The 144179-nt window shown below is 38.6% G+C and overlaps 1 protein-coding gene across 3 annotated transcripts; it reads right to left on the reverse strand.

Moving 5' to 3' along the window:
* Window positions 1–2466: 2466 nt before the first annotated feature.
* Window positions 2467–112187, reverse strand: LDAH (lipid droplet associated hydrolase). 3 transcript variants are annotated; one of them, XM_083856299.1, is made up of 7 exons: window positions 112100–112187; window positions 100101–100259; window positions 81788–81922; window positions 65943–66112; window positions 40998–41238; window positions 18228–18310; window positions 2467–5630 (listed from the first exon to the last, which is right to left on the reverse strand). In XM_083856299.1, exons 2-7 carry the CDS (start codon window positions 100252–100254, stop codon window positions 5439–5441), a joined length of 975 nt encoding a protein of 324 aa, XP_083712425.1. In that variant the 5' UTR covers window positions 100255–100259; window positions 112100–112187; the 3' UTR covers window positions 2467–5438. The 3 variants fall into 3 exon arrangements, with proteins under 3 accessions (XP_083712425.1, XP_083712427.1, XP_083712426.1); XM_083856301.1 differs by lacking the exon at window positions 112100–112187 and adding an exon at window positions 111441–111537; XM_083856300.1 differs by lacking the exon at window positions 112100–112187 and adding an exon at window positions 111339–111531.
* Between the last annotated feature and the right edge of the window lie 31992 nt (window positions 112188–144179).

The following is a 144179-nucleotide window of genomic DNA, read 5'->3' on the forward strand; positions in this document are numbered from 1 at the left end:
TACAGGCAGATAGTGATAGGACAAGGGGGAATGGTTTTAAACTAAAAGAGGAGAGCTCTAGATTGCATATTAGGAGGAAATTCTTTCCTGTCAGGGTGGTGAGGCACTGGACCAGGTTGCCCAGAGAAGCTGTGGATGCCCCGTCCCTGGAAGTGTTCAAGGACAGACTGGACTGAGAGTGAGGTGCTTTAGCAGGTGCTCCTGCAATGGACATCACCCAAGTGCCTTGGAGACAGAGAGTGAAGGTAGTAAGGATTATGACTCTCTCCTACATCCCTAAGCACACAGTACTGAGAACATACAGGTGTGGATAAAGGCACATTTGGAGGCATGGAAGAAGTCCTTAAAGCATCAGGTATGTGCTTTAGACATAGAAAAGCAAACTCAGCTTTCCCAGAAGAAACGTGGAGAACTGAACTGGAGTGAGGCATGGTTATTTCTATTCTCAGTGCACACTGAGTAACAGACCAAGCAGAACTCACCCTTTGGTCAATATTCTGCATCCCCACATGCCCATTTTGTGGTAACACTGGCTGAGGGGATCTTTTGGTAAAGGTTCTCTGGGAAGAGAGGCAGGATGACATTTTGCCCTTTGCCCCCTGGCCCACTCTGTGAGCAGTTTTACAGGAATGTGCTGTTGTAATAAGCAATTTTCAACAGAACTTTGAAAGGTGAGAGCAAATGGTTATTGACAGACATCACAAGACATCTTCACTGAAACCAGTGGGAGTGGTGAGGTTTGTGTTCAGTGGACATGGGGTTTTCACTCCACAGCACTGCAGACTGCTCATGTGACTGACAACATAAACCAGTCAGTTTGTCACTGAAGAGAAACCAAAGGCACAGCAAGGACAGAGGAGATGTCCAAGGTCACACATGAATACAACAGAAGAAAATGCAAAGTATTGGTAGAACAGGACATGATCTGAATTGGGGCTGGACGACTTTGGGTGCTTAAAATCCCATGGGTTTATTTTGTGGGTGAAAATACAAGTTTTTTCCTATAAGTACTGATGAGTTGCAGTACCCCCTGCACAATAAGAGCATGTTAGCACTTCAAAACATTTATATTCTGTAAATGGTATTCCTGTGTCCTACAACTTAGATTGGAACAGCTGAATACATATCAAATTTTAAGGGTGCCTTTTAGGAAGAGGAGATGAGTCTTGGCACTGGGAAAACCTGTTTTTCCTAATTCTAAGTTATCTCATCTCATGGATTCCTCTCATACTAAGCACAGTTTTTCAGAGTCTGGGGGCTTTGTTGATGTTCACAAAGGGGGAGAGCAGGAGCCCCCCCCCCCCCCCCCCCCCCATTTCCTCCATCAGTGTCAATTGCTTCAAAGAGGATGGAAAAGATCTTTGAGTGTCTGACTGGCAAGCCCTGCAGTCAGGTACAGTCAGTCAGATGTTTTAAAGAACACCCTGTATTTTATTAGCTGCTGCAAACTACTTTCCACAACAAAACTATTCTTCCTGCAAGCACATTCCTGCAACAGGCAAAACCGAGGCTGTTGACTATCAGCTCAAGCACTCTGAAAGAGTTTTTAATTAAATCCCTCCCTGCCTGTCCCATCTGAGCACGAATGTTAGCCTGTTCCATAACTTCTGCGTGATGCTACTGAGAGCAGCGATGGCTCCTGGCAGCTTCTTGTGCTGTTCCTGCTGGATCTGCTGCTTGTGCTCAACCCCCATCAGCTGTTCCAGAAATATATGCTGTTTTAATAGTTCCTGGTCACTCACAAATGCTCTCTGGATTCTTATTTTGTAAATGTGCCAGAAAAGAGAACATTCTCCTGCAAGTGAAGAGCCTCAGAAACTTATTGTAGTTGGGAGTCTGAGTATGACCTGTGACACAGAGTAAAACAAGTCTCTTGGGTCTAGTGAGTTTATCCAAACCCAGTAATAGTTTGAGTGACTTTAAAATGATAACATTGAACATCTTGTTTAAAGTCTTTGCTGGCAATTAGCTAGACCAAAGAAAGGGATGGGGGGTGGGTGCACATATAAACCCATTTTCTGTAAAATAAATACATAAATGACCTCAGCTGCAGAGAAGAGATTATCTGCTGTGGCTCATGTATGCAATCTGTCTCCGTGAGTCAAGAATCTGGTGTTTAGTTTGGAGTCCAACTCCAAATTCTTCACCATAAACACTGGGCAAGCACTCATCCAGCTTCCTGAAGGGACGAACCTCACTGATCCACACACTCTATAGCTCATTCAGAGCAGCAAACATGGAGCTGGAGGCGCAAGGGGAAACTGATTGATTATTTTGGAGGAGCTCTGGATAAAAATGCTTAAGCGAGTCAGGTGCCTACCACCCACGGATTTTCTGTGCACTTGGCAGATGTCTGCACTGCATGTGAAATTTGGGGTTTGGCAAGGATTTTTGTAGATTTTGTATGCATAAAGTAATAAAGGAGCTGAACTAGGACTAAACAAGTTACCAAAACAAAGAATCAAGTTACATTTTACCATAAATTTATTTTTGTTATTGGAGTTGTGTACTTTTATTAAAAGGTATCAATCTAGCAAAAACACTTGCACATGAGTCAAAGTCACTGCACTAGCAGGGTTACTCGTGTGGTGAGAATCAAGCACAGATGTGAATGACAGTGAGTAGGTGCTACAGCTTACAGTCAATATATTTGTGATAGGTTTTCCAAGAATTCTTGAATAGTCTAAAACAGGCAAAACCACACTGTGTTTTCAAGGTAAATTGGCACATTTGGACCACGAGCACTTTTGACACTCTTTGCCTGGGGTGACAGTGAACACCACGGGCTTCTGAGGAGCTGGATTCTCACTGTGTGGGATCTGCTCCTCTTAGGAAATACAGCTGTGGGAACTAGGCCCGTGTGTTTTAGCAATGAACAGAGTAGCAAATTTTCAGATCTTAGCCTTACAGTAACAGCTTCTAGGAGGAAGGTAGCAATTCAATCAATATGGTTTTGATCATACTAGAGAAAATTCTTTTAAGAAAATTGTAAGGCATTCTTCTGTACTAGATCTGGTCATCACTGACCAGACCTAATCTCAGTTTAGGTCTTAATGCAGTTAGGATTCAGTATAATGGATTAACTTTTGTATAAAAGGCATACACAAGTCAAGTACAAGTATTGCTAAATTAATTCCTCATACAAAGTATACGCATAATGCACTGTAAACAACTGCCTCTCATAGGTGCTTCAGTTTCCAGGCTGTAGTAGTTGCTTGTCATCTTTGGTTAATGCAAGATTCCATCTGGTCTCAGGAGATCCACTAAAACAGCTGAACTCCCACAAACCGAGTCTGTGTCCATTCCCTGACTCCACATACTTCAAAAAACAAATGTTTTATTCAACCAGATCAATGTGCAAACCAAAACAACCAAGTGAACTGTAGTTTTTATGCTGCTGACACACAAACAGGTGCACATGTAGATATATGTGTACATTAATGTATCTCCAGGTATGTGCACGTCCTGCCCCACTCTGCCCCAGGGAGCACCTCAGCCAACAGATCAGGGAGCACCTGCCACAAGGCCATCCAGCTGGGATGATGCCAACACCCAGGGGCTATCACACAGACACATACAACTATGGATTTCTATAATGAGCACAAGGATTGTTTTGATCATGACTGAATATGGACCTGTAGAAAGATGGAAAGTCCTGTGACTCTCCAATGAGCAGAATCAGTTGCATGGGCATAGTCCCCTCACTTTGAACGTGTCTGGTTCCTCCCCATGCTGCTGAAACTGTGTTCCCACCATTCCCGCTCCACTCATCAGTACCATTTCATTACGTGGCAGTGTAATTGGAAAATCCACTGGCTAGTCTCAAAAGCTAAACCAGTTTCTGATACAGAGAAGGTCACTTAAATCCAGTGTCAGTCTGCAGGCTTGAAAACTAGTCGAAAATATCCAGGAACTGAACTCTACTACAAATTGTTTTAAATATTAGTGAAAGGTTCAAGGGGGGTTTAGAGAGCAGTGGAAGGGGTGTGTATAATCATGTAAGAAAACTAAGCAATTAATTGATCTTTCTGCATCACAGAGAACATTCTCCAATACCATTCTCACACATATCAAAACTGGTAATAAATCATGTAAGTTAGATACTCAATGCATCATCTAAATTCATCTGTTTGCAAGGGCAGGACCTCCCCTGACTATACTCTGTAGTGTTTTGCTTATTTATAAATGTCTTTATGAACTCCACAGGGAGACTATTTCACAGGTTCATGGCTAGAGAGCTTTTCCTGATTACACTTGGCTCTGTTCCCCTTACTTGCAATATTTTCATTTCTAGCTATTCGCTGTAACTTCTTTTGTTATCACAACTGGTAGGATGCTTTTTTTATATTTTTTTCTTCCTCATCTGTAAAGGAAAGGGTTCACCAAATGTGAGGAACAGGGAACTTGTCAGCACCATGCAGGGCTCTGGTTCTCAACAGTAACGTTCATGCCATGTCATGGGTGCAGCCGTGGCACAGTAACAGATGTTTTCTGATGGTGAACTTACCTAATTTGTGGCTTGGCAGAAAATTTCATACTTCAGTCCTTAGAGCAAGGAACTGAAATTTAGACAAGCATCAGAAGTGCTTTAATTCTTTAAAGTTGCTGAGCAAGCACTGTTCTCATGGACTTCATTAGGAGAGCCAGGCCACCTAGAAGTTGTTGTACATGGATTCTGCAATCCATTTTAACTTTTAAATACTGGCATTTTTTAGCAGTTTACTTTCCCTTCTCTACAGTCAATTGAAAAATGAAACACTTGGCCATGTTCCAGGCAAGAGATCCTTATGTATTCCCTTGCTGAGCAGCCACAGATACCTTACAGCATTTCTAATACCCTGCGGAGTCCTGGCAGTACCCCAAACCCATGGTGAGACTTGGAGAAACTGCACACCTGATATACACATCTTCCCTGAACTCACCCCAAGCTCAGCCTGACCACCAACCCTCTCTGACCCAGAGGAGACAACGTCAGGTTTGTCCAGGGCCTTGTCCACAGGCAGCTGTCCTGGCTGCCATGTCCTGGCTTACAGGGATGAGTGAGAGACGAGGAGGGCCAGGCCTTTCACAGTGTACTACAATCCATTGCCAGGACCCACCTCCCCACCCTTCTCCAGCAGAGAGTGGGGTGGCAGTAGCTCAGATACAGATGTATCAGCATTGTCTAAAGCACCAGCAGACAATAAATATTCCACCCTTTGCCAAGTCTTCCAGAGTCCTGAAGACTCAGGATGAAACTACATAAGCACTGAGTCAATAAAACTATACTTTGGACCAGCCAGTCTCTCTTTAACTTCCTCTAAATCATCTCAATAGAAAACAAGCCATAATCTATAGTAAACAGAAAAAAAAATTAAGACAGACTCTCTCACAAAAAAAAAAAATTACACATTCACAAAATAATTACATCATTTTCTTGTTGGTGACTGAATTAGTGTTTATAATTTGGTCAGATCGTCCTGTAGCCAGTCTGTGATCATGGCAGCCATCTCCTTGCTGGCATCGAGCACGAAGGCGTGGCGGAGCCCCTTCTCACAAAGCCGGATGTCCCCGTCCGGAAAATCCATCTTGATCTCATCGTAGTAGTGCTGTGGGCACCAGCTGTCTCCAGTTCCATAGTAAAAAATCAGCTAGAAAGAAAAGCATATTAAAATCAGCTAGAAAGAAAAGCATATCAAATAAGCTCCATACTGATGGAGCAACAAAGACAATAGTTTGGAAATAAGTATATATCAAATCCTGAGATAGACTGTGAAGAATAGCGGACTGGTACTTCTTGGTTGTTTCCAGGTCTGCAGGTATGATGAAGACAATTAAATGTTCTGCAACTCAGTTTCCTCATCTGCAAAACTGTGAAACACAATACAGGCTTAACTCTGAAAACAGAAATCTGCTGATGAAAGCCTGGCTGACATAGTAAATTTCTTATTATGGCTCAGAACATCGAGTTGTCCATGGAGTCCACCCCCAAGTGCCCAGCCCCTGTGTTTTTCACAGCTGTTAGCAGTTTTCTGTGTTAGCTTCCCAGATATTTTTAAAAAACCAATGACCAGGCACATCTTCACCTATACCAGGTTGCTTAAACCCCCATCCAACCTGACCTTAAATGTTTTCAGGGATGGGGCATCCACCACCTCTCTGGGCAACCTGTGCCTGTATCTCACCACCCTCACTGTAAAAACATTTCCTCCTTATAGCTAGTATGACTTGATCCTCTTTCAGTTTAAAACTACTGCCCCTTGTCCTATTACAAGAGGCCCTGCTAAAAATTTTGTCCTGTTTTTCTTACAGGCCCCCTTTAGATACTGGAAGGTGCTCTAAGGTCTCCCTGGAGCCTTCCCTTCTCCAGGCTGAACTGTCCCAACTCTCTTATCTTATCCCTGTGAAGTGCTGCCTGTGTGGAGTGCAGGCACCTCCCAGAGACCAACAACCAACCTTCTTCTGGGTTGTAACATGGAACTGAAATTCTGCAAAAGTCTGTTTTGTTTTGATCTTGCCCAAATAACCTTGGCCAATGACATACATGAAACAGGTACTACCTGCTCTAGAACCCACCTAAACATGAAAGCCGTAATTCCAGGAAAATGCCATATTCAGGGAAGTGTCTTTTCTCTCTATTAGAAACACTGAATGTCACATTTCTCCAAGTCAACATTTTATTCCCATTTTCATCTTGACTTTGCATGCTATAGCTATGCTTTTCAATTTCTACAAAGCATAGGAGGGAAAAGCAGTTTTCTGGGATAGAAAACCAATGTATTTCAGACTGAACAAGAACAAGATTAATGAGGAGCACTCTTCATACTAAAATGCTTCAATGCAGGTACCAGAAGGATGCTGATTGCTCAACACATCACACACAGAGCTTGGCCCAATTCCCTTATTCGCATTTGTTTCATATTTCATTTCTGTATTTCAGTGAATAACTGAGGAATGCTAACATAAATTAGGGGACAAGAAGTTTTCCTTTCATCACAAATATCTTCAATTCCATCATTTTTGTAGCCATGTGGAACAGAAATAAATGGACCCACTGGAGTAGAGGTGGGCTAACAGCCCAGACTACATTTCACAAACTACTACAAGGTTTTGTCTAACTCACTTTTCTCTTGCTGAAGTTTGCCCAAATCTTATATCTCATTGACAATTGGCTGTATCCAAAATATAGTACCTCAGTTGCACAGAGACACCAACACTAGTTTTACTGCTAATTATGTGCAAAACATAGAACATAAACCATCCCATGTTAACAAACATTATTGGTTTTCTTTGTCACTCACTACTTGCTGAAGACAAGGTGTGTTGTTTGCTCTAGCAGAAAAAATTCTTTTGATCTTGCCTTCAATTCATCAATCACAAGATGTCACACTAGCAAAATGTTCTTCATTTTGGCAGAAAAGCCAATGTAAAATGTCCAGATGGATTCAGGCCTTTTGGAAGCAAAACATCTGACCAAATTATGTTTAACCCTGGGCTCTGTTACCAACAGATACAGAAATAAAGATCATGAAACTGAGTGGTAAAGAAAAAGCAATGGATCAGCTCCAGCTTAATGGAGCAGTCCTTGAAATGATCAGATTTTTTGAAAGGCAAGTCATAGAGACTCATCACATGATAATTTAGAAAAAGATGAAAAGCTATGTACACTTACAAAGGTGGATAAAATACTTGGCTTAGCCTTCATGGGCTGTGAAATGGGCTGTTCTCCAGGTAGGGTTGTAAACTGGAGAACTCACAGACTTGAAAATGCCTAAATAGAAGATTTACGTGCATTTATAGCTTGCCCCTGGTATATTTGCATTACAGTTTAATCTTTCACTGCATGATCCTTGACTCACTCAATCCACTGACAGGATGACATTCAGCTGATGAGCTGCTATTTGATAGTATTTTTCATTTTAAATTCTGTGTGCGGTCTGAGGATTTATTTACTACATATTTCATGGTTTACGGACAGGATTTATTTTCTTTATGCTCTGCATTCCTCTGGCATGCACTACTACAGGATTCACATGCTCACATTTATTAATTTAGTTTTGCAACACCTTAGTGGCAATTTTTATCTTAATTTTGCAGGTGGGAAGCACAGAAATTAATGTCAAACTATATTTATTAATTTGAAAGCATGTAGAGTGAAACACCTCGAGCTGGTTTTCCAGTGTGTGCAGGATTACACATTAGTGACTATACTCAAAGGACAGCACTCCTGGACTGCACTTGCAGGTGTTCTGAAACACTGTTTATCTGTCTATAATACACATTTCAAGCTCTTAAGTGAGATATGCAGAAAAATGAGAACAAACTGTGGCTATGAAAAATATTGGTGACTTCACCAAGAGCCCATTCCCTTTAAAGTTTATGTGCCTTTACCATGAACTTATTCACTTGTATTTCCACAGGCATTTTACCCCTTCTGCCACAGCTGAGGTAGGGGTTCTGCATCCTGCTGTCTCCTTCATTACACAGCTCTTTTGGTTAATGAAAGAAGAAAAAGAAAAAGGGATATTTTAATGAAAGATCAGCACTGAATACTTACACAAAAGGTTTCTGAATTGAGGTCAGTGCTCCCCAGCTGTGAAATGTTTGGTAATGCAACTGGTTTTAGCACAACTTTTGTGTACAGTCTATTGGGCTTTGAGGTGGCAAACCAAACCCCAGGTATTTCACATGTAGCACCTACAAGTGCTGCCAACAATGTCAACACCTCTAGATTTGCTGCTTTAGGCCTCTGTTCCTTAAGGTCATGGTGCAATTTAAAGAAGCAGCACTGTCAGCTTCTGGCTGGAGGAACATAGGACACCTTCCTGCTGGTGTCACACTGGAGGCATCCAGCACAGAAATTAATGATTTAGTTTGAAAATGTATGGTGTGTTTTTGAAGCAAATGTCCAGTTTTGTCTATATTTACCATACTTTGGTTACCACACTTTGGACCACAAGGAGTCCTTCCAACTGAAACTAAAGCAAAGATGCTCTTCAGGATCACACTTAAAAAGTTCCAGTCACTAATGGACATTTATTCCATGGGACAATGGTTTGGCCAAAGTAATAACCCTCTCAGGTACCTCCACTGGGAGCACCAGGTCCTCATCACTTACTATCCATCTCTACAACTTCCCTTTTATTGTTCTGCTTCTGTTCTTAAGGTAAACATAGTAAATGGCATCTGCTGAGAACAGGAACAATAAGATTTTGGAAATTCAGGTTCTATTCCAAGCAGAAACGGGCAGAACTTTTACCAACTACTGTCTTGTTGTCCAGTCATTTGTCCACTCTTTACAGGTATGACTTCTTTTATCTTGTCTCTTTCTGGTCTCAAGACTGCCCTACACCCCCTCTGGTTCTTTATTTCAGTTCTATTCTCCGTATCTCATTATTTCCAGTTGCTACTGCTTCTTGTTCTAGTTCTGTGTTCTTGCCCTGCAAAGTCCAAATTTTAGTCTCCTGGGTCCTCCATCTCATTTTGAGTCCCAAATCCAACCCCAGTTGTCTTTTCTAGAGCCTCTACTCCCAGCACTGTTCCTGAAGCATCTCTCAGAGTGTCAGTTGTGCCTGTCAGCAGGGCTGAGTTTGGTTCAGCATAAAAACATCTATGTACAGGTCACTGTATTGTGGTGTTTACATGTACACCAGGCATCCAAATTTCCATCACACATTCAGGAAAGATGGCCTTGCTTGGGTAGCTCCAATCCACCACCTCACAGAGCAACAGAAGCCTTCCTCTGGCCAAACAAACAGAGCCTTTGGCTCTTCCTGCCTCCTCCTCCTCCTCTTTGTTTACTGCTCCCTCACTAGTTCCCTCTTTCCTAGCTCAGCATGTGTCTCCTCTACACTGGAATGAGAAGCTTCCCTCTCCAAGCTAGGAATTGCTACCATGAGAAAACAAGGCATTTTACCCTGAGCTTTATTTGTAGACATTGTAGAATCCTTTGGATTGAAATAAAACCAGTCGAGGTAGAGCAGACACTTGTGTCATATATGCAGCTAAGTAAGGTTTGGGTCTGTTATAACCAACTAAGAACAGTTTTCAAATAGAAGATTTGGGAAGCTTGATTGGATGCTGCAGTTATTTTGCCTCCTTATTTCATGTGCAGATGTTGATGTGTGCATTCTGTCCATGTGCCCATGCCTGCACATCCAAAACTTTAACAGAAGTGTTTAAGCACAGAATTGTTTTCAAAATGCTTCCTTATTACTTGATTATGAGAAAGAGCAAGAATGCAATCAAAGTGTAAATTTTCAGTGATTTAGATGCTAGTACAGGGCCTAGGAAACCTGACAGCTACTTGACTGCCATTTGTGAAATTGAGGATCTCCTTTTGAATAACAAAATATATCTGTCCTTTGCCTGTGTCACACACAGACATGAAATATACTGACTTTAAAATGTTAGTCTCTTTCTTAATACATTTAAACAGCATAATTTTAGATATATTTAAAGAAAAGTTTCCAGAATCCATCTTCCCATCTTAATTTTAACATCAGAAGCTTTGCTATTGCAGCAGGCAGGCAGGAATAATTAACAAACCATGTGTAACCAGAGGCACATGGGATCTCCATTAATGTAGGGAACACTGGCATGCACTGTATGGCCTGCATAGATCTGTAAAGTGCACATTTTCCTGTGGATGGTGGATGGCTGTAAAGACATTCTGAGTCAGCAGAACCACTGCACCAGCAATGGAAAGCTGCTGCCAGTCTAAGCATTCAGAAATGATGAGTCAGGCCCCCAAAATAATTACAACTATCTTAAAAATAAACAGATTTGCAAAACAATAAATAAGAAGTACTTTCTGGTTTTGCTGTGGGCTTAAAATTTCCAATATTTGCATTTTTTAAAACTTTTCTGCCATGATGGTGAGAAGATTATCTTTTATTCTTTTGCAATATTGAATGGTGAGACTTCCAGGTATTCCTGACTCAGAAGGGAAATGGCAGCTACCACTGGACATGACAAAGACTTTATGATTCCTGATGCAATATCCTGCTTGCTGTGAGTGACTAAAACATGTCATCCCTCAGGATCTGCAGTCGAGGGCACAGTGAAGCAGATGTGAGGTATCTTTGTGAGCCATTTCAATGCTGTATTTGAAATAGTTATGCAATTTATAAACTTCAAATAGCTTTAAAATAACAGCAGTATTCTTAGATGATGATTTACCATTAAATGGCTCAGAAGTATTTTCAGCCTTAGCTTCTGTAAAATAAAACACAAGTCCAAATAGGGCTCTGTCAGCTCGTACCCTGTAATATGGTATGTGTACTCTGACACTGCACAATGATGGCAGCTGCTAAGTAAACATCAAAAGAATCTGAGATTTGTATCAACAGGATGTTTACATTTTAAAGCGTTTCTAAGAAAATAATAAAGATTTCCTGCAGTTGACTCCACTGGCACTTGTTATAGTATGTATGACAGTTCACAGAAGTACAAATTACAGAGAGATTTCTGCCTCTTCTGTAACTGTCATACACCAGCATTGAAAAGGAAATCAAAAAAGTTAAAATATATTAATTGAATTTTTTCTATCTCTCTGGAATTTGGTACATGCTATAACAACTTTAGGATCTTATTACATGGGCAGGCACCACTCCAGCTGATGGCCAAGAGTGAAGGACTGATCTCTGTGGGTATAAAGGAGTGGCACACATGCAACAGTAGGACTGCACCAGTGTCCTTGCTGAAATCCTTGTCTCTGATACACTCACATTTTATCAGTCTTACTCCCCCATGCATTCACTGGCTACCCCAGCAGCTTCTCTCTGGGTGACATCTCTTGACAATGACCAGTCAGCAGTTTTATTTGTTCTTGGATGAAAACTAGTCTAAAAGGCATTATCCCAGAATTATTTTTAATTTCAACCAAGGTTTATAGAAAATGACTTAGTTTCTCTGGAATTATGAAAGTGTCTCCACCTTTATCCTGCCAAAAGAACAGGATAAATGACATGGGAACAGACTAGTTTGGGACATACTTTTTAAAAATTTGCTCCAGTTGTACTTTGGCTTCTGAGAATCCTAAGAGCTGGCATTGCCCTAGGAAGCCATAAATGCTTTGGGATATGGTTCTCTGAGATACCATCTCTTTCCCTCATGATCCTGCCATGGTTGAGATCAGCCAGTTTGATGGTAAGGTCCTGGGAACTTGCTTCTCAGCTTGTTTTACCAGAACTGGGTTTTCTCAGCTTTTCATGGGCAGTGTGAAAGCAAATGTTTTCAGTTGGATTGTCTTAAGAAGAGGCAGTTGGCAATCTGGGGTCCATGAGGCTCTTTTTAAATACTGACCTGGAGGACTTGTAGCAAAGGTGTAATGGGTAGTTCAAGCGCTTGTGGTGAGTTTATTTAACATAATGGTGGCTAGTGTTGTTAAACCAGCAAAAATAAAAAACAAAACCAGCTTCCCTGTCTGGAAAGGAAGTGGAAAGTTTTACTGTCAGAAAAATTAGGAAGCAATCCCTTAGATAGGGCCTGATTTAGTGGCTACTTTGCATGTGATTCCAGGTGTGTGAGTGCTCTCTCCAGTGTCAAGAATGGTGATCCACACAGTTTTCATGCCTTTATCAGTGTTGAGACTTGATAAATCAACAAAAGGAAAGGGCTCCTCTTTAACTCTGCTGCAGTTTATTATTAATGTTACTGGTTGCTCTGCACAAAGACCCATGAGATCAAGACAGACCCTTTTTATTTCTATTTTCTCACAGATAATGATGGGTCAAACTCAACGGAAAGTAAAACTGTGCTTTTAAAGAGGATGCACAGGATTTATCAACAAATCAGGGTGCTTAACTTATTTATATTATCTATGTTACTTTTAAAGACTTAAAAGCATTTTGAGGGTATATATTTAGAGGTGTCAGGAACATGAATATTTCAGAAGTCAAGTTTGTATAAATACCAAAATAAAAACAAACAGACCTGAGACCACTATTTAAGCAATACTACTACTGGGACAGATTCTTCCAACCATATTTACTGCAAACAGTTTTTCCTTCTGAGTATCAGCCTGACACTGTCTACATTCAGTGGGACTTTATGTAAGGTAAACCAGTCAAATCACTTGCAACAAGATTAGCATCTGGCTGTAAAAGGCAATGTTCCCCAGTGGTGTGCACAGTAGGAGGTAAGAAATAAAAGGGTAATAAGGGGTCAGTGGTAACATTTAAATATTCTTCAGAAGGTTGGGGAAATATTGCTGTCTTTGCTCATTGTGTGTAGCACAGACCTTATACCCACCCTAAAAATTTTGGAAATTCTTTTCATCACTTCTTTACTAGAATACCACACAGCAAAAACGATGGTAACAAGCGCTCAGTTACAGAGTAAATGAAACATCACAGGTAAGTATATTGTGGTATACTGGCTTTTTAAAATGCTCACTGGGATACTTTTCCACCAAGGAGAGAAGCTGCTGATCCCTGATTAGGCATTCTGGGCACTTCAAAGAGAAGGTTGTTCTTGTGGTTAAATGACACAGGCACCAAAATCCCCAAGCACATGTGCAACTTCCCTGGCTTTAACTCTGCACCTCCAGGGAGTGCAGGCCAAAAAGGATGTGAGACCAGCCAAAAAAAGAGGTGTTCTTGGCTAGAGAGAACACTTTGCACCTATTCAGAAAGAGTGTTTGGAAGGTTTTTCACAGATGTAGGCAAGCACTTCACTCAGGCTGTGGGCAGGCGAAGTATTTGTAGGATTCTTTTAAGCAAGTATCTTCAGATCATGCTCTTGTCACTGGGAATAATTACTAACCCCCATGGATGTCTACAGAGACTCAAACAAAAACACTGGGTAACATAAAAACAGCTGCCTCAGGGGTCAAAATAGTTCTTGGTTGCTTAGTTTTAAAAAATTTCTCTAGCAAGAAGAATTTTGCAAAGGAAAAGCCTAGCACTTCTCTGTGGAAAGGAAATACTTCATTCTTCAGCCTTTATTCTAAATGTCTGCATGTCACTGTTTAATTGATACTCTTGGAGAACACAGTATCTATGGTATCACTGGTGTGATATAAATTTGCACTGCTTTAAATTCTAAATGCACCATTGGAATAAGCATGAAGTAGTAAACATAGATTTCACTAATTCAATTTTTTCAAAACTGTATTTCTTCCCCACTTAACCATCTATACATGGGTGGCTACAAGCCACCTGCAATACGAACTTCCACAGTTTGAGTGAAAGTAGGTTAATATGTTGATAAATTTCTAGTTTAAACCTTTCTTCTCAGACAACAAGATTTTTTTTTTTTCATCTTTATATCTCTGCTTCAGATGTTTCCTGTCTTTTTCCTTATGCAATCAGTGCAACTGCTATACCAGACCACTGGTAAAAAACTCAAGGAACATATAAATGTTTTTGGTTCAACATGCCAACCAAAAGAATCCTGATTTGCAGTTGGAAGAGATGGTTCATGATCTTAAAAAATCATGAGCCACTACAAAAGCTCACTGATTCAAGAAATCCTGAAGCCTGTGGAAGCTCTTCAATGGCTTTAAAAGGGCTTTGGAGCAGATCCTACATTTTGAAATAGGACTATTGTGTATTACACATGGATTAATGAACCAGATATAGCTCTCAATAAATAGAAAATCTGATGGGTGATAAGAGACTTTCCTCTGTAAGCACCCTGGTTTTACCCTTTTATGAAATTATCTTCTTGATTTATATAAGGTTATATTTATTGTAACAGGTTGATACACTTAGAAGAAGGGTCAATAAGGCTAAGTCTTAGAAGAGAGCAATGAACAGGGCATGATGCAAACTTTAAAAACTAAGTGCTGTAGAGAATCTCTGTAAGGAAATATCATTGTCCATTCCAGGCATGCTAGTGAATGCCCAACACATCCATTTTCCTGTGCCTTTTAAATTTTTATGCTGTTTGTAAAAGCTCCATGATGCTCAGTGCTGATCCATCTTTTAAGAACGTGGAATAACACCCACTTCCTTTTGTGCAGGAATTACAATAAACTTCCTCTAGTTCAGTAGTATCTTTGCCTCCAGCTTCTGTTAGGAAAGGGAGTTGGTGTTATTACAATGAAAAAAAGTAGGTAGCTCAGCTGCTTTTGACATGATCAGCTAATAATTAACCTCCAGAGCTGAGGAAATCTTTTATCAGTATCACTTACCTTATTTATTTAGATTTTCTGGTTTATCATAACCCCCTCGTGTCACCGCAATATGAAGCTCAAATTCCTGTACATCCATGTACTGCTTGATCTGGACAAATAGCTTTACACAATATTTCAAAGGCTCTATCATATATTACTTTGTTAGAAGACAGGTCTCCATCCTCCTCATACAGTTTCACTGCTATTTAATGTGCACAACTCCTGACTTTAAAAGTGAAAAACCTCAGTTAATTATCCAAACAATATTCCAGCTCCCATTCTTTCAACATAAATCCAAGCAGTTAACTTTGTTAGACTAAGAATCTGCAGTCTGGTGATAAAATTTCTCCTGGTCCCTAGCTAGTATTAATTATAGTTAAACCTGGACACGGAAAGACTGGAATAATTTTGTGTCTCTTCTTTCAGATCAGAGAATGCAAATAAGATCCAGAAATAACTTTTCTATTCCACAGCAGCTGGCAAAGTCAGGTGTTAAGATTGGCTTTTACCATATGACCACAGCAACTACTAAACAGTATAAATTTTTTCAAGTAACAGTTTGCCAGTTCTATAGCAACTTGGACTATAGTTCCTGTTTTTATAAACTTCCAACCTTTATAAGTTAAGTCCATTTTTATTGTCAATACTCTTCAAATTTAACATGATGCCAATTGAAGATTTTTCCCTTAATTCTTACATTCCCAGAATTTACTAGATGAAAAAAGAGAAGTATTTAGCTTCACTTTTAGACTCACTTTTTCTTCAGTTTGCTAACTCTTATAAGCTTGCTTCAGCTCTTTGTTTTCTTGAGTATGTTTGCCACACATGTATGAGGACATAGAAGAATCAATAAAAGAAAGTTAACACAGGTTTAAAACACCTCCTGCCTGCCAAGGCCATGCTTAGATTGACAGAGTAAACAAAAGCACAGATGGAACAGGCTGGGACACCTGCAAACTCTTACTGTTGGCTATGGGCCTTCATTCAGTACAAGAAATCAGAATTTTTATAATGTGAAGCATCTGATAGACCACCTGAAGCCACTGGAGCTGCAGCTGATTGTCACTACCCCTACCCCTACCAACAAAGCATTTTTACTTAATTTCAAGCACGTGTGCTTGTGATTAACATTTCTACAAGCATCTGGAGTTCTGCTCCTGTAATCTTCACTTTGTACCCTGGCCAACACAGGGACCTGTAGTCCCACCCTTCAGGCCCTGACAGCCCTCACAGCTTTGCCCGTCCCCCAGCCCACACTCCCTGCACAGGGCTCCAGGGTCTGCAGCTCTGTCCTTGTGCAGTCTCAGCCTCCCAAGCTACACTGTGGAGTGACTCCAGCCCTGGCCCTGTGTCCCAGACCAACATCAGATCTATACTGGACACAGCCTGACACCTGGATGGCTCCCACCTTGCAGCTTCCCTTCCACCATGTCTTTGGCAATCCCTCCTGGATAAACTCTGGACCCACGCTGTAGCCTTGTCTCCTGCCTGTCTCTGCCCCTGTCCCCTTTTGCTCCTGACTGGATTTTCTGGAGGGATGCTGGACGTGTTTCATTGCTTTGCCTTGTTTGGGACAATCAATAGACTCTGCTCCCATGCTCTGCTGACGTGCTCTGGGACTGCATCCTGCTTGGAGAGGGCACTGCCTGTGTGGAAGCAGCCCCAGCTCACAGTTCAGGGAACAGGCAGACCCTCCAGCACCCTGACATTTTGAAAGGTGATTCAGTCAATAAAATCAACCATTTTCCTTGAAGTCAGTGGGATTTTGATCAACCCATGGAATGCTTTATTTAAGACAATGGGAGTAATTGCAGTCTGCAAGATGAGCCCTTCACTCTCTTTGCTGAGATTCCCCACAAAGTGCAGAACTTTGAGTGCTCTGCAACAAAAATGAGAAAGCCCAGGAATGCCAGGTACAGTGCAGGGGTCCCTGTTAATAATGTGTGCTACTTCAGCTCCTTCAAAATAAGAACATGCCTTTCGAAGTGCAGAGAAAGCAAATGGGCTAAATAAAAAAAAAAAAGTCTATTTTTAGCCACAAAAAGAAAGACTGTTTTATGAAATGAACTTTATACCGTTTCTATTTAAAAGGCACCGAGTAATTTTACAGAGATCTAGGACCTCTGTCCTAGAAAACTCCATTCTCTGAGGAAAATCTCTTCCAGTGCAGTGCTAGAATTATTCTTCCAGCAAAAAAGACAGGGATGATACAAAAAAAAAAAAAAACGGAGAGAAGGAAGAGGACACAGCAGAATATGTTATACTGATTACATATTCACACAGAGGCTATCTCAATAGAAGTTTATTAAATGTGACAGTTTTCTGGCTCATAAGCCATCTGGAATTGTCTGACCATGGTCACACTGTTAAATTATCTCAGCCTCCAAAATATGGTTACCACAGGGTGACCACATCAGAACTCAATTAGAACAGTTCCTGGCCTGGGCCAACCCCTGAACCATGACTGGGAAAATGCAACTGGTCCAGATAAGGACTTTACAGAACCTCTTTCAACAATAAATCCATACAGACAAGAAAGCTCAGTGTGAGAAAGGTCCCTGAAATGAATTAATTCATCTGTAGAGCAGTAATTCCAGTCTCTCAGGAACTTATCTTACACTACAGTCCAATGGCTGAAACAGTGGAGCCATAATTTTGCATGAAGCCAGGGAAGATTGAGCCTGCAGAATCCCATGATAATAACTGACACCCCACAGCCCAGAGGATACATGTTCTTCTTGACCTGTCCAGCAGCAAAGTCAGAGAATTCAGTCCATCAGTGCCTCATGGCCACCTGCCTGTGTGATCAGAACCCAGGTAACTGCAGGCCCCACTGGGAAACACCTCATGCCCAGTCAGAACACAGAGTGCTTCTCCTCCAGCAAGGAAAACAAACCAGATGGGTTGGTACATCTGATAGTGATGAATGCTACATCTGCAAAGGTGTGGATCAACACATTTTAAGGATCAGTGACCCCTTTAATGGCTTCTCCAAATTTAATGGAATGACACTCACAAAAAAGCAGATTGAAGCCTGCTGAAATTCTGGTTTTGCACAAATATAACTGAGTGTAACATCTCCTCATGCATGTGGGCTTCCTTTGAAAACTGAGGATTAAACAGTTACCTTTTTTAGATTTTGCTTTATGGTTGTACTGTCTCTCTCCACCACCTTAATCATTTCTTGGCTTGCCATGTACAAGATGTTGGCTGCAGAAAAAAAAAAGGCAATAATGTAAAAACATAGCAAAACTGTTAGAAATAACAATACAGACACAACTCTGCAGAAAAGCAGAGCAACTAGAGCAGTCATCATCTTGACAATCCCATGGAAAATAATGCCACTGACAGAAAGAGCGGAGTTCATCTCACCTAACCAAATGATTAAAAAGGTGTACAGTGTGAATTAAGTCACCTCTTATTAATTAATTCCACAATTAATAAAATGGGAAAGGATCTTTGGATTGTAACTCTATTCATCTATCCTATAGACTTCTAGATCAGCCCATGGTGATGACTCTCTCTCTTCTGACCAGAGAAAGAACTTAAATGACTAGCTTTCACTACATGCTTTTAGAAAGGTGAAAGTCAGTATGAAAATCGCCTCTGAAAGGTTTTCAAGACTGGGCTTTAAATACAAAACATATATTACAGAGCATTATTAATCAGTAGATGATTAAATTATTGACATCTCAATATGCAAGTCATACAAACATTCGACACTACAAATAATAAAAACAATGGCAACTACAAATATATGGCTGTCCTCCATAAAGTTGATGGTACCTGTCCAGTGAGGACTGGATGGACACCAAATGTCTAAGCCTTAACTTTCCGGAATGTAAAATATTAAAAATAGCTTAGTGCAACTTATTTTGAGTTCATCTGCAAGATACTGTCTCAGAGATATAAATGATCGAGTCTAACATTTGGACACTTAATTAATTTTATGAAGTCTTGAGTTCTGGCATGTCTCTTGTATGTTAGAGAGCAATGGGAACTAAGCACTTCTGGAAAGTGGGTTGGTTTGTCTGGATGCCTAAATATTCACCAATTTAAATATTCTGACACAGAAAGATCACACTATGTCTATCTAGCCTGACTTCTTACACAACAGAACCTGCAGAAGCTCAATGTACAGTCCAAAACCTGGCTTTGAACAAGCACTGTAGATTGTGAATTCTGCTGCTAGAACAAACCTCATGTATTCAACTGCAGAATCGGGAGTTGTTCCATGCATTATGTTTCCAGAATATGAGAGTATCTTCAAAAGATGTTTTAATAAGGGCTATCCATTTCTGTCATCATCATGCTGTAGGTGAAGAAACATGATGCTAGCCAAAGAATTAGCACTTCTTTTTTATCTTTTTTGGACCAGTTAGCTTACTGGGCTGATAAAACGACCAAGCCTCTCCTGACCCCTGATCGCAGAGACATTCACATATGTGGGAATAAATGACAATATTCTACTTTCTCACCAGTTTGTAAAATCAATGTGATTGAATTATCCAAAAGCCTTTAAATTTCTAGGTCTCAGAATGAATGAAAATATTTTAAGATAGTAAATCCTCTCCTGAAAAACAGGAGAAAATTGAAAGATTCTGACAATTTTTAAAATCTGAACCAATGAAGTTTTGTGCACAAGTAGTTAATGACAGTGTTGGATCTGATGGTGTTTTGAGACAGGAGTAAAACATTCTCACACTGTGAGACAGGGGAGGAAATGGCAATAACATAGGTCCTTGGTAGTGACCAAAACACGGAGTTTTGGCTGAATTCCAGCAGTGCTCCAAAGAAACAGAACACCACCAGAGAGATAAGTGATGGCACTGGAGAACAAATGTTCACAGACAAAGCCAGTGCTCTCAAATGAAAAAAGAAAAAAAAAATTCTAGAAAGTAATATCTACTTCTGAGCCAGCCAAAGCAGATACAATTCAGTGATAGGCCTGCAGAGCTCTGCCTTTGTCAAACATTGAATGCAGCTCATGCAAGTTTTTCCTTTCCTTGACAATATGAAAGGGCTGTCATAGACAATTCAAAAAATGTGGTGGTCCCATTCTACTCTGCTGGGAAAGGGGGTCTCTGTGCAGTTTCATGTCTAGCAACCCAGTCATCCAATCCTGTAGTGCAGCTGGCAAAAGTCTGTGCACCTACAGCATTGTTGAGTTCATATCCTGGCACTGGTTGTTGTCTTCTCAATTCAGCTCCAAACTGATGAATTACACACCTTGCTTTTAGAAAGGCACACATCTTTGAATGCATCTTCAAAAATCATCTATGAAAAACTTATATAAGAGATAGGAAAGACAACTGGACAAGTCCAGAGGAGAGTCACTAAATTGACCACAGGCCTGGAGCACCTCTCCTGTGAAGACAGGCTGAATGAGTTGAGGCTGTTCAGCCTGGATGAGAGAAGAACTTGGGGAAGCTTTATAGCACTTTCCAGTATCCAAAGCGGCTTCAACAGAGACGGAGAAAGAATTTTCACAAGGGCATGGAGTAACAGGACAAGTGGGAATGGCCTTAAGCTCAAAGTAGACAGGTTGAGATTGAATATTAGGAACAAATTCTTTACTGTGAAGGTGGTGAGGTTGCTCAGAGAAGCTGTAGATGGCCCATCCCTGGAAGTGTTCAAGGCCAGGTTAGATGGGGCTTTGAACAACCAAGTCTAGTGAAAGGTGTCCCCATCCATGGCAGGGGAGTTAGACCTGGATGATCTTTAAGGTCCTTCCCAATCCAAACCATTGTATGAGTCCATAATGAGGAATTTCATAGGTATGTAATTAATTTCTGATTGAGTTCTGTTTCTAATGTGGTAACTCTATGACTTTAGTGTTCAGAACTATGACCTATAACTGAAGCTGTTTGCCAAAAGCCCTGCTCTGTGTCAGAAGGCAGGATGTGGAGAGCAGCCCTTGCTACTCTAAGTGCTGGTGCTTCAGGTGACCAGGGTGGCTCACTGGATTTAGAAGATTTCACAAAGCACTAAGTGCAAGAGACTGGATTTGGCAGGGTATCTGTGGCAACAGAACTTGTACCAAACACCCTATATGAGGATCTCAGTATGTCAAGACTTCTACTTTCCAGCCCAGAATGCAGTTCTTGCGTTAGCAGGCCACAGTAGACAGTACAGGGGCAGCCAGTTACCTTGCAGTACCTGCAGTGGGTGGAGGCCAGGGATGACAATACCAGTGGCCCTCAGGGCAGAACCTGACAGATTCAACATTACTGGGACTCTGCAGGAAGCTCTCCACCCCCAGTTCAGTCACACAGTGGGAACAGTGAGTACTGTTCTGTTCCCCTTCTCCCATTTTCTTGGCTTCTCTGTCCTACCTCCTGTTCTCAGTACGGTCTGCTCACAGTTCTGGGTGGCTTGTGTGGTTTCTTCAGTAAATAATAAGAATTGAAGTGGAAGTCACACACGTAGTAAACTGAGATTAGTCACAGAGATACTAAAAGTAAAACCGTAAGACAGCAAAGGCCATAAGGGCAGTACTTCAAAAGGAAATGTCTCTGCAGGCTTGGGCACTGTGCAAGAAAGGGAACCAGGAAGGCAGGATTAAGCTAAACCGGATGAACAGCAAGGTTCAAGAGTCTGTTTCAACCAAACAGGAATCCTTCAAATTTTGGAAACATGATCCTAGGGAAACCAATAAACAGGAACTTAAACTTCAGCAGGCGTTAAGTAAGAGGAAATTGCAAAGAGCAGAAGTAGGTTTCCAAGAACAAACATTAAAGGATTTAAAAATAAACAATAAAATATTCCTTAGGTATATCAGAAACAAGAGGCTTACAACAAAATTTGTACAGGCCAAGGGAGCAGCTAAAGAAGATAATGATGCTGACTGGGAGATAAATGACTTTCCTTGATGGCATCCAACTTTCTTGTTCAATACATTTAAGAGGTTTCTGCTCTCTATATTCTTTTTCTGGCAATAACAATTTCTCTTTGAGTAGTGAGATATCCAGAAGTAGCAACAGAGGAGAGAGAACACAGAATACATCAGAGGTAGAAGGTATATTTAAGGATTTGAAAGAACTCTAAATAGAGAATTGCTGAGTTAGTAACAATATTGCTACACAAGTATCACCTATGGCTTTGGGAGTCAAAAATACAATCTAACTGCTACTGATTTTACAAAGGAAAATAGGACTTCACTGTTCTTTAAATTCTTCAGTATGCATAACCAGATGACAAAAATTACCAGTCTTTTAAAAACTCTCTCACATATGACACAACAAAATTTGACTGGAATTAAATATCTGTAAAATGAAAAGCTGTAATATAATAAGGAGTTTTGGAGCAAATAAAAAAAAATAGACTCAGATAATCTGGTCTTAATAACAATAAAGAAAGTCTAGATTCATCACAATTAAAAACTAATAAAATTATAATTATAAAAATTAAATAAATAACAATGAAATAATAAAATTCTGAATTTTGTTTTAAAATCTCCAAATAATCACTGACCGCATGTGGCAAATTGATCATTTCTGCTATGGATTATGTAACTTCTCAGTATGCCTCTACTTTCAGTGAGAAAACCTTTAATCTGAATTAAATTCCTAAATTGAGGTAGAATGAATCCTGGCCTAAGATTCTAGTCCAGCTCAATATTAAAACAAATGGGTACCTTATCTCTTAATGATCTCATAAATGGATAAGTACTTTATTGACATGATGTCAGCCAGTTTGAGGAACAGGCAGTGAAATTGTGAGAGATCCAATGAGAAGAGGGAAAAAAATCAATGCACTGATGAAGGTCAAATTAAAGAAATCAAGATATGTGCAGAAAAAAACAGAGGCTTTTTTCCATTACAAGCTTATAAATCAATGTAATCGGAATCCAGAGATCCCCAAGATGACTGGTGTTCACTATCTGCATTAACTCAGAAATCCAATCAGACCATATACCAAGTTTTGTAAATAGTAAGAGGAGGATGATACAGAATTCTGCATTACCACTACAGAAATCACACCGTGTGACCACACCTGAAGAACTGTGTATTCTCTATGCTGACAGCCACAAGCCCTCGGGGACACTGCAACACTGAGAATGGTGGGGAAAACAATCAAAGAAGTACAATTCAAGATCTGTTGCCATTCGTGATAGTTCATGACACACTGGTTTTCCCTCTCTTAGAGTATAATACATTTAAATACAAAACAATAAAAGGAAATACTTTTTAATGTCATATGCAACTAGTTATGAATCTTGCTGCCACAGGAAGCTGATCCACACATATATTTGACGCATTCACTTCAAGTGTGTTGCCCTGAGCTCCTCTAACTGTAAACACAGTTAATACAATTTATTTTAGGGCAAATCTCTACAAAGGCCAGACACCTTATACTTCCATCAACTTCATCTTTTGGGTACCATTCTCTACATCTGCTACTATTCTTTATTGGTTTCCTGTGGATATGTCCAGTGGCTCATCTCTCTCTTGAATTTTACTGATGCAGAATTTTAGCTCATCCCAGTGTGTCTGTCTCTCTTCAACAGCAGAGCTGCACCTCCTTTCAGCCCTTGTACCTCTTCACATGTATGAGAATCATGCCTCATTTTACAACACGTTGACCCACATGGACTTGTGAGCCATAATATTCCCATGATGTTTTCTTGTGGAACTATTCCTTAACCAGAATTTAGCATCCTTGTAAGAAATTTATGCACAGAACAACTTGGCTCTTTAAGGAATGACAGCATCCTCCTCTCCTTGCCCCCAGAACTTCTCTTAGCTTGTGAAGGTCACACTGATCCTGCCCCTCTCCAGCACATCTGCAGCATATTCTAGCATGGTGCTTTCTGTAATCTCAGCAAACACACACTCTGTTCTGCTGGTCACATCCCTGACAGGTACTGAATACTAAAGGAATGAAGATAAGACTGTTACAAAACCCTATTAGATACATCTTTACATTTTTCCAGTTTCAAAAACCTTCCTGAATCCCATTTTCCAGGCAGTCATACGTCTGTCTAGTAGGTGCTTCAGGTATGCTGAATTTCCCAGACTTTGTTGGAAGAACATAATGGGAGACACTGAAAATATTTTTATTAAGGTCAAAATATCCTTAATCTGCTGCTTCCCTCTAATCCACATTACTGTAATATGTTTAATGTCTGTGGAAACCTATATTTAAAGATATACCATTATAAAGCAAGAACAGTAACCTTCTCTCTTGCTGCTATGGAATTTCAATCTGGGCTTCTTCAGAAAAGCTATTTTTCTCAAAAGCTAAGTCACAAGTTCAGGGAGAAATCTCTCTGCTATTTCCTAATGCTATACTCTGCTAACCTTGGCATTTTTTGAATATTTAGTTCTTTCCCTTTCAAAAAAACTTGTTTTGTTTCCTTATTTCACGAATACCAAGCAGCTTTTTCTAGGGAAATAACTCATAACTTACTTCTTTTGTATACAATTAGAAAGCCATCTCAAAAGGCTCTCAAGGACTGTTACTTTGAGCTTTGCAGCAGCTCGGAAAATCAGGCTGTGAACTGGGCACAACCAGAAGCTGACATTTAAAAAATGAATGGCCTCTGAAATCTTTCTTTTTAAGCTTGAAGAGGAAGGTTGTCCTGTGAGATCACCTTCTCAGTGTTTTCTACCTGGTGTTACAGTCTCTGGAAAGATTTCCAACCTGTGCCAATGCTTCCTTTAGCAGGAAGTTTCTCGAGACTCCCAGAATCATTACCAGGAGTCCTGGAAAAAATATTTATTGTGTTTTATTGTCATGATTTCAAGTAGAATATAAGATGCAGTCTAGAGCCACACGCTGAACTTCCTCGTGTGAAGCTGCTTCACCCAAACCTGCAGAACCAGTCACTGCACAAAATAAAGCACATCCAGCAACCTGCAGGACTGTGGCCCAAAATGGAAATGTAGGAAATGCACGTAATGGGCTGTGTGAAAACTCTGCTGGAGCTGTGACCTCAGTGTCCATGCTGGATTAGGGTGAGTGTGTACCTTCAATCTCTTTGGCATCCATTGCTGTCTCTCGCTACTCACCAAAGAGAGAAGTATCCAGGGTTTAGTAAAGGTAAAAGAAGACTGAAATTGCTATTCTGAAAAATCATTACATGTGAAAGATAAGACTGTGAGACAAAAGGTCAAGAGGCCTGGAATTTTTCTGAACTATCACTGAAATCCTCTGAGACCCTGTGCAAATTACAAAATCTCTTTGTCTCAGTTTTCTCATTTTAAAAACATGCTTCAGGCTGCTGTGACAATGAAGTGTGTTTCATAGACTGTCTTAAAAATACTTGCAAGTGAAAAACATTGTGTAAAAATTTCTATTAATTAGTCCTTGAAAAATATATTTCTTTATCAATAATGAAATTTACAGAGCCAAAATTATCATGTTCCCTTAGAACTGCCCACCACTACTTTGAACGTTGCATTTTACAGCGATCAAGTAACAAAATCTTCACAGCTATCTGATGAAGAAAACCTCAGAAACAGAGTCAAGGGTTAGTCTGAAAGTACCCAAAGTCAAGAGAAAACTGTGCTTGCTGAACTTAAAATCTTTCTCTGAAGTGGCTCAGTGAAGCCAACACAAAAGGGTAGGAGGACCTAATAATGCAACCCATACACTTCTGCATATGATGCATTGTCTCTGCTTTTAGCAGGAATATTGGAGGTGACACTGTTAAATATCTGAAGGATAAGAACTGTCCTGTAGTTTGAAACTGGTGTGTCTTCCATCAGTCCCCAACTGGTATTTAGTTCAACTGAAATAAGCCGATCCTGCCATAAAATGAAGGTTTAAGCAGTGGTTGCCTGAGCTTAATGAGAAGTTCTGCACTTGTAGAGCTTCCTCCCAAAAGCAAGGCAGTTCTACCCTGCTGACTTCACCAGTGATAAACCATGAGAACATTCAGCGTCTGAACAACCCCACCATGGCACAGCTATGATGGGATGTGGAAATGATGAACACCACTTACATCGGTTCTTTTAGTAACTTGGATATTCAGACCCTGAAATGAGGAGGGCATTCTGATGGAAATGAGTGTGAGTGCTCCACAGCTCCAGCCACAGATACACACACAGTGGCCTGAAAGCTCTTTACTGGGCAAGGGTGGTTTGCAGTATCAAGGCTGGAGGGAAATCCTAAATCCTGCTTTGCAGGGATGTGACTTATGAAGCCATCTCTCTATCCACTGAGAGTACATCAACTGCAGTTCTCTCCTAAAAAGGAATAAAGGAAAAAATAAATAATTTTTCTTATCCTTTGCCAGAAGGCAAAGTCCAGTACCCCTGCACTCTCAATTCCTACCTAGGAGACAATCTCCTTACAATTTGGCTTTGAACCAGCTGAGGATTTCTAGAAGAACATACAGAAGCTATTTAACTTTTCCTGTAAACATACTTTTGCTTATTCAGTATGTTGATCTGGTTTAACAGTGTAAAGCAAATTTGAGTGGGTTCTCTTCTTAATTTTCATGGTATAATCACATTCCTTCAATTCTGTATATGCAAATCTACTTTTGCATATACTGGACTGATGCATGATGAGTCAGCCTGAGTCACTGGGATAATCCAAAGCATGGAAAGTGAAGCCTGTAATGTGAATTTCTCCAGTATTATGGCCTTTGTAAATATTCCTTCATGTGGGTTTATTTATCACAAAACAAACCAAAAAATGTGATTGCAAACCTACAGAAACTGGCTAAGGTACCTGGTGAGAGCTGTAGAAACCCAAAGTGTTTTTATTATGTTCTATTCCATCTCAAGTTGCTGATATGCCTTGTAATTCATAACCAGGTCACCAAGATTTAATAACAAAAAAAGCTAGTGTTACTTAACTATCAAAAACAATTAGGCCTCAGAGCTTAAAAGTGAATCAAAGTTTAAACAGACAAATACTATGTTTATTGTGTTATTAAGACATAAATACCTTCTTAAAATGCTATAACTTTTTGTATGTTGATCTTTTATATACACAGATTACCTTGAAAATGGAAGCTCCTTATTTATTCCCAGGTCAGGCTTATGAAATTTACTACCAACTTAGCTTCTCCCCATGATCCTGCCAGTGACCTTTTTCCTGCCCTGGAAGGACCATTCCCTCTCCATGGATTAAAGGTGATTAAAGATCAGTGTCAGTTCAGTCTCATACATTTGCTAAGCAGAGACGACAAACTGTGCCAAAATGTGTTTGATTTATTTGTGGGGGTTTTGTGATAGAGGAACCCTGATTGGACTCAAATCAAGGATCCAGAAAAGAATAGGGTGCTTTATATCACTGGTAGCTCTTTAACTCAAAGTGTCACAGCAAGGACTTAATATCCTTCAGCTAAATTATTAGTTTTCACGAACAATAATGACTGAAATCAATCAATCTTTTCCGTGCTTTGAGTTATTTAATCACCAATTCAAGCAGCCAGATGTTAGATGAATACCTGTATCTATCGAGCTAAACTTCAAACACATTGATACAGCCACAATGTAGCCAAGCAAACAATGTGTGAAATAGAAAACTTCCTGATTTTTAAGAAATGCATGCCTAGCATTATTATTATTGTTTTCTAAAGATTTTATAACTATATTCTAAACCAAATTCTTGTTTGTTGACTGAGTATCAAGAGATCTATGCTAGAACTTGGGAAGCTGTGCAAACTTCAGGGTAGAAACACATTTCCGACTCAGGACAGATAAACTTTATACTTGATTCTTGAAGCAATATAGAGATTTCCTGTACTTGGACTGAAATATGTCTTTAAAATTCTTGCTTGATTACTGAATATCCAAAGATCTGCCTGCTTATATGCAAGAAAAGTATTAGATTAGGGCTAAATTAATCAAAAACTCACACTAAAAACTGAGGGGTCACACTACGTTGTTCAAGATTATTTTGAACTATGTCTATTGAAAGAACTCTTGAAAAAAATTACTTACACATGGTGCACATATGCATAAAATATAAAAGGTTATGTATTTCTGACTTAATCCTGATAAACTCTCAGAGATATACATGGCCTTGATTAATTTAAAAAGAGCTCTGTGTTGTAGTGCTGTGACTAGAGCTTATTCTATGTGGTTTGCTCTGTAGTCTATATATTAATTACATAAAAATGATCCTGTGTTTTTTGCTAGGCTAAGGAAATTAATTTACTGTGATAGAATAGACAGAAAGAGATGCCATACTAATGAAACAAGGGACAATAACAAAGGAAAAAAATCCTTTTCAACTGCATTGGCTAATGATTTTCAGGAAATCATCCAAATAGTTTCTTTTCCAACAAAAATGAGTGGTTGTGAAGATAGCCCCAATCTAGACAATTTAATGGATGCACACACACATTCTTTAATAGCTTGTTCATCAGACAAACATAAGACTACAAAGGGTTACCCGAGCTCATTTCATTTCCCTACTGTTGCTGGCTTTAGATTATATTGATTCTGTCAACAAGATTGTGTCTGTAGGTGTAAATTTATTAAGTCCTACACATCAAAATATTGTTCTATTTTTTAAGTTAGTATGAGCTATGCTCTGGAATGAAACACAAAGCCAAATTTTACTTCAAGGTCCAGATAGTACAATTTCAGCAGCATTAACCTTGGAAAAACACACTAGAAGAGTTTCTAGAGTGAACAATTTCAGAAGAACAGTTGTTGCTTTTGCAGGTACAAATTTAGGCTGTATCTGCACCACTCTATGAAATGGAGAAGGAACTATTCTGAGGCCCTGAGGCCAAGTGGAATAGAATGGCTTATTCCCACAAAACTAGATTCCTCCCCTGCTCAAACTGCTTATGGGGACAATGCAAGGCAGTGCTAATTCAATTGAGCCAGAATACCAGGAGAATGCTAATTGGAGAAGGCTAAAACCATACCAAAGTTCATTAATAATATAGCAGTATGGATGATCATACTTCAGTGCTACCATGAGTCCTATACTCAGCTGATTACTAGAGGTAACCTATCTATCTTTGCAGGTACCTTCGTAACATTTCTGTATCCTGCATTCACTCTGCAGAATGCAGATTAATTTTGACATTCAATCAGACCACATTTTCTGAACTTTCAGATTTACTTTTAACTAATGTCTGACATTAGGCATGTTTTACCTGTATTTGGGTTTTCACAATCATTCTGTGTTGCATCTGTTCATCTGTTCAGCTTGGCTCTTCTATGGTAAACTGTCCCTCATTAAGGGTTCTGAAATTCTCAATGCTACTCTTGTATATTTAAATAGTGTGTATTACAGGCATTAGTGTGTATTACAGACATTACAGGGCTGGAAGGAACCTCCACTGGTCTCTTTTTCTTAAGGTGAATCAATGATACTATGTTATTTTCATCAGATACTTATGCATCCTGTAATTAGTAAGCACACCTGATGAAAGTTTTATTATCTTCATAGGAAATCCCATCTAGAATTCTGCTCATATTGTTAACTAAAATCTAATCTGAATCACTTTTGTTGCCGTGTACACCATTATATATTATCTCATCTACCATGGACATGTAAATTAAATTACTGACTGTCCTTTACTTGAAAACTCTTTCTATGTTCTTTAGTTGTCTCCTGTTCAGTCTAAACAACTCTATACCTGTCATAGGATTCACCTGATTAAATGTGGGTATCAAAAACTTAATTTTTCTTTCTTCACAGTCAGAGGAAAGTACACGGTTCATCTCATCCTTAAGTACTGACCTAGATAGATTAGACAAGTGTTCCCTATTTCTCCACTGAATATGGCAGGATTTTAAGGGGATTAGTGAATGAACAGAGCTTTATTTTGTAAACGTGTGAAATATTTCTGTTCTAGCACAGGTGTTACCCTTTTGTGAAAATATACAGCCAACCTGCCTCTTGTCTTCAAATGCTCTATATCAAACTGCCATATATTCTCTGCCAATTGCTTTCTCTGCTCTATTCTATATATTTTTTACACACACACACACACACACACACACACACACACACACATATATATACATAAAGCAATGCACTGTGAGAAGAAGCTGAACAATCTATGTTGTGGACTCCCTCCTCTACAACCATCAAGAACACTACATACTGCACTTTGCATAACATCAAATTTTCTTGCAAGTACTTTAAATCCATCTGTCATGCTCTGGTGGACATAATATTCGACAGGTCTCCTGTCTTTAAAATGTAGAGGAAAAGACAAGCCCATCCATCCATCTCCTTTCTCCTTCCTTTTCTTTCCCAAGAGTGTTAGGTTCCTTCATATCGATATTTCAGCTCTGTCAGTTCTCTCACCTGTGTCTGTTAAGACAATTAACTAATAAGTTTGACATTTTTTAAAGGTTTGCAATGCTTTTTTCATACTTTAAAAATTTACATGACCTGCACATCACCTGCCACATCAACCATCTTCCAGTAGTCTTTTTGTCCCTTATGATTTTCTTTTTCCACCATAATTTCAGATATCATGAGCACAAATTTGCTCATAGTGATACAGAGGCTTTTTTTATCTTTTCCCTTGAATTCATCATCAAGCCTCTTTTACTAAATGTTTCAATGTTAATCACTTTTTCATGGCTAAGGAAGCCAAAACTCCCATGACACTGGTCTGATTGAAAGTGCTCCAACCTCTGTGCATACTTCAAAATATTCTTTTGAGGAAGCAGAGTAGTTTTAATAGCCAAGTCTTATGCCCTGTGAAAAAAAAGAAACCTCATTACCCTGTCATTAGTCTCTCACTCTCTACAGTTTGTTTCCATACATCTTTCTTTCCCACACTGACACTGCAGCTTCCCAGGACACTTCTGATGCTCTGCCTTACAAAACTATAATTTACTGTCAAGTTTTTTCACAGAATGAATCTGCTATTTCACCATTTGCCTTTAATTTCTATTACTGCTGTTACTTCACACTCTTGTTTGTGTTGGCTAAAGACCACAGCAGAGACTGGGGACATCTTTTGTCAGGTACTGATATGGAAAAGCCTGAAGTGACGCAGACAGATTTCTTCTGTCACACAAGGGACTTCCACAAAACCTTAATTCTTAGCCTCTCTTCCAGAACATTTCAGTGATGCCTCCCTCAGCAAATCTGCCTCACAGCAGGATAATTTCACAATAATGTGTTATCACAAAATGCTTCAGAAATATTTTTAAATATGCAAAATGACAACTTTAAATTCCCACTCCTGACCTCTGTAAAGGTAAATTGGACAATATAAAATTAAATTGATAATTTGCCAGTAATTGTAGCCAAAGGAAAGAATGCCAAGTGCCTGTTTGGATCTTTTTTTTTTTGCATCTAAGAAAGAGTTATACTGCATGGGAGTGCTAAAGGTCCCAGTCAAGTTGGCTTCAGTGTCTCAGAGGCTACTTAGGCTAACAGGAAAAATACCATTTCTGAAAAAAAAGACCATTTCTGCTCCACAGATTTTACAGTTTATTTCTAAGTGCATTACTACTGAACACTGAGCTGCAGATATGCACACAGAGTTTTGCTTGTCCTTCTGAGGGACTACAAACAGAGGGTACAAGAATAAAATAATTCGACTTTGGTGGGATGATTACTGCTAAAGATTCTCCTATGCAGATAAGCTGAGAGAGTTGGGACTGTTCAGACTGGAGAAGAAAAGGCTCTGGCAGACCTTATGTCACCTTCCAATACCTAAAGAGGCTATAATAGAGCTGAGAGGGACTTTTACAAGGACATGGAGTGGTAGGAGAAGATGGAATAGCTTTAAATCTACAGACAGCAAGTTTAGATTAGATATTAGAAACAAATTCTTCACTGTGAGGGTGGTGAGACATTGGAGCAGGTTGCCCAGGGAAGCTGTGGATTCCCCATCCCTGGAAGTGTTCAGGGTCAGGCTGAATGGGGCTTTGAGTAGCCTTTTCTTGTGGAGGGTGCCCCTACCCACGGCAGGGGGTTTGGAACTGGATCATCTTTAAGGCCCTTTCCAAAACAAACCATTCTGCAAGTCTGTGATTTTCATGTGCTGCATATAGCTCTTTGAAAAGTCCTCAACCCTAAAGCAAAGTTGCTTAAATGGCAAGGTAAAGAATAAATGCTACATTTGTATCAAAATGACCTGCAAAAAGTTGACTGAATTTTTGAAAATAAGTTTACCTCAAGAAATATACTACTATCTGATCACATTATTTTCCTGGCAAGTTGCCTGTCTTACTGTAAGGTTCTTCAGTGAAGTGTAACATTAGTTTCATTTCCAGTTTATCCTTTGCTCTCGAGGAAGCAGTCTCTGTCATTGCTCTGAAGGAGTCAGAAAACAGTGGTAAGAACTAATAATACCAAACAGCACTGTAATTTCCTATGGGGAAAACATATTTTCTACCGGTAATTATTGCCAACAGCAATCTTGGAAATATCGTATAACTTATTGTTTAAAACATCAAACAGAAGGAACTGCTTTGTATCAAGGATGACTAATGCAGGAACATGTGCTTCCACACAAGCACAGACACATTAGATAAAATGTTGATGTTTAGAGGTTTACAAGATATAAACATTGACTTTGGGGTCTGCTTAAGTTTACACTTGAATTTAGAATGCAAACATAGCAGTTAATGTCTAACCATGATGGACATGAATAGGCAGAAACAGCTGCAATTGTTACAGATGGGCTTCTCCAATCTGCTTGGTACTGCAGTTGCAGGAAGACCAGAAATATACAAGAAAATCAGTCAGCTGTGCTTGAGAAAGCAGAGTAGAGGCTAAAGGCAAAAATAAAAAGTTATTCAACAATTATACCCAGGTGCTTTACAAACAATAGATGCTTTGTTGGGGAGTGCGAAAAACACTCATTTACTCTGTGTGATGAAGCATGTGCAGATGAAGTGGTGTGTGTGATGGAAAACTGAAATGTTCACGGGCTTAATCCTGCCCGAAGTTACTTTGGAACAACTCCCACCATCTTCAAATGACAGAACTGTCCCTTAGGTAGAAAAATTCATCTCCAGCTTAAGCTCTCACATACCGTGGCAGATGGCTGTGATGCTGGGATTTCTGCCAGCATCCAGACTATGGTCATGGAAAGTGCCTGCTCTTACCCTGCAAGAGGGGCACAGAAGGGTCTGCTCTAGGTGGTGCTCAGTCCAGAGGGAATGGCCAGGACAGACACTGTCTGCAGCAATTCAGCATCTCCACCCTGCAGTTCCTGCCTGAGCTCTATAGGATTACCCTGCTAGGCTGGACAGGGGTCTAGCCTGTGAGTAGCTACATGGAGGTCAGTTTAAGTGCCCTTCTGGACTAGGACCTGGCACTGATTCTTTCTTGAGGAAGCCTCAGGAAATTCAACATCTGGACCACCCTCCTTTGAAAAAGGTGAACCTACTTTCAACTGGAGTGGCTTTGATTCATAAGAAAGGTGGACTTTATACCACTTTATACTTCATAAACATAATCCACTACTTTAAAAGCTCATTTTAAATAGACTTGACCTTTGCACTAAGCATCAAGCAATCTCTTGTGCCACTGGGTTTGCTTAACAAAATCCAGCATTTCCTTCCCAGATTCATGAAGATCGTGTAGGAATTTTCTACTTGTCAATATTGTTACATTAAAGAATTATTGAGTGCTGGTGAACATCTTCATGACAAGGAGCAGCAGCAAAGTGTTTTAGCTGATCATAGGAATTACATACAAACCAGTGTCCCCTTCAGTCACATAGAACAACAGGTACTGCATTAATTATTAGCTTTGTAAATGTCATTTTCAAAAAAAAAAAAACATATTCCAAGACATAAATGCCCAGCATTTATCCATGGGTATGGATTTATCATGTGTTTAAGTGCTTTGCTGGTACTGCATGATGAAGGAGTTTGATGAATCAAGCTAAATTTCTAATCAGTAAACATAAGTTATGACAGGGCTAGGAGTTGTAGCTCAGATACTCCTTGGGGGAATTTAAGCAGACATCTCTGATTCAAAAGGCATGAGCCTACTGCAGAAGAGAGTCCTTCCCCTGAATTCAGGGGGTTTTGTATTGGCCCAGGAAAAATAAAGTGCCAATTTGCAGATGACTGTCTGGCATAGTTTAACTCAAAGCAACTGTAGCTGGTAGCACTTGACTGGCATATACTTATTTTCAACATCCTTTCTGCTTTGTTGATGTTACCTCTTCCTTTTTCATGCCATTTGCAACACATCATTAGACTCACTGCAAATTTGTGGGCGTAAATCGTGTCCCTGGGGATGAAACCTCACCAGGGGTGAATAAACAATCTCCCCTTCCCCAACCAAATCCCAACTGTGCCTCACATTTCATGGAAATGATCAGCAGTTCCACTATCAAAACATTCACGCCTTATGAGTAATATTTATGATGGGAGTTTTTTATGTTGGGTTTTCCCCCCAAGAAGAAAAAGAGGAATAATTAACAGAAATAGACCAAATGAGAAATTTCCACATTATTACCATTATTTTCATAAGGCTTTCACAGGAAAGTAAAAGTTTTTGCAAGTAATAAAAGTCCTCATTAAACATCTTTCTTTCTTTTGGAAATGGGGTAAATTATGAAGCAGATTGACTTTAATAAATAAATAGGACTATAAATACATAAAAGTCATTGCCTTCCTTCAGTAATTTAATATGAGCATCCTACTCTGAAGTAAGGAAAAGTTTATTCACTCACAGAAAGAATAGAGCAGATGTGAGGTTTTTCCATCAGCTTAAGTGCTGCCTTGGTTAAGGTGAGTTGTCCGACTACATTAAACAAACATTTTAGTCAGGCATCACACAGGAAAATAAACAGTAGCAAAGGAAACATGAAAATATTAAAGACTGTTATTCTTTGGCCCCTTTTCCTGCAAAGCAGGTGATAAAATATTACTGTGTTTCCACAGGTAAGGAAACACGCTCTTAAACACTTTGCAGAAATACGTATTACGATCATCACTTAAAATGTCAGAAGTGGACAGGACTCAACTGTGACAACATACAGGAGGCTGCTGAGAAACGCTGCAGGACCAGAGGATTTCACATGCTGGGCCAGGCTGCTGGGCTACCTAAAGCAGCCTTCTGGCAGAGCAAATTCAGAGAGGCAAAAAATACCTCACAGGAGACAGCTGTGGAGTTACTCGATTTTAGGACAGACTTCTCTTGAAGCCTTAATAATCAGATGTTAGTGAGAAGGAGAGACTATCTGCTGTATCATTTTTGACCTCTTTCTGTCCCACTGAGCATCAAAGAATGCACATAGGAAGAGAGGAGACCTGCTGAGCTCCACTGTTTCTGCCCACCTGTGGTATACTGCACTACACTGCACAGATGGAACATGGTTTAGTTTATGTAGATGGAATTTATGTACCATGTCAGTAATTTCTGTTCACCATGAAATTTTGTCTGGCTATCCATCATGTCTGAAATTCTATGCATATTTAAATATAAAATATCCTTGAAATGGTTTCTGCATTGTAGCCAGAAGTTATCTAAACCGTACATTCATCAGAATAAACAAAGTAATCGCTTTTTACTACCACGGCTTGGATTTCCATCAGCCTGGAAAACCAACTTGAAAATGTTCTGGTTTGGGTTCAAAGATCTGCACAGTTACCCAGTGCCTAGAGTGCAGGGAAATCTCTCATTCTCTTGCCCAGTATGAAAAATGTAGGTGTGAGATTGCATAGGTGCCACCTGAAATCCTTTTAGTATCAGTTTCTCTATTTTAAAATGCACTGCGTGCACCAGCCTGTCTGGCCAGTGTGGTTTGGGGAAGCTGCTCATGACTAACATACATATATATATATATATATATATATATATATATATATATATATATTAGGTTAAACTAGTGGCTAGGCAGGTTCAGTAGATTAACTGCTGCCCTGGGATGCAGGTCTATGTGCAGTTCTGCTGCTGACCAGCTCTGTGATGCTGGCCAATAGCTCATCCCTTGTCTTGAACACTGGGTTCTTTTTTAAACATGCTAATACAGCATTTGAAATAATAAAACCTAGATGAGTATATAATGTGCATATCCCCCCTTGTCTGTGCATGCCTCAATGGACAGGTTTTGTTCCATTCAGCATGGAAGGCAGAGCTCTTTTGATTTTCTTCAATAAAATAAAATAAAATAAAATAAAATGAAATAAAATAAAATAAAATAAAAATAACTATACCTTCTGTGTTTTACATCTGCTCATCATAACTTCTGTTGTATTTTAATTTAAAAAGCAAAGCAAGACAGAAAACTAAATTTTAGCTGTGCAATTATACAGCTTTAAAAATATTTTTTCAGGGGCAAAATCTCTTATTTCACCATTTCATGTGAAGATTTTTATAAAGTGCTTACCTAATACCTTCAGCACTGTTTTTTATCTCTGAAAAATAGAAGCAGAATAGGTGGAGGTGCTACTGAGTTCCACGAACACAACATGATGCATGGTCCTTACCCAAGTATTTTAGTTAGATGGGTATTTCCACAGAACTTCAGTCCCAGAAAAAGAACTCCAAATAATTTCCCATCTTACTTGTCAGGAAATTGAGGTGGAAATGTAAAATGAGTTTTCAAAGAAGGCAGGAAACAAACAACAGGACTCTCACTAGCTGTAAATTCTAATGCAGCCAAAGCATGAGATATCTGACTGTCCTAACAGCAAGGGCAAAAGCTGCATAGAAAATTTGGAACACATTGTTTTCTAACATCTGAAGCAAAAGGAACAGTCAGTAGACTCTGAGTGGCATTTCTCTTCTCTGCTTTTGGTTTCTAGTAGAAAGCCCCTCTGTAATCAGTAAATTGCATCAGTCATTGCAGGGTGTGACTTGCCTTTCCTGCTTTAATGCCAACTATTCTGACAGAATGATGCCCATAGTGATCATATGAGGACCACACATAATGTCACATTTAAATTCTCTGACAAATAAAAAGAAAAGAAACAGATATCAAGCCATGATAACTCCTGAGGCTGGGATAATTCAAACCCAGAATGCAGCCTCCTAGTTGGCTTCCTGGAGATAAACTTTTAAAATAACTTGAGTCAATGCAAAAGCTTCTGTTCCATTCTCATAGCAACTGGAAGCTTACATTTCACTGGCTTTTGAAGTAAATTTATCTCCCAAATGCTATTTGATAGTTGTGCAAAATTTATCCCACAATAACACCTTTTACTCTCTGGCACCTCAGGGATTTAATTTTGTCATCCTGTACATCTGACAGAGAGAAGCAGCTACTGCTGGGAGACAAGCCTCAATACCTCAGCTGGGACTCACTTCCTATACTATCCTGTGGAGTGCCTGAAAATGCCATAGCCCCTTTTTCCTCTGTAAAACAAGGGAAATGGAAACACTCCACATGAAATCTGAATGTCTCCACACTTAGAACAAGATAAAATTCTAATCACAGCTCTGGAGTTTTATCTTCATTCTTCATTTTACAACTTCTGTTGGATGCTTAAATTAACTAGGCATCTCTTGTTTCCAGCTTTCATTCATGTGACAGCCTAGATGAATCTGAAAGCCTTGTTTCAGGCTTCTGAGACCCCTCCTTTCCAACCTGCCCCAAGAGTACAAAGCAGACCTCCCCTGCCCCAGGCTGCAGTGCTCCCCTGCTCCTCGACCAGGTTAAACAAACAGGGAGATTCCTCCAGGGAAGTCACAGGTTCAAGATCACAAAGGACCCACCTCATTTGGGCCAGTTGGAGGTTTTTCTTGCTATTGTGCTTATCTGTATCTTCCCTGTCATCCAGACATTAACCTCTGACCTGTGAGCCTGCCTCTCGAAAAAGCTGTGCAGTGTTTACCCATTATGTAATGTCTGTGCTTTTGTGGAAATTTTACAGAAACAAATGGAGGAAGTTTGCCAGTCAAACGGCTGGACAATAAATCCTGTTCCATGTAGATAGAATGGTTTACTGTCACTGTAAGTCTGCTACTGGCATCTGTCACCGAAGGAATGTTTGCAAATTTCAGGGCATCGGAGTGCCAAAGTATTCCAGCACTGCAGGGCTGTACATGATTTGTAGAACCACCACTGCTGTACTAGATAGGGATAGCCTTGTTTTGCTAGCCTGAATAAACAGAGTGACAATGTTTCGTATAAATCAGGGTCACTAATGTCCAGTATTTCTGCTTATTCATCTCCTAAGTTCATAAATACAAGTCCCCAAATGCTTGTTTGTTCACTGTAATGCCTTTTCTGCCCTAAGATATCTTTGCAAGGTATCAGGTAAGCAAAGTCCCTTTAGCCCCTTTTGCTTATTTCTTATATGCCCTTTATTATTTATACACTGTATGTTCCCATTCTTCCTTACAATCCATCTTCTTTACAGTCCCTGCTGTCTCTTCTCTCTCTGTACTGTTTCCTCTTTGGGACAAGACATTCTATTATGTTCCCTTTCTGGACAGTGTCATCAATTCCTCTTGCTGTGTAACTGGGGCTTCTACATATCATCAACTATGAAGTTAGGACAACAGAAAGATGTGTTTGGATAAGAAGCAGGAACAAACATAATTTGGAACAGTGGGACAGATAGGTAATGTAATTCTTCCTTCACTGATTCTTTCAGCCAAGGGTCTGATCCTGCAGCAACTCAATGGAACTTTTCCCTCTCAGTGTCAATGGGAGAAGTACTTGGTCTTAGAGTTCTGCTCTAATTAAGTTTTCAAATCTCATTTCCTTTCAGAGGAGAGAAAACATTGTTGTGACTAAGCTTTGGATGTGGTAACAAATCCCTGGCAGGTTGGTTTGTTTTAACGGACGTATTAGATTTAAGGAAACTTTTACCATCTTTTCTGCCCTTAATCATAGCTTTTATTGCAATTACAGTAATGCAACAGAGGTACATGCCAAAGGCAATATGTATATTTTTAATGAGTTGACATGCAACCTTCCTGGAGAGAAGAAACAACTTCATTTGCTGAATGTTTCTGAACCACGTCTAGCAATTTATTAAGGGAAATGTTCAGAAAAGCATCTACCACGAATTCAGAGGCTTCAGCAACTCACAGATGAGCATTCTCATAAGACAGACTCAGTTGTTGTGCTAGATTTAGCAAATTTTTGCTGAATGGCAACATTTTCTATTGTCCTCAAACAATAAAAGAGAAAGGTTAACAGGCACTATCCGGATGCTCAAAGATTATTAATCCACGCAGGTGGTCCTTAGTCACTGGGCTGTAAAACATCATCAGTTTCCAAAGATGCAAACCAAAGGGGAATTCTGCTCAAGAGAGATGCTATCAGAAGCCCAAAGGAACTAGTTGCATCAGTAAGGCCTATTTATGCAAGTTTTACAAGACACTGGCTCCCAGGGGTTTTCATTCTGGTAGAATTAATTCAGGCAATAAACTGAACATAGGCAGAGACCACATCCTATGAGTGAAGAGCCTTCAGCCTGGTTTCTTGCCACAATTTACCTTACAGCTAGGACACAGGTCAGACACTGGTACACACAGGAAATTACAACAGGCTGACAAGCACACATCAACCAGGCTCATTCACCTGGGGACTCAAGAGCTCAGAGGGTCAGCCTCCAACAGCAGAACACAAAATCCATTCCACTAAATTATTCCTGCTGCTGCTGTGGCCTGGGCCAAACAACACATACAAACAATGGCTGGCCATGCTTTTTTGGAGGTTAACACAGGCCAAGGACTATTTCCAATACAACCCTGGCTGCGTATAACCCGTTTTTTAGAGGTAAAAGTTTATCTGTGGGGACCAGAGAAGGATTCCTGGCTTGTGGAGATGTGACCTCACAGACCTCCACATACCTTTTTCTGAGACAAAACTATCAAAAAGGAAGACACTTGAACACCTCATGTAGGTATGACTGCATGCTTGCTTTCTTCTTGGTCACCAGGAAACTGACATCATTTAATAGGAACTCAAGAAATAAACTATAGGAGTTCAATCAGTAATGTGTATTATCAACCAGGATCCTGATTTTGTCAGGCACAGGGCACTGCAAGGGAGTGACTGTCATTATGTCTGGTTTGCACAACAGAAGTGGGGCTGTCCAGGCTGGCAGCACAAACCCCCAGTGTCCAGCCTGCTTTTGGTGTGTGTGCAGTCCTACAGTGAGCCTCCCACACAGAGCAACGCACTCACAGACCCATGGAAGGTACAGCCCCTCCCTGCAAACCCAGGGCACATCTGGTTGGATGATTAGTAAGTAAAATTTAACTGATAAAAGACAGAGCCCAACTGGAAATATAGGAATGTGTTTTTACTACTATTAATGCAATCAAAACTTCCTTCTTGCTACTATTACTGCGTTAGCACGTCAATTCCATTCCAAATTGTTTAAAACTGTTAACTTATCAAAATACCTGGAGTATAGCACAGTTCACGTTCTGGTTTTCATTCTAAACTTAACATAATTTATCTGAAATTATTCTGCTTCTTAAAGCTGTTTCTCTTGCTAGAATGTGCAAAATATGCGTACAATATGCACTGGAGGAACATTAATCTTTCTCTTTATGCCCGAAAAAGTGCTGAAATTCAGCGCATAAAGTAACTTCTAAGTGTCTTTGCAGGCTGAAGGTTCTTTTCTGAATTTATCAATATTCCAATTCAGATGACAAAATCTATATAGCTGGCTAAAACAGCTTAAAAAAAACAGATGCAAAGAACCCTTTGTGAAACTGCTTACTTATTTACATTCACCATCCAATATGAATGAAATGCAAAAAGCAAGTAGACATAAGTCACAAAAAGTAGATTGTAAAAAGAGTGTTTTAATCATGTGAGAAATCATGTCAGTAGTGTAGGTCAGTTTGCTTAAGAAATGTGTATTCTTTGGGAAAATATTTTGTTATTTTGCCTTTAAGGATTTTTTAAAATTATTTACTCATATGAGATTTTCCTGTACCCATGGTCATAATTTTAGAAAAGACCAGACCTCTTATTCTTCAAAAGTCATGCTTTAATATTAAGAACTAAATCAACATTTACTAAACGAGAAAAACACAAAAGATGGTTTAACACAGAAAAAGTGCTCACCAATGCAGTCGACGCTGAAGAGATTTATGGAGGTTGTTATTGAAGACTCATCACAGCTCTTCATCCCGCGCAGCGCGAACCTCACCAGGGATGCCTTGACTCCCTCGGGCAGGAAGGAGAGCAGGTACACGGGCATGTACAGGGCGTAGCGGAGCTTGCACAGCAGGGGTGTCATGAGCTTCCCCTGCGGGGACTGGGCCATGCGCTCGATGGTGGGGAACAGCAGCACGGAGCGCAGGACCTGCCAGGGCACAGACACCGCTGTCAGCACGGGCACAGCACCACGGCCCGGCCACCAGAGCCAACCCTTCAGTGAGGCTCCATCACAATGAAATCGAGTTCCAGGCACATCGCCCATTGGGCTGTGTGGTGCGCCCAGATTCAATCTTTTAAAACACGTAGCAGACAAGTATATGGAATTATGTTTTAATATAAGACAGGGAAGAACTCTAGAGGTGAGTGGCCTTTGGAGATCATGAGGAACCGGGAAGCACCAGCAGGAGTAGCCCCAGCAGAGGGCAGCAGGCAGGAGCCCTCTGCTTACTCCCGGCGGGCTTTTTGTGTCAGAAAAGAACACTGCTGCTCATTTCACCTGGTAAGCTGTTTTCTCTAAGTAAACCAACCAACGAAATTAAAAAATGTCAGCTGCTCTGATGGCAGCTTTAAAAACTGACAACACACAGGGTTTTCAATTTGCAGCTCTCAATTTGGCCAGAACAAGAACACAGCCTCTTCACTATAATGTGTACACTGGCATAAAATTGCTTTTTTATCTTATAACAAAATAGACATTCTGAAGGTGGTAATTAATTTATGGTATAATAATAATACACTATAGCCTTAAATTACAAAGAAATTAATTAAAATCACACCCACTCATACTAATTAAAAGTGAGTTAATACACCTACTCTTAGTTGTATTTCAATGCTAACATCAAGCAAACATTCTAAAAGAATAACTGCAACTTTTTTATGGAAGTAAAAATATATAGCAATAACTCATACAGAAATAATCTTCAAAGAGATACAGCCCTACCAAACAGAAGCACCAATAAATAAAAAGTAAGAGAGGATCTGGACATTGCATTGGCAGATCATAAGGTATAAACAGCTGGGCTTTCTTGGTGACTCACTATCAATAAATGCAATTACACGTCTGCTTAGTGCACATCATCCTACATGTTGTCCAAATTTGATTATTATTTTTGAAATATATCTTTTATGGTAGTTTTCTTTACTCCCAGATGAGACACAGCTAATGTACACCACTACACCTGTGTGCAGCACTCCTGGTCCCAGCAGCCCTCCAACGGAAGGCAGGGAATGCCACCAAGAGAAGCTTACAAAATTTGGGTATTGTAACAGAACAAACAGCAAACATTCAGGAAATATAATAAAATCACAGAATCCTTTAGGTTGGAGAAGGTCTTTAAGATCACTGAGTCCAACTGTTAACCTAGCACTGCCACATTCACAAATAAACCATGTCCCCCAAGTGCTACATCTACACATCATTTAAATACTTCCAGGGATGGTGAACCAACCACTTCCCTATTCAGTGCTTGGTAACCCTTTCTGGGAAGCATTTTCTCCTAATATCCAATCTACACCTCCTCTGGCACAACTTCAAGCTGTTTCCTCTTGTCTTATTGCTTGTTCCTTGGAAAAAGAGACTGATCCCTACCTGGCTACACCCTCCTTCCAGGTAGTTGTAGAGCAATATGGTCCCCCTGAAACTCCTTTTCTCCACTCACCTCCTTCAGCCACTCATCAGACTTGTGCTCCAGAGCCCTTCCCAGCTCTCTTGTCCTTCTCTGGACACACTCGGCACCTCAATGTCTTTCTTGTCATGAAGTGAACACAGCACTCAAGGCATGGCCTCAACATTGCCCAGTACAAGGTGACAATCACTGCCCTCGTCCTGCTGGCCACTGACAACTGTGTGTCTGTGCTGTGAAGCAGGTCACCAAACATTTCCGCTCAGATTATGGGAGCTTCATTCTGCTCCCTGTCCACATCTGGATACTCAGAGAACAACTGGTCAGAGTCAAGTATTGATCTGCTGGCTCTTCCTGTTTCTTCCCTCATCATTCCCTGCAGCTGGAAGGACAGAGAATACCATCTGTGCTTTTGATTCCTTAACCAGTTATCCCAAGGCCCTGAAGCCTCTCTTTATTCTCCTTGGGCTGCTTGTGGCAATTTCATTGTTGTCTACCTGAAGAATCAATAATGGATAATAATCCAAGAGCTGTACCAGGGTGGGAAGATGGCAAGCTTTCCCTTCACATCTTTAACCCTCAGGGAGGGTTTAACTCAGGGAGGCAGCAGGCTTTCACAAGAAGTGGGTCCTGTTTCCTTCAGTTAGAGTTTCCTATCAAAATGACTCTTCTTTTTTTTTCATGGAAGCAGTTTTTATGGAAGCAGGTTGTAGACTGACAGCCTCAGCAACACCTCCAAGCCAGGTTCTGGACACTGTTCTTGCAGAGCCTCACACCTGTCATTCTGGGGCACGTGGAGAGGTGGAGAAGTCCCAGAGGAGATACAAGGGCTGTGCCAGGCAGGAACTTGCCAGCATTTCCCCCTGTCCCTTAAGTCACTGTGTTCAGCCAGACAGAGAGAGGGCAGGGAAACCTCTGTGTCATGCATCCATCATCAGAAACTCTATTTCTTACAGAATTTTAAAAGCAGACTTTGAAAGAGTTATTTATATAAAATACAGAACTATTTTAAGAAATCCATCTACTTTCCAGCTGATACTACTTTGGTTTGAGACAAAGAAAAATACCTTCGCAGGGAAATCAATCCTGGGCCTCTTTTTATTAAAGGCAACCAGCAGCTGAAGTACAGGAATGCAAAACTTTTCCTAAATTACATGGTAGTTTTGTGATATTTCAGCTAGGAGCTGAACCCAAACTGTTGTGATCTAAAGCAGATTTGACCTGCATTCCCAGGCACACTTTAATCCTTTGACATTGCAGTTTATAGATATAGGATTAGTTGCTTGGATGGCTGTTCTAACCACGGGGAAAGCTGCTAAAGCTTGGCAGAAAAAGGACAAACCAAGAAAGCTGTTACCCCGTCCTGTACATTCCTGCATTTTGTAATGGCCCACAAATTTAAAAGATGGAGGATAATTTTATGTAATTTCTTTTTTAAACCTTTTGCAGACAATAACAGAAAAATGTAAAATTCATATTTTTCAAACATTTATCCAGTATTTCTTAATTTACTGCTGGATTCCAAAACCAGGATCTTGAAATGTGCATTTGGCTGCAGAATTGCTTGAAAGATTTAGTTTAACTTCTTTGCAACAGAAGTGTATATATGATACATATAATGATAAAAAGTATGTCATATTTGTGTCTTGAAATAAATTAAGTAGAAATATTCAGGGAAAATTAAGGAAATCAATAAGATTTAAATGCTCAACATCAGGTAATTTTTTTTCCTTTTTTTTTTTTTTTTGTTTTCAAATGCCTGGGTCTTATCTATACACAGTTTACACTATATGAATTCAGGTAGGTGGCACATAATTACAGTCAAGTTAAAAAATTCAGAATTATTACTATTATTAAGCCAATTATTCTGAAAATGGAGGACACTGCCTGTCAAAAGCACTAGGTATTGTCACAAGTATTAATGAAACATAAATACCATCAAATAATGTGCAAAGGTTAATGATCTTATTTATGGAGACCCTTCTCATACTTAAGGATAATCATCAATAACCATCAGTCAAAATACAAAAAGTATTCCAATAGTTATAATTATTTATATAATAAAAAGTATATCCATTCATATACATAAGTTTAGATATAATACACAAATATTAAAAGTATTAGATGGTAAAATTCAGATTCACCTAGTTTAAACTACCCCAAATTCAAACTCCAGTAATATTTATCTGTTAAGCACATGGAAAGGCAGAGAGCTGAGCAAGCAGAGACACTGGAAACAGTGACTTGAGTGGATCAAGGAACTACAGAAAGTTGGCTGGTGACTCCACTGAAGGCAAACACACCTCATGTCCAGGAGTTGACTACCCTTGACTCTGCTTTGGTCAACCCACTAAAAATAGTACAAGTATGCTTAAATTATACTGGAATTGTCACTATTGATGATTGTGACAATCAACAGTATTTGTACAATGGTAGTTCAATTTATTTACCAGTTTTTCACTTATCATGCTATTGAACTGGGAGATTTCAACATTCAGGATGGCACATACACTAAAGTTCATGATTCAAGGCATAGATGCTCTTTTGGTTAGTCACCAAGGCAACTGCTTCTATTTTATCATTAATTTTTAACTCTATATTTCACTGGGCTCAAGCCCTGCATGGTTCAAGGGCCTACAATCTGATGTACTGTCTCTGAAGTTCCACATTTTGTTAAGAACCAAAGGCTAACATTACCTGCAAACTCTTCACATAACTCATGTGGGTGCCAAGGCAGCTCCTACTCCCTTATCTAGCAGTGTATATATATCATAGAGAAAATGAAATGGTGCATGGCCTGAGCATGTGTCCAGAGAAAAAACCAGCCCAGAATGTTCTGCCCTTGATTGTTTCAACACAAACAACAGGAGGAAGGCGTGGGGACTTCAGGAGTTTCCCTTTTGACATTGTTTATATATTTTCATATCTAGAGCAATCAGTCCATTAACTGCAGGAATGTTATGACCTGCACAGTAAAGTTTAGAACACAGAGGGAAGAGAAACTACTTATTTTACAGGAAAAGTGAGCTCTCAAAGCAAATAATATTAAATACTCATTTAGTAAAAGCATGGTATTGACCAAGGTACTTTGTTTAGGAAGGATCCCTAATGAATATGATTTACTTTCCATGATCACTGGTCCATATAAATATAAAAGAATAAAGCAAAGGCTTCCAGCAAGCTACCTATATAGAGAACACATACATTCTTGTACATCCAGGCTTTTGATTGAGCTTTATCTAAATCAATCCAAAGCAAGATGACAAAATGACAACTGAGTACCATCACAGCTTCAGTGCATAATGGTTATTTCAACTTGGGTTTGGATTTGCATTAAAGGTTGAAAGTTGTTTTGTTTTGATTAAAATGAGAACAGACTACAAAAAGCCAAACCATTAAATTTACAATAAGTTCCTGTTTAATACTGCACAATTTAAAAGTTTCAACCACACCAGCAAAGGATTTTTGTAAAACCTTTAAATGGTTTCCTTATAAAAACACTACAAGTATGCAAATTGGATAAAGTTAAAAACACCCCTAGAGTAATATTTTCCACTAGTGCCTTCTACTGAATGAATTGAAATATATTCTTCAGCTACAATTTGAAGTTTGAGTGGGTAATACTACGTTTTTAAGGGAGTGGTAAATGACAGTGCTGAGGATGCAAAATCATGCTTAAAACCTGGATGCCACTTACAACCAGTACTCAAAGAAATGACTCAATTTTCAGATCATTTAAGTCCTTTAATGCCAGCAACAGGAGGTCAATGCTTTAGAAATCAGCCATTTTTGATTATGCAAGAAATGCTGGTTGCAGACTCAGGCCCTCCGGTTTGTGCCTTCTGAGCCCACACAGCCAAGGGCCTGGAGAGGGCTGACACACCCTGCCACCTGCTCTTAATACAGAGACATTTTGCTAGGAGAAATAAAACGGGAGAGAAAAGTAGTCAGGATGTGAAAAGGCAGACACTGACCAACAGAAAGGAGCAGGAGTAATTTTAAAGATTTTTTTTTCAGAGGAGACTCCAGGTAGGTGACTACAGTAATTAACAGCCAGGCTTTCTCAGTCCTGTCCCTTGGCTCTCAATGAACAGACCATTCCTGCCCATCAGTGGTATGCCACAGGTATGCTCTGATATCTGTCTCTATCAGAGCTGTAAAATAAAAAGACTCTGGTCCACTGAAGAAAATACCGGAAAGTGAAACTTTCTCAGAAATAAACCACTGGTCCACTCTGCTTAATGACAGAAGCAGTCGTTGCTGGAGGCTCTCACTGGGTTTTGAGCAGGGAAGTTTTTGGAAAGCACTTGCTCCTGCTGCATAACCTGGTCTTGATCACCAGGACAGCAGAAATGGTTAATACAATAACCACAACCAAAAAGATCACAAGGCTCAGATCCCACACCAGTTATGCATTTCAGAGCTCACAGGGAACTCAGACTTCAAATCAGGGGTCAGAAGCAATGGAACAATCCATGATGTGTTACATGGGAGCCATCACACCAACCGGTGCTCAGTAACGGAGCACCCAAGCACAGCATTGCCACCCAAACACCCAGCTCTGGAAAGAAAACAAGTGAGGAAGTTTAATTTAAAAATCCTTCAAAACCCTACAAAAAGCAAGAGCTGCTTCTCTGTTAAAAGCAGCACTTCTTTTGATATATATTAGGTCACCCCATGTATTAGTTTGTTATGCCCCTCTTGTGTTGGCAGAGGAAAAGCTATTATCTGTCAGGTGAAACCTAGTAAATTTCTCAAAGATAATATAATGATGCACTTAACGGTAATCTACAGTCTACTCTTGACATGAAATGCCACATTAATCACACAATTTCTCCTACTCAGTATGCAGAAACCTGCAGGCAAAACAACAAGGATTAGGGAAGTATTCTGTGCTTTATTGCCACAGCTGTGCTGAGCAGATTTCCAAGAAAATGAACAGGACAAACCAGACAGTGTTGGCTTGGGCTGTCCTCTCCCCACAGCAGGACTTGCTGGGCTTGCCCATTCACTTTGCTTACTCATGAATTACATATAATAGGGTATGTAAAATATAGTAGAAAAATACATTTTTCTACTTTAAAATCCTGAATAATTTCTTCTTCGTCTATTTAAGATGTCATTTGGTTTTTGTACCAGCAAACTCTGTCACAGCTTGGTATCAACAAATCCATGGGATTTCATGACAACAAAAGAGCTAAAGAATGGACACAAGTGACAAAATACTGTTTTTCTCCTGGTGTGAAGTCAAAACATACTGAATGCATTTTGTTCTACTTCATCCTATGTATTGCCTGTAATTCTAAACAAATGGTTGGCATATTAAAGAGGCAACAAAAGTAAACACAGTTAACAGAAGATCTTATAACTTTTAATTTCGAAGTGCTTTATAAGAATTAAGCCCCACAGAGAAGTCTTAGCATGCTTTTTATAGACAAATAAACCAAAATTTGTGAAGTTAGATGACTCCACATGAAAATATACATTGCAAAAGGAAGAATATTTTAAATAACTATATGGTAAATTACAATTCTCTGCTCTAAGCAAAGCTTACTTTTCTGGGTAATCAAACTGTTTCTGTAAAGCAAAATTGTAAAAAATTGTGAATAACCAACATTTTGTAAAAAACATTTGTATTTTTTGTTACAATTAATGAGTGTCATGGTGGCTTAGTTCACTAGTGGCTGCTTAGCACAATAGAATCTTCTGTTAACATCTTTTATGGATCCCTCCCAACTTACAGGGGGTATAGAACAGGGCAGAGACATGTGCACTTGATTTCCAAGTTCCAGGTTAAATCTTCTACATTTCCTGTTTCTTAGTGCCCAAATTTTCCCTTTGGCATCAGACCCATTCTATTTTTCTATTTCTTTCTTTCCAGACTTCTAATTTCATTACATAAAATCTGAGAGACTAAGTGACAGAAGGAAAGATTTTAAAATTTTCTACAGAAAGTCTTTTTCTATGAGGAGCATAACGTGCTCCCTGAAGAGCTGAATTTGTTTTCCAAACAAATGCAGTTAGTATATGCAACTCTGTGAACATGCTGGTAAAACCAAATAACACTCTTAAATTCTCTGACAGGCTGAAGGAATTCTTGCTGCCTAGAAAAAAACACTTTTTGAGTGCCACCAACAAGCATCCTGTTCATGTTTGTCAGCTCAGCTTCACTAAGGGTATTTGAATTTTCATAGTTTGAGAACAAAATGAATCAAGGATCCAGGATTGATCACAGGACCTTATGGCAGAATTTCCATAGGCATACTGAGGATCTAGATAGGGATTGAGTTCTTTAAGGGAATCAACACATTCAGGGGCTGTGAAAGGCACATGGAGGATGCACAGACACTCACAGAGGCAGAAATTCTTGCACAGTGTCTGAAGAAATTACTGTTCAGCAGAACTACCCAATGCCACCTTTAAACATACAATGATCCAGTTAGTGTTTTCATGTAGATGAGAGCACAGCAGCGTAAATGCAACAGGACAACAGCAGAGAGCAATGATCCTAAGGATGAACATGATTTACAAGGTCAGGATGCTATTTTCCTTTTATATAGACACACATGCACCCAAACAATAGCGTCAAACATATAAAACATGAGTTTTATAAAATAAAATCAAATGCACTTTTAAGGACTGAGCATAAAAGTATGCAAGCAGTCCATAGATCCGCTTATCACATAAACTTTGGACTGAATTTTGCTTGACAACCTCAGTGCCTTTACCTCTAAAGCGTTAGGCAGAATGGGCATGTGCCAAGTCCAACACATGCACACAGGCACACACACCCGTGCACATACCCAGGTACATGCTTCTAATTCTTCACTGAATAAATATAGCAATACCTAGAGATCCCCATCCAGCACTCTGGTTACATGAATATTAATGACATCTTACACTAAAAGAGCAAATTCATACACTAAAGTATGCATACATGCACAGAGCTGAGCTGTGCCAGAACAGCAGTATGACAAATAGTTTTCTCTGTCAGGAGAGGAATAACCTGAGCTTTATTGTAGCAGAGACACTCATTATTGACTATATGACATGATTTTTCCCCCTTGTATGTCTTCTGTTAATAGAAAGAGGTGAAAACAATACAAAAAATGTTCTCTCATAACATGTGATAAACCCCATGTTTTCCAGCCTGCATCGTAAACTCAGCACTGGTAAGTGAAACTGGGCTAGGGCCTAGGCTCTAAGACCAACAACTTTAAGTATGTTCCCTGGCAGGATTTTGGCCAAAGCCAGCTGGACATCTGGGCACAGGTTAGAAAACAGTGTAGACTAGGAATTCTTCTAAATACAGGACATCTGTGACGCAATCAAGTTTGAGTTTTGGAAGCCTTCACGCCTGGAATCTAAACTGTATTTTGCCTCTTGCTGTCACGAGCCATATTGTGGGCCCTGGGATGTTTTATACAAAAAAAGAACTGAAATACAATTCTTAGCATACTTACCTCAGCCAACCAGAAATACCTTGCCATGTTCAGTGATATTTAATAATCAGTTCTGTCTACATGAGATTCTAAACACACTGTGTGTCCACCTTGGCAAGTATATACAGATCTCCCCTCTGTTATCAAGGGATCATTCATCAGTTGCTCAGCAAGGAAAGAACAGCCCGACACTAACTCTGTATGTGTTTACATACATAGATGTTGAAGGCATCTGCTGAAATTGCACCATGAAATGGTGGGAAAATAACTGAGAAAAACCTTTGCTCTTTTCAGAGTCCATCTTGGCTCAGTGTTATCCAAGTTCACGACTGGTTCTAAACTGAGGTGCCTGAGTTAGGAGATAAATCACCCAAGACTCCCAAATGAAGTCAGTCATGGACAGATTCTCAGAAAATATCAAGTGATCTAAAACCACTTTCTAGTAGAATTGTCTGCCTCCCACTGATTACAGAGGACCTACGACTTCTAACTTCATCATACAGAACAAAATGAGACCCCTCCTCCAGGGAGAAGCAGCAGGGTACATGTGTAAACAATATTTTGAGGGAAACAAATGCTACCATTAAGCAGCATCTGAGCAAGTATTCTCTAAAGAGGCCCATCCACAGCAGTGTAGGATTTCCAGCATTGAAAACACTGTAAATACACTGGTGTCCCTTAACATGGCAATGAAAAAAGACCAGAATCTATTATTTACTTCTGTAAAAGCTGAAAATATACAGTAATTATGGTATTAGCTCAACGTTTGAAGATTTGATCTTCAAATTTCAGACAGGCAGTATAAGACAAGCAGCTAGAGGTATTTCATACTGACTATCACTACCTCTTTTGTAGCTAGACTAGAGTTTCCATGGACATGGTGCTTCAGTACATGCCAAACCACCTCTCTGAGATCCAACTTGGGTGTCTGCTTTATGATGTTTAAGGTAATTTTCTGAAGCAGAAGTTCAGAAAATACCTGCCTACCAACAAAACCCCCAAAACAACACCCACTCCTGAACTGGAAAGTGGTAGTAAAATAATGAATTTGGTATTTAAATCATTCAGCTCACAGAATAAACTCAGAAGCTACTACTATTTTTAAATATGCCAAGTAAAAATAATCTAAAGCATGAATGAGTAGCAAAAATCCTGGCAAGTAATACAGTGGTAAAGACACATGGGAGATGCAAGTTTGCAATATGATATAGTGCAGAAAGCAAACAAGAGAGAAGCTCTGCAACTGCATGTTACACACAGTGAGGAAACACATCACAAATGCCAGAGGAAGCTCTGCCTCTGGGAGACAATGCAGATTTCTTCCTGTGCTCTACATCCTAAATGGAAAGATTTCAACCAAGAGTGAGCCACAAATACAGCCTAAAATTAACAAGGGGCTTGGATGATAAAATTTCTGGAGGAAGTTTATACATAGAGAAAAAAAAAAATGAATTGTGTGGCAAAGTGGGAGCAAAAAGGTAATGAGGTGGGGAATAACTACACAATTTTTTAAGGGCTGTAAATGCAAAGGACGGTAAATAATATTCTGGGTGAAACAAGTAACCTAAGTAAATGTGATGGAAAGAAATGAAAAATCTAAAATGCTAAAGCAGGTATCAAGAGTCTGTACTGACACCATTGTTTATGCTGCACCAAGGTATAGTGTCCCAGCTGCAGAACTGTTACCAGCAGGAATGGTGAGAGAAAGAGAAATGTCCCCTTACACTGATGTACAGACAGCCTTGACTTCCCAAACCAGAACATGGTGTCAGGGAGCTGTAAAAAAACTAGTTAACATAAAGCCTGATGATGTTATTTATATATTCAATTTTTCTCATGCAAGTACATTGTCCTGGGACTGCATATTACAGATGTTGAGTAAATGAATGATGAAAAGCAAATGCTTTGACTTAAAATTTGAGGATTTCCCCCCCCTCTATTCCTTGTTTTGGGTAAATGTTTAACACATTCAAAAATTAAAAATGCATTTATGTTTCACTTACACAGAAGGCTGGCAGAACATCTGCAGAGTTGTTATGCTCAGGAAAGAAATATACCCCTTCAGAAGAAGAAAGCCAATCACACATTATTCCCAAAACCTTCACCCTTCCTCCAAAAAAAACCCCAAAAAACAAATCAGAAAAAAAGCAAAGTTGAGAACACCATGGAAAAATACTTATAATTCAAAGTATTCTGTTAATAAGATGATCTTTTCAACACTCCAGCACAAGATTGATCACTAAACCTAGCCCACAACCATTCTGCATTTCCTTCCCATCAAGCTGTAAGAAATATTCCAGCACCCAATGACGTATTTATGGTGCTTTGGAAAAAGATCCAAACCCCAAAAACTGATGACACAGCACAGGATGAGAAGATGGCAGACTCACAGCACTATCACTCTCACTCTCACAGGCCCCCTTTTCTGATATGGAACTCATTAAATTAAAGTATTTTTAAAAGCTCAGGAAAGGATTTTTTTTTCAGCCAACAGAAAATGCTACTGAAACAAAACACAAAGATCAGCGTCGACGGAGAATTCCTTTGTGATTTCAAATATTTGATGAATTTTACTGTGAGCATGTAAACAAGATCTACAAGTGTTATGGTGAACACTGCATATACTCTCTACCTGTGGTAATTTTTTACTGCTTCCAAGGAAGGCAAATGGGGGCACAGAAGCTATACTTCACATCAGGACAAAAAATATTTGTTGGACTATGGAAAAGTCCATAAACAGGAGCTTAGATATTATAATAATAATTAAATTAAATTAAATAATAATATATATATGACATTTACAATATTTATATGGTGCAAAAACTACAGCCACCATAACAGATGTACTCTCTTAGCTTTCTTTACAGCTCTTTCCATTAACTTTACACAACCTAAGCTCAGGCTGGCTGAGGGACAGGGGCTGTTTCCTGTCCAAGTGCTGTTTTCCATTTACCTTTGATGTCAAGGATGTCTCTGCCTCTTGGTGTCTGATGCCCCTCCTTTTTCATCGCTAACTTTATGTCTTTATAGTTAAAATTACTTATACCCTACTCTAATAGATTGAGATATTCAATTCATTCTGAGGAGAAGGAGACCACTCTTGTTTTTCTGTCATCATAGGTATAGCCCAGGCAGAAAGCTCTCACCTCTAAAAAACTTCATCACTAATTACTGACCTTAAGGGAGCTCGTCAACTTCAACAGGTCTCCATCTAAGAAACAGCATAAATATAAATATTCCTGAAAACCTCAGAAATGTGTTGTTTCCAAACAGCTTAATAGCATTAACTTCCTTCAAGATGAAAGGTACAGGTAATGAAAGATACAGGGCACACTGAGACACATCTTGTGCAGCTGAGCATAATTCTCACAATTTCACAATGTTCAGTAACAGAACCATCTGTTGCAAAATATAAGGTCATACTTGGATTTTTTTTCAAGGGAATCAATTTGTATGGGCAATGTTGATCTCACTGATATCAGACAAAGTCACTACTTGTAAACGGCAAAAATGTAAGCCAAGCAACACTTAAGTAAATCTAAGGGAAACTTCCTTTTTGTGTATGCTGGTTCATATTTCCTGACCAGAAGTTTTTTTGGTATCTTTCTTATGAAGTGGTCAAATGTAATACAATGGATCACAACAAACTGATTTTTTATAAGTTATTAAACTTTTTGTTTCTTACATTCAATATATCCAATATTATCATATAAATGATACTTCCTTCAACATCAGAATTTGACCAACTATTTTCAAATGTATATAATCCACACATTTTTTCAAATGGATTAAAACTTTAGCTTACTTTTTTTACTATTTTCTTTCAGCTTCTACCTGATGATATATATATAGCAGGCAAAATTTGCATCTGTTTAAAGTACTCTACAAGTGATCACACGGTTTTTCCATGTCCTGGCACCTTCTTTATTTAACATACATTATCCAATTTTATTTGAAGTACACCTATAAGACCCCAAGCCTCCAGTGCTTCCTGGCAGTTCCACTTGGATGGAAACAAAATTCAAGGACCAGCATTTTTGTTAATGTATGTGTATTTCAAACTGTGATCTCCAGTGTAATGACAAATACAGTGCTGGATACAATGATTACATCCTTAGGTATGTGGACCTGAGTGTCATTTGCACCAAGGTGAGGTGTGACTAAATTTATGTCTACTTTAAGGCCACTTTCCACTGACTTAGCATAAATTTGATTCTGAGCTTTATACATTGGAGTCCTGCATTCAAACTCATTGGACTCTCCAAATGAAGAGTCCTGTTAAAACATGAATCAACCATCAGGCTTCTACTGTATTAACTCTGTGCTGTATTATTAAGAGAATACTGGAAGTTGCTCTGTGAAGTTTAATTGCAGAAGAACTGAAATGGGACAAAGGTAACTGAGGTAAGCAAGTGAGAGGCATAGAAATCTCAGCAGTATCCAGCTTCAGCTGCTGAGAATAAGAAATCATGTTTGACAACAGTAATCACAAGCACAGTAACCAAAAAAGAAAAGCCCTAATGAGACTGTGCCCAATGTCTCTTTGGGTATTCCTGGTCCTCTGTGATTGCACCTACAGTACAGGTGGGTGTGTGATCTTGCTCCTGTTGAAACTAGTGGCAAAATCTTCATAAAGTTAATATGTCTTAATCCTGCCCTGTGAAAAAAATCTGATCAAAGGATTATTTCCCAGATATGAAATGTGACAGCCTACATTCCACATAGATGTCAACAAAGACACAATATTTCCAGCTCTAGAAACCAAGACTCTCTTACCTGTTCTTGGATAGACAGATGAAGACCATGGCTGCCATAAAACACTGATCATGGTAGTTAGAAATTAATCTCTTGGACTGACAAGTAAATGGAGACTTTTGACAATCTCCTTTGAAATCAATACACTTTCAATCACACCTTTCAGCAGGTGTCAGTATTTTCTGTGTTTTATTTGACTTCCAATGCTGAAACCTGTTTAATAGTGATAGGAGAGGGACTTTCCATACCTCACCTTACAACTGGGTCATGGCACAGGAAAAAATTATCTGTTGTTTCACATTACTTGAAATATTTTCCAGTAAGAAGTACTCTTAGAATTTTTCCAGCTGAAGCCCTGAATTCTGCTAAATATACAAAAGTCTCAGAAGCGTTCTCTACAGACATTGCAAACTATTTTTCAACAGGTCAGCTCTACATACTGAACTATTTGCAAATTATTAAAAAACATAAAAAATATTAAACACACAGACTGTTCATTACATTTACAAGTCTCACAGGGCTAAAATGCAAATTACTCTGTACTACAAATATTTGGGTAACTGAAAACTTGCCCAAAATGTTTGAATTAAAAAAAAAAAAGGGAAAAAAAAAGGAAAAGCCTTTTTATGGGTTAAGGTAATAACCAGAAAACTGTTCTCCCAAAAATCTGTATCTTATTGTTGGACTGAAAATAGTTTAATAGAGAAAATATTCATTGACAGGGCAGTATTTTACATAGAGAATCAAGGCCCATCAAAGTGGGCAGTGTCATTCCATCTACAAGGGAAGTGCCAAAGGAGACAGCCAAAATTTGCAACGGTGTGATAATACCAGCAGGGATGGATTTGTTGCTGTTATGATTAAAGCATATAAACAGAAGAAGATTAGGAAGGGTGAGAGTGAAAAGAGAAGAAGAATAGTTTATTGGTTGGAAGAAGGGCAGGGAGAAGCTTATGTTGGAATGCAGTGTCACAGTTACACACCATAAAGCTTTCAGTTGCTCCCATTACATGAATGTCAGAATGCAGCTGCCACTTTCCAGCAGAAATTCTTTCCATTTTCATTTTGGAAGTACAGGGTGGGGTTTTTTTCAGTGTAGCACTCCCATGAGATCACCACATTGCATCTGCAGGTACTCTTATGGCACAGGGACTGGCAAATGTGAGCTTTGCACACATGCTATGGGACATTTACCACTTACCACTCTGGGACATTAACCACCAATATGCCCTTAAAATGGAGAGGTGGCTCAACCAAAAGAAAGCATTAAGAATCAGACTTTGTGTTGTCTTGAACCAACTGCTTTCACAGCCACCAATGTATAACCATACCTACCAATAAATCTGAATGATAATCAATTCAGTTTAAGGAAATGGGGCTGAACAAAGTTACTGAGAAATCAGCTTTATAATTATAATCTCATTCTGCTGATGAAAAGGGAAGGCCATGATTTTCCATCAGCGCCTTGAGATCCCTGGACTTCTATTTTTAAGTGCACAACTCAACACATTTGGAAAGGGGTTTATTTTATCACTCACTTAAGTCAGCCCTCAAAAAGGCATCCAGTCAAATCAGACCCATAGCCCTTCTCAGCTCAAAGGGTTAGGAGTTAGACAAGCTAAGCTAGCATTGAATATTGCAAGGAGTTCAGGCTCCTATCACTTTAACTAATTAAGTGGCGTAGTGGCTTAATGATGAACAATAAGGTTCTGCCTTGTGATATCAGTGAAAAACAGGACAAGTGAGTCAGGAAGTGTACACTGAGCAGAACTTCATATTTTTGTCAAAGAATGAAAAGAGACCATTAATGTTTGAGGTGTGAGAGAGAACTTAAGTCCCAAATTCTTGTCAGGGTAACAGAAGACGGTAGAAACAAAGAGAAGGGAGTTAGGAATTCTCTCAATCAGCTTGTTTTTCCATCCTTGCTTTCATCTTTCCAGAACTGTAAGCATTTTAAATAGTAAGGGAAAATAGAAAATTCCTTCCTTTACAATACTACAGACTACTGCTGGCCTTAATTGTTATGACAAATTGAATATATGCAGGAATCTGCTAAGAGAGAAAATTATCATATCTAGTTTATCACACCAATAAAACTGGTCATCAGGTAAGTAAGGGTTTTAGTGCAATGGAGAACAAGAATTTGCAGCATATCTTTTAATTGCCAATGCCAGGTAAAAAGATTGAACCGTGCCAGCTACCATTAAAGGTCACAATTTAAATTTTATTTATTGAGAACTTGTACCTTCTATTTCAGTAAAATACACTTGCAGTACTCATACTACTGTTTTAAAATAGAGGAGCAGAAATTCAGTGTTTTCAAAAACAATTAGAGGACTCAGTGAATTCTGCTCCTTATACAAAACTATGCTTTGTTTTGGAATTTGAAATGGAGCAGAATGTTCTTAAAATTTTCCAGTGACTAGAAATGTTGTAACAAAGTTATTAAAAGCATATTTTCATTAACATCAATTGAACTTCCTTACAGGACTTCAAAGGTAGTAAGTTTATTAAATACATTGTCCATCCTGGATTTCCACTTAAATGTATACTTAACATTCAATTCCACATGAAAGAGAAAACGCCGATGAATTTTTCCCCCAAAATGCCACAGTTAAGTAGACTTGCACCCAAACAACAGAAATAAAGTATTTCAAACACTTACACATTGAAACAAACAGAAAAGGAAGAAGACTTCTACTACATTTAATTTGGAAGATACTGTAGTCATAAAAGTACAGATGGGGATCCCTAAGAAGAAATCTAGGGCTTGATTTAGTCCCCTAAATGCAGGCTTGTAGTCACTGAACACATCCTCACATATCTGAAAAGATCAATGGTGGCATTGGCAAAAACTCCCCTAAAATAATCAGCAATCCAAGAAATATTAAAAAGATACAGAAAAAAAAATTCTCCAGTGATTGCCTGAACTTAATTCAACAGGGTATTAGAAATGCCCTCCATGCAGTGGATGTGCTATCTAAGCTCAGAGATTTCATAACTGTTTTGTATAAAGTTTGTGTCTTTTTCTCGTACCTTTTACTCCTGCAGTGAACTGTTCAAACAGGACAAACCATTCTTGGGTAGAAATCAATGCAGCAAAAGCATCCCTGGACTTCACCATGAATCATGTGGAATGAACAAATGAACAATATGGTAGAGTAGGAAATATTTCTAATTACAACCCTGTCCATCCCCAGTAATCTCTTGTATAAAGTTCCAAGCCAAGTCCTTCCTCACTGCTTGAGCAACTGTACCACATACAACATGAGGCAAGAGCTGACAAAGTAGCTCAACTTCTTTGCTGAAGGTTCTAGATTGGCAGTGAAATTCCATTTTAATATAGAGCTTCTAGGAACAGATATCGGTTAGTAGAGCTAAAGCCAAGCTTGAAGTGTAACTACATTTGCAAAGTGTAACTACATTTGTAACTACTATGTTCAAAAACTCCACAATGTCCCTTCACCTGCTGCTTTCATGAACAACTCTTTAATGTCCTAACTGGCTGCGTTCTCCTTTACCTACTATTAAAAGAGCATGAGAACTGCTAGATTTTTGGCTCTGTTGTCTCCTGTAAAAGCAAGTTAACTGCAGTATAAAAACATTAAAAAATTCCAAGCTACGTGCAACATATACTGAATTCCAATCGTTTGGTCCAATTCTCCAAAGAGATGACTCTGATTGTCAAGAGCTATGCACATACATCTGCAGAATTTCAAAAGATCTCACCTCCAAGCATAAAATGTTCCTTGGGAAATCTGGCTTGCAGAAGGGTGTTGAATTCTTCTTAAAACATATGCCATAAATCCTAATTGTTTTTCAAACTCACTTCTTGCTTTTGATTCCCTCATTTTTATACAACCATTTCAGTTACTTACTACAATATGAATCTAAATTTCTGGGGATTCAAAATAACAAGATTTTTATTAACAAATCTGTAAAAATTCACAGTACTTAGTAAATCCTGTTATTCTGCCATTTACCATTTTAACCATCTTTCTATTTTCAGTCCTTCATTTCCGCCTCACTCACATGTTTTACTTTGGATTCCTGATGAATGATCACAGATTCCACTTTTCAGTTTATTTTTCTTTCTTTTATGTTTGTACATTTGGCTACTTTAATGTCTTTTAACTTCCTAGAAAAAATAATTTTTATAGGTGTATTAGAATTTTGACTACATACACTTGAAATCAGATGTTTCATTAGCAGTGAAATAAACACGTTATGAAAAAAAATCAAATCTCTTGAAATCAAAATGATTGTTCTTAAGTTCTACTTCTTCGAATCATCAGAGATCAAAATCTTCCTTTTCATATTGCTTCTATATTTAACTGAGCAGTAAACCACTACATTAAACAAGGTGAGAGAAGTTGAAGTTTCAATGAACATTATGAACAAAATAGAATTTTTCACAGAAAAATTTCGGAATTAAGCTTTTTCTCAGGCCTTCTGACCACAGGCTTATGATCCAAACAAGGAAATGTTAGGGCAATGCTGTTATTAACTCTGAATCCTCATTCCTAAAAATGTGATTAATGTTAAAAACAAAAGCTATTATTCTTCTGCTTGGTAATTACAATCTGACAAATACAGTGTTGCTGATCTTGTCAAGCCTGTCTTTTAATTGCAAAAATTGTCACTGTACTATTTACCAATCTCATCTCACTTCAACACTTTTGGACTGCAAATTTTCTTGATTTAGGAGAGTACTGAACTATATGTAGTCCATTATTCCCCATCAAGATCCAGCATTGAGCAAGTGATACCTACCTGCTTCATCCACTTCAAAAACCACACAAGGTACCCTATGGACACAGATGACAAACTGTTCAAAATTTAAACTTTCCTCAGGCATGTCACACCTTAAGTTGCATCACCTTCAACAGGGTTTATCTCCTTTCATTTCAAGTTTCCTACATTTATTTTTTTTGCATCCTTGAGACATTTCACATTCTTCTGTTCACTATATTACAAGGAGGGGTATTTTGCCTGTGAAGTAATTTCTGGCAGACCTACAGAGCACATGGCAAAGGACAGTGCCTGTTCCTACTGACAAAGGCAGCATGCCCTGAGGGTTATACAAAAGAGCCTGTCTGCCTGTTGACTGCTGCATTTTCTTACAGTTTACATTTTTTAAAGCTTTTTTTTTTTTGAAGGGGAAAGGTAGAAGAGAATATAACTGGATCCCTCAGGGTTAGGGTCTGTCATCAAGCCAGTGAAAATAATGGCTGCTAGCAGTCTCTTGGGTGAGCTGACACTTTCAACCTTGTTCTGCAGTTATCGGCCTTTCACTGATGGTGTTTTTGAGGTTTGTTGAAATTTTAAGTCCAAGCCTTTTATGAGTGTCCCAGTCAAAAGTTAGTGTTTCCCTTAAAAACCTTTGTTTGCCATGAACCCATCTCTACTTTGCAGCCTCCCACCTGAACAGAGAGGATATTTTATATTCGCCTTAAGTTTTCATGTGAAGGTTTTTTCGTATTTTCTTTTTTAGGAAAAAAAAGAGAAATCTTTCTACAAATCTTTGCAGCATCTTCTTTGATGCTTCAAATATACAGTATCTTATTTATTTTATTTGGTTAGATTTAATAAATCACCTGCACGACTTCTCTCTTTTTCCAGGTGAGAGACGTTTGCATATGCAGAACGTTTGCATATGCCCCAAGTTCCTCTTGCTGCTTTACTGCCTGTTCCATCAGAATTATTTTAGATATTTTAGATTATTAGATATTTAGATTATTTAGGATACTGCCTGAAGCACCATCCAGAGTTGTGAGGTGGATTTTGCAGACTCTGTAATGTGTAAGCTGTCAACTAAAGAAAAATTTATTCCAATTGCTGTCTCAGACCACCTGGGCTTCCTTGTATGTGCTTCCAAAGACTTGATATACCAAGAACTGATAGAACTGCCAAATCTCTCTCTTTCTCTCTCTCTCTCACTCTCTCTCTCTCATATAAATAATCCAACTCAGAGACCAACTTAAAACATCCATAAAATTAAATTAACATACTCATCTCACTGAAGGCAGCTGAATGTTTAAATCTGTGCAGAATTGTGTCAGAGTATGTCTTTTCTTGCTTCCTCAACACATAAAGGGAGATGAAGGTGGGTGTATACGAGCCCAATGATGAATGCTTGTTCTTTTAATACATATTTCATTTATATGGATGGATGAAGAAGAAAAACTACACCAGACTCAGTTTTATATCACGGCCTAGAAATTCATAGCTGTCTTCACAAGATACACATTTATCTGAAATGTTCACCAATTCCCTTGTGAAGTCTGCTAAGCATAGCCATATGGTTTTTTCCCTGAATGATAATTTTACAGATATTGTCACTGAGTTTGTGTTACTCTAAGTCTTTTACCCATTTTAGTATTTATGCTGATTTTTTGCACTTTTTCATTTAAGCCTGCAACTAACAGGAAATTAATATATTTATTACTCCTTCTATCTCTCTCAATATATATTTCTGTATTTCTCTATTTATGCAGGCTCACTGTACTTTTCAAAAGCTCAGATAAGCTTACTTTTGAAAGGGAGCATTCAAGGTGGTTAAAATATGCTTTGCTAAGCATATTTTATAATGGACAGTGAGACCATTGGAAGTTAATTTATCTAGGCAACAGCTACATAAACTGATTTTGTTTGAAGTACCATGACATCGAATTTACATAATCAACATTGGAATTAGATGTTATTGTATCAAATGAAACTTTCCAATATGGAATAAAAATTTATATTCCTTTTTATCTCATGAGTGGTTATATTTTCACCTTTTCTCTCTTCCCAAAAAGCACCAGAACTTCTAGTCAGAACCTGCTACATTGCCATCCTTTCAGATGTTTTCTGAAATGGTGACACCATGAGTATTGGATTACATATTGAGGTTCTAATCTCCACAAAATAGAAACTGAATGAGTGTCATTGCTTTCATATATTCTTTCCCTCTTCCTTTAATCCTGCTGAAAAGATTCTCTATTATCTCAAAGGTCAGACATCCTTAGTAGTTCCTGCACTGTTAAAAAAACTCTTTTAATCTCACAATCTCACAGATCCTGTGGATTTCCAGTAGTTCCAGAGTAAAGAACTTTGTTCTCTTGTAGAAATACCTATATTTAAAAACACATCAGTTTTCTCTTTCCTAACATGAGGAAAGCACTTCCCATATTCACAATCAAGTGTTCAGCAACTGAAATTAAATAATCAGTACATGCACAGAAATTATGAGTCTGGGTTTCCAAGTAAGGAATGTGTTTTATGCACAACTATTCCAAGTTCTCTGTTTTTAGCTATCATTTATGAAATCAATAAATTCCAGCAATACTCAATATTCCTTCACACCACTGAGACACAGTAGCAATGCATGAGTTTGATCTACATATTACAGAAATTTAATTTGCTTAAACTGATATTACTCAGAGGTTTTAAACTCTTCCTCTTCGATGAGTTTTACAGGAAGAACAATACTTACATTGTACTCACTGACAAGAGTTAATTTACTACCCCAAAGGTGCTAGCATTTCAAAAGCATCACTGCAAATGAAAGACTAATACTGTAAGAGATTGAATTTCATAAGTAAGGAAACTTGTCAATCTTTGATTAAATTAATGATCAAATGGAGTGTTTTAGGAAACACTCAATAGTGTTGCCAGTAAAGTACAAGGAAATCCTCCAAGTAAGGATTTGCATTTTAGAAGAGAATGCCTGGAGGATGTAGCATATTTATGAGTCAGATGCATGTTCCAACAACTGAGAAAATAATTTTGTCACTGAGCCTTGTTTTTCAGTTCTGTTGTCTGAATAAAGAGCGAAGAAGATTATGAGGTTAAGAGCAAGTAACAAGAAAGCTGTACATTATTGCAGTTTTACATCCTCACAAAGTGAGGCTGATTTTTTTTCCTTCCCAGTGCGAAAATGTTTTAGCAGTCTGGCAAAATCCTGATGCTCTACTTCTCACTAAGAGGTGAATGTTGCTAAGGCTTGAAGCCCACCATGACAACTGGAAAGTGTGGTTACTCATGGGCCAGAAAAAAGACCAACCAGGAATTAGTCTGCAGCTGTGTCACTGAACAGGAGGGCATGGGATGGTGTGCTCACATGGATGAACAGGATGACAGCATCCAAACTGACTACTGGAATGGTCCTGGACCTCAATCAAGCCCAGAACCATGCAAGGGTGTTGCTGGGAGTTGCTGGCTCCTTTGGGCCAAAAAGTCTCTTAAAGACAAGTTTAAAACATCACTGTCCCAGTGCTAAAATCTGTGCCTAAGCTCTACTTAGATGCAACCTGTGTGCTCTTCTCTACTAATCAGACTTGGTTAAAGGCATCAAGACTAAGTTTGTGTTAACGGGTCTCCTGAAGGAACCCTCAAGAGAAGCCTCCCTGAGAGTCAACAGGAAAACAAGGATGGGCTCCAAAACTGAATTCATGCTGGAATAAACTGGAAATTCCTGTTTCATTGCTCTTAATTAAAGCATTATCTCACACAAATTTAAGGAAAAAATGAAGTATCTCATTTACTTGCAGAGCACAGGGACCCTAGATAGCAGCAGCATTTGGGTCCAAAGAAGGGCAAAAAAGCTGATAAAGGGTTTAGATGACAAGTCTTACAAGAAGTGGCTGAGGGAACTGGGGTTTCTTAGTCTGGAGAGGAGGAGGCTCAGGGGAGACAACCACAACTGAAAGGAAGTTGCAGTGACATGGGAATCAGTCTCTCTTGCCCTGTCTCAAGTGAAAACATAAGAGGAAATGGCCTAAATTGCACCAAGGGAGATTCAGATTAGATTATTAGAAATCCTTTTTTTCACTGAATGAGTGGTCAGGTATTGAAATAAGTTGTCCTGGGAGGTGGTGGAGGCACTGTCTATGGAAGAGGCACACTGGATAAGGCACCTGGAGATATGGGTTAGCAGTGAATATGATGGTATTGGGTTGATGACTGGACTTCATATGATCTTGAAGATCTCTTCCAACCTTGATGATTCTGTGAAAGCTGACAGCCAAAGAAGAACCAATAAGGAGAGAGAAGGGGATGTACTTTCTCCTTTTCATGCATGTTAAGGGAAGGACAATCTAATCTGTATGTGGTTGGACTACAGAAGAGCTTTAAATTGTGAAATAAAAATTTCTTCAGTGAAGTGGGGTCAGGCATTGGAACAGACTGCACAAGTGGCTGAATCACCATCCCTGGAAGTGTTCAAGAAACATGTGGATGTGGCACTGTGGGGACATGGTTTAGTGCTGAACACAGCAGTGCTGCATTAACAACTGGACTCAATGACCTTAGAGATCTCTCCCAACTTAACAATTCTATGACTCTGTGATTCTAAAAATCAAATCTACTAAACATACATTCCAAATATAAATGTTTACTGGATTATTAATATAAAAAATACAACAAATTAACCTCTAGCTCAGAATAATAAACTGTAAACAATGAAAGGCTCTTAAAGCAGAGAATTTAAGACCAAACCAAAAATTTGTAAAATGAAAAAATATCATCAAGAACTACACAAATAAAAAATCAAATGATCTAGCTACTAAAATACACATATGTGCTCAAAATCTTTTGGGAATCAAATATTCCAGTAAAAATAAAGAGAGAGATGGAAACACAAGTTTCTTATTATCACACTTCATATGTTATAAAACCTAAGAGTTAACTTATTTTTGGCAAAGGGACAAAGATTGCACAATACCCTGGCTTACACAAATATTTTCTATTGTTGAATGCATCTTAAATGTAGCTTGTCATATATTAACTTTACGCACACAGTGCACCACGAGGTCTAAGAGTGCTCCAAAGATCCCTAAATTTCAAAATACTGACAAAAAAGCTGTGAGCATCCAGAGAGCCAGGTGTAAAAATGTTACTCAACAATTCATATTTAAAATGAAAGCAGATAAAATCATTTGAGCAATAAAGACAACAGATTTTGTCCCCTAAAAAGTTGGCACTTTTGGACAAATTAAAGCACATATTTTCTAGAATGCTCCTTTTTGAAAAAGATTTCTCACAAAAAATGTTCTTGTTTATAATCACAAAGTGAAATATGCCTGTAGAAATAAATCACGTTATCCTCAAGTTTCACAGTTTTAGTTCCTTTTTCCTCTAAAGGAATAAAAAGTTAGATGTGCAGTGAAAAGGTTATGAACCAGTGGATATGCATTTATTAATCTCATATATTACATTTATTAACGACATACATATATTAACCCCAGACTTCCTGTCACTGCTAACATGGCACTTCCTTCCACTGAAGATTTTATAAAGTAAAAGAAGAAACAATGATTTAGTGAGGGTGAATGTTTAAGAATACAAATTCCCTATTCTCTATTTATCAGCCACTAATAGACTGAGTTATTACTGAGTTATTACTAACAGACTGAGTTATTTGTTTGCCATTTACAGAGGGCAAGGATATGTTCCTGCTTCAGCCTTCTTACTGCTACACTGTGACAAAGAAAAATGTTCAGATATACAGAACATGCAGTAACAGCTCTCACTCTCACTGAGTTACACAAACCAAGACTGAGTTGCAGAAATAGTGATAGTTGTATTAAATTTTAATATTTATGTCTTTCATAGTAGTACTCCTCACAATTTATATTACTGTTCATTCCCATTCATTTTCCCATGTCTAACCAGCAATCTGTTCAAGATAAGAAACCACTATAAAAATCAAAACCAGTCTTATTTTTTGGTGTAATATATAATGAAATTGCCAAATATCTAGTGATTTGCTTATAAATTATTTAAAGATGAGGACAAGGAAGTCATAAAAATATTTCTCACCATTATTAATTGTTTATATTCCAAGGGCATTAAAGATCCAAATTCAGATTCAGAATTACATCAATCTGCTTTATTATATGTTACTAGGATCAAGCCTTTTTTGTTTGTTTGTTTGTTTGTGTATAACAGAATAGTGTTTCCACAGGAAATACATGGCATTACCCATAGGCTGAGCACATGCACAGCTTTGCCAATAAAGCAACTCCAATTGAAGAAGGTTCCTGTACCTGAAGTTCTGAGGCTCGTTTCATCATCTCCAGGGTGATGTAGCAACCAATAGAATGAGCAATCAGTACCAGCTTTATCTCTTTTGATACATTCTTTCTGAGGAAGTTCAGCTTATGCTCTACTTGTCCATTAAGTCCAAAAACATCCTCTAGTTCCTTAATATCTGTGTCTGAAACATAAAAGAAAAGAAGTCCTTTGGTTCAGTGAAAGAAATTTCAGGCATGTCTTTTTTTTTTCCTCCACTTTGTAGAACATTGAAATAAAAACATACATTAATTTAAAAAAAACCAAATAAACCCAAGATAACTCCCCACTCCCAGACTTAAAAAATTAATTTTCAGTTACCACCACTGGAAAATACTAACTGATAAATCACATGCACAGGATGTAAAGCCTTGTGTGTAGCTTGGGAATCATCACAGGATATGTAAACACATGGAGATTTCACAGCACATCATTCACTATTTTGATCTCCTTCATTCAGAACAAGACCAGACTCAGGGCATTGGATCAGCTTGAATCAATCCAAATTTACATGGAGAGATCAGGACCTACAACAGCAATACTGCCCAGGAATGAGTCCCTCCTCACAGAAGACAAGGTACCATACATGCACTAGCAACCTTCAGATACTCAAAATCTCCTGTCTTAAAGATGCACAAAAATGTCTCATGGAATGAGGAAAAATAGGAAATGTATCAACACACAACACTAGCACCTGCATAAAACATCCCTGTTAATGCATGTTCTTATCATTATCAATTCAGCTGCAAAGAGGAAAATCAAGTTAGAGCTCCATGGTTCTAGATTACTGTACAATTTCATTCCTGTTTTGTCAGGGACCTTGTAAAGGAGCTTGGGCAATCCCTCATGATGAGAACTTGGCTCCCTGTTCCCTGACCAGTCAACAAGACAAAACTGAACTGGCGTCTGTAAGAATATACAGCAATTCAGGCATCTTTAACATCCTTTTTATAAGGGTGACGTGTATCTGAAGTTCCCTAGTCTAAGGGGGTTCACAACTCTTTCATCTGCTACAAAAGTGCTTTACCCACTGAACTGAACTGAACTGCAACTCAACGTTAAGGATATACCACTCCAGTTTATGCTGGACTACTCCATTGACGTGGTTGTAAGAAGAAATGCTATAAAGAAGAATAAAAGAAAGAATGCATGCCCCTAGCTTACCTAGATGAGATGGAGTAGTACTAATATCACTTCATCTCTTAACTCTGTGGTATTATCTCAGGGTTCAGTTTCATACTACAGATTAAAACTCTGATCATTTATGCTCCTTACAGGCTGACTTGCAGTGCAGTTTTAGCCTGAGGTAAGCTAAACCTCCTGGCAGCACAGTTTGGCCACTCAGTGGGGACCATCTCCTTATCGAGCCATGGTCCTACAGATGGCTCCCAGGTTCCTGGGAAAAGCCACTCACCTCTAACAACAGCAGCTAACAAAGTGCATACACAGCCCTAAGTGGCCCAGTAAGGTGTTTAACTTCTCATTTGGTGTCTTTTGATGAGCTTTGCAAGTGTTCCCTGTGTGAAAAATAATGTGGAAGAAAGTGTCCATCAGGCAAAGACACTGTAAAGATAAATATATTAAAAAGACTGAAATGCATTGAAAAAAATGCATATAAAAAAGTCAGAATTGTAGTTCTGTTTCAGATTGTTCTACACCTGTTTGAGGAAAGAGGTAATTATGAGTTGACTGCATATGACTGTGAACAGCATTTATCAGATTATGGCTGTCAGTGCTCAGGGCAACTAGACAGTAACCTCAAATACTAAAGATTACTAACACTGCTGTAGTGGAGTTATTGGGAGGTTGATAGTGACAGAACTAATTGGCAGCCTAAGCAGGCTGGTACTACATCACCTTTTTGATCATCTGTATGAAACAGAACCTTTAGAAGCAAAATAATTGCTCAAGATGGATCTTTTCTGGGTTAAAAAAATTACCACTGAAGTTCCAACAAAGTTGTTTTTCAGTTAAACTAGTTTTTCTTCTAAAACTACAGATGATCCTATCCCAGCATAATTTAGAGCAATTTACTCAAAATGAAAAAGGGTTTACCAAAACTCACCCAAGGAATGCAAAATCAGATGAGAAGTGGCACTTTGTTTATTAGGCTTTCTACATGTAATGGAAAACAAAGAGTTTGTTCTGTTTTCCAAAATCCCAAATAAAAGCCTAAGGCAAAAACATTATTTTTAAATTTAGTTTCTATTTTTAGCAAAAGCTTCCTTTCCTACATTAAATTACACAGCAGCTCAGCCTCATGCAGGAATAGGTTCCCAAGCTTAATTACAGGTATATGTAACACAAAAACTGCCAGTATAATAGAAATATGATGGCCCATTGGATACAGCAACAAGTGAAAGAGTAAGTTATATTGATTATATATGTATTACAACATATATTATAATATATATGTGTTGGTAACATACATAGTGTTGGGCTAAGTGAGTTAATTGTTCCTTGTAAACATTTGCTATAATTTCCATACTGTTTTACTCAGGCACTGGCATCTTGGTAGTTTATCAGCACACCTTTTAATGCTTTACATTTCATTTCAATTCTTGAAAGTAAGTATTTTCAGCTTATTTTCCAGTTAGAGAAAGGGGCAAGGAGGCAAAGTAGGTTTATAAGTCTTCTAGAGAACTCTTCATGGTTCACAAGACCCCAGAAACCAAGCAGGAAACAAGACAAATTTTTATTTTTATTATTCACTCTCATGAGGTTAATGGCTTTTCCGTATATGAATTTAGCATCTGCTAAAAGAGCTGCTGAAGACTGCTGCCATGAAGTTAATAAATAGCACAGGAGAGACAGTCTAGGCCCATCTCAATATTTTCCAAATTTAGATAACTATGTTAGACAAATACAGTTAATTAGTTAAGACATTACATACCTAATTTAATGTTTATTTACCTAATAAATAGCAGTGTAGACATTCTGGCCAACATACCCAAAGCTATTGATTTCAGTAGGAATGTGCCTGTTCAGAACCAGCTGTGTTGCCAGAGCAATAACCCTGAGGAAGGACTGGCTGGGGATTGAGAATAAAGTGAAAACAATGGCTTTTTCCCCTTGCATTTGGCCAGACCTGAGAACATTCAACTGAAGCCTGTGCACCAGTGTTTCCTTAAGGGAGCCAGGGAGAGTTAAGCCTGCAGAAGTGATTTTTAATTGGATGGGTCAGCTGTGATTGATGATGATCATGGACAGTTGTTCTGCTGTGGGCCAAATCAGCCCCAGCGCAGCCCTGCTCAGGCATTCGGAGCAAGGATGCACCGATTCCCCCGGCTATTGGCCTGTGCTGCACACACACAGAACCTCTCTGAGGCTGCAAGTGAGTCCTGACAGCCAGGGCCGACCCCAGAGAATCGTTTCAGCTGTTTAGTACAACTTTCCCTTTTCTTCTGAAATAGTGGTTTATTGCCAAACCCAATCACCTTGGCACTATTCCTAGAGAAGCCACACTGGGGAATGAACACGTAGTGTTGGGGTCATGCAAAACTCTCATCATGGACCAAGCCCATACTCCTCAGGTGAAGCTCCAGTGTCACGTAACCCTGGACTGAAATAGGCATCCTATTTGACATCTGGACAAATAAAAAATTGCCCACGCCTCGTGTCACTTCATGTTTCCCCAACACAAATGCAACACTTCTCATAGTCCAAAATGTGCGAGAGCTGGGCTGCATCACAAGTCTGGAAGATTTATTTATTTATTTTAGAGAATAAAATTGCCCAGGGATTATCCAAAATCAACAAAAATTTCTTGGGTGGAGAGGCTTAAATGGGTTCTTTGTGTAAGCAAACAGACTTGCACAAACACACTGGCAGTCAGCACTCCAATGGCTCTACATCAAAGAAGAGACCAGAGTGACTTCACCTCAGGTGTGGAATACATGCCATGGCTGAAGGAGAGCTCATTTAAGCAGTTTTCAGATAGTAGAAATTATACGACTTGCACCTTTTGCTACAAACATCCCATCTAGGCCAAGACATGATTTTAAGACTTTACTTAACTGGTGTATTAAAAGAAATACTGTATGTCTTTATTTTTTTTGGCAAAGCATTAATTTTCTGATGTGCTTTCGGAAAAACAAATGTGCCATCACTTTAATGAATCTCTTTTCTAACCTCTGCTAAGACTATAGGCAGAAAACAATGATAGATCAAAAAAAAAGTGTTTGCTCTAAGATTAGTTGACAAGTTAATCTTGCTAGGAAAGAGGAATTTGGTTTACAGGGAAATAACAGAGAATTGTGTTTGTTTGTTTTTCTGCTGTGTATGCAAGGGAAATTCTTGTGCAGAAAAAAAGCATAGCAGTTATATGAGCAGACTTTAGGCTGCCAATTCATAAAAGTTAGCCTTCCATAAAAAGTCTGTTGAATCATGGACTTCTTTTTACTGGAAGATTCAAAAAGATACCAGAGACCTGACATTCTAACAGGACCTTTAAATTTCTGCACACCTTTGTATTTCCCAAATGTCACAATTTTACATGTCCCAACTCTGAACTGCCCTGGTCACAACAGGTGACTGAGTATTTGAGCTCAGTACATATGAACACTTGTCCATTTGTCATGGAGTGACTTTGAAGTATGTCCTAAGATCAGCTCATAAACAAGGCTTCCAAATTACCCATGAACAAATAAGGAATCATGAGGAAAGGTGACCTGCAATTACATATAATAAAGGAAAAAGAGGTAAAAAACCACTGGTCTATCCACATTGTATCTTCCTCTTCCATGGACCACTGACTGTAGGATGTGGTAGCAGGATATCTAAGGACAAACTTCAATCAATCCCTTCCATAAACTCGTGTGGTCAAGAATTTTCAGAACTGGATACTTTTGCAGGATAAGGACAAGTAAGTGTCTGGAGACTGAACTAGTGGGATAGCTCAGGCACATATAAATTCCTTTGCATCTCCACCAAATACCCAAGTAAAACCAACATATTGAGCCAAGTGTTTTAGGCTTTACATACCATCTCCTTTTTCTACCACGAACACATACACAGACACTGGTGGGAGGACCAGTAGTTTTGACTGAGTAACTTGCGTTTAGATGAAGCAACACCTGGAAAGTTTTTATCTTTTCCTTCATGTAGTGACAAGCAGAAATTACAACTGAATTACTTAGATTAGCTGTTAAAATAGTGTGCATAATATGAAATCTAGTTCTGGAAATTAAATAAGTAATTTGATTGCTTTTTTTTTCTCATAGCAAAAGACAGCAATTCCTCAAAACTGAACCATGCCATTTGAAAGTGTTTAAATACAACTGTAAGCTTAAACATTGAGACTTAAGGTTTGTGGGTCTAGTATGGGCATCCCCTAAAGATATATTGCTCAAAGCTAGAACGTTTCACTCAATCTTTCATTTGCTTAGTGAACATGAATAATTTGTATCAGCAAGCAATAAAATGCCAAAGAAATAGAATGGAAACCCTGAAAGAATCTTAACTAAATACTGAAGAACTCCTCCTGTCACAAAGAACCAGGTCTTAAAGCATTGTGTTTTAGATTAACCTTTAGACCTTAGTCTGGCCCTAGCACCCTCAGGAACTGTTCATGCAACTTTTAAGATAAACACACCACTCATTAGTGTTTATTGGAGCAATTACTTTTTGTAAAGGTATCCTCCACAAATAAATTACCATTTACTCAAGATACTGAAGTGGTCATATGTATTATTTTCTTTACTAAAAAAATAACAAGACCTTATTTTACAAATTGAACTACTGATTTCCTTTGCTTTCTACACACCTATTGCTGGGACACTTGTTTAACACCTAATATGTTTTTCAAAGGAAGCTGTATTATAATTAAATTAGTATGAGTGTAGTCTGACAGAATGAACTAATAAACATGACAAATACTAAACCCTAGATTTTTATTAAAGGCATACAGGAGTGAACTTTTAAAATTATCTCTTAGAAACTTATTTTATTTTCCATTCCTAGTCTTGCTTCACTCTATTTAGAGTAACTACTGTCAAGTAATTATGAAGTAACAGTACAAACTTTGAAGCAGAATTTTGCTGGTTGTCTCCAATTTTGGCAAGGCAGACGCCATTGAAAAGTGTTTTATTATGCAGTTCTACCCCAATCAATGTCTCTATTCCAAGCATTTTAATGGACATAAAGCAAATGTTATATGGGAGTTTTACACAATGTATACGGTAAAGTTTTCTGTATTTGAATGACTGCATTTTGCAGTCAGTAAGCTGAATAATTGCAGGAAGGGCAATCTGTAAGGATTCTTAGCATCATATTATAAAGAGAGAAAACAAACACTAAAACAAACTTTAAAAAACTTTAAAAAAAATTCCCACACTTTGCAGGGTACAGACAAGAGACCCATCACTGTATAGGAGCAGATCTTAATTTCCATAAATGAGCAAAAAGCAAAGAGGTCTGAGTCCATGGAAAGGTCCATGCTATGTTTCTTCTTGTTTCTAGACACATTGAAGCCAAGTGCAAAGCTACGTCAATGCCCCCCACCCGTGCCACTTGTCCACACAAACAAAACTGCACACTTCAAAAAAACTTGCTTTTATACAGATTAACAACAGAAGAGAACCAGAATAATGATGTTCGGCATTGCACCAAGAATGGTTAGATGCAGCATAGGTGGTAAGGAAAGGACAGCAGAAATTGTGTGAGTATTGAAGGGAACAAAAATAGATGAATATCACTTCACAGGCCTTGGTTGCATTGGTTATGACAAATGAGGTGCTGCACCACAGTAGGCAAGTCCAACAGTCACACCTATTGAAAACAGCACTTCAAAACTTTGGGAAGTTTAAACAGATACAAATAGAGAAAGAAGGGCTGAAAGCAAACAAGGGAGAGCCAGCCAGAGTTTGGGGCAGAGTAAGACAGCTGGCCAAGGAAGACAACCCATGTTATTTCACAGACAGGAAATAAAAAGAATTACTTTCAAAGTAAGAGAAAATGAGAAGGTGCACACCATGATGTTAAGAGAAGGAAAAGGGAAAAAGCAGGGCGTTGAGAGGGGCAGTTATACAATAGGCCAAGTTACAATACAGAATCTGTACTTGAGAGTGATTGGACAGATTGATGGGTGACTTTTCTGAAGTCTTTAATGCTTCTACTGAATTCAAGATGTAACTTTTAATTTGCTAGGACAGTCCCAATTTTTCTTGAAAATCCATCCTAAAATTTTATTCAGTACTGTGATATCAACCAAGACTGACATGTTCAATTAAACATGATTCTTCAAAGTAAACCAAAGTAACTGTAATGCACTTCCTCTTTCACCATCTCTTATAATGGGTATTAGGATGGCATTCAGTAAACTCGGTCCTTTTTCTTTGCCCTTGTGTATACTCATCTTGGATGACACTGTTTCAATAGAAGTATAAAGAGAAACGTAGGTTTCTCTGTCCATTTGTCCACAAAAATGTCAAATTTAATACCGAGATCTAAATTAGGCAACAACAGCCTCCTTTTTAAGGAGTAAATGATCCACTTAAGCAAGCATAACATTTTTCCATCTTTCATACGTATCCCTCAAAACTGATGGATTATAAGAAGCCTTCAAATTATTATCCTCCATTCCCTGCTGCTGTAAACTGGTGGCACAGGACTGACTGCTAAGAGCTGTGTCAGTTTATGCCAGCAGAGAACACAACTGCCTGCTGGCAGTGCTGAGGGCTGTACCACAGCATGTCTGCAAAATATCCTGCAATGCAGAGCTACCTCACAGGACTCAAGTCAACACTCCCAATGCTACCTGCCTTGAAAAGCCTTGTAATCTCTGCCTGGGCTCCTCTTCACACAAGGAGTGTGACCTGACAGCAAAGGGAACCAACCATGGCTCAGTGACTCCCAGAACTGATCCCCACTGGCAAAAGAGAAACGGACAAAACAGCGCGTGCAAAAGTCTGAATTTATGAAAATCAAAGGCAAAACTGAGGAGAGCAAATAAGAATTTCACCTTGTACTTTGCATAAATGTAGCAGGTTTCTTTATCAGTTGCTGATGCTTAAAATAACCATTTGCATATGCTGTGCAGTGCAAATTTTGTATCTTTGGGGAGGAAACACATTTTTGTGAAATGACTACTTTAAATTCTGATTTATATCTTTTCTTCTCCAGTGTTCTGTTACACTGTTTAAAAATTAATTCTCTGTTACCAAGATAGCAGTTTCCTTTTTAACCTTCCTGAAGAAAATGCTGAAGGTTTCTTTCTTAGCCACCCACCTGAACTGCCCAGCACACAACTAGGGCAACCTGCCCAAGCTACTACTGTGATGGCTTTAATTCTACTTGGAATTTTACTTGATAGGTGAAATAGAGACTGAAGTGCCACTAGTACAAAACTTAAAGGGGCCACAAGCAAGTTGGAGAGGGACTTTAACAAGGGCATGGAGTGGTAAGACAAAGAGAAATGGCTTTAAACTGGAAGAGGGCAGGTTTAGTTTAGGTATAAGGAAGAAATTCTTTACTGTGAGGGTGGTGAGACACTGAAACAGGTTGCCCCAAGAAGTTGTGGATGCCCCATCCCTCGAGTACAGGCTGGACTGAGCTTTGAGCAGCCTTATCTCATGGAAGATGTCTCTGCCCTTGGCAGGGGAAGAATAAGAGATTTTTTGGTCTTCATTCTGCACATTTGAGAGGTCCTACATGGAAAGTAAATCAGTTCACCATGAGCAGCTCTAGAGTCATGGTTGTAAAAAGTTTTGTCTCCTCAGTCATTTACATCAGCAGACACTGAAGCAACAGCTCAATATAAACATTTTGAAACTGCCTGAGGCTTTATAGTATAATTTATATAAAAAGACATCAGCTGAGTTTTACCTGCACTCTAGACATAAACAGCTCCAAATATGATCAAGTAGTTTCATACTGAAGTGCATTCAGGACCACTGATATTGCTCTTTTTGTGATTAACTGAAAAAGCCCCCAAATCATGTAAACCATAGCACGGGAGTCAGTGGAGTCTCTGACAGCAAACTCAGCAGTAATATGCTTGAAGCCATAGTCCCATTCTGAAAAAAGTGACACTGCAATGGAAATCTCCAAGAATTTTAATTATCTGCTACAGTGTTTAACCCAATGGGGAATTATTTGGCAATTAAGTAGCCATCTGACCACACCAGAATTCAATAACTGTGGTAAATTAAATTATTTTAATATATGTATTAATCAACAAAACCTCAAATTCAGCCTTTAGAAAGATAAGAATATGTCTATCTTAAAGAAAGACAGTAGCGCCATGTGGTATCAAAACTAGAAAAAATAAAAACTTCATCCAGCAAGTGGCAAAGAGACTCTCCCATTCATACTGAATCAAAGGAACCACATCATTTTGTTCTTTATCATTTCCCCAAGCACTCTGCCTCTACTCAGATCCTACAGATTTAAGATACACTAGAGGTAACAGTAATTCATTACTGATTATTTAAGAATGAGGCGATTTGCAGTTACTCCTTCTGCACACTCTGCCTTACAGTTTCCTGTATTTCTCTGAAATGCCTCCACTGCTCCTCAAAGGAAGGGAAATTCCCAAAACTGAAACAAAACCAGAAAGGGTCCATGTTCAAAACCCGATTATTTTCAGAATGTGGAATGATGTTGTGCATTACTGATCGTTTCTCACTCTTTCTCACTCATAGCTATAGATCACCATCAATTAAAAATAAAAATGTAATTAAACACTGGACTGATCCCATATGGATCTGTACTATTTGTTTCAAGTTTTGTGAGTATCAAAATTAAATCAAAGGTCCCCATTATAAATTAGAATTGCTAAATGAAACTATTAACCAGTTTTCCTTCCTGCAGCCAACCTGTGTAGTAAATAAACTTTTTGACTCAATTATAAAAACAAATCCAGACCTCTTAAACCTTCAGGCATGATGATTATTCCCTGCTGTGGGGTTACTTCATTGTCATTCTGTTAGCAGATGCAAGAATATCTTTCAAATTGAGTTGCATTAAAAGATTCCTAAGTATTCTCCCTGGGGAAAATAACTTGATCATGTCAATACTGTGTTTATTAAATTATGTTACGTTTTAACTTTCCTTTTAAGAGTATGGTAAACATTTAAACAAGTTATTCTGAAACATCACAGCAGTGCTCATCCCAGGGAACTGTGACCTGCCTTCAAACAGTCACCAGAAGATGTAACTGCTGTTTTTTCATTGGATTCAAATCCTTGAACACTTTTCCCCCTTGCTAAAAGTCACCTGCATCTAAACAGAAATGGCCATATGAGTTGGAGAACATACGTACGTCATGGGATGAAATGCAGAAAATAATCCATAAACAATTTCAAAACCTACATCCAAAGTTTCCTGGAATGCAATAAAGACATGGTGCTCTCCAATGGATGAATTCTTGCTCCCTTTTTTTTTTTTTTTTTTTTTTAACATCTTGTTTTAAGATCTTGTTTTCTGGATAAAGATCCAGATGATTATATCAGTTTTCAAAAATCTTTAAAAACAGAATTATATTACTCGTATTTGTAGGTATGGTTGAAAATTTCTGTTTCTTTTAATGAAGGAATAAGTTGAATAAAGTACTAGAATGGATTAAAAAGCTCTCCACATGGACATTTTTAAATAATATTCCAATAGATATTATGTCAACAGAATTAGTGGAAAATCTTGAAAGAAATAGAGAATGCAGAGAATGTATTTTTCATATAGCCATAAGAAATGTAAAGACAAAGTCTTATTCCTTGTAATGTCAGCAAAAATTAGTCACTACTCCATCAAACTCAGTGGGATATAGAGATATATTAAGTGGTACCAAAACAAGCTTAATAGTGTTTAAGTGATCCTTACAAATAAATACATGGCTGCTAAGGTATGATAATGTAAACACTTAAAATTGTTAACATTCTGAATGGCCAGAAAAGAAAACAACAGAGCAACTTAGAAATACTTCATATATGGCAAAATTTTATTTTTCTTAGTTTTGCTTTTGAATGGAACAAGACTTTTAAACACATGCTTAAAATTAAGCAGAACTGATAAAGTCAATGCCAAATGCCAAGATTTCACTCTAAGGATGTATTTGCATAATTATGGGCATGATTATGGGACCTCCATGAATAATTAACTGAATGTGGTTTAAAGGAAAGAAGTAAACGGAGTAGTGAAGCATCCCTAGGGCTGCTTACTTTTCACACATCTAGATTTCAAGCATTCCAGTGGGTTCATAACATGAAATGACCATTTGTTTCCTTAAAATAGACACTTAGCATTAAAGCCATACAGTAAAATTCAGATCTTACCAGGCTGAGGCAAAAACCTCAACATTTAAATGGCTCATAATAACTTTTACACATGCACACACGCTTCCTTCCTTCCTTAGGTTGCCTTTTCCAAGACAAGGAAGGAATAGGGTTTCTGGGCAACAGCAGTTGCTGGATCACAAGGGGCAGCAGGACTGCCCTGCAGTGAGCTGACAGTTCCTGTCCCATCCTGTGAAAACAACCAGCCCCTCTGTGCACACCCTGACCTGGGATCCCTCACTGCTGATAAACACCCTGCAAGGAGCTCCATGTGATTCATCAGTGCCAAGGCCAGCTCTGCAAACAGGAACCTTCCCCTCTCTATACATTAAAAAAACTACACTTGGTATGAAATAGTTGTGAAACCAGCATAATTCTACCAGGATGGCATGATTGAAACTTGGGGTTTTTTACTGTATCTACAGAGTGATGCCATTAGACTGGGACACATCGTATCATATAAATCTGCATTAAAGTTGAGCAGAATCTTAATGTGTTCTGGGCCATAAACATGCTTACAGAGTTCTCTGGGTCTGTAATAGAAATATAACTGACTAAACCTTAAAGGAACTTTTATATTGAAGATAATTCATCTTTCAATGACTCTCAGATATTTTAATTTATATGCCTAGAAAGCAGAAAAATGTTGTTGAAATAGAAATTAATGTGAATTAAATGTGTGCAACATGAATTAAATGTGTATATGCATAAGCTTAAAGAATGCATGTGAGATGCCAGCCCAGCTTCCTAATATGCAAGACATAAATGCTTTTTAAACACAGCTATCACTGGGTACCTCAGTGTGGCCACATATCTGCCATTATGACCAATCATTCAGGGCTGAAGCACAGATAAGGATTTGCTGGCCAAAAAACTTCTGAGTATGACAGAGATTAATTCTGAGGTGTTTTTGTACTGACCAAAGAAACTGCCAGTATCTCTGATCCACCTGATTTAGCAATGTAGATATTTTCCATCATCAGCAATTGCTAAAAAACATCTATTCTACTTAAAATAAATGAGTCGCAAGCCAGCAAAAACTTCCAAATGCACGCAGAGTCCCCGTGTCTGTGTAACTTCTGTCCCTGGAAATGTTTAGGGCTGAGCTGGATGAAGCTGTGAGCAACATGGTCTAGTGGAAGGTGTCTGTGTCCACAGCAGGGAGGTTGGAACTAAGTGATATATAAGGTTCCTTCCAACCCAGGCCATTCTATAATTCTGTGACACACAACAACAAGGACAAATCCCTATTTTTAGGAACCCAGTTCTTCAAACACCCAAATTCCATGACCTCCTCTTCACTGTTTGTAGCAGCGCAGACCACGATCCCACTCCCTGCCAGCACCACATGTTCCTGGTGGCACAACATCTCTAAGGGCCCTGCAGCAAATGCTTCCACAGAAGTGTTACTGGAAAAGTATTCTTAGTTACTATTCATTCCACTTAGCAAGTGGAAAGCAGAAAGAGTGCCAACTGCATCTGATCAGCCAGATCACAGTTTGGGAATCACTGTCCTAAATAACTTGTAACCCTTCTATTATAGAACACCGCAATTTGTCTTGTCCAGGCTACTATTTTAGGCTCATTCCTCCCAGCACAGCATTATCATGATGGGAAAAACTTATGGCTCATATCTGTTAATCATGCCCACACTTCTATCTGTCATTTGGTGGACAACTACCCAGCAATTAACAAGATTACTGACTTGCTGAAGTATAAATTCAACTTTACCCTAACAATTTCACTTATTTTTGCTGGATTTATATCACTTGAGCTAGAGGCAGCCTCTCACTCATAGCCAATTCTGCAGTTTCATTAGAAGCCAGAGGGCTGCAAAAGCAAACTCCATTCAGATGAATTGTAACAACAGCCAAGAAGCAATATATCAAATAAATTTAGGCTCCACACTACTTCCAAATTTTCCTGTAATGCTAGAATTTATTTTTTTTTATGCACAGCTTCATTTCAGTTCAAAACTTCACACTGATGGTACATTAACATTTCGGGTTCACATAATCAATGCTTTCACAGATAATTTATTATTCCTTCACCACTTCTCTGCTTTTCCCATACTGTTTCTTAGTATGTAATTCAGTTTCAAAATGGTCTAAAGGCCCTACTCCCCATGTGTAAAGAGAAAGCAATGCAAACACTCTTTTGATGGACTACAAATCAATCATAATCTATCAAACCAAGAACCACGCTAAGGCTAGTTTAGCAGATTTTAAGGACACACTATTATCTTCTACAGTCCATTGAACATAAAAGATCAAACTAGAAATTTGTTCTGTAAATTGGCTATTAGGAATGGCACTAAAATTTTCCTGTCATTCAGCAGGAAAAACATGCCTTGCTGACTGGACTGTGTATAGCTCAATATTCATCCACAGAGTTTATAAAATTCTAGAGATTTATCTTGAATATAATTTATTTGACCAAATATTGTATCATTAAGTAATTAATGCTAACTAGCTACTTATTAGGTATATGATATTTTAATACATCCATTGTGCCTCTTCAGTTGATTAAAATATGAATCATAGGATTCCATATTTCTGTAGCATTTGACAAACACAGTCTATTAGGACAAATAAAATAATAATTTAATTCTGATTTAATTTTTCTTTACTCTCAGTATTAATTTGCTACCAAAAGTAGTTTATTGGCAGCCCTAGGGACAAATAAAAACAAGCCTTCAATCTTCTTGAAGGACATGGAGGCGTTGGAGTGTGTCCAGAGAAAAGCAATGAGCTGGGGAAGGGTCAGGAGCACAAGTCTGATGAGGACCAGCTTAGGGAGCTGCGGGTGCTCAGCTTGGAAAACAGAAGTTTAGGGAGGACCTTACTGCTCTCTATAAATACTTGAAAAGAGGCTGTAGCCAGGCAGGGGTTGGTCTCTTCCAGGTAACAAGAGATACAACAAGGGAAAATGACCTCAAATTGTGCCAAGAAAGGTTCAGGTTGGACTCCAGGAAAAATTTCTTCATTGAGAGTGGCTAAGCATTGGAACAGGCTGCCCAGGGAAGTGGTGGAGTCACCATCCTTGGAAGTATTCAAAAAACAAGCAGGTATGGCACATGATATGGTTTAGTGGGTATGGTGGTATTTGGTTGCCTTAGACTTGATCTTGGTGATCTTTTACAAACGTAATGATTCCATGACTCAACACTTATTTCTGTCTGAGATGTTCTATTTCTTATTTCTCATCAAGCCACTGCAGATGCCCACAGAATTAAATCACTTTAATACACGGCTATGTGTGTACACCTGCTGTCTATGCATACGTTTTATGCTAATTTTAACCAAAATAAGAGAGAACTAGAAAACTGCTCTCCTTTTTGTAATTTTGCCTACACCTAAGGATTGATGTTTTCACATTCACAGGAGTATTCAAAACAAATGTTCTTTTAAAAGCTGAGGAGGAGGATAAGTACATTGAAATTGAGGCACAACTTTTTTGTTGTATTCACTGAGTAAAATTAAGTTTCAAATAGTTTTGCACAGTGGATTGATTGCTGGGAGCAGAGTTACAGCAGCGAAGTGTTCAATTAATGGTGTATGTCTCTGTGGAGCAGAGATTGCAGGAGCTCTCTGAATAGAAGGATATCATACAGAAGTAGAAATGAAGGGTATAGCTTTGTTCAGTTTCCAAATTGCTAAGTGATATCCCTCCAGTCAATTAGGAAGTAGCCTGTGATTGATGGTTGCTGTCGGAAAACTTGCTTTAGTCTTTATGAGACTTTCAAAATCTACTTGAACTAAATGTAATCAGGCCTATTATTCCTATGTAGTTTGCTACATTTTAGACTCCTTTACAGGCAGCATCCTTCCTAAGTCAAGTGCACAATTTAAATGCTTGCACACTCTAAATCAGCGGTCTCCAAAGTGGGGTGTTTGCACAGTGTGATACAGGAAGAAAATATCAAACCGCCTGATTTACTGCTACATCACTGCAGCTTGACCAAGTCCAGAGAACTTCCAATATTAATCAGCTTTCAGGACAGGATTCACTGCTGGTTCCCCTCCATCTAACAATGCTGGGAGCACCATCTCTAGCTGGAGATATGCATGTCAAAAGACTCTTAAGAGATACACAAGCAACCTCTCCTCCGCAAATATCTCATACCCCAGTCCCAAAAAGATGTACTTGCTTCCAGGAAATTCACTGATTTAGTACAGCTATTTTTAAATTCAGAGATAATTAAATCTCTCCTAATGTACTCAATCTCTGAATTGGACATTTAATTAAAAAATAGACTTTTCTAATCTACACTTCTCAACATAACAACATTCTAGACCTTCTTCACTGTAACGTGTCTCTAACGACTGCCAACAGTAAACTCTCTTATTCTCTTAATAGCATATTTGTCTGGCAAATCTAATTTACCTAAAATACTTCACTAACTTCTCATCTCATACAGCTGTGAAAATTGTTCTGTGGGAATACAATGGAGACATTTAACACTCATGTCAATCTGTTTTCAATAGGCACAAATTTCGCCATTGAAACCAGAAGGGTCCAAACAATTGTATGCACAAGTTACAGTATTGTACCTTCTATCATTTCCATCCCACTCGGAGGTTTACAGTGTCCAGCGTGGCTCACAACCCAGACAGGATACTGCTGGTTCAGTCCACAATAAAGGGCCTGTATAAAGGTCCTGTAATAACCTGCCAGTCCAGGGTTACCTGCCAAAAAACAAAACATACAAGCACAGTCAATATTAACCCTCCAACAGCAAGAAACCTGCTTCAAAACACACTAAACAGCATTACACAGCAATTTGTCAATTTATTTTCTCTAGTACATGTTCAGTTTTTATTTCCCCAATGACACAGGCTATGCTATTTAACTTGTTTAATTCCACTGACCAATGGCACTCATGGGAAACATTTTACAGAATTACTTTGAAATTGCAAAACCTAAAATTGAAGTCCAACACAAGTGAAAACATCTTCTTCAACCAGCTTGCTTATCTACCCCATCGAGTTACAGGAATATGAATTTAAAAAAATCACAAAGTCTACAGCATGTATCACCTGATCCAGATGTCTGCTCTCCAAATATCTGTGTTAACACTTCAAAATAGCTATGTGGCATTCTTACTACACAAAAAGGTTGTCCTGACCCTAAAAGAAAGGATGATTTTATTTTAAACACATTGGACCAAATAAAGCTTCTCCTGCTTGCAACTTCATTTTCTCTCTGTCCCTTACTACACCAGTGGAGAAACTCTTTCCTTTTCAACTCTTGTGCTCTAGAACCATGGGAGAATCTGTCCCCCCTCCTTGTGTCCCAGCAGCTTTTGAGGACTTCTCAGAAAAGGCTGGTGAATGGATATGGCTTGCCCTAGAAATTCAGACCACCCTGTTCTAAAATCCACTGCCAAACATGGAAAATATCAACAGTCATATACCACTGCTGAAGTGGAAATTGAAATGCTCTCTCAAAGATAAAAGCACATCTATGAAAGAGATCTCTGGACTGCCAAACAAAATGCTATACTCTGCTCCTCCTTTTTTTCTTTCCATCTTGGATACCATTAGTGATATAAACTGGAAAGGAAATCCATACGAAGATGAAGCAGAACTTTCCTAATGTCTATATGATCCATAAAAATTCCACACAGACATAAGAACATATAATTCATATTTATTTATTTATTGACTTTCCAGAGTAGTTACACTGATTTTTTTATTATCATTTAGACACCAGAAAAACTCATCATCATGGTTGGGATTGCTCAGTTTTGTGTCTTTCAACTCCCACATCAGGTAGTTCTTAGTTTGGATATCATCAACAGCAAAAGGCAGCAGAAGCAGTATTGTGTAAAAAGGCTGTCATTTTTTAAGACAAAGATATTCCAAAATAACACCAGTGTATTACAAAACAAAAAAGCCTTCATTCGGATTTTGTCAACTCCTCTATATCAGTCTGATTGTAGCAACAGAGGCTGAGCTGTATAAGTATGGATAGTGACAGAGAAGAATTAGAGCTATAATCAAATTAGTACCTGTGTAAATGGTGCATGGAAATAAAAACAAGAGTTATTCCACCTCTTCTCCTTCTGTAGTGGGTATTTTTGTATTTTCTTTTTTTACTTTCACCCTTTTGCTCTTCAGGCAGCACACAGTAAGTTCATTGCTCTCCCAAGAGGATCCCTGAGCCCAGAGCCACTGAGGCACCCACAGCCACCCGGAGCAGAGTCTCGTGTGCAGGAGGTGATAGCACAGCTCACCCTGGGATGATGCACGAGCACAGGAAGGGAGCCTTTCCCTCCAGGTAATGTATGTCACACACTTCACCCCTCACTTACATGTAATAAGTGTCTCTGAGGGGTTTTAAATCCCAATAAAACTAGTGATCTCAGAAAAACATTATTTTTACTGTACTACAGATGTGGGGGGAGGGGGGGGGAATCCCCAAACCCAAAACATCACTATCAGTTATTACATATTTCTAAGCATCTCTTTGTAAGCTTGCCATTAAAGGAAACTAAAGAAAGAAACTGTTGTTTTGTAAAAACTCCAGAACACAGGACTAAATTTGTGCAAAAAGATTTCCAGGAAAACAATTTAAAATTCACGAGGGTCACACATCCATACAATTGCATCAGGGTTTCATATATCAAAAATATATAACATAAAGGGCCCCAGAGACAATAAAACATAATCTTAACATCATCTGTCAAGTTCCTTGGATTGATGTTACACAGAGGAAATCTGTCTTTCAGCAAGGCTGAAGAAAAAAGTAGCAGCAATCCAAAATCAATTTTGTCTTTTGTAGTACAAATGATCATGATGTCTTGCATCATGTTTAATCCTGGAATGCAGTAACATCAGGAGTTTTGAGATCAAGGAATCACAAAATTCATCTCAATCACAGCATTTTTTCTTTACACTTTTCACTCCTTTAATAATGTAGAACAAGTGGGGGAGAAATGACAACACCTTAGACATTTTGGTGCTCTTTCCCATCATTAGCCAGGTGAACCTAAGACGCAAAATCCGCTCAGGATTTGGTCACCAGCTGAAGAACAGTCAGGTAAGAACTGGTTAAGAACAGTGAGGCTCTGCATTAAATATTATACAAAGCCTAAGAAGCTCTAACACTTCTTTCAGGGAAAGGGGGATTTTATTCTGTGATATATGTGGTGTGTATTTTAGGCAGGAAAAAGAGAAAATCCACAAATGCAAAAGAAACCTCACTTCCCCAGTCCTCATAAGCATCTGCTCATGGTAAGAGATATTCTGAGAGCTCTGAGCTGTTAGAACTGCTACTGGCATTTCAAAATTCCTTGAAGGGGTATGAATGAGAACTGCTGGCACACAGGGGAATGAAAATCAACAAAAATTTTAACAGCAAAAATTTCTACAAAGAAATCACCACGTGTAAAGCAGCTATAAATTTATTCTTTATTGAACTTGCAATTCAAATGGAGTTATTCCAGATTTATACTGACCTAAGTAAATGCAGATTAATAGTCCCTGCTCTGGAAAGCTGGCATCTACAATATTTATGAGTGAAGAATGTTTATCTCACATGTCTTCAAGGTAATTTTGTATGTTTTTAGTTGAGCTGCTATCTGTCAAAATACTTTATGGGGAGGAAACAGAAAAACCTGGACTGGTTAAATTTTTTTCATACAACAGAGTAATAGTAACACCTAATAGAAATAACTGGGACTTAGAAAGTACAGCAGTCTGTGATCAATAATGTTTTAGGCTGATCTTTGAAACTGAAATGTGTTCAATTAATTTATTTTATAGATAAAGAACTATCAGGTTAATCACAGAGCATCCAGGCAACACAGTGCTCAATTATGCTTTTTAAGGATTTCCCAGAACAGTAAACCAGAACTGCCTATGCTCTATCACTCAGCAACTAAGCATCAAAAAATGGAAACCATAAGTAAATGCAGTGTTAACCTCCATGATTTGAAGGTTACTCCAGTTATTTGAATACCACATCAATCCTTAGACACCTCAGGGCAGCTGAATCATTCATGTATGCCAACAAATCTCAAATTGCAGTCATCTGAACCATGAAGCACATCTTAAGCAGTTACTCTCAACTGTGCTTAATATTCAACAGCATTTATGTTGTTTCAGAAGTCTTTTAAACAATAGCTGTAAATGGTGACCATAACAGAAAAAGACACAAGACTGTAATACACTGTGGATTTGTCTGATTTGCAAAAGATTTCTAAGCATTTCATGGAAAGAGTGTGTCAAATGCACAATTTATACAGTGAATGAGAACACTTCATGTGATGTACCCATAAGGTGCAATAACCAAAGGACTCCTGCCACACTCCCTGTTTTATCCTGTAATGCATGACATTTCACCCAGCTATTCTATATTAAGCTCAAAGTCTTTCCATTTTTAATTTAAAGATGGGAATCCACTACTTCCTTTTCTGATCTGTTCCACCCACAGCTAACATAGAACGATACAGAACAACCTGGAGCGCAGATGTGGAACTTGGAGATATTTTAGGAGGTAAATATTCTCTGCTTCTATATACTGCAGATATAGGCTTCCAAGAACTAGAACTATTACTCTTTAGTCATCCATATAAGTAGAAATATGAACATTACTTATAAAAATGCATTTACCTACTTTTTACTTTCAAACACTATCCTGTTAATGCTTTTTCCCATCAAATCAAGACTTTAAATGTCATCTGCTTCCTCAGTAAGACACTTAAGCAGTGAAGAGAGAACAACGTGTGCAAACAGAATATTTACCCCAGGTTATCACTGCTAAAGAATAATCTTTATCTTGACTTCACATGATTTCCTCTACAATGCCATATACTTTCCTATAAAGTCAAGCTTGGCCTGCCTTAAAATGAAATACTAATGTTTGAGATGCCATACTTCCACAAGAGAAATTATTCAGATTTGATAAATTAAAATTTATATACAGTGCATCATCAGTGAAACTCAATCAGTTTAATTATAATGGAAAACAACAAACATATCACGCTCACTTAAAAAGTCACAGACCAGAGCCATTCCTCACAAACAATGACAGCTTTTATGGCTTACAAACTGTCAAGCATTTCGAATTCTTCAGCAACAGAACACATTCATGTCAAATGGAAACCATAATTAAGAGAACACTAGCACTAGATAATCCCATGCAAAAAATGTTCCAGGTTAGAAATGAAGATATTCAACAAAACATGAAAGAAGTCTTCTGTCCAGGAAAATGTAAGTCAAAAACATATACAGCTTGCTCAAAAGAAATTGAGACTAAAACATAAAAACTAGGTAATTTTTAGCAGTTCTGGAAGGGATAGCTGAATTGAGAGATTTATTTAAGCAGTAGATAGTAAAAGCCAAGAGTGGTGGGAGTGAATAAAAAATTGACATGTAACTAAGTCACCCCAAACAATGACAAGGTTTCTTACACCTTGCTTTGAAACAAGTGTTTGGGTTCCATGCACTGTCCTGTGAGACATTCCCCAGTGTCTCCAGTTGTGTCTCCAGGAGCCTGACCATCCGTGGGAGCAGTAGCTGGCACTGAGCCGTGGTGCTTTATGCACTTCTCCAGCAGTTGCTTTCTGCTTGCTTTGGGACCTCAGCAGGACTATAAAGAATAAAGGCATGAATACAAGGGAAGGGAAGAAGGAAAATACACAGCCAGCACTGCGTTTACAAAGAACTTTGAGGAACTGGAAAATATGCCAGCAATTACCCTAAGTGTAATTTTAGAAATAATCCACAGTTCCAGAATTAAATATATGTCACAGTATTTACATTATAGTCCCCTGCAAGAAAAAAACAAACACAGCTTCTAAAAAAAACAAAACAAAACAAAAAAAGGGCAGAAAAAAAAAGCAGCCATAAATCAAATTTGAAATCCAGGGGTGCACAGCAGGACACATAAAAATCATTTTTGTGGCAATGATTCTCACTGCCTCTTCACAGAGCTGCCAAAGATCCCAGCTCCAGCTCGAAGAGCCTCAGTGGCAAGTTCTCTGCTCAAGGAAACTTAATCTGCCTCTGGCATCTGACCAGCCACCATGGAAGAAGATGCAACTCCCCTATGTTAATGAATGGAAAGCAGCCCACGCAGATGTCAGAAGAATTTAAATGGTGCACGCAAAAAACACAATAATGTTCTCACACTTGGGAGAAAACTGCAGAATCTGACACCGTGGCTGGTGATCAGGCCTTAAAAGGCAACACACAGGTCTCTCTGACACGCAAGGTCAAGGGATTTCATACAAAACATGTCAAATAACATTTGAGTGGCCACCACAAACTCACGTCAATGAAGCTTTCACCTGTTTGCACATCTCAGGGACTGGCATTCTTCGTCCTGTATCCCTTTATAGTCCCAACTCTAGGGGAACAGCATCAGCCAAAGAGCAAAACATTACAAGGACATTACACAGAAACACATGTGAAAGCTCTGTTTGATCCTCTCTAACCCTGGAATCATGAATTTGGCTGGAAAGCACCTTAAGATTTTTGCTTGGGTTGTGAAAATAGGGAATCTCAGAAGGATTCAGCCAGGTGTCTGTAACACAGCTTATTAGAGAGGTTTTTCAAGAACACTTTACATTTTTTCCCTATACATACATACACTGTTATTAGTATGACACAGCTATAAAATTTACATGTAGGATTTTATAATACACATTCTTAGTATATATTTTGCAAAGCCAATAATCTTGTCTGTTGTTTTCTAATGCTGTTTCACCTTTAGGATAAATGTTGGTTTAATCACCTCTAAAGAAATCCCACAGACAGTTTGATAAACCTGAATTACCCCAACACAGCTGTTTTTGCCCAAGTGATAAGAGTGCCTGAAGTTTGTGAATTAAAATTACTGGCTAGAAATTGTGGCAGTATATGCCAGTTTTCCTATGGGAATAATTAACAGCATCTATCCACACAGATAAGATATGAAGTCTAAAATGCTGATTTCATCCACTGCAAACCTACTGGACTTTGTAATTAAGCAATATTGCAAGGGTTATAAAGTCCATAGATGTATTTCAGTAATTATTTCTGTCATAACCAAAAGAGGTACATAAATACAAAAGAAGCCTCGATTTTAATTTTTTTAACATGTTTGTAAACTAATGTTGCTTGGAATGGAGTTAAAACTGAGACATAAAACTGAAATAATTGAGTTACCAATGGACTAGCCAATTTTCCACACTTTTCAGTGGTAGAACTCAAGATTCCCTAGTGCTTACAACAATTAAATAATTGTTGTGCCATTTTCTCCATAGTAAATGAAAAAACATTTAGTTAGATCTCCTAGTACACATCTACACATACAGTCTCTTAAGCAGATGAGAACAGATATAACTACTTTTAACACTCCAGAGGTGGTTGATCTCATCCAATCCATCCTACAACCAATGCTGCCAGAGAGGCTACTGCAAGTTCCGTGCTGGGTCTAGAATTCCCAGTGGGAATTTTTCAGTCAGCTTTGTGGTCTGAAGCAGCATTGGACCAGAAGAAAATAAACCTCCAGAAATTAAGAGGGAGAACAAAGGAAGTGCATGAAGAGGAACATGAGACTTGATGTCAAATGGGTTCACAAGAAAGCCTATGAAACATCTGAATGACACAACCCTGATGAGAAAACAGCAGCAGGAAAAAGACAAAGACAGGAAAATAAGTAATTCAAACCCAAGATAACCACAAATTATTTTATGCAGATACACAGCTCTGAAAATATGATCACTTTTGAATAATATACAAGGAGAAAGCAAACAATACACTCAAAAGGCACCGGAAAGAATATTTTTGAATCTGTACCATATTTTCCTATGCTGTACCACTGGTAAGAATTAAAAAAAAAAAAAAAAAAAAAAAAGAAGAAAAAGCACAGGTTTGGGTGCTTTCAAGTTATTAGGTTTGACTATTGCTTGTTTTGCTTTATCAAGGTAGTAACAGACAGGAAATAAATAGCAACAGGGAACACCAAGACAGTTAATTTCAGATAAAAAGGCTGAAAATGTGTTTCTGCAACTTTTGCGTATTGAAACTTCAAAAACATCATATTTGAAACCAACAGTCTAAGCTGATTTTGTAAATGTATTTTGTATTTGCATCTGCCTTGAGTCTTCAGAAATGCAAGACAAAAGAACAGACTGTTCTGAACACGGATAAACAAAGATTTACCAGTTCACATCCTTGGGAAAGACTCTTCGCATTGACATCACTGTATTCCTGACTGAGGAAAAATGCCTTGCAGTTGGGGTATTAATACTGGTCCTAAGAAAGTGCTCCATGAAGACTTCAACTGAAGCACTTTCTTCAGGAAAATACAAAACACAACTCGCTTCACATACACATTTAATCACCCATTCAAGATCTATTGTGAAGAGTTTCTGCCTCCTAAGAGAAGGCTGTGATAATGGATATAAAATATCTAAAACTTAAAGATGGAAGGCAGTATTTATGTGTCACTATGTATTTACTTATTCTTATGAGAGATTTTTAATCTAACAAAGATTATCAAGGTTTTTTCAAAACTGGAAATCAGGACAATGATCAAATTCTTCCATCATGCCTGTAATAGGAAAACAAAAGCAAGAGTTATGACTAACTGAGTTTCTGGTCATACTGTTTCCCATAATCGAGATATTGAGCATAATGGGTCATATTTATTTCTATTATCGATTCAGTGATCCATAGGAGTTACTGTTGGGTAGAAATAAGGCCATGTGCTAATTAGAATCTGAAAGAGGATTTTTATTTTTCATTCTTTTCAGATACAACTAAGTCAAACTGTCAAATAACAAGGCAAATTCAAAGTAGCTCAAGTATTTCTGGTATCAGCCCCCAGAAAGTGCTTTTGTACTCTGCTGCTGTAATTTTAAATATTTTAAACATTTTATTTGTATGTGATGCACATGAAAACACTGGGTTTCTATCATAGGTAGGTCCTTCACTAAGTAGTTTCTTATTCCCTCCTGCCTCAGACATCCCAAGAGAAACAGATCCTTTTAAAAATTTTCAAATCAAGCAAAATATCCTAGAACACAACTTTTCCATAACTGCCCAACTCAAGCCAAGCCACTGCATGCTGCAGGAGAGGGACCACTTCCTCCCCTGATGCTGCTCACACAGCCAGGCAGGAAGGATCCATGCTGAAAATGCCTCATTAGTTGGGAGAGGACACCAAAAGATGACTGTGGATTGAGAAATTTCAGTAAGTCACTTCAATAAGTCACATCTGCCACCCAGATTTAGTGGAGGGAAACACTGTCAAGCACAGCTGGACGTTCAACCATCCTGTCATTACTCTGCCTTCTCAAACTTAACAAGCTCAACTCTGCCAAGCCCCCATCAGAGGTACTTCTGGAGCACTGGGAAGTTCAACAAAAATGGCATATTTCAAGCCTAGATCTGACATACAGGCTCCTCTCTGCATGAGGAAGTCTTTATTTTTAATGAAAGACTACTTTTTTTCTGTTCTTAAGACAATGGAAGCTCGTGGGCTGACCCAGTAAACAAAGCTCAACTGTCAGCATATTTTAAAATATTAGTCACAAACAAGTAGTCCATAAGCAGCAAAAATAATGGAGAACAGTGTCCTAAGAATTGAATTTTTCAATATATAATGTGGGATAGAACACAGACCTTTCCTTCAGGGGATACTCTGACAGCATGCATGTTTCTAGACAAGCTTTTATTTTGGTATTCTTTGGCATCCACTATGTCTTAGAAAAAACCTGGGGAAAATTCATCGACATATTCAGAGTTTTATGTGGATTGAAAACAAAAATAGGTACAGACAAATTAGTATTATCTGCTATAAATAATGTCCTCAGGAATTCAAACTATTTACCTCAGTAAGTAAAGGCAAGGGTCATTTGATATTTATTCACATTTTATAAGTAAGAAACAGACTAAATAATCAGTGGCTAATAATACTTTAATTTTCATGCACAAAGACCTCCAGCTTACAGTGCCTTACATGCATGACCACCTGAGGAAAAAAGGCTGATCTTGTAATTAAGTCATGAATACTTGTACCAGAGATAAAGAAATGGCTGGAAAAGCTGGGAGAAGTGGCTTTGGAAATATCAGGAAGATAATGGGTGCTTGTTTCTTGGTTTGTGTGTATGCTTTTGCTCCTGTTCAAAGTGCACATACACAAAATATGGTGACACATATCCCATGCAAGCATAAGAATAAAAACTGTTTTGCACTGTTTATGTCTCACTGAAATAGAAAACTGTGCTCTTACTTCCTTACCTGCTGATAAGACAACCAGTCACAGGGTAAGGGAAAAGCTTTTTATCTTACTCTGTGGACTTCTACCTGGATTGTTATGCTGCATAAACTTTTAACTCTACAGTGTAGTCTGTTCTCAGTGACGACTTTTGCATCCCACATACCAGTTACTGGAGAGTAGAAAAGTCTTTTTTTTTACTCAGAAAAAATTCATTGCAATGTAAAATACGAATTCGCCTCGTCAGAATCTGAGAACTCAGGGTCAAATGCAAAGAGCTGGCAGCTTCAGCTGGAGCTGCAGAGGAAACAAAAGCAGCAGCCTCAAGGGAGAGGCATTCTCAGTGAATCACTACCACCTGGAGAGGCTGGTGGGGCACCAGCTCCTGCCAAACAAGTCTCCAGACAGAGCATGTGAACTCATGTACGTGCTGAGTGCTGTGGACTGACACCATAATTTATCAACAGAAAGTTTTGTGGCAAATCCAGCTGAAGGAACTCCCACCTTCTCCCTTAACTATCATTCCCACCCTCCTACCATGGCTCACTAGCCCCTGAATTACACTGGCACAACTCTGTGGGGCCCTGCTGTGAACCCAAACAGGGAACTGTTCCAGCTGTAAAAAGACCCCAGAAATAAATGTATTTATTTAATTCACAGCACGATCCCTCAAAGTATTTTTCTGGCAGAACTGAGGGGTGGACTGGCACAGCATGGTGGGAAAAGGAATACTTTATGCCAGTATTGTTGACAAACATTTTGAATTGCGAAATAATGGCCTTAGGAAGTTTTCTAAGTGCTCCAAGCACTGATCTCTTGGATTTCCATTGTGTGGTGAGTCTAAACGAATACTCTACAGTTTCTAACTTCCACACCACTTTACACTCAGAAATATCTGCTTTATACCTAACTTCATGGTTCTAACAGCTGTGTGAAGGCAAGAGCTCTGTGAATGGCCCAGTCTCCTCACTTAGGTGTTACCTGATAACAAAAGCAGGCAATGGTAAAGACTTTCCAAAAAAACTCTGATTATGTTATGCTGATCACATAAGATCATAACAGAGAGAGGTGGAATAGAGGGAAAGGCACTCCTGAAAATTTTAGGAACACCAGGTAGTTTTCTGTGAGCCAATGTGATGAGCAGCCCAGCAGGCAAATACACTCAAAGATCAAGTGGTGGCTTCAGTCCCTATGCTGCAGGTGAGGCCATGAGAATAGAGCACAGCATTTCTCTTCCACTCTGCAGGAAAGGGCTGCAGATTCACAGCCATTCTCTCCACACAGTAAGGAAGAATGTTTTATAGTAAACAATCCAGTCAAGTATAGTATCTGCAGAACTAAGTTTAACTTCAAGCACTGCAAATATCGCAGAATGGATGAATGCTGCTGCTAAGATAAAATGTAAAAGAGAAATAATTCCTAAATAAATAAAGTATCTGTGCACACACAGAAAAATTTCTGCTCAGCTGTTTGGATATGAACAGCATATAATCAGGACACAAATCAGATGCAAAATTCAGCTTTTTTTTGGTTCCTGCTGATTAGCCACATGTGACTCAAGTGTGCCAGCTGGACTAGATGCCATTCTGAGCTCCATAACCCTCCACATGCCTCCTCAAAGAGAGCCAAGACTCCAATCAACCAAGATTTTAAAGCTGATTCCCTGGACCAGATGTGCCTTCACTTTTGAACATCTAAAATTTCCTTTTTCTCTGCTCCATTGCTTCAGCTGAGGATGGACAACAGAAGCACAGCTTTCCTTGGGATGGCATGATCAAAATCAGCAAAGGCAATAGGACTCATGAAACCTTGTATCTTATACTGGTAGAGGTAGGTGAATATAAACACACAAAGCACAATGTTAACATGATGGAAAACATCCACACAGGAAACAACCTGAACTATGTGACACAGGATTAAGAAAAGTAAAGTGTAAGTCAGTGTATGAACAGGGGACCGTTGTAGCTTTTTTCAATATAAGTACTAGTATAGTTACACTTTCCGAATTTCTCCTAAAATTCTCATTGCATGTAGAAGCATTACTTAATTCAGCCCCCAAAATCCAAAGTTAAACAAATGATTCCTTTAAAAAAGACCTGTGAAGAGTTATTTTCCTAAAGTCCTTTGTGTATTTAGTGCTGTATATTGGAAGGTGATACCTGCCCTGGCACAAGAATTTTTCAGTGAGCAAGAGTGGAGCTGCCCATGGAGCTGTTCAATGATTTAAACATTCCAGGAGAGGAATTATTTATTGTCTCACTCTATGTAGCTGTGCTTCTAGGTTAATTTATTTACTTGGTGTCAACTCATCGTAAGTGTATGCTAGCTTAGAAGCTTAGGCTACTGTATAATTATAAATACTGCAAATGTGAATGAAGATTTGTTTGATGCTTGGGATATAATTTATAAGGATGACTGGCCATCTACTGAGAAGCAACCCAGTGGAAAGGTGGGAACACATGCCCCAACACTCCCAATCTTTTATTCTCTGCTCTAATTTATTTGCTTTATCTCACTCCTCCTAATCCAAATAAAAGGCATTTGTATGACCCTCAACAACTGCCATAACTGGTTAATCATTGTCACATGGTCTTATAAAACTACTATTTTTTTCTTATAGAAATACAGTAGAGAATCACTCAATGCTTACCTCTCACGTTCAGAGGACAGCCTGAAGCCTGTAGTATGGTATATCTGATTATTGTAGCAATAACTTTGCCAAAACACACTATTTTTTTTGCTAATCTTTAGAACAGCTCCCTCTTCTGGCATACTCTGTTCATACTGTATTTAAGTAGCCTGCTTCATTCCTTACCAGTTTTTAATTCTATTTGGTTCCCAACACTTTAAAAACCCAGTTTCATTGTTAAGGCTCCCACTGTTCAGTACAGTTGTGAAGAAAAACTACAGCTTTTGAAAGGACAATTAATTCTTATCAAGTATTTATCTAAGATTGTCCATAGACTTCACTACCTTTTGAAAGTGTCCCAATATCAACCAAGACCAGAATGCACACATGGACTATGAGCCTGCATGGCCAGTTCAGGGGTCACATTTGCAAGATCACTGAATTTGGAAGTGATCACCTGAGATCTCTGAGCCCAGCCCCTCCCTGCTCATGCAGAGTCAGAGCAGGCTGCAAACACAGTCAAGTTTTAATTACCCCCATAGCTGGAGATTTCACATCTCAGGGCAACCTAACCCCTCAATAGGCAAAAATGCTCATAGTAGTGTCATCTCTACCTACTGGTTCTACAAACTACCCAGAAATTTATGCTCCTTCCTTCGGCATCTGAATTAGTTGTTTAGTATCAGACTGGATGAAACTGGGCCGGAAGAGTCCCTTTATGAAACAGGTGCCATGTCATGGACTCAGCCTGACCACCCCCCTGCCAAAAATCAACAAACCACCAAGCAAAAAGCAAGCAAACAAACAAACCCAAAACAAACTTCATAAGACTCTCATAATCCCACTGATAGTGACAAAACTGCAGAGATCACAAGGACAGAGTTTTTCCTGGATGATGATCTGGTACTGTTCTTTCAAAAAAAACAAACAACAAAACCAAAACCAAAACCAAACCAAACAAAACAAACAAACAAAAAACCAAAAAAAACCAAAAAAAAAAAAAAAAAAAAAAAAAAAAAAAAAAAAAAAAAAAACAAAACCAAAAAAAACCCCAACAATAAAACTAGAAAGAGGAAAAAACTGCCTAATGCATTCAGACAGAACAGGTTTGCAGCTTCATTCACAGAATTGGTACTGGAGCTCATTCAGTGACTTTAGGCACAAAACATACATGACCCAGAACTCAGAACGCCCCTTGCCCAGGAGGTAAGAAATCTGTTTTCCCCTTAATATGTCACTCCATTGCCAGCAACATTCCCTTTCCTCCAGCTCCATTTCAAAGGCAAATGGTGAACACTGCTGTGTCCTGGGGGAGGAGATCCTGGCTGCTGACTTGGAAAGTAGTGTCTGAGAAGATAAAGTACCTTCCCCAAGTAACTTTGGTCTTGACTCCAAAATCAGATTTTGCTTCACACAACCAGTTCTGATCATCCACATGATGTGCCAAGATTCCACACAGGATTCCAGATTACATCTTGGCTAAGGTTGTCAGAAGCTACACACTGCAAGCTCATCTGCTGACACTGAGAGTCCTTACTAGATCCAATTCAGTTGTCGCAGACCAAGTTGTAACAAGAAGATTTTGTACCAACAAGGGCATTTAGTCACATAGATTTTGTATAAATCAACGCCTGTTCAACCAAACTGAAGAGAATTAAACATGCCTTACACAGTTTGCTGAATGAGGAAATAGATTCTTTTACCCCTCGGTCTCAGTGGTGACAGTAGACCCTCTGAAGAACAATTCATTCCAGAAACTGCTGAGCAGAGTGAAAGATTAATAACTTTCAAAAAGCTGTTTTGGTAGGAGCCAAAGAACCAAAATACAAAGAAACTAAGCCTCAGGGCTATACAATTAGTTTTATTGCAAAGTATTATAACATAGTGATTCTTATTATAACTTTCCTTATGCAAGTGTTGAGGGTGATGACTGTTTAGTAAAACAGGAGGTGAAGACAAAAGCCAGCTAACAGAAAGCTTTCTGGAGTCCCTATATTACAGTCAAAAATGGCACTTTGGAGATTTTAAAACTAACAGGAACTCTCATCTCAAGAGAGAATATACGAAAGACTTGTCATAATCCAGGCAAATTGTTTGCAGTGTTTTCACTGCTGAAAAATAGTTCAGTAGTCTTCAAGTGAAACAATGTTGATGTAAGTACATGTAACTACTCCTAGGACAAGATGAGGATCCAAGTCTGCAATTTCTGTTGCACTTAAGCAATTCTTGATTCAGAGAATTAGCTCAAAAGAAAGATCTTCATAATTGAAGAAAGTGTTTCTTTAAGTCCTCATAGCCCTTAAACATCAACAAGTGACAGCATGAGTTGGTAAAACAATGAGATGATCCAAAAACCCAGCAGTGATCCAACTGCAAACAGGCAGATTAAGAAACTTGGCAAAGCATAGGGAGTACTCTGCATGCAGGCTAGAGAACCAGATTCTGAAATTATTTCTGTATATTAATGAATGAAACTTGGGTAACATGAATTACACCAAAAAAAAAAAAAAAAAAGTTATTTACATTATATATGCTTCCCAAGTACAAGATTGTAAATTGCAAAATTGCCCTGTTTACAGCATTGGTAACACAAATTAGGAAGCCTGGAACAAAGGTATCCCAATGTACTCCTGCAATGAAATGCAAGAAAAGCTTGGATGAAAAGCAAAATGTCATGAGCTAAGCAGCACAGTGGTTTTAAAATTTGTATTTATTTACAAGACTAAATGTTTCATAAATACACAGGCACAAATAGACAGATACTATTAAAACAGAAAAAAAAATCCATTACACTTCGTCGATTCTGGTTTTCAATGAACACAAGCAATGTTAAATATTGCTGTAGTAGATTTTGTACTTCACCGCTAATTTTACACTAAACAAATACTGTAAAAGTGAAAACGGTCCTTTAGGACACAAGGACACAAGAGGAAAACCAGTAATTCTTGTCCTTTCCATCACACCTACATTTCTAGAAAATCATGGACCTGATCCTTCAGCTGTACACATTTAATGTTATTTTCATGAGTAATCAATCAATTTTAATAGAAAAGAATTCATATTAAGAAAGTCAAATAAGTATATGAATATATTCTGGACTGAGGAAAAACTGGACCTTCTATATAGTAATTACTTTATTAAACACATTATTAAACACTCCTATTCAGAGGTTTAGTGGACAGAAAAAAAATTCATGAAACAAAGAAGTGTGTATTAAACATTTCAACTAATACAGTAAAGCTTTATTAAAATTGTAAGTTCACACACACTGCCCCTAATATAAAAACATTAGCTTGCAGTTAAATGAGATTAAACTCTGCCATATGTTCTGTTTTTCAGCTGCTTCAAGCACAGTGAACTATCAGTTCTCTGGAGGCAGAATCCTGCCTCATTTCAAGTCAATGGGAATTTTGCCATTGATTTCAGAGTAGAAGAAGGTTTTGGAGTTTTTTTTTGTTTTGTTTTGTTTTTGGTGGTTTTTTTTAAGTGGGGAGAGGGAAAAGGCTAAGTTGGACCAGAGAGGAATCCCTCATTTTGAAGTAACATGATTAAAACACAAAATGAAAATAAATATACAGGATTTATTCTCAAATCTCATGCAACAATTTGCAGCAGAAGCTGAGAATTTTGTCATCTTTCTCAATATCCACCCACCCAAACTCTGTTTGGTTTGACTACATGTTAACAAAATCATATGCCTGAATGCCATTAGGATTGGAAAAGCTTGTACCAGAGCAGTTTATTACACAGAACAGAGTAACACATGCAGCAGGACTAACCATCCTCAGTTCAGATCACTCAACACTTGGCTGTGCATACTCTCTTTTTTGAAGCCAGAGCTGCCTTTGTCTGGCTATTGCTTTCCTTGACTTTTGTACCAAGCTGTCCTTTTGCCCCGCTTTCCCTCATTCCATAAAGAACCAGGAATACATGCCTTTCAAGTGTGAAAATTGCTGGACTCCAGAAGGGCTCCACATTTCATACTCAGGAAATCAGAAAAGCACAAGAGGAATGTAATCCTGACTGTTTGGGTACATGAAGATGTTGCCAGATGATCCAAATGTCTGAATCTCTCCTAAGTGTTTTTTGCACTGGCAGATAACCCTTCCCTTGAAGGCTAAAATGAGGCATTTAACAGTAGCAAAAACACCCCACCATTTGTTTTATGAGACCCAAAACTGCACTTTGTTATGTCAGGTCCCACTAAGCTCCTTGCCAGCCACAGCAAGGAGCTTGGGTAACTTAATTCACTACTGAATTTGGGCACCTAAAGTGAAGATAGCATCATAGTGGTTGCTGAGGTTTTAAATTGTTTTCATGGTCAGAGAACTTCCAACTTGTTACCAACATAATTCTGAAATAAGAGCAAAACCATAAATCAGCTGCTTGCAAAAGCCTGAATTACATGACAGAAGCACAGTGACTATTTCACTGATGTCTATTTCTGAACATTTATCTAGTTAAGATGTTATTAGGGAGTCTTCACAGAACTGTTCTGCAGGAAATCAGCTCCATGTAACCCTGCCACTACATTTTCTTGCATTAAAAGTTTCCTATGATGAATATGGAGACTATATTCATGTATGTGACTCAGTACATTTTGAACAGAATAACTTACACACCTTGTAGAGGTATCGTGCCTTGGATGCTAATGTTTGACTTTTGTGCTCTTCCCCTACATATCTTTCTACTGATATAATCTAGCTTTATACATTTATCCTTGTTACAGCCTCTCCTATCACCCCAAGCAAAAGGTATCAGTCTAAAGACAGGTGAAAGCTCCAGAACATGTGGGAAAAAAAAACAACTAAACCTAGCTGTTCAGTTAAACCTTCCACAAATGCCTTAACTGAGAGAAAGCAGCAATTGAAAAGCATGAAATTAGGCTTGTACCTCCAGAGAGGCACTAAAGAGACACTGGAGAGTGTATTTGGTTTAAAAGGTTATTCCCCACAACACAGAACAAGATGCACTTGATATAAGCCTTTTTCTTTTCTGTTAAGGAAAGAATTTAAACTCCCCTGTCACTGGCTTAAGAAGTTACTATTCAGCTCCTGGAGGCAAAGGCATAAAACCATTGTGTCCAAGGAAACTAACATAAAATAGTCCATGGACCTTCCAAAACACTGGAAAAAAAAACCTGAAAAATTGCACCTGTGTTCTCTTTCACCCCTAAGTAAAGACCCAGCCCACACACAGTCCCATAAACAGCAATTAGGTACACTAACAGTGAACCAAAGTCATGGATACTCAGAGAAGTCATTATTTGCACCACTCATTCTGGGGGAAATAATAATAGGATCCAGTGCATTCAAATAAACCATAGAAAACATTAGAAATCTGGAAACTGTAAGGCAGTGAAAGAGTCACAGTATCTGTGCTTGAGTGGGCTCAAGCTCTACTTTTGCTAAAGACAGAACTACTACAGGTCATTGATGGACTTTAATGAAATTAGGACTTCTCCATTAATTTTAACATATGCCAAATGCAAGTTCAGAGCTCTCATTTTAAGACAGCCACATTTAAATATAATGAAGAAGTGTACAATACTTACTGAGTTCAAGAGGGTCAGAATAAAAATTCATGTGCAAAAATATAAGTTAAAAAATTTTTACTACTAAAAAAACCAGCCTATAGAAACAATCTGATGTAGAATTTTTCTTCAAATATTGTAACTTTCATCTGTCAGTTGGCACACAGCTGACATTGCAGTAGCACTCCAAGGTGCAAGAGATAAATGGAAGAAGAGCTATGAAAACAAACAAAAATCCACAATGCTCTCAGTAAACCACCACCACGAAGAAAATGAGTAAGACATTCTAATTTCTAAGTACTGCCTTCTGGCACTGTTAAAAATAAAGGCAGCAGTAGCAATTAAATGTAACAAAGAAATTTCACAACTGCAATATTATTGATCTTTCGGCAACGTGCACTAGCCAAAATATACCACTTACATAGAGATTTTTGAAAACAAAACTAGACAATCAACAAACTTCTAGAGTTAAACAAAAAAAGACCCTTACCAGGAATAATCATGAACAAGAGCCTGGGTAGATTTTTACTTTCATCTTTTGAGAGGTCTTTCCAGGGCCCACACTTTAAGACATGGGTAGCAGCTCCACAACAATAGATAAATTCTTCATGTAAAGGGACTGGCTCTTCTGACCCCGACCTCATGTTTGCTGTAAAGCAGAATAAGATACTGTTATAACAGGTCAATACTTACAGAGTTCTCTCTTTGCTATTATGCCTTTCCCCAGAATAAGTGCAAAAAACCCCAGCCAAACCACCCCACCCCCAATAGCTGTCATATCCAGTAATCTGAGGTCCAGTTCAGTATGTGAGGTCTGAAGGAGCTGTGGAAGCTGATACATGTTACTACTATATGAGAGAGAGAGCACCTTTCAGAAATACACAATGATGAACTGGACAATAAGATCTAGTCTACCTTAAAGGCAAATAATTTTAAATTTCTTGTTCATATTGTCCACTGAAAAGATTCATCTGAAACCTATTTCAAGGCAAACAAATGAAAAAACCACCAAACAAACAGAACTGGTGCATGAATGTCTTTGCGAGTTCTGTGTGCCTCGTAATAAAACTGCATATTGCAGCATAACACCATGACCTTTAACCATCAAAAGCATAGTTAAAAACAACATTAGGCCTGTCAACTATTTTTGCTTAGTGAAAAAGGACCATTCATTTTTGAGTACAAGGACAAAAACTCTATTTCCCAGTCAGTTTGTGAAATTTCAGGCATGTAAACCAAAGCCTGAAAGATCTATAAGGTCTGCTGCACTATTAAGTGGGGGGCACTACTCTCACTAATAGTCACTGGAAAATTTCTCAGTGCTACACAACTTAAAAGGAACAGATCTGACTGAAATTTTAAATAATGGTACTTGACAACATTAGAAAAGGACACTTGAAGAAACAACATTTCCTTACTTTCCCCAGTTTTAATCTGGGGCTTTGAAAGGTTTAAGGTAAAGAACAACTGAGGCAGGAAAGGCAGAAAAGACAGAAAATGCTTTGTTTTGAACTAACAAGTACCACCTTGAAATAAACCGAATATAGTACAAATGGAAAAGACTTCTGGAGGGAAGAGAGAAATGTTCTATAATACTGTAAATTACAGCAATATTCTCTGGATGAAACTTTGTACCCCCATCTGCCCATTTCACCCCAGCACTCCCAAAAAGAAGTTCATTTAATGATAATGCAGGCACTTTTACTACTTCATTGTTTGCCCTGTTATTATCTAACTTGTAGTGACTGAAATGTAAGTAAAGTGAATTTTGCCAAACTATAAAGAAGTGCATTTTTAATGCATTATCCCTGCTTTTATTTATTTATTATTTAAAGCTGAAAGAAGTGAAGAGCAGTTTCAACAAAGAAAATCCAGTTATATCAACAACCACAGTAAACATAAGTTGTCACCCCTTTTACGAGTTGTTTGTAAACCACGAAGTTTGTAAACCAAGGTGTTTATATCCAGAAAGCAAAAGTAACAAGTTCTTACCCAAGAAAATAGGTTTTGGTCAAAGTTTCTGATCATGAACCAATAAAATCCGTTGCATATTTTCATTCTTAATTGATTTCACACAACAAATCTAAATGGAAATACCACTGACAACCCTACATTCAAAAGAAGTATTTGCAATGTTAAAGTCAGAAGTTAAGCAATGAGAACAGAAAACTCAAGAATACATTTTGGAATGGCACAGGAGGATTTTCAGGTTCACACAGACTGTTGTTGTAGCTTTGGTGCAGTCTTTAACTTCACTTCTGATTTCAAAAACACACAGTGTTGCAGTACCTTAAAGGAAGAGTTGCACACTAGAGGAGAAATGGTTATCTGAAAAACTGCCTGAGACAATCCCAAACGGCTTCTTTGTACAAGCACTATGCAATATCTGAGCTCTATGTAATATCTGAGTTTTTAATTTGCAACTTTATGACCTCTGGCAATAAAAATGGACCAAAGAGAAAAACAGGGAAAAGATAGTGGATATACTCCCAGAATACTATTCAGACCTGTTTCAAGATGAAATCAGTAATAGCCAAAAATACCTCTGGATCTCCTTCCTTCTTCCTAAATGAAGCATTAAGAACAGTATTTCTATTACAGGCATCTATCTTTGGCACAAACTGACTGCATTTCCCCTAGAAATATCTTAAGATGGTCTATCAAAATCCAAATATTTAACAGGCAGAGGTCTCAAGAGATAAGGTTCCTACCAGCTCTATCAGACCCCAGAGAGAGCAGTTGGTGCCACAGCAGCTCCAAGAATGTTGAGGAGACAGAAGGACAAACTTGCCTTGGGCCAAGGGTGGGAGTTTCCTGAATTATCAAGGAGAAAGTTAACAAGACTCAAAGAGATGCAACTACCTAAGAAATTAGACCTTATTACATCCTAAGCCGTATTTTCTTCCTTTTCTTCAACCCCTGTACATAAATTCTCTAACAATATGCATGTAAAGTATTACAAGAAATTCAGTTTCTGTCAGGAGTGATTAGTCTGGTATCAAAATTTCTGCAGTCTTGGAATGTGTTTATATTCTGCTGCTTGGCATTGGGAACACTGCATCTGGAGAACTGTGTCCAGTTTTGGACTCCTCAGACAAGCAAGACATCAATACACTGGAGAAAGCCAATGAGATAGTATGGGTGTTGAAAATGCAATGTATGTCCAAAGGACAAGGAAAAATAACCAAAAGATGCAATGAAGGAAATTCCAATAACAAAGGTTTCCTCCACACGCACAATTAGGACTATCAAATAATGAAAGTTGCCCTGAAAGGCAGGACAATCTCCAACTGGACCACGCTTTCAGCAACTTGACCTGCTTTCATCTTTTTGAGAAAGGACCTGGACGACACCTTAAGGATAACCTACAAAGCTGGATGCATGTAAATCCACAAGACTGGACTAGATACACCATAAAGTGCCAATAGCAAGGATGGTGTTTATCAAAAACCACTGTAAATCAGTGGAGGTCTTGATGGTTAAGGATAAAAAGGTATTTAAAATCAAAGCCATTTTCTTTCAGAAAAGACAAGAAAGAGCACCCAAATAGGGTCCTATAGGCAGATCTGGCTCAGCTGAGACCACAGGAAAATTCACAGGAATAAGTATTGTGTAAGTTCCTCTAATCACATAAAGGGAAAGATGTTAATTCAGAATAAGAGACCAGTCTGCCAAGAGCAAACCATGGTCAAGCAATGCAAATTGCCCTCAATTATAAAATACCTGGCTACAAGAATGAAAGAAAATATGAAAATGTAATGCACCCTGCCTTATTAAGAATTTTGGCACTATCTCCCACTGCATCCTCCTTTCTAGGCCAAGGAATTGTGGGCTGAATAAACTGACTTGCATAGTTTGAAAAGTAACTGAACAAGCTTAAAAGATAATCAACTACAGTCTGCCACCTGTCAAGTAATCTTGAGTCAATACTGGAGCCTATAAAACTCAGGATTTTCATCAGAAACATACCTGCAACACTGAGCCCAGCTCTGTTCAACCCCACCATGTCAAGACCACAAGGAAACTTGTGAGGGTCAAATAAATAACTAGGCTAGAGGAAAAGCTTTATGAACTGTGCTTTTTCAGTCTCCCCTGCTGTAATCCAAGAGGAGCCTAGAGCCATTTGAAGGAGACCTGCAAAAGCAGCATAGCCAAACCTTTCTTTGCAGTGGAAGATGGTAAAACAAGAGGCAACAGCCACAAGTAGTGTCTTGACATTCCAAGGCATCATAAAACACTAGTTGCTAAGAAGGCAACAGATGATTGCTAGGAAGGCAGCAGAACCTCTCTTGGAGGTTTTTAAGACTCAGCTGGACAAAACAGTAATTCTGATCTCAACAGAAGGACAGACTAAGTTTTCTCCAGAGTTTTCCACAAATCAACAGTTTATAATTCTTACGGCTCTAAAACAGCAGAAAAAAATAAAGCTGGAGGTACAACAAGGATCTCAAGTTTTCTAGCACCTTAGTAAATACAAAGTTTCATAAACACAGTACATGGCCATAACTAAGTATTTAGGTCAGAGAAAAGGACTCTGAACTAGACCAGTCCCTGAAAAATACAGGAAACTCCAGCAGATGTATTCTATTTATTAGCTGGGCCAGCTTAAAGAAAAAAGAAACCCTGCCCTAACAGGTGATTTTATGTGACAGAATTTAACATAGAATGAAAAAGAATTACTGGGAAAATAGCGAGATTCCTTCAGCTGCCTTCTACACTAAGGCTCTGACAATTTCTTCAACATTATTCCCCACAGGAGAATCATCGAGACATGACATCAGCTCTTTGATCTGCAGACTGGAACTTGCATCCTCATAGCTGGGGACTAGAAAGGGACAGGCTGACCGGCCTGGTAAGAAAACTGCAAAGAGGAACAACAGAAGGGGGGGGAATTACATGATGTGAGAGATGAGGTACAACATGACAAATCTCATCAAAGATTTATCTGGACAAACAACAAACAATGGATGCCAGATTTTCTCAGGGAAAAAAATAAACACAAGCCAAAGACTTTGCAAGCTATTGTGACATCAGTCACAAATCTTGACCAATTCCATGTAAGAAAAGCAGCAGCAGCCAGTAGCACATAAAAATGAAACATTTCTTCAATATACTTTCCAGTACAATTCTCTGTCAAAGTCATATATGACTCCCTTTCACACTAGCCATGAATTAGTAAATAAAAACTGTTCAGCATTATTTGTAAAAATGAACAAACCTAAAAAATTAACACTACGGACACATTAAACGAAGCAATGTAGTTATACAAAATAACACTGCTTTCCTCTAAAATCAGTGAGGTAACTAGGAGGCCTTTAGTGATCACTTGTTTTTAGTGATCATTTGATGAGCTGGCAATATGATGCCTTCAATTGATTTTGTTCCTGTGTCATCCTCCCCATGCCCCTCCCTCAAGGAGTAAAACCGCTGGGAGAATTTCACTGATGACTATAAAAATATCAGTGACACATGTGGAAATGGGGTACAGCTTACTCATGTTTAGGGCTGTAAGGATAAAAAACTGAAATGCAGAATGAAAACTGCAACCACTCCTCAAGCCTGAGTTCAGAGACAACACATGGGGGACTGTGCAAAGATGGACCTACCTGCAAGATCTTTTAACAACCTATCGTCATTAATAATCTTGTAGCAATGACCAAGAAAATGTGTACAATCCTGATGTTAGGGATGCAGAGAAAATAACTTCTGGGTATCCATTTTGTACCAGACAAGTGGTCCCTTGTCACTGTCAAACATTATAAAAGCAATTACTGAGACAGCTATTTATCAAAGCAGGACAGGAGCCACAAATCAAAAAATTGTTAGATTGGAAAGCTCCATTTGAGGACTCAAATCAGGACCAGATGGATTCCCCACCAACCTTATTCCAAAAAGGTGCTTTGCTCTGACATGAGTAATTTGAAAGAGTTTTGGAGTTTGGGAATCAAGAAATTGGAAAACATTTGCAGATCTCACAATGATACATTGGTCTGGCACAAAATTATTCAACAGATAGGATGATCAAAACCCTGGGGAAATGGATTAGGAAGGCCCACCATAACTTTTAACCAATCTTTGTATGTCACTGTGAGTTTTAGCTTTGAGAAGTTCAGCATGTACTACTGACTAAAAAAAATAAATAAAAAAAATTAGCAACTTTTAATTATCATAATGGTACAACTACAGTACTCCTGGCCTTGACTTCCCCACTACTCTCAAGAAAGTGAAAAAGCAAATTAAAGACTTCCATGGAGATCAAGCACCTTTATGAAAGCAGTGACACCTCTGAAAGCATCAATGGTTGGTCTACAGCATTTAACAGCCAGCAAAAGGATCTGACATTTCACTACAGTTCTGGCAACAACACTCCAAGTTTGATGGCTGGTCTCCTTCTCCTTTGGCACAGATCTCCAGTTTAACAAAGGTCACAAAACCCATTACACTTGCCCAGTGCTCCAAGAGCAGAGTCCATGTCCCTTATTACCAGCTACATCAAAGCTCCTCCATTTGCTGTCACAGTTTAACACTTAGTTAGAAACACAGAGCTCTGGAGTGAGAGAGAACATAAAGGAAACCCTGAGAAGTTACCCTGGTGTGGCTGAGGGTCCCTGAGGCTTCACACAACACCAGCCACTACAAATGCATCCAAAAGAATAAAGACATGAGGTTCTAAAAGTGGATTATGTTTTATAAAACACGTTTCAGGATACAGTGGAAGAGGTCCTACATATCACATCCTGCCATTCTGTTTAATCACACTGAGATGGTAACTCTCACTTTTTTCAAAACTGAACTGTTTGTGAAATTGTTGAGAGCTACTAACATGAAAATGACCCCAAACAAGTACAAGTTTTTTGTCTTGTTTTTTTTTTTTTTTTTTTTTTTTTTTCTTTAAGTAACTTCATAAGCATAATCAAGGTTGGGAATCCCACACATTACAAGAAAGTGGTAGCTGTTTTCCCAGCAAATTCCCAATTTCCCAGTCAATACAAAGGCCTAATGATAAAGCTAAGAATGTCCATGATCTAAAAAGAAATGAGCAAGAAAGCTGTTGCTTAAAGAAACAAATCTACTCAAGCAAGTAATGATGGCTTCACTTGCATGAAAGCAAATAGGATGGCTTAATTTGGTGTAATATGAAGCATTTTCTAGCACAGAAAGTAGGATTTTGGGAAACATTTTAGTCTCAAAGGAAGAAAAAGTTGATCATTTGTACACACTACTGAAATTTACTGGTGAAATAATGTAACTTTCAAAAACAGCTTTCCCTCCAAATACTGCATTTGAATACTGGATGCAGAGAAAAAAACTGGGGCTTTTAAAACTGAAATCTCACAGGGGAATAAACAGAAGGTGGTAGGCATGAATAACATGTGGATATAATAAACATACTTTATATTCTGAGACTAAACTGCAATGTTAGCAAAAATTCAGTCAAATAGAGTATCTACGTGAAAGAACATAAAAAGTTGCTGCTGAAGTACAATGTCTACATGGTAAGAAAGGTTCCGAGGGATAAAAGACCTATGCCAGTCTCTTCTGAAACAAATTTCAAAGACACACCAGACACATGTCAAGAAAATCTTGAAAATAAACTCGCCCAGCTGCCCATTGCATTAGAAAGTCAAAAGGAGAATAAATCACTTTGGAACGGGTAGCATGAGAAAATTGCCAAAAATACAGTAAAGTTTGTAAAGTATGCAATTTATTTATTTGAATTACGTTGAACATTAGTATTTTGGGAGGCACTGGGCAAAACGGAAATGTAACACCACGACTATAGATGGGGTTAAAACGTGGCTGAAGTTAGAGGTGGGAATATGATACTTCATGAACAAAAAACCCACCATACTTATATTTGGATACAGAGAGAAGAAACATCCCTGGTCTCTAAACTCCAGCACAAATCACCACACAAACCAAAACATGTCCAAAAGTGAACAGTTATATGAATTATGGGGGAGAAGACATGGCCTTTCACAGGGCATTGCTTCAAAGGAAAGAGGGAAATATCAAAATATACTGGAAAAAAAAAAAAAAGAGTGAAGGAACAGGTTATCAAGGACACATAGACAAGAAGAAACTGAAGATAGCATTGAAAGAGAGGAAACATATAAATGCAAATAAGCCTGTTTGTGGTCTAAGAGCTTGGAAAAAAACCCACTTGCTCACTAAACAAAGATGATGCTTCTTTACCATGCAGTTCTATTATTCCTATGAAAAATTATAAATTTTCAAAAGAAAAAAAAAACCACCAAAAAACTATTTAGCTCTTCAACCATATGTTCTATACTCTTATTTTTTTTCCTACATCAAAAGAACTACAGGTCCCAGATTTCTGTTGGACAGCTGTTTAAGCAATACAGGTAATCTGCCCAACATTCAATGAAACATAAAAATGCAACAATTTAAAGAAACAGCAACTTACATATTCACTTAAACCACAGCTCCCAGAAGTCAAGCATCTGAAGAAACATCCGTCTCTCAGCAGCAATAACAACAGGCAAAAGCCGAAAAAAGCAAATCTATTTCACCTGATGTTCCATAACTCCCTTTTCCACCGTCTATCAGAAATTGATTCACTACTTCATGGAGAGCATTGTTCATTCTTTTGTCTTGTCAAGTAATGTGAAATTCAAAGAGTATATTGAATACTAGCAAGAAGCAGATATCAAATAATAATAAAAAAAAATAAAAATCCACTAGTATAATTAGTATCACACTACTCTTGATTTGGCTTCCCCCATCCTTTCCTATGCTGTTCACCATCAATCTCCCTACAGAACTATCCCTTATTTCTTTGTTTCTTCTGTATTTCTATTTTAGTTATTCTTCTTCAATCTAAAATATGCTCCAAATTCAAAACACCTTTTTCTTCTCATTTTCTTATTTCAACTTCCATATGTTCTTAGACCAACTGTTTATCCCACCTTAGGCTTAGCTCTCCAGCTGCTGCTGGTTTTCTTGCTTTCTAATGAGGACATTGGAATTAGCCAAAATCAAAGAATTAGCCAAAAATTCCACCTACTCAGAGTAGACCAACTTACTAGTCACAGCTGCATTCTCCAGTAACCCCTCAGCCTGTGCTTGCAGCTTACCACCTCCTCCTGATGTTTCCTGCAGCAGCTGTACATTCTGATACTCATGCACTCCCCTAAACAGGTTAGGAAAGCACTGCAAGCAGAGACATGAAAACTGAAGCAGCCTGTATGGAGCTCTTTGCAAAGAACAAGGAAGTCAAACAGGAGAATCAATCAAGAGGAGACATGAGTAACACCAAGTAGCATTAGATACCTTTCCAAGCCACTACAGCAATATAGTTGTCTGTACTACTGATACGAGGCCTGGAGTCTGAGTAAGAAGCACTGGCTCTGCTCATCAGGAGGACAGGACAGGGAATGAACAGCCAGGCTGGACACTGTGGGGCAGGAGCCAGAAGGGCTCTCCAGAAGCAGTGCTGCAGGAAGGCCTGCACACACCAGTGCTCTGACATACAGACCCACAGTTCTAGTCACAAGAGGATCCAAAGACAATTCACCATGCTGGGAGAACTGCAGGTTGTTCCTTACCACTCCAGTAACCCCTGAAGTTACTGAATTACAGCATTTTGCACAAGGGCCCAGCTCCTCCCATCAAGATAACACTGCTAAATCCTGATAACTGATGACTACGAACAAATACATACAGGAACAAAGCCCGTGCTCATCGCAGGTTCAAATAAGAATCCAGTTATCATCTGATACTCATTCCAAAATTCGCGCTACAATTTCTTTCAGGAGGTAAAATTTGAGGAGTCAGACTTCCGCAAAAAAAATTTGTATCAGACGTGTTTTATATTTTTTTAAACTAAAGATTTGAATAAAGAATTGGTCTACACGAAGGATAATGGGAATAGAATCTAAACAGAAGCTGGAGATGAGATGGAAAAAGGAAATAACCAAGAGAATAGCATGGTAGGAGCAGGAAGAAGCAAAGATACTGAAAAAAAAAAACAAGGATAATGATGAAAGAAACCCTGCCAAACTTGAAGTTGTAGCATCTCTGGTTAGACACTGTTCTGGCACATCAGGATTACCTAATGTAAGGTAACAAGGCACCGTCACACTCCAGGATGTGCTTGTGCAAGCCCAGTGAGATAAACAAGCAGTTCTCATTCATTTTACCAGTGATTATGTAGTCAGGCTTGTATTCAGTGTGAAAACTTCCATTTGTTTCACACTTAATTGTTCTTTAAGCTCAGATATTTCATATTACGCTTTTTTTCCCATTATGAGTATTCCTTTAAATTATGAATAATTTACTTCCTGTTCACAAGCCTCACCAGACATCTTAAATCCATCATTCAGTATGTAAGCTGGAATCCAACGTTGTCAAACATTTCACTGGGAATTCAGTGTCTACACAGCAGTTTTCAGGAGCAGAAAGAACACAGTCACATCGCTATTAAGAACATGTCTGATTTAAGTAAGTGAAAATTACCTGTCCTTCATCTCCTGCAAACATGTTTTCTGTACAGATGCATACACAGCATGCTCTAAAGCTGAAACCTTGAAATTCTGATCCTAATACTCAGTAAAAGTAACCTAGACATCATCCAAAATCAGGACCACTCCTTCTTCCACACAAGGTGCCCTCATTATAACGAACCACAATAATGGAAAAATAAAGTTTTATTTTAAAAAAATCAAAGCTGTAAACTAAAAACAAACAAACAAATAAAAACCAGCATTGAAAACAGTACAATTAAGAAGCTTTAGAGTAAATCTTGTCAAATTTACTGGTAAGTTCTTTGGCTTGGCAGTCATATTGGAAATTCTGTTTTACCATTACCCATACACAATTTATTGTAATTGTCCTTGTGAATCAAACAAAGCAGATAATACTACGCAGAAGTACCAGAACCTATGTCAAAAACCAACACACATTAGTGAGTTAGTGTATTTTTGACCCACAAAACAACTTGAGGCTGGATGGTTAGAAAGCTGGAGCTACCTATGGGTCAAAGGCAAGGATGAGTTGATGGAGAAATCCAGAGTGGATCTTTAAGGCCTCAGCACATCTGTTCCAGAAAGCTCCTGGACTGCACTTTGTTGCAAGCTGAGTGGATACCCACAGAGCGGGACTAGGTAAAGTAGAATCACACACGCTTGCCTTTTTCACAGGCATCTGCTTAGAGTACTGTCCAAGATTCATTAAAAATCACTGACTTTGACAGCTTTGATATAAACCTTGTAGTAATTCCATGATGGAAAGTATAAAGTCTTAGTGTCGTTGCTTATCCAGGTCTGTAAACGTGTGACCACTTCCCTCATTGACATCATAAGCAAATGTCCCAAGAAAATAGGAACCTGTAAACAATCACAATCAGTAATTGAAAGCTTCTAGTCTCTGAAACACACAGAATACAGATTCATATCCAAATTCTGACACAGGCCCATGTGGAGAGTCTCAGACCTCAACTGGGCATCACAGAGTCCCAGAGGGCCACGAGTATACAACACCTAAAAAAATATGAGTCTGCACCATTCAAGCCACTCAAGGCTTTAATATTATAGCTAAGTTGCAAGAAAACAAGCTGCCACTTCATTTTTGCAACACAACAAAAACTTACCACTAAGAAAGCTCTTAACAACTGTCATGCCTCAAACAGCCCTTCATCATAATCCTAATTCCTTCCACTGCACATTTCCATGCCAGCATTTACTTGCTTCCTGAACCTGCTGCTCACCCTGTCTGGCAGAGGCACAGGAGTCCTCTCTGGTGTGGTAAACACAGCGTGGAGGTGGGTGCTGACAGTGACGGTGCCCTGGGACCAGCAGTGACAGCAAACCTGACAGACGGTGGGTTCCCGAAGGAGGGTGTGAGCCTGCAGGACTCCCTGCTTTTCCAAACTGGCAGCTCCTCTGCTAAAATATGCCTCTTTCCACGAAAAAAAAATTATAAAAATCTCATCTCACTTCTAACTTTTAAGAACTTATAATCTTATTTTCCTTTCTTCCTATTTATAGGCCTTTCAGGTCACAGACTTTTCCTTCGTTTCTTGTTTTATAACACGCCACCAGGATGACAAGCATCACTCAGCCGCGAGAGATGCTTCAAGCGCTAACACACAGAAAAAAAACACCACGAACAGCATCACCACAGTTATTTTCTAGAAAAGGAGACACCACTTAGGACTTGTTTCATGAAGTCTCCTACATGACAAAACAAGTCAAGGGAGAGCACGTACGAAGCGCTTCTTTCCGCACGGGATGTGTCAGTCCATCCTCAACCCGCCTAGAGATGACCAGCGTTACTCGGCGGGACAGGTTTCCCTCAGCCCTGACACCCAACACGCCCGGGCTGGCGGCACCTCCCTGCTGGGCGAGGCTCCGGGTCAGCCCCGCAGGCGGCGGGGGGTGACGGCCCGCGGGCTCGGGGCGGCTCTCGGGCCCGGCACAGGGACAGGGGAGGCAGGGGAGGGCAGGGCAGGGCCGCTGCGACACGTACCTTCCCCGCTGGCAGGCTCCCGGCTCCGGGCACGGCGGCGGCCGGCGCTGTCTCTGCCCACAGCGGGCGGAAGCAGCCGGCGCGGAGGGGCGGGGGCGGCCGGGCCGCTCCTTCCGCCGGGGCCGCGGGGCGCGCTGAGGGCGGGCCCGACGTGCGGGCGGCGGCTGCGACCCCCGGGAGGGAGGGGACCGCCCTTCCCGCCCAGCCCAGCCCGGCCCGCCCAGCCCTGCCCAGCCCGTCTGGCGTCAGGAGCCCGCCACCCGCCTGGGAATGGCAGGGAAGATGGGGGAGTTCAACGCGGGACGCGCGTCTTGGGGTTTCCTTCTGCCTGTCGTTCACTCTTTCTCAAACCTCACAGTTGCTTTGGGAGTTCTGGCAAAGGAGAAAAGGAGTAGGTAGTTTTGAAAGAGCAAAATGAGCTGCGTTTGCCTTAAAAATGGCAAAGGATGGGGTAGTGAAGTGCAGGCTTATCCTTCGATATTTTTGAAGGCTGGTACTGTAGAATCGCCAAGATAAAATCATCTGGCCAGCTTCAGCCCAGCGCTGCCCCTGTAACTCCAACACCACTAAACCACATCAGCCCGGCACCAGATCCAGACACCTCTTAAACACCAACAATGGTGACTCCACCACCTCCCTGGGCAGCCTAATCCAGTGCCTGACGGCTCTAACAGTGATTTTTTTTTTTTTTTTCCCTAGTATCTAATCTGACTCTCCCCAGTCTGTTTAAGGCCATTTCCTTTGGTGCTCTCACTGTAAGCACGGTAGAAGAGACCAGCCCCTCCCTCACTACCATCTCCTGTCAGGTGGTTTTAGAGAGCAAAGCGGTCCCCTTGAGCCTTCTGGAGACTGAACAATCCCAGCTCCCTCAGCTGTTCCTCACAAGGCATACCTCATAATGTTTTCAGAACCTTTCAGGAGCCTTGTTGCTCTTCGCTGAAAACGCTCCAGAATGTCAATGACTTTCTAAAATGAGGGGCCCAAAACTGAGCACACTGCTGGAGGTACAGCCTCACCAGGGCCTAGTCCTGCTGGCAACGTTATTCTTGGTATGGGCAAAGATGCCATTGGCCTTGGCCACCTGAGCATGTTCGTGGCTCATCAGGAACTGGGATGTCATCCAGCACCCCCACGGATGAGCCAGCTGTTATCCAGCACCCCCAAGGATGTTTCCCTCAAATGCATCCGAATGAGGAAACTGGACCAAGAGTACCTGGAGTGTAGCAACACACTAAGGCACACACATTCCTCCCCCCCTCCAAAAAGAAAAAAAAAGTTTTGAGGATCAACTTGCAAAAACATGCCATGCAGCTAGCAACAGGAAAGGAGGATATAGTCCTAAGCTGTGCCAGGGGAGGTTTAGGTTGGACATTAGGAAGAAATTCTTCCCAGATGGCGTTGATTAGACCTTGGAATGGGCTGCCCGGGGAGGTGATGGAGCCACCATCTCTGGAGGTGTTTAAGAAAAGACTGGACATGGCACTCTGTGCCATGGCCTAGTTGACATGCTGCTGTTAGGTCGTAGGTTGGACTCAATGATCTCAGAGGTCTTTTCCAACCTATTTGATTCTGTGATTCTATGAAAATAAAAAAGTAACAGTAATTTTTTTTCCCCTAAGCACCAGGAACCTGACAGAGTCTGCATGCCTGTTAGGGAAGGTGTGAAAGGAATTTAGGGAAAATTAAATGCATAAACTAAACCCCAGTCTTATCAGAGAGAAGCTCAGGGAAGTTTTCATGATAAAATGCTGCTTTTTGAGTGGAAGTGTTGAAAGAGATGTTTCCAGTTGAAACCAACGTAGCAGGTAAAAAGAAATAAATTGAATGGTAGGAAACTGGCAAAATTGGATAGTGTTTATTCAGGAGTTACACAGGGATTTGGACATGAAGCAGCTGGACTGTGTAATCACATGCTACAGGAGGTGCTGGAGGACTGGGGAGTACTGCCTGTAGCAAAAATTGAGCAGCTTCAAAAGGAGTCCCTAAGGTTGGTATGCATGTTGATCAAATCAGTGGGAAAAAAAACAAACACAAGAGGAAGTGGAATAGGAGTAGATATGATACACTTGAAGAACCATCAGCTTTCTTTTCTGTGGAGGGATGTGATGCCTCAGAGATCTGTGGGACTCTTTGGAGGAGCAAAGTGACCTCATCTACCTGTTCCAGTGCCCAGCCATTCTCTGGATGAAGAACCTTTTCCCAACATCCAACCTAAACTTCCCATGATGCAGCTTCCTGCCATTCCCTCAGGTTCTGTCACTGGTCACAAGAGAAAGAAAGATTGGTGCCTGCCCCTTGGCTTCCCCCATGATGATGCTGAAGACTGAAATGAGGTCTTCCCTCAGTCTCTTCTCCAGCCTGAAAAAGCCCAGTGACCTCAGTTGCTCTCATATGGCTTTCCAACTAGAACTTTGCCATATTCGTAGCTCTCCTTTAGATACTTTCTAATACCTTTATATCTTTTTATATTGTGGTATCCAAGACTGCACACAGGACTCAAGATGAGGCCATACCAGTACAGAACAGAGCAGGACAATCACCTCCCTTGACCAGCTGGTGATACTTGTGGTGCACCAGGCATGGTTGGCCCTCCTGGTTTGGGCAAAAAATTTTATTAAAGGTGTTTAGAATATGTCATGTTTTATTGAGACACTCAAGATTTGAGCCCCTCAGGATTTGACTCACACTGCAATTTGTTTTAGTTGTTAATCAGTAGCTATAACTGGACAGTTACGACTAAGCAATTGCATTGTGAATGTTGCATGCTTGGCTAATGTGTTGCTTTAAGGAAAAGGGAAGACAATCCCAAGATGAATGAGCTGTCTGGATTACAGCCACCAGGAGTGAAGTCAGCAGAACTGAACAGTAACTGAGGGAAAGGTAAGTCCAGCAGTAGGATCATGACCATCAACTCACTGACCACCTACTTTAAACAGACCTCCAGCTCAAATGGAGGAAAGAACTGAGTATGTGGACTAACTGTCATGAGAAATGAGAGTTATAACTAGCATATAGGGGGTTTGAGTGCTAATTAATGAAAAAAATGTGTAATGCTGATGACATTGTTGGCTAAAACATATAAATAATGTAAAGTTTTGATGAGTGGGGAACCAGCCTTTTGTGTCTTAGTACCAAGCTCCCTACTTTGCACAAACTGATAACAAAAATTGGAATATTTCACCTCAGTGTGTGAATTGGTGGTGTGCACTGGTGAACAAGCTCAATGAGATCAAGTTTACAACCTTCAGAGGGGTGGATACTTGGTAGAGAGAGTAGAAAAAGGTTAGGAATTGATTATCATCTTTTTTCAATGGATTGTGTAACAGGTAGGACTTAAAAGGAGTTTGTCTGAAGGTCAGCACTGTTCAACAAAGGCATAAATTGTCTGGAAAAAGGGGCAGACAGTGGAGTAGTAAAATCTGTTGTTCACACTGAGTTATTTAGATTAAAGAAAAATTGTCAGGTTGCACAAAGACCACTTAATTCCTACGAATAATAAAATGATGGACATGTTGACACATGAGATAAAACTGAATATTTAGATGGAATATAAAGCCTTGTGCTTCCAAAATCAGGTAATATTTAATAGCCATTGGGAAGTGAATGGCATGATTCTTACTTTGTGTGATGGTGATGTGCTCTCTGCTTGGATGGAGACTGCAGTTCCTGTCTCTTAGAAAAGGTACAGTAAATCTACAAAAGATACAGAAAATGTGACAAAATTTTTCACAGATCTGAAGTTCCTCCACATAGTAAAATAAAATGGAAAGCAAAATGGAAGTTGGAAGACAAGCTAATTAGAAAAGTAGCTTGGGGAAATAATGACAATATTTCATATTTTGTGAAACCAAGTTGAATGAACAGTGGTTCCTCATTGTAATTTCTAATGCAAAACCTTTGGAAAATAAATTAAACTAATACTCAGCAGTTTCAAAACAAAAAAAAATCTTAAGTAGTCTTCAGCTTCAGTGGAAATGTCACAGATTCCTAAAATTTCACAGGAATTTGCAAAAAGATAAGGCAGATTTATGGAAAGAAAATCTATCAGGGATTGTTAAACATGGCAATACTCCGTAGAGGCTCAGGTAGCCCTTGGAGCTGTCACTCTGCCAGAGCTTGTACCAGGGAAGTAGCCCAATGTGCTTGCCCTTTCCTTGGCACAACTGTCAGAGGCTGTCAAAGACAGAATGGACTTTTGGCCTGATCTGCTACAGTTTTCATGTTCCTATTTGCAACTAACATTTCTTTTTTTTCTGAGATTCACATCAAATCCTTCAGGTCATTTCTTATTCCAGAACTCATCTTGTCTAATGTGCGCTGAATATATAAAAGAACCACCTAGGTGCTTGATGTACTGTTGATCAGAGTACATTTTATTAAACTGCTTATAAAATTGGTTTGTCAGTGGCAGGTTAGCTCATGTGTGATATAAAAATAAGTAATGCCTGTATTTCATTTGATATGAACTGGAGTTGGTAAGTTGCTCTAGTGAAGTCACAAAAAGCTCTTTCGCTTTGTAGAAGAAACACTTTGCCCTGGTCTGTGGGCAAAGGAAAACTTGAAGTAGGAAAATGTCATTATTCCACATCTCCTTGGAAAAAAATGAACTTGACGTAGTATTTGTTGATTGTCTCGTTGTGCCCTATTGTGTGAGTACATGCAGACCTTGTGCCTTTGAGTTATGTTTCTATCATAAATGGCAGCAATAACATTTTAGTAGGTATTCCTGTATTATAAGACTAAAAAAGACAACTTCCAGGTTTTGGAATCAGAAGTTGGTTTGAGGTTGTATATTTTATGCATCATATATATATATAGGTGTGTATATATATATATATATATATATATATATATATATATATATATATATATATGTATATATATAGTACTGCTCTCATGTGCTTCTTTTTTAAAATATATGAAGCCAGAGTACAGGAAACACAAAACTTTGAGCATGTGAATGATCTAACATAGAGCAATGGTCCCAGAGTTTCTGGACAACCATAGGCTTGCTTAAACAAACAGCATCCTGGAAAATAGTCATTTTGAAGTGGCTCACGTGCATATAATTTTTTGTAGATCAGGGTGGAATACAATAAATACATTTAAGAGCTCATTTAATTCAGGCATAGGGAAGAAATAAAATCTATGTTATGAAAGCTTGAGGTAGTGCTTTATAAGGTCATATATCTATGAGCTTTTGACATTTCTTCCCTGGTGTGTTCTTACTGCTACATGAAACAGGACCAGTGAGTGTCCTTCAGTGCTGAACCACTGGTTGTTCAGGTTGGTCAAGCATTGCCCTGTTCTGGCCCCGTGAACACTCTGATGAACAGTCCTGGGTGCATTCCAGGGCATGGACTTGCACCAGAAACTGTGCTCAGTAGTCAGGATGAAAAAGCCTCCGCCAAATATGATGTTCTCCACCTCGTGTGGTCTTCCAGAGCTGTCCTAGCAGCCTTTGCACTTTCACCCAGCCCATACCGTCACACTGCATCCAGCCCACATTTTGTGAAATGGAGAAGTCACCCTGGAGGGCTGCAGTACAGTCTTTGTATTTTTTCAGGCACTTATGAATGAAAAAAAAACCCTGCACAATACAACAATTTTGTCTAATGGCCACAGTGGTACCATCCAGCTCCAAAAAGAGAACTGAGCCAAGTGCTAATAACTGTGGATGTGGCCAGGCTGCACCCCTGGCTGGCTAAGGGTCTCTGCTGCTACTTCATTTAACAGCAGGGGCATGGCTTCTGACACGGCCCAAGTAGGAACATTTTATATAGCCAGGTACCAGGAAGCCTTGAGGAATATTGGTGCTGAAACATATAAACCTGTAATATTTATGCTGGCATCAAATGAGAGGCACAATGGCATTCAGGCAGGTTTGAGAAGTTAGTTGGTAGTATCTCTAAGCACCAAATAAATCTGCAGGAGATAGGTTCTTCTGGCCAGAGCCCTGGAGGCCATCTGCTGCAGACTTGTAGTAATATAAATAACACAATAATTGCTATGACCTATATACTTCAGGCTATTTCATAGTTCAGTTTAAAATGCTTAATCCAAAGAAAGCACAATTAATGTCCAATCAAAATAGAAAATGCCCTTTACATGTCAACAGTTACAGGATAGCAAATCCTGTTGAGGAACAGATGGAAGTGTCTTTGTTAGTGTTGCCCCATAGATGAGTGGAAATTAGTTTTAAGGCAGCAGAGACAGAAAAAAGTGCATGTATGTGGAAAGTAACATACAGAATTCACTGAAACGGCATAAGCACATGAAGAAAAGTTGCTGGTAAAACTTCCTGAAGAGACATTTGGTTCTTGAAAGTACCCACTAGTGTAAAATGTGTTTGTAGCTAGCTGTTAATGCAGCTGTGTGTACTGGAACAGCTCACACAGCAACTGCCTCATATTTAATAGCTGCAAACTGTAAATGAAATAAAACATTGAATTTTAAGAAAATAAATTCCATTTATAAGTACATTCGAGAAGTAGTCAAATAATTTGTGATTTCTTTTTTCTCTTTCCTTCCCCTATTGCTATCTAAAACTGACCATGAGAACTGCTAGTTGTGGGTCACAGCTGTGTTTGGGTAAGAATCTTCATCAGAGATTTTCTGGTGTTTCTGAGGGTGCAGGCAGAAAAAAAGTGATGTTAGCTCGGGCACAGAACTTAGTCTCTTGTAAAAAGTCAGTTCTAGCCCTACCGTTTGCCTCGGCAACATGGATCGCATTTTTGCTAAGCGTTTGCAGAGTATTGAATTTTATTCTGACCTGTTATTTATGATTACTTGTATGTGATCTCCCTTTAAGCAATCATAGTCCCATATGCAGAGTTAAAGGGTGACAATGAAATACAAACCACTAGAAATGTGATGAACTTTCCAAACACCTTTCTACACTATTTCCTTCTTGTTAGTGATGAGACCAACTACTTTGCCCTTGAGGTCAATATGCAACAAAAACCTGCTGTGGTAATGTTTTGGTTTCAGTCCCAGTGCAGATAGTAAATGAAAATTATTTCTGCTTAAGCCATTTTAAATGTATCAAATCGTTCTTTTTTACAACACCTTTTGCATAAGTTTAGCTACATTAAATCCCCTAAAATGTCATGTGCATTTTGTCTGTATCTTTGATAATAATGCAATATTGTTTATATTCTAAAACTGTATTTTCGGTGAAGTAAAATCTGTGACTGAATTTTAATTTAAAGATGTATTATAATTTTCATTTAATTTATGACAGTGTTACATGGAAGAAAGTTTTAACATTTTAGAACCCTTGTTCTTCTTTCCCTGCCACCATTATATTGTTATAGTATTTTATAGGGCAGAGTAGGTGACTTTGATTTTGTATTCCCTTGTTTAATTTTGGAAGGAGATGTAGTTCCAAAACAAACATGAGGTTTAGACATCAAATGAAAGAAAGGTCAATCTCTCTGCTCCTGAGTCTAGCACAAATGATGAATGGAGTGCATGGACAAATATAACTATGTAGTTATAATTTCACTCTAGAAGTTAAGCATAGGAAATACAAACCAAAATATTATTTTCCACTTTTTAATTTGCCCTTTTAAACTACACTTACTGATGCACAGACTCACAGGAAGGAAAACAGGAAGGGACTCGAGATTTTCTAGATCAGTTCCCCTGCTCAAAGCACTGTCAGCTGCAGCAGGTTGCTCAGAGCTCTGTGACCATTTGAGTTTGAATCTCCCCAGCGATAAAAACTTCACAAGTTTTCTGGGCAACCTCTTCCAGTGTTTGACCAGCCTCACCCTAAGAAAGATGGTTTGCAGTGTTTTAGTTTTATTTCCTGTATTTTTGTTTGTGCCCAGTTCTTCTTGTCATGTCACTGGCTCCCACTTCTTTACTTCCCTACATCAGGTATCTTTACTCCCCTAGGTATTGGTAGGAGCTCCCTGAGATTTTTTTCAGGTCAAACAGTCCCAGCTCTCTAAGCCCTCTCTTGCTTCTATCCCTCAGTCATCTTTGTGGCCCTTTGCTAGACTTGCCCATGTGAGTCCATGTCTCTCTTGCATTGGGATCCCATGACTGGACACAGCATTCCAGATGAGGCCTTACCACTGCTGAGTGGAAGACAAGGATCACTGCTGTCAGCCTCCTAGGAATGCTCCTCCTGCCACAGCCCCAGGATATTGTTGGCCTTCCTTGTTGCAAGGACTCATTGCTGGCTTACAGTAAAGCTGTTCTCCACCAGGACCTCCAGGTCCTCCTCTGCAGATCTGTTTTCAAGCTAGTTGTCCCCAGCCTGCTTGGGTGTGTGTGATTATTCCTTTTCGTGGTGCAGAGCTTCATACTTTCCTTTGTGGAACTGTGTGATGTTCCTCTATGGCTATCTCTGCAGCCCACTGAGGTTACTCTGCATGGCAGTTCCTTCACCCCACTCCTCCCAGTTCTGCTGAGGGTCTGCCCCGTTGTCCAGGTCACGAATGCAGAGGTTAGACTGTACTGGTCCCACTATCGACCCCTGGCTGTGCTGTTAGTGAGTGGCCTTCAACTGAGCTTGGGGCCACTGATTACAGTCCTTTGAACCCAGCAGTTGATATTTTGCCATGATTTCTGGCAGTTTCCCAATTTGCAGCACATCAGATTTTCTTACATTTTCCGTGAAAGCACCTATAATGTCTCATCCATTATTCTCTGATAAATTCTTCTGCCTTTTCATCTTGTTTCTGACTTCACAGGACATAATTTTCCCTTGCACAGGAGAAGGGAGCCTCATTCTGGCTTATTATATTTTCAATCAGTTAACAGTAGTGAAGAGCCTTTTCCTGTGTGCCTTTCTCTAGAATGCTGCATGGGCACAGACTGTGCAGAGAATCTCCCTCTTTCTTTCTGTAACATTACTCCATTTTTTTCTCTGCAAGCTTTTAGAAGATGGCAGACTTTTCTTCTGGATTATAGACAGACGCATCCCTCCAGTTTATACTGGTTGTATCATTTGTGTCTAAGGCAGGTTCAATTACTAGATAATTGGGGGAAAGGGTGGGGAGGAGGCCAGAGGCTGTGGTCTTTGTCTGTTGCTCTGAAATACTTACTTATAAAAAATACATCAATGACACAAATATTAGACTGTGGCTTGCTGACACATGACAAAAAACAAGAGGGTAGATTACATTTAAGGATGAAATTATTGATGAGCTTGGTGAAACACTTGAACAGATTGCTGAAAGAGGTGCTGGATGTACCATCCCTGGGAACATTCTAGGTCAGGCTGGACGGGGGTCTGAACAACCTGATCTAGTTGAAAGTGTTCCTGCACATTGCAGGTTGGACTAGATGACCTTTAGAGAAACTTTCAACCTACACTACTCTAGGATTCAGTGATTCTATGACTGACAACAAACTCCTGATAACTTACAAGGTAAAATAATAAACCCAGACAATTCCATTTGAGAAATACTCTGTAATGTTCTATGGCTATTTTCCATTATAGTCTATGGGAACCTATTATTTTGGGATTTTGGTTTGCTTGGGATTTCTTTTTTTTGGGGGGTAACATTTCAAGTAGTTGTTATTTTCAATACAATTATTTTTTAATAGCACAAAGGTGGGATTAGGCTGTTACTGGAGCTACAGAGCTCAGCTGTTTCACTGTTGTGGCCAGTTTTGCTGTTCACTCTACTTAGAAAGCCATTAGAAACTGGATTCAGCTGCCTATGTGTAGCAATTTAGTGCTATTTGACAAGTTCTTGTGCACCTAAGACATATGTAGGGGTCTGGCACAGGAAAGACAGGACCTATGAGGCACTTTCTGGTCTGGCAGCTGGTGTCTGAACATCTCAGGACACAGCAACATTCCGCTAGGATATCTTGGCTGGGACTTTCAGGTGTTTGTGCAACCCAATCCTGTCCTGGCAGTCAGCCATCATGGAGTGAATTCCAGTGAGCAGCATCACCGTACCAACTGTATTTAAAAAGCCTCTGAAATTAGCAGCATTTCCAGGTTTACCAGTAAATTCATAGTTACTGTGCCTGAAAGAGAGCAGAAGAAACATGTATGCATACTGATACCTGTACATGTGGAATGTGGTTGCATATGAAGTGGGTTGATAGGAAGACTATAAAAAGGTCTTCAATAAAATTATGTATGATCCAGATACGAAATAAAAAATATAGAGTATTTAATTAAGAAAATAATTCCATTTGCAAACTGGGAAACATGCACACTTAGAGAAGTATTGATGTATTTTTAGAAGTTCCCAACACTCTGTGTTACAAAAGTGACATTCTTGCACTGAGTTTGAAAGTGTTAACTGGCCTCAGTATAAATGTGCATTAAAGCTGCTCTTGTTACACATGAACTAGAGCTGGGGGCATTGTACTCATGTAAGTGCTGAACTTTCTCCACTAGTTCCTGGGCAGGAGCCCTGTAATCCTCTAGGAAGGTGTTTTGACAGTCCTTTTCATTGCTGAAAGCAGTGCTGAAAGGAATTTCCTGCCCTAGGTTTCAGAGGTCTATTGGAATTGCTTTACTGGGGAGACTGACTCTTCAGCAGGCAGGAGGGAGATAGCTATGGTAGGGCAAGGCTTGCTCCATAAAACTTGGCCTCGCTACACCTTCCAAGAAAAAGAATGGAAATTGGTCACTTTTTCTTCAGACTCAGAAGTTAGCAGCTTGAGATCCCATAGCATTTTTGAACCTTCTCCCCTTCGTTTTGTGTGCTGTCTGTATGATTTAAGTAGAACAAGTGTGTTCAAGAATTTGCTATCGGCTTTTTCTAGGTCATATTTCTGAAGACCTCACAAGCATCACACTGCCATTTGCCAAAAAATTAACATAAAGTAAAGCGAAATTCCAGCATATGGCTGGAAGAAATCCAAGTGAGTCCAATATGTAAATAATCAGACTTTCAGCTTCTGCCCTTTACTAAAGGTGTTTCCTTTGTTACAATAAGTTCTTTATTATTTGAATATGTCATACCATTCTTTTAATCACCAATTTCTGCTCTATTCCTAATTTTTTCCTTTCTCAAATAATTTTTTTTAAAAAAAGTATGTTTTGCTAAAACATACTGGATTTATTCTAGATTTTTTTCATAGTGCTTCAAATTAAATAAGCTTGGAGTATCTTTTTATTTTAAATCTTACATTGCTAAAAATGGCAAATTAAAAGTAACACTTTTTTTGACAGCTGAAATTCAGATTCAACTAAATATAAACTTTTTTTTCCTTGAAACTGAGATCATAAGCAGACAGCCAAATCTTTCCCAACTTCAACTGACTAAATCTAGTTGCAGATTTATTTTAAGCACATAATGCCATTGCTGATGAATCTTTTATATGTTTATCTTCACAATATCCCTTTGAATGTAGGAATTGCTGTTGTCTCTCCTTAGAAAACAAACACATCAGTTACATACTGATATTAAAACAATTTAAAATGTAGCCTAACTACAATGAGATTTCCATGTATAGCCGGGTTCTTGCATGAGTTTGCAGAAATGTTTTTGAATTATTTTTTAAATCAAAATTCTATGGTATTCATAGATAAAAAGCGAATTCTCTAAGTTCACATTGTTATGCAGTAGTTAATTGCTTCACCTGAAGCAGTACAATGGTGTGATACAATTCTTTTCCTCTAGCACTGAAGGGAAGTTCTCAGAATAAAGTTTTCCCTTTTTCAGGGGACATATTCCTGTGAACCTAAGAAGGGAAGCCTCTCTTCTCAAGCAGCCATGCTCTCTGGGTACTCAAGATGAGTCTTCTTGGCTGCTGCTACCTCTGATTTCTTTTCCTATCTCTACTAGTCTGGCAGATGATGAGCCCCTGCAAATTTGCCACCTGCGGTCCCTCTTCTGGTCACAGGACCCCTGCCCTGCCACGTATCAGTCACAGGAGCAAACGGGTGTGATTTACATGGGGTTTGTTGTAGCTCACAGATAATGAGGATTAGCAAGTTTTGAATCAGCACCACAAGCCTCCCATTGCTTATGCTAAAATTGCTCACTTTAGATGCTGAGAACATAAATTGGCAAAATGAGGTTTCAGATGGTTTGGGGGAGTTTTCTGTTTCAGAGGTTGCCTTTTCTTTCTCTGCTTTTTAGAAAAAAATTAATTAAGCTTTAATATTCTGGGTACATTTTTTAAAAGTATAGTCTATGTTTATATTATTTGTCTAATAGTATTTGTATGAAGTGGCCACCACCTGCATTTAATTTGTCTTGTGACAGGTCTTTCCTGCCTTGATCTAAAATTCCTTAGAACGCAGAAGAAGTAACTATTTTCTCCTTGGACATTACTGGCTAGCTCCAATTTGATTGTTGTGGGCCTCTTCGAGCCTAAACAGATAACATACATCCAGCACACAGGTTTTTAACTAATTACTAATGTTCTTAAAGCACTTTGAAGAGTAAAAGCACAATACATGTGTTAATTATTATTAAGAACTTAGCTTTGAACATCGTGTTCTGATATGAAAAATGTTTAGTGAGTCCTCACCAAATTGTAGCATTATAAATGTATTTCATTAAGAGGTCATTAAGACATTAAAAGGCATCATTACTAATCTATACATGATCTAAGCTTGGCAAACCTCTGTAATCCAGACTCATTATATTAGCATGAATGCCTTTCTGGCCAAAAAAGTGCTGAGATTTTGCATGGTAGCGTTTCCATTTATCAACGATATTACAGATGAAATAAAAACTCTGATTTTTGGAAAATCTCCCTTTCCAGTCCCATTACTTTTTCCTGGGCTTGATATGGTGCAGTTGTTGTTTCTGGCATTAATGCCTCTTAGGTTCAGCGTTGCACACATTATTTGAATTGAGTAGTCTTATACATTAAGTGCAAAAGATCTTCAGCAGGCTCTGTCCAGGGGTTTCTTGGATGTGCATCAGTGGATTTTGTGGGAGAAAAAAATCTTTCTGGTACATAAGAGTTATACATGTTCTTTGATAATGTGTTCTAGAGAAACTGTTAATTTTTCTAAATTACCAATTGTGATGTGTAGCACAATAAATAGACTGTTGAAAATCATGCTGATTTTCTTTAAAGTATGTATGATGAAAAAACAGATTAAGAGATGAACTTCCAGAATTAAAAATCCTCAAAGAAATCTGCTAAGAAAAATCCAAGAAACCCAGTGCCTTTTCAGTTTTCCTACAAACTTTTATCTGTCACTTATAAGTGCACAGTTGTTTCTTAATTAGAGCTTTTCTGCTTTGAAAACTAAATTGTGGCCAGCCATTATAATGGGAAGAAGAATCCCAGTGTTCTTATTGCAGTGTACATCTCTAGAATGTGATTAAAAAAATTAAATTTTTTTCTTAAAATGTGAAAACAATTTTTCTAAATATATTTGATGCTTCAAAATATGAACATGTCTTCCCTGGGATAATTTAATGTACTATAAGAAAGTGTTAATAATTTTTTATAAAGATGTTAAATCAATCTAAGGATAAATGTGACAATTTAAAATAATGACTGAGATACACAAACCCTGTTTTGCATGTAATTGCAATATTGTAATGGTAAAGTGCAATCATCATGTCAGAATTATTGCTTATAAATTCTGAAGTATTTCACCAAAACCATCTACTGTGGCCAATTTATTTACTTTACTGTAAAATTCATTTTATTCAGAAGAATGCAGAAGATTTTCTGAAGTCCTGTGCTTGCAAATGCTCACATATCAGGTCATTTAATGGTCACTTAATATACTGAAGTGCATAGAATTTGCAGCACTGGAATTTGCAAAGCTTCTAAATGTCTAGTTCTATGTATGTAGTTCAAAATTACAGATTTTACCCCTGACTTCCTTTAAGCTTTCTGTGATAGAATTCCAGTCAATATGCTGACTTGGAAAATGCTTTCTTTCCAGTTATGGAAATTTATGCTTAATACTAGATGCCAAGTCAAAATGCGATGGAAGAACTTGTGGGAGCTCTTTGTCCGGCTGGGGAGGTGGCAGTGGTGAAGAGTTCTGCATGAAGGGGAATATATTGAGATCCTCAGGTGAGCATGTCGTGAAGATACCATTGAGCCTGTGACATTAGACTGGTATACAGGAAACTGTGGAATTCCACTGTTTCTCCAGGAGAATAATAGGGCTCTCAGCCACAGAATTCTCTATCTGCACTACAGTTTTACAGTGTTTAAAAAAAAAAAAAAAAAAAAAAAAAAAAAAAAAAATCTTGTAGAGGTTCTAGTGGCACCAGCCAGGTGAGTTTAGTCCTATTTTCGAAAGTGACATAATACTTTTAGGTTGAGGGTTTTGCCATTGTTATAGAGTGCTTTACCAGAGATTATTGAGTGGTTTCCAGACAAGCTGGCAGGCCAGTACAGCACAGCTCTTTTGACAACAGATACCCAGGGTCTTGTGACTTTAATCAGACACGTTTTGAGAAATATTCTTGAATAGGGAAGAGTTAACAAGCAGGAGAGGTAAGTTTTTTCTGAAAAATGCTATGCTAGAAGAGTACTAGTGATGCCTGCAAGGCAGAATTTGGGAAATTGAGTATTTTTTTTATTTTACTTTCCTTTTTGTACATAATATTAAGTACACTCTACAAATGTGACAAAATAAAACCCTTTAATATAATTAGAACTGGTTTATGATGAACTGTCAAAATTTTCTACCAGGACTTAAAAGCTTTGTACAGAAGACCTGCCAAGTATAAATTAGTTGAATATATAAGACCTGCACTTTTTCATCAAAAACTTGACTGATTGACTCCTTTATTCCAATCAGAACAGTTGAGTCATAGTTCAGTGTTACAGAGCACACTCTTAGGTTGAGTATCAGATAGCAGACTAATAGACTGCAGATTACATTAATCTTTCTTGTTATCTTTTCCTCTCTACCCTTTCTGTCCTATTTTTTGTGGGTTTGATTCTATGTTTGTTTTCATTGTTCCATAAGAAAGATTATCTTTACAGGACACAAACTATAATTATGTATACACATGCCTCCTATATCTCATTTACCTATGACTGGTGTTTGAACTCTTAAATTCTTTGCTGGATTATATACACTTAATAAAGAATAGTTTAAAAAAAACCCCCCAACCTTAATTGATTTATAAGCTTTTGTGCTTATCAGAACAAAGCTCAAGAGCACTTGGCTATGATATTAAACATGTAGTCACGGTTGAATAAAGACTTCCTTAGTCGGCACACAATTAGATTTTAATATCTTAAGCCCCTATGCATCAACTCACAGAGCAGCAGCAATGTCTTTTGTATAGAAGTTTCACAGTTTCGTAGTTAAGATATGTACCTGACAAATAAGGTTGGGACTGAAAAGTTATCTCATAGTCTAAGGAGGTTTGCTAACCATGAAACAGTCTGTCAGCTGAAGACAGAAAAAACCCAGTAAGATGGTTAATACCTTACCTCTCTTGTTGAAGTTACAATATTGTGTATTTAAGAAAGAGAAAGTAATGGTGTCTGGAAGGAGAGGAAGCACCAGGAGCCCTGATTCTGAAGTTTACTCAGTTTTCACTGGTCGCAATATGGAAACTGGTTTTACATTGTCCAGTGACTAAGATAAACAACAATCACAGTGTCAGCATCTATTATTCAAGCAGAGTGCTCTTTCCTCTTTGCTTTTGGGTTTCGTTATCAATCTTTCTTGTTTGAGTGACTTGCAGTTTTTAAGATGACCAAATGTTCTACTGCTGTATTTTTTGAAGGACAGCTGTCCACATCCTAAATGGGTATTTCAGTGTCAGCAGTGAAGAGTCAGGTTTCATAGTCATCCACTCACAGTGCATCTGAGGTTGTCAAAAATCTCTGGAGGTTCCCTAGTCCAATCCACCTGCTCAAAGTAGGGTGATTTAGAGCCACTCGCACAGGGCTTTGTATCCAGTTGGATTTTGAGCATCTCTAAAGATGGAGACTCTGTAAGCTTTCTTGACCACTGTTCCAGTGTTTGATTATGTTCTCAGTTTAAAAAAAAAAGAAAAAAAGCTTTTTCTTCTTCTGAAATGGAATTTTTTGTGTTTCAAAGCATCTCGTGCTGTCACCTGGTGACAATGTGAGGCGTCTGGCTCCGTCTTTTTCATTTCTTCCCATTTGAACTCTTTGAACTAGCAAATGCTGGAAGCTTTCAGTACTGTAGACTGTACAGCACACTTATATAATAAGTTGGTTAAAAATTATTGTAGTTCTGCTCAAATATAGTCATCTTTTCAAAAAAACACAGCCAAAAGCTTTAGAAAAATCATAAGCAATTTTACAAAAACTCATACCTTGTCTCAAAAGTGAGTAAAAAAAGATGAAGGATCCTAGAACAAAAAGTATCACTGAGAGTACCACACTATTAATGGACCTTAGTGTTTTAATCTATATGCTCTAATGTCAGCCCATGCAAGTAAGCTGTTTTTTAATGCACTATAAAGAGAGGTGATATCTATCATTATTACATGACCAAATCACAGTGGTTTTTATCCAGAAGCCAATGCCCTCAGTTCCTTTCAGAGACAAAAATAAATCTGAAGATCCAGGGGAAAAAAAATTGAAAGAATTTTCCCTTGAGTAAATGGACTCTCCAAAACAAAACATATTCATGGGTGCAGAAGAAGTATATGGATATTTCCACTGAAATCCACTGACACGAAGATGGTAAGTATCCCCAGGGCAGTGAGAATCAGAAAGTCATATAAGAAAGAAAATGCTTGACTTGCTTGAAACACTATGTTTTAAGTTACATGTGTTTAGGAAAAAAAAAGCACAGTCTAGAACACAGTCATGGTAATAAGATGAGAAGGTGATCAATTACAGCAGAATCTAAATAGATCACTTGGAAAAGGGTGTCAGTGGTTTTCTTCTATCTGTATTAAGAGAGTGATTACCAAAGAAGAAAAGAATTAGTTAAACTAAAGAAAAATCCCTTTGAAAACTTAAGTAAATCTAGTATTATGTAGCAAATATAAAGCATAACTCATTTTCCAACAGGATATTGTTATTTCTCCTCTCATAGTGTCATCTGAAAGTTTAACAGTCATCTTCTGTCTCCTATTATTTAGGTCATTAATGAAAGTGTACAGTGAGGTGTACAAGCTACTCATGTGCTTAAAATTAATTGGGCACATAAATGTTTGCAAGACAGATTCCTTTGTGGTGCATCACAAGTCACAGAGGTTTTGGCAATTTTATACTTCTTAAAGCAGTTGAAGCTTTTGAGGTTGTTTTTTGGTTTGGAGTTTTTCTTTTGGTTTTTCTCAATAAAGCCATAAATTGTAAAACAGGCTTTTTAAACTTTTCTGATATTCTCTGTTTCTGACCTATTTGAAAGTGTATATAAATCTTATCTGCAAAGTTTGGAATTTCCCATTAATAATAATGAAGAAAAAGAAAAGAACAATAAATTGTTTGAGAAGAGCCTGGAATTTTTCACTGAGAGTTATTCAATAGAGTAGAAAACTGAACAAAGATATAAACATCAAACAAATGAAATTTTGATTGTCATTTATGAGGAGAAAACATCTGTAATGGATAGAACAAGCAATCTTGAATCTTAATATTCAGACTTTAATGAGTAAACAGATATTTCACCATCTTGTAAAACAATAGTATTATGAACTCAGTCTGGTTAGAACTACTCGGGTGCTTAAAGACAGCCTTAAGTGTTTTTCTGGATCAAGCCAGAATGGTCAGCACCCTGCCAGATTAATTCTTGGATGAGTTTACAAAAGATAGTGAGAAAACTTCTTGTTCATAGCAAGAAGTCCAAAACAGTGACTAAACAAAGTGTATTGACAACAGGGTGAGCCAAGTTCTTGAAGAGAATGATCTGAGGTACAGGGTGTCAAAGAAAAAATGATTTTTTGTCTTTTTTTTATTTTACTGGAAAAATTTTGTCTTCAGTGACAGTTGAATAGATTCCAGGCCAAAGCAGTGTTCCAAAACTTTTTTTTTGTGTGAAACACCAGGTTTGAAAACCCACTTCCATTTGCACAAGTGGATGAGTGAGCTCACTTGGGCTTGTGGGAAGTGCTAATGTAAAGAAAATCACAGCTTTCTCTCATAAAACAGTGCAAAAAGCAGGGGCTGATGTATGGAAACTGCTCAAAATTGGAAGGACTTTGAAATAACTTCTCTGTCTTGCTGGCTTGATAAAACCTTTTCATCAGAAGAAAGAATTTGCGCATACTGTTCACATTGCAGTTTTTTCAGGAAAATGTTTTAGCCTTCTTCTACTTGCATTACATCCCCTTCTTTTCTCCCTGCAGGATGGGTGTTATGCTGGTTCTGTAATACTGCATGAGGATGAGATCCTCCACCTTCATGAAACATTTTGCTTTCCCCTCTTCCCCCTTTTTGTGGGATCACTGAAACTCTTTCATGCTGTTCGAGGCTAGGTTGGATGGGACTCTGAGAGACCTGGTCTAGTGGAAGGTGTCTTTGCCCATGGCAGGAGCAGTTGGAATTGGGTGCTCTTTAAGGTCCCTTCCAACACAAGCCTTTCTATGATTCTATGTGGTTTTAAGGACAATGGGATCCTTGGTCAAATCCCTATTTGCTGGTCGTCGGTGACTTCTACATGCTTCTTCCATCCGCAATTCATCAACCCAGTTATGCTTTAATTAGTCTTTATTATATGTTTACTATCCAGTCACTCAGACAAATTCTAATTTCCCTTCGGCTCTGCTTGGGATGGAGTTAATTTTCATCACAGCAGCCTGTGTGGTGCTGTTCTTTGGATTTGTGACTGAAGCAGTGTAGGTAACATATTGGTGTTTTGGGTTTTGCTGAACAGTGCTTTCACAGCATCAAGGTTTTCTCCTCTTTTGCCCAGTGAGAGCAAGGCTGGGATAGGGCAAAATATTGCAGGGAGACACATCTGCAGACAGCAGATGCCTACTGACCAGAGGGATATCCCATATCCTATGTCATTGTGCCCAGAAATAAAAACTGGCAGAAAGAAGAGGAAGGGGAAGTTTTGGCATTTGTCTTGCCAAGTAACTATTGTGAGTGCAGGGCCCCTGCTGCCCAGGAAGAAGCTGGATATCTCCTGACCTATAGGAGATAATGAATTCATTATTTACTTTGTTTTTTCTTGCATGTGCAACTTTTGTTTTCTCTGTTAAACTGTTATCAACTCAGTTGGTGAGTCTTCTCACCTTCCTTCGACTTTCTTGCCTGTCCCAGGGGAGAGAGATGTTGAGTGAGTGAGTGGGTGGGTGGGTGTTTGGCAGCTAGCCAGGGCCAACCCATGATCTTGGCTAATTAATTGCTTGAATTGAGTAGGAACCCTTTCATTGTATAATAGTAATCTATGAAATGTATCATTTGGATTGATCCTAAAAACATAATTCACCATAAAGTGTGTAAAATCTGGATTTTTTTTGCATTTTATCTGTCTTTGTTCTATAATGTTTAAGTTTCTTAAGTGTTTCCAAGTCTGTAGGAGAATATTTTGTTGGCAAAACCGCAGCAATTTTACAGGCTCCAACCTCAGACACATATTTCATGTTTTCGGAGTTCTTTCACTAGGTACAGTACATCTGAAGGCCTTGTCAGTTTGTATCCAATTTTACACGTTTTTGCACTCTCTGGGTAGACTTTGACCTATTTTACAAGCAGAGTTAGCTGATCTTGCCTTTGAAATCTGGAAGCACTGCTGCAGAGATTGGCTATTAAAGGAAAGAAGGCACGGTGCCTTACTGTAAGGGGATTTTAGTCCTCATTGATCTCCAACATTTCCAGAAAGCAAATAATCCTGATAACGTGGCTAGTCAGTTCAGGGTAGTCTTTAAAGCAGATCTGTACTGATAAAAGCAGAGAGGTAAACTCACTGAATTGCATATCTATGCTGTATTTACTCAGCTCTGAATGTTGCAGTGGTTATTTGTGAGGTTAATGAATACTGAAACATTTGATAAATAAGCCTCCAACACCTAATTAGTGTTCCTTGTAGGAACTTGAAGTCCATGTCAATCGAGAAACCAGAAATAATGGGAATATCTGTAATTTTCTGACTTCCCTGAATTCAGTGATTACCTGAAAAGCCAAATATTAGAACATTGTAGCATGGTATTTTATACAGCAGTGGAATTGTCAAATTCTTTATATGCAGAAATGACTACTCTACCTGTGATATTTTGATTGTTGGAGACACCCATTAGTAATCAAGGAAACACTGATGGCAAATCCTCATGAACAGAGCAATAACTCTGATCCCAGCAGGGTCAGTGATTTATTAATTTAAATAATTGAATAATATAAATATTTATTTTTTAATTTAAATAATTTAAACAATTTAAATATCATGAGATTAATTTAAGAGCATAACATAAGTAAGTCTTCCTTTTGGCTACCAGCTCTGGGTCAAACACAGTATTATTAATTCTTTGATCAAGCATTGTATGATGCAATGAAACATAAATTTGCTTCCTGTACAAAAACCAGTGTAAATAAGAAAAGGTGATGGGTTGCAGTAGTAGGTAACTCCCTTCTGGGAGGTAGAGGAGCACTAGAGAGATGTGCTGCTTACTGGGGGCTGGTATTGGAGGCGTCACTGAGAGACTGCCAAGCCTTGTATAGTCCTTAAGGCATTATCTGCTGCCATTGTTTTGTGTGGGAACCAGTGATACAGGCAGGAGCACCTGAGGAGGATCAGGAGGGATTACAGAGCCCTAGGAGTAACAGTAAGGAATTTTGCAGAGCTGATATTTTTTCATTTAATTACATATTGCCTTTTCATAATAACCCTCCCATTACCGTTACGATCATACAGTCCCTTCAGGATTTGATTTCTTCAGAAAAACTTTTTCTCTGTTGCAGCAGCAAGTGGGTGGGTTGCGTTATTTTACCTTTTGATTGCTGACCCAATCTACTGGCTGTTACTCATTGTGTGCTTGATAATCACCATAACAGCCATAAATATAATAGGTCTGTATTCTTAGGAAATTCCAATATGCAAGACTAAGGTCATAGAAAGAAGAATTTGTGACTGCTCAGTTTAGCAAGTACAGCTGTATGTAGTTCATCTACAGAGATTCAACAAGTTGCACTGGAAAACATGACATACTGCTTATGGTGCCAAGCTTTACTTGGAAAACTTATTTTTTTAGAAAAGAAAAGACAATAGTGTAACTTCAAAAAATTCCCTGTAAGGTTATAATACAGCTACATTCTCTGTCTCCATGAATCTTGATAGTTTTTGCTCTTTACATGATGCAGAAGTACCCATAAGCATCTTAAAACATGAGATCCATCAAAGTATGCACCTCTGAGGAGGAATATAATCTTGTTATGTTTGACTCTGTAATACCCTAAGACTTTTTTTTCCTTTCTCACAAAAATGGGAAGAGATTGGAAACTCAGGTATGGAAACAAAACAGCTCTGTGCTGTTTCTAGCCTCTCTAAAGGCAGCAAAGTGCAGTAACAACCTTTGCTGAGTAGGAACAAGTAACAATAACTCCTTACTGCACATTCTGCTTTTGATTTTGTAGATATCAATAATATATTACTTTTTACTTTCTTAAAATATATTTTGTAAAGATTCTGCTCTGAATCATTAATATATCCCAATATGTTCAATATCCTTCTAATAGCGTGCAGCTTCCTTAATGGAGACTGAATGCTTACCTGCTTTAAAAAAAAGTTATGAAGAAGATCCGTATGGGTACTATGGGGTTTTTTAAAATATTGATGTTTGACAAAAATGTTACAGAGTTTTGTGAAATAACAAAATACAAAAAATATTTAAAGAAGCCATAGATGCTTCCAGCTGAGTGCTGGGGCATTCTGACCGCAGATCTGGAACTACAAAAAGCAAGTCATAAACCTCTGGACCTTGGAATTAAGAAATCTGGCTCAAAAAGGCAAAACCTATCTCTTCATCCATAGTTAACAGTTACGCCTTTTTCACAATTGTATATGAAGAAGAAAAACACATTTTGTTGAATAAACAGTGCTTACCTCAAGCAAAAACAACTGGTGCTATTGGAAAAGTGTGAAGGACATTGAAGAATAAAATTATCATCAAGCTTGAGGCAAATGCAGAAAAGGCAAAAAAGAAATGTGGAAAAGAAATCTGTAAGAGACAGCCAGACCTCTGGTGCTTTCCTCAGCTGACTTTGTTTCATTTGTTGCCTTTTTTCATGCTCTCTAAGCCAAATGTGTGTGTACAAGAGAAACTGAGGTACAGTGGAGAACCTGGGGAAAAAAAGACAAGAAAGGAAAAGAAAAAAGAGAAACTAGACAAAACTGGACAGGAAGGAAAAGGAAATGGTATAGATAGCACTAACAGGAAAAGAAGACAAGAAGGAATCAGGAGGAAGAAAAGATGATTCACACAGAATTATGCATAAGGGTAAGGAAGATGGTGGAAAGTAGAGAGAATCTGCCATAGGGAAAGATGAAACTAGTTACTGATAAAATGGACAAGTTTTAATTTTCTACAATGTAAGGGAGAAAAAAACCAACCCAAAACATAAAGGGAAAAGTACATAGGGTACCATTAAAAAGGATATGGACCAGCAAAATAGACAAGAGTAAAGAATAATTGAGCAGAAGCACTAGAACCTGCTTGAAGACCTGCAAGTAGATGGAAATGGAATAGACAACTGTATCAAATTGCCGAAGTATCTGCAAGGGACCAAACTTCCTAAGTACCAGTTCCTTCTGATGATGCAATCTTCCTTACTCCTACACAAGAAGTGTATTTTGTGAAAGGAGATTTCCAGTGTACCACCTTGCAATTCTTCCTCCTCATCACCAGAAGCTTTATTTGCCTTTGTATTGTCATGCCAATAAGACAGTCAGGTTTCTGTAAACCTGCCAATTCTTTCTCAAATTCTCTGTGTCTAAGGCAGAGAGTTGATGAATTGGGGAAGACTAATAAAAAAAGGAAAAAATATGGCAGTTTTATTTTCATTGCATATACTTCCCACGTCACCTCCTAGGAGGCTGGCTTAGATCCGAAATGTGATGTTGGGGCCTTGTTGGTGTTTTATGCCAAAAAAAAGGAGTAGTAATTAATATCAGGCTGCACTAGGCAAGTGGTAAAACCGATCAGTAGGTAGAAAGAGTAAAACTCAATTCTTGTGTGGAAAGCAATTCCTCTAAACAGGAAATCCTGTGGAGGGAAGTACCATTGTTCATGAATTGTTTCTCTTTCTTAGCAAATTAAATACCAGCTTTTGTAGTGTGGTTAGGCCTCAGCTGGCTGGGATACAAAATCCAGTCATATGAGGCTTAATGAATTAAAATCACAGTTTTCTTCTCTGTTTGGCTTGCAAAATTTCCCTCATGTTTCTCTTATTAAAAAGAAAAAGAAAAAAAAAACAACTTTTTTTTTTAATAATATTTTGTTTTACGTTGATAGCAATGAAATGCTTTGGTGAGTCTCTGTACTGTCTTTTATCACTGATTCCAGCCAATAAACTATGTATGACTTCAACAGATGTTTCTTCTGCTGTGGACAGTAAGACGTTTTGAAGTCCTCAGAAGCAAATTAAAGTAAGAAGGAGAAGTTGTATGGAAATGAGAGACATTTTTCCATGAAGATTAAAAAAAAAAAATAACCTTTGATGTCCTATTTAGGCCTAATAATAAAAAGCAGAAAGATGTTCAGGTAAAGACATAACTCTGCGTAGGAAGAAACATCTACAACATTCGCAATTAGTCACAGTTAATGTTAAATCTGGACTTTAGATGCACCATGCCAGATTTTCCTTTCGTGTGACTGTAACTACTTTGACTTTGATAAAGCTGTATGGACTGTTTTATATCAGGTAGGATCTGCCCTTCTGAGTCATGTTGTGAACAAGAAGCAAAGAAGGAACAAAACTTGAAGAAGGATTAGAAGATGCCTGGTTTGTATCTCATTTAAATTCCTGTTGGTTTTCCAAAGCATCATGAAGGCATTTGTGTTTTGTGATGCTGTATGCAGTTTTATTAAAAGTATCTGTAATGCAATTCTTCTTTAAGTAGAAATTATTTTGATTCAAATGTTAGATACATATTCAGATGTAGAAAAAATGTATTTCCTTTTCTTTTCCTCTCTGGGCTAAGCCCAAAGGTTTGCTATCTTTACACATTTCTGTAACATTTTTAGGCTTTCAGTGGTACTTAATTGTTTCATATAAAAATGTTGAAATGTAGGGAAAAGAACCACAAAATCAAATCTTGGACTCAGTGTTTATGGGACTAAGAGGTGAAACTAGACAAAGTTAATGCATTTCTAGCAGCATTACTCATTAGAGCTTGTCTATAAGAGGACAATATTGCAGAATGTCATTTAATGAGACTGATGTTCAGGAAAGCAGCAGTACATGTGAAATGACCAGTCATACTCCATAAAGTTGGGGACAGTGTTCTTCTAGAAACAGGAATGATACCAGAGGGAGCACAAAGGAGATGAAGGAGGAGGTGAAAAGGCTTCATTAGTCAATTTAGCAAATTCCCATACAGCTGAGCTCCAAGCAACAGTTTCTACTTTGGTAGAAACTTTAATCTATAGGTCAGATTCCAGAGTAGGGATGGAACAGTGGCAATAGACGGTATAAATGGGATTCATGGGACGCCATATGTGAGATCCCACCTGACTTTCAGTTGTTGAAAGGTGTGACTTTTCCGTAGATTCTGTTTAATACTTGTCAGAAGTTTCAGATATCTAAAATGACATCTAAGACGGCTTCTGATGCCCTCACCAGAGGATCTTGGTTCATCTTCCTCTCAGCTGCTGCTGCAGAACATCCATCACTGTGTGGTCATCTCAGACACAACAAACCAAACATGACACTAGACACATATGGGCAAATGGAGGAAATCCCAAAAGTGACCATGTAATTCAGCTTTATGACAGTCTTTATTTTCAATGAAGAGTAAAGATTACCTTCTCTCTCCTATGTACATATGTCTGTTAGGATGAATGGATATTACATCCAGAAGACTCTCATGCTTCCCAGTGGCAGCAAATACCTTTGTTTAAGTAACCAAATCCTACTCTAAGTGTGCCAGGTGAGTTGAATTGCTGTTTCAGTGCCACGGACTGAAATTCAGCTTATAATGGGAATATTATTGTTTCCTGACTGATCTCCAGCTGCTGGTCTATAAAATTGTTGGTGGTACATCAGAACTGCCAGTTCTGTGAGTCCTTTACTGTCCCTTATGTGTTCACCCCCTTCACCCAAGTATATGACACCTAAATTTAGATGGCTGAAACAACCTACTAATATTCATTAGTATTAGAATTAGGTGAGAGATATCATAGCCTAAATATAAGTGTCTATACATAATAATTAAAAAAAAAAGATATTTATATCACAGAACTTTTAGTATTTAGATATGCCTTTCTGATTCTAACATAATTACACCATGAATAATATTTGGATGAGATATTACTTATAGTATTCAATAACTGAAGGCACTATTGTTTCTTGGTTACTATGTTAATAACTATATTATATGTAATACTATAATAAATAAATATGAAAGTGTTAATGGAGCTTATTTATTGATTTCCATATCTAATAATATTACTGGTATAAGTAGGGAAGTATAAAATAATTTTTAGACACTTAACAAAACAAATAAATAACTGCCTTGATCAAAGACACTTCCTGGAGGGAAAGAATTCAGGACATATAGTCAGAATTGAACTATAATTGGTTGAAATAAAAATACATAGGATTTTTAAAATCATACTATTTTTATTAATTATTTTTTGTTATTGTCTTCATTATTATTAGATTTCCTCAGTATTTTTTGAATAGCATTAAAATCTGCTCTCAAAATTCTTTAGGCTGGTTTAATAATTTTTCATCAACCAGAAGGAAATTTCAAATTTTTGAATACAGTGGAATATTCTGAAGATATAAGTAGAGAGCTAATGTGAATTTTTTGATTTATCTATTAAACTAAACTAGTACCCTCAGAGCACCAGCACAGATCCCTCATAAGAATCAGTCAATATTTGTTTAATGAATGTCTTTGTACCTGTATCTGACTTAATATAGAAACATATAGGTTATAGTTTGCAGAATTGTATACGAATCCAAATCAAACAGAATTAGTTAATTTTCTATTGCAGTAAACTGTTGCTAAACTAATTTGCAGGTGTACTGTCTGGAAAGAGACCAGGAGAAACTCTTCTAAAGTTGCACAGTGAAATCATAAGAATTTTCAGATGGTGATGGGTCGTGGTTCTACAAGGAGATATGCATCTAAGCAGGCAAAAGGGGTTCTAATCATGGCTGATTGAATTTGAGGAAATGCTGTCTTGTTTTAAGTGTTTTGTAGGTTGCAAATCTTCTCGATCTTTTTGCCTTTTTAAAAAATAACTCAGATTCTTACTGACAGTGTTTTAACAAGTAACAATTGCTGTCCTCAAGGTAAAGCTTTTCCTTAAGCAGGAAAAGTACCATCTGAGAACCAAAAGGTACCGAACTCTGAAGAAGTCTGAATGTTTACTGAATGCTTTTGAAAAACTTTGTCCTGTAAATTTGGCTCATATAAAGAGACATATGGGTTTAATCCTCCACTTCAGTACAACAGTTTTGCACTGGTGTAACTTCGTTAGAGTTGCAAGGGTGTAGAGTTGGAATAACAAAGTGGAGAATCAGACCCACATGTGTTTCATATCCCCTGGGAATCACATATCACGTGCTTCTCAGATCTGATGCACGCGGAATTGCGTGGAATATCCATGGGACAGATCCTATGTCGTGTTAGCACATGTGAGCCCATATATTATCACGTATATGGTAGTGGATAAAATATGTACTTTTTTTAGGGGAAGAAAAGTGCTATAAATTTATGCAAAACCTGCTGTTGGAATAAGCAGTAAGTAGTTTCAGTTCTGCCTGTGTTCTGGTATTTGAGATGAAGAGTCAAGGCACAGGTCCAGTACTTAGGGATGGTTCACCTCTAAGAGACGGGAGGAAACCCAGTATTGATTTGCAGTGAGTACAGAGAGGTGAATATTTTCACTTATAGAAGACCATCACTGCTTCTAAAGACAGTCTGAATGGGGGCTTGAGGTTTTGTTTAGTTTGCAACCAAGCATTGCAACCAAGCTATGACCCAGCCCAAGTCTGTTTATGTTACAAGAACTGGTGGATCTGTAGCACGAGGCAACAAGACTTGACTAACAGCTGTATGAAAACAGTGCAGAGTCCTGATCTCTGTAAAAGATTCACAGCATATGTTAAATAGTTATTGTGCACAATGGAATGAATTTAATTGTATTTAGCCATTCTGTAATTTGCAAACCAATTGTTAAAACATGCTGCAGGATGTCAAACTCATATTTTTAATAAGCTGGGCAAAGTATCAAGTGGTCAATGTTCTTGTGATTCAGCCTTTTTTGATTAGTTGCCTTGCGGGCGGGTTTGGACAGTTATATGGAAACAATACAGGGATGAACAAAGAAGAAACTGGAGTGATAATTTGAGAGAGTAACTGGGAAATTGGTCAAAGGAGAAAAAAACATGATGTAGATGGTTCACGGCATGTTGCTTTTTATCCTGGTCACTTAAAAACAATGTGCTGTAATTTATGAGTAGACAGACCTGGTTAATACTCACTTGGTTTATGTAGATGCTTGGGTGTCCAAAAGCCCTAAATCAGTTTTATAGTATGCATTACATGTACTGTTGACTGGCTGACCTGAATAAAATGAAGTTTACAAACTGGTTTTGATTAACCATGTCTGAATGTGGACATTTAGCCTATTATTAAATTTAGAAGCCACTCATTTATATGTTGTTTTATTGCTAATCATCTGTTACATTACTGTCAGAGTTTCCATAATGTCCAATTAAAAAAACAAACGTTGTGCACAGATAAATAAAAGCTCTCCAGGCTTGTGAGAATGGTGTAGACTGTGTTTGGAAAGCACCCATTCAACTGGTATTTCTATGGAAGAATTACTGCCTGAGACAAAAGACATTGCAGTCTCTTTTCTCTACAGCAGACTGGATGGATGGTCTGTTAGTTTGACCAACACAGCTCCACTGGGTTTACTTACAACAACAAAAACCACTGGAAGCACAGCTTCCCTGGCCATTCATCCTGATAAACAAGTGCCGTCCCTAGACATGTTGTATGTGCTTATTGCAGTATTTCTGTTTGGAGGCTTAGAGTATAAGGCACCCAAAACCAGTCTTGAGGGTATCCCACACCGTGCTCTCATGGCTTCTTAATGCTTTGATATTAAATAGTTAGAGCTATGCACACTGACTCCGTCTCTTCCAATAAAGTAATCACTGCTGGTGCATGTCCAGGCACTGCCACATGTTGTCCATGTTGTTTGCTAGCACACAGTCTTGGGTGTGCATTTCACTTGTGCCAAGAAACTGTCTCCCAGGTGATGCCTGAACAGAGACCTGCAGGTGCCACATACCACAGTTCATTCCCAGCAAAAAGTTCAGAGATACCACCGTGTTTGAGGAGTAAGACAGTTCAGTTGTATGGATGAAACCTCTGCTGTGTCAGCTGGGCAGAGAATCAGAATTGTGGCTCGTTTTCACTAGTGCTGTAAATGTGGCCATTAAGTTGGAGAGAGGCATGGCTGTTCCTGAGGTATGTACTGCCTCAGAGGAGGCCCTAAACAATCTGTTTGCATGTGTGCCTCTCTGAAAGGGAAAACACACAGTTTGGAAAGCTATTCTGCTTGGGGATGCTTACAGGGGGCTTAGCTTCCATCTGAAATCTATTTTTCGTGATTCAGTGCTTTGAATATGGCAACTCATTAGGATATCAAGTATCTTAATGTGTGTTACCAGCAAAAAAACAAACTGTAGATTAAAATCTGTTTTGCATTGAACCTGTGGGACTGAAGTATTCCACTCTGACTCCAACATTTACTTTGAGTATGTGAAGGGGCTGGGAGCAATCAACTGCTGAAAGAGACTCAACTCACCGTGTCTCAAGTTGATTTCCAGCTTCCATTTTCAGGGGAAGTACCTGCATATTTTCCCCATAAAAATAGTGAAAAGAGAAACAAAACTAGAAGTGATATGCTAACAATTAAGGAAACCTCCAGCTAAAACTGAGAGGGGGAGGTAATGGCACGTCACAAACACCTTTCACGCAGCAGGAGTTGACCATGTCTTGTTGCATGTACAGCCACTAGTTTGGCTTGATTTTGAGGTGATGATTGTGGAACAGGGCATACTTACGAATGGAGGAAGGTGGCAAAAAATCATTCATTGTCTGTGCCTCAGATCATTGAGTTTTATCAGACCTTTGTGAGTATTGTTTGCAGTTCCCTTGAGATGTACATAGGAATGCAGCCTTTATTGCCTCCAGCCTTCTCCTTAGCTGAGGTTCAACTGTGTGTCTTATAGTGTCTCTGCTAACAAACCACCCTCTCCAGCTTCTTGACATCCACAAAGTAAATATTGCATCTCATAAAAGAAACCAAAGCTCTTAGGAGGAGCAATTGCAATGAGTCTCTTAACCACACTGCACAGCCTGCAGAGCATAAAATGTGATGTGAGTTGGGAACTCACTTCTTCGCTCATAGGCCAGGAGGGGATTGCTATTTCCAAATTACCACACCTGTTGAGTGCAAACATGACCTATTCCTGCAAACTGGAGAAATGTGGATGCTGCAAGAGTAAAAGAAAGCCTGTTGCTCATCTGACCATCCGGTACAACAGACCTACATTTACCATCCTTCTGTATCCCATGGATCAACCCACTGCCTCACAGAGGCCTTGTGGAAGGCTAAAGTCCCCCATTCCTGCTTCCCTGAGCAACATTTGAGCAGTCAAGCAATGTGAACAGAGACAAATTCTGCATGGGAAACAGGTATATAAATAAATCTAATTGGGAAAATACCAAAGCAAACTAAACCTATATTGAATGTGTTTTCAAAAGTTTAGAAAAAATTGTGAAAGTTTTAGTTTTACAGAGTGTTCAAAATGTGGAACTGATTAATTCTTTTACTGTCATAAAAGCAAGTTTTCTCCTGTGAATGTTTCATGCATCACTGCCCAGCTGTTTGGTTTTTTTTTACCTTGACATCTTGGCAGAACATTTTTAGACTGTGTCAAGAAGTTCAACATTTTTTTGTGTAGGATTATTTTTCCCCAAAAAATTTGAAGATCAAGATTTCCTAGGCTTGACTTTCTAAAACATTTTACTGCATCAGAATGATATGGGGATTTCAAAATAAAGAATTGTTATCATCACAGACTGCAATAAGTACATCCTATAAAGTTCGTGGAGTTCATGACCAGAATAAGGCTATATTAATCAATATAAATTTATTATGCAGAGTATATGTGGTAAATATCAAATAATTCCTGCTTCTGATACCTTGTGGTTGGTTAACCTGTAGTGGTAGGAGAGTCTTGATCTGAAGATACTAAGAGCAAAACTAGATATCATATTGTTGTGTAATTTGTTCCAGTGAATACTTTTGGAAACAAGTACTTTTTTCTACTTTAATTTTTTTAAATTAAGCTTATACTTATGTGTAAGTTGTCAAACAAGAGCTTGCCTGTTAAAAGTTTCAAGTGTTTCTTTTAGACTTTGGGTCTTGGCAACTTTTGAAATGTTAAATTTTGAGACATTAACAATGATATCTAATAGCATAAAAGTTGTAAAAGTTATAAATCTCATAAAAATATAGTGGGATTGTTCTCATAAGTTCAGTTGTAACTCAGTTATAGAAAAGTATTATTTCCACAAGTTAAAATTCACTTAGTAAATCTCAAAGAGACCAAATCCCTTTTCCATTTTTTAGAGTGTAGGCAACAGCAGGAAAAACAGCATCATCTGACAGATTTGATTATCCTGCAGTAGGCCTGAAAGTCATAACTATATTCCAGAGAGGTGCATATGATGGGATGATGTCAAAACACCTGGGTAGAACTCTGTCAGCTCCTTGTCTCCTGTTTGTGTGATTGCTGTGGGGCTGTCAAAGAGGCTCTACAGGGTTTAATAAAAACAGAGAGTGATGGCAATGAAGCAATTGCAGAGCCATTCAGTTGAAAGCAGGTCCTTCACAAATGATTGGATAATTAAAAATATGAATGTAGCTAAGCCATGTTGACATTTTTATAGCCTTTACATGAAACAACCTTTAAGGGTATGTTGGAGTAGAGAGATAAAATTCTATGGGAGGACCATTGGCAGTTGATCACAGAAAAAAAAGGTATTATATGAAGAAAATGCTGGTTTAAAGAGAGCGTAAGAAGATAAACTGGATGCCTAAAAATAAACATCAATGGGAATCTCCTACATAAAAATCACTGCTAAAGTAGTTGTATACATAATGATGAATCTGTAACAACAAGCACTAAGATATCCCAGGGGCGACTGAAGTGCAGTGTTGCACACTCTTAAGTGACATGGAGACTGGAAAATAGTGAGCAGAAGTGGGGACAGTATTCTGCCTTTTATATCACTCATATAACTTAATAATTTAATACTGCAACTTCTGGCATACTCTTCATTTCCTATGTCCAAGTATTATCAAGCTAGAAAGCTTAAGAAGTGAAAGAATGGTTCACAATTTGAAAAATAAAGCATAAAGGAGTGATACATAAACCAAATAAACGATTTATTAAAATACATCCATGTGTATAGAGAACAAAGCAATTAATATTCCATCATTCTTCATTGTAATACAGAGAAGGCATGAAAGAATACAATAACACAGAATTTGAAGACCAGGGAAAGATAGAAGGAGGCAGCTTCAGTTTCACAGTGATGTATTTCCCAGTGAGTATTGTGCAATGAGGACTGCAATGGATTTGACATCATGAAAAATATGTAATGGAAGTCTTTCTAACTGAGAGATTCTAGTTTTCAGTTGACAAACCATGGGACTTGGTAAATAAGTTCCACTGCTCAATAATGCTTGGTATAAGGAATTTAACCAGTGCTATTAAACAGACAAAATCTCAATGCCATGCATTGGAAGGTGATGGATTCTTTTGGTATTCTTCATGTTTGCATGACACAAAGATTTCTTTAATCAATCAGAAATAAAGTCCAAAGGAGTTTGTGCACAGAGGTAGTTTCTAGCCAGTGTTACAACATATGTACTGGTAAAAGTTGGGGACCACTGGGTTAGAACAGCATAAAATATTTATAGAATTTATAGATATAAATTTATATTTATATATATTCATTTTTATATAA

This window comes from Zosterops lateralis, assembly GCF_965231275.1.
Source record: "Zosterops lateralis genome assembly, chromosome: 3".
NCBI lineage: Eukaryota > Metazoa > Chordata > Aves > Passeriformes > Zosteropidae > Zosterops > Zosterops lateralis.

What these genes read in the sequence shown, in the direction of transcription:
- LDAH (XM_083856299.1), bottom strand. Translation starts at nt 100,254, where the DNA reads ATGAGGTCGGGGTCAGAAGAGCCAGTCCCTTTACATGAAGAATTTATC. An exon ending in AACGAGCCTCAGAACTTCAG is followed by an intron (nt 41,239 to 65,942) that starts GTACAGGAACCT and finishes GTGCCCTGGCAG; the next exon opens with GTCCTGCGCTCCGTGCTGCT. An exon ending in CTTCAGCGTCGACTGCATTG is followed by an intron (nt 18,311 to 40,997) that starts GTGAGCACTTTT and finishes TTTTTTCTGCAG; the next exon opens with CCAACATCTTGTACATGGCA.